Here is a 121,896-nt window from a genome sequence, read left to right as displayed (position 1 = left end):
GGACATAAGTCATTCACAGTAAAGATTTCCATTCCCAGGTTAGGTGAGAGCTATTGTTATGATTAGATTACTGCCAGCCAGGACCAAAACAGTACACCAGGGTAACAGGAAAATAATCGTCCACATGGATCAGCTCCAGCTGTAACAAGACGCGCTGCGGACCTGAATGAGGCGCCGGGTGCGAATGTGAAATCTCACTACTGTATCAAAACAAACATCACTGCGTGGTACACGTAGAGCATAGCATGCCATTTCGCCGGGGTGGTGCCGGCCACTGCTCGGTGGCTCGGGGCGGCGGAGAGCAGCGATGCAGCGGAAAGTCGCTTGTTCTTTTTCTCCCCCTCCCTTCTTTTAAAAGTCACGGGCTTTCACAAGGGCACTGCAGTCCGATTCAAAATTCATCTTCAGAGCTGTCAGCTAAGAGCATGACTCGGTCTTGCATGCTGTTAAATTCCCTCTGCTGGGGGAAGAAAAGAAACATTGAAGAGCTCCACATACAAAAAGGAAATTAAGAGCATCTGGATCCCTCCCATACTCTGACCAAGAGGTCCCAGGCACTTCAACCCAGACAAACCATAGCCATAACCAGGCTGTGCTCGCTCTACAGCCAGAATGGTTAACGGGAGAGTGGCTGGGATTGGGATTTTCCTTTGCAGTTGCCATACCTTTCTTTTATGTCTCTTTGAGCCGTTTCTCCTTCGGCGATTCATAATCTTAATGCTGTAGAGTGCTCCTAGGATAAAGAGGGCTCCGGCTATTCCGACTCCTACAGGAACCAGCATCCCTGACATGTATCCTGCCTATGTGGAAAAGAAAGAAAAGAAGAGCAGCACTCACAAGACCATCCTTTTGGAGTCGTTTTTCACCAGTCTAGGACTGCAATATATCCCTCTGCTGCTTTTGTCAAAGTTTATCACGTTTGAGTCCCTATCATCTGCGTGCATAGGACGAGCCGGGCTTCCAGGATTGCTAAGCAAGCCCCCAACCAGCCCCACTCCAGGACCAAGCTGGTAACCACCACAGCTCACTCACCATCAGCTTTGGCTAAACAGATACTTCTTTGTGACAGCTGAGACACTGCAGGTTTTGCCTGCAGTTTCTTCTCGCCTTTAGGAGAAGAAATGATTTTGGTGCAGAGTTGCAAGTGCTGAGGTGCCGTGTCTGTCAGTACAGGTGCACGTGTGAAGGAACACCTCAACCGCGCAGGGCAGGCAATCCCGAGCCACAACAAAGACCTGTGACCACCCAAACAGCTTCACTACATGCTGTGCAAAGTAGGCTGAGAGCAGCTCTGGGCTCCCCAGGTACTGCCAGCATAAATGAAGGCTCAGGTATATGTCTGGCCATGTTCCACAGAGCTCAGTCTGGAGAGCCGAGAGCTGCTGTTATGCTTTTTGACGCAAATCTGGACTAGCTGTGGCACCTCCCTGCCCACAGCCCCCTGCACTGCAGCCCTCAGGGCGGCAGGAGCAGGCAGAGGAGAGCACGGTGCAGGCAGAAGAGCCAGCGTGTCTGAGCCAGAAGACCCAGAGCAAGACAGCAGGCACCAGCTGGGGAGGAGGCAGAACAGGTGAGGAGCTGTTTTTGGAGAACGGCTGCACTGCGAAGCAGGGATGCTGACCTCCGTCGTGGGAGATGCATGGGAAAGGGACCCAACAACCTCCTGGCCAGCTCTGATTGCTGGATTGTGTCTTACCGTGGCCAAACTGCTAAATATACCTCCAGTAAAGAGTATTACACAGCTCCCATGCTCCCCAGAAACACATTGGCACGGGAATGCAAGTGTCCCGGGACACTATAGTGCCATATCTCAGCACAGGGATGGGAGAAGCTGCCCTCAACACCTGCAGCTGGATCTCTGAAGGAGCTGAAGTTGGAAAAGCCAGGCTGTGTCTACAGCTCACAGGAAGAAGCAGCAGTTTGTCCCTTCCTGGCCGAGCCCAGGCTTCATAGTCAAAATCTTTGAACCCAATGCTTTTGCTTTGCATGGGAAGGGGTCACTTGCATGAGAAGGACGATGACACAGAGGGAAGGCACGCACACCTTCAGCTGGCCTTAAGGGAAGCTCAGCAAACATAAATCAGTTCTAATTCAATAGCTATGAATTGTTTGCATTACCCAATGGAAAAAATATTTAGCATAAGTAATTTAAAATTACACATTAAACCTTTAGAATCACACACTTAAACATTTAAAATCCTTTGGAAAATATTCTTAAGTGCTTGTTATTTTATATTTTACTGTTTGAAATGAAAATTAACCCAAATGTTAAAGTGCCAAATTGCTTCAGCATCCTCCCCTAATTCAGGCTGGGGGGGCTCAATGGAGTAAGGGAGACGGGTACAGCCTGGCTCCCTCCCTCATTAGCGCTGCCTTCATTCACACTGCGGCAACGGAGTCCTCTGCAGTGGCACTACAGCTTTACTCTTCACCATCTACACCCCCCAAAATAGATTTACACCTGCCAAGGGACACACACACACAATTCAGGGGACTTATCAGACAGCTCTTAGCAAGCCTCAGTCCATTGCTTACAATCACTCATCTTCATCTGCATTCCCAAACTGCAACACAACCTAAACACACATGCTTACATTGTAATTGCTTTTCTGTCATAATCCTGGGGGAAAAAAAAAACTATTTAGTGTGTGCTGCCCTGCCTTCGTACGCTTACCTGGAGAACGAAAATAACTGTTTCCATCCAGGGCAGACACAATGCTAACAAGGGCTGTTTTGCTCTCCCAAACCCCTCCAGATCCTGCTCAGCACTTTAAATAGCAACAACCGTGTGCCTGGATCCCAAGGCTTGCGGGATCTGCAGCTGCATCTTGCAGGTTCCCTGGACACCCTCCCAGAAAACGCAGCCCCGTTCAGCGCACCCACTTGGAGGGGGCTGCATGCTGGCACCCCAGTTCCCGAAAAAGGAGGTTAGTGAGAACACAGCTAAGAGACTCTATCTCTGCAAGGCAATTAAGGTGCCTTAATTGGGTGACCTAATTAGTGTAGCGTGGGTTTTTCTATTTCTGGAACTTTGCTGCTGGCGCAGGCGGTGAGGAGAGACTGGAAATAGCTTCTCAGCTGCTGGACAGCTGAGTTTGCTATCAGAAACCATTGGGTTTAATACAGTGAACTCTCTAGCCTGTCCATGAGCCTTCACCATGCCTGGCCAGCCCATGCCCTTTTACAGACTTCCCCTGACAGTTGGGCCATCAATTTCTACTCCAAAAGCCTGCAAGGTGAAGCAGATGCTGGACCTGTTCTCCCAGCCCTTCTGTGTCACACAGTCCAACTCATGGGGGCTTCTGCACCTGCCTGATAGGCTTCCCCATTTCACAGGCAGCTCCGAAGCCACTTTTTTTACCCTCTGCCCATGGGAAAGATGCAGCTTCTTTACAGATCCTAGGAATGCTTTTAATACACCCAATCCATGAGCATGACTTTCCTGGCTCCACTGGACTTTGAGATAACAGCAACAGAGGACTTCAGAGGAACCTCATATCCATTATTCAGCATACCAAATGCAACATTTGCACTGTGTTTGCAGGAGACCAGACATAAATCTGTCACTGATTCGTGCTCCTGGTCCCACGCTGCCCAAACTCTTCCCTCTCCCAGAAGGGCAGCCCTAAGGGACACAGGAGGATGCATCTCTCAGGGACGGGGTCATTATGTGCAAGGATACTCTTTTGGATGGCAGGATTGTAAAATAGAGAGGACAGGGGGGCTCTGCCAACAGCAATGAGAGGGGCAGATAGTATGACTGGTGCTGATAGACTCAACAAAGAAGAGGAGGAAACGAGGTGAGCAGGTTTATTTGGGAGTGATTTGCTTCCCCAGCATTTGGTTGGGGGTGGGAAAGTGGTTTTTGTTGGGCTTTTCTAAGGGAACATGTGACCAAGGTGAAAGATCTGCCTCCACACATCTGCCGCTCCCCAAAGGAAGGAGATGGCTCAGGGCTGAGCCTCTCTTTTAAGTGGACACTAGCAGATTCCCAGTTACATCAATCCTTGTGCTGGACACTGCCATGTAGTCCAACATCTACCTGCAAGTAGGTACAGACCCTACAGAGCAATTCTGTAGAGAGAAGAGGCTGGACCATGCATCCCCCCTCCACAATGGGGAAGGACAGAGGGAGCCAACAAGGTGCCAAGAGGAAAGAAGTGAAAGCTACGGCTTCAGTGAGAAGGCATCTGATGCCCCCAAGCTTGTGTTGTGCCAGCTGGGTTAGGTCTGGCACGAGCAGGTGACTCTTGCATGCTACATTCACTCCACACACTCAACCAGTCTTAGTGTCTGCTTTTTACCTTCGTCGGAAAAACCATTCTCTGTCCTTTCAGCATTTGCTCTGGCTGAATCCCAGGCCAAGGTGCTCTGCTAGGAGCAGAGATCACACTAGACATGTCTCCTTCCTATTGTAGGCAGAAAAGCAACTCAACAAGGGCTGGGGAGGAACTCACCTTAACCCTTCCACTCCCCAGTCCCGGAAAACATACCCAGACCCTGTCTCTCTGTTCAGCCTTGATGGTAAGGTGCTGCTGAAATTTGGTGGAGATCACGTGGGAAGGCTGGGCTCATTCAGAGATAATCTGCCCAAGCTTAGAGATGTATTTTCAGGGCTGGAGTTTCCTATTGAGTTCCTTGTGGTGGGTTTTTTCTATACTGACTCTAATCCTGTTCAAGAATTTCCAAGCCCTGTTGAGTAACAAGACGTTCTGGTTTTAAAATACTATTGTCACCTCATTTCCAGCTTCGTGACTTTGCTGTCATCAACACAACATTTGAAAGGTTTCACAACCATTTCAAATTGCTAATATTTGCCCTAGGGCAGCAGAGCCTAAAAAGCCACCACTGCCTGTGGCTGGCACAACTGTTGATTTCACTTATCACCACCCTGTAACATCCTATGTTTGCTTTTTTTCCTTCCAGGAATTTGCAGCTCTTCTGGCACGTGGTGGTAGGAAAGGTCTTGTCCAGAGGCAGTGGCATGGCATACAGTCTCTCACCAGAGAGGATCACCAGATCCTCTTGACTTGGATCTAGGACCAAGCTTAGGACTTAGAAAAAAAGGGTGGAGGTAAGTTAGAGGGCAATATGAAAAAGTAACTCGGGTAGTCTGAAGAGAAGGTTATTTTCAAGTGCAGAAAAGTCTATCAAATACCCCTGTCCCTCCTTCTGCTCTTAGTTAGTATTCATCAGGGATGTACTGTGGATTTACACCACTATATACAACAGCAGCATCTGGTTCATTTGCCTCCTCGATAAAATTTTAAGCCCCTTCTCAATTGTCTTTGTAGAGATAATGAACTGCACTGACAAGAGTTTATTTATTCCTGCAAGTAAAAATGTTTTTCTTTTTAAAGTAATTGAAACACTGAGCCTCCTACCTTATCTTTCAGCTTCTCCATCCAGCTTCTCACTGAAAAATAAGACAAAAAGCTGTAATCACGTTACTTATGTCATATTAATTAGTAACGAATGATAATGATAGTATTAAAATAGACACTAATTAACTTGACAAGCTGATAACAGTTTTCATTAGATTTCCTCTCTTCTCGCTCATGAAAAAAAAAACAAATGCAGCAAATCAACACGAGAAACTCTTCAAGCGAGCTGGCAGGCAAGAAGCTTGCTTTTGCCTGTGCAGTTCACATCTTCACAGTGATAAGAAAAGGAAGACAAAAACCAGTATTTCAGGTTGTGGGTTTTTAACCAGCACTTCTCATGCACACTGGGATATCTGACAAGGAGAAAACCTTACAGCGTGGCTACCCCCTTCCCCTGGCCTCCTCCACACAGATATTCTTCCCTCTATTTGGCATAGCCTGTAATGACGCCTAAAAAAGTATTATTCCCTGTCTTTTACTCCCCTGCTTTTCTGGAAGCAGCCACGGGCCGCTCTGGGAAGTCATCAGATAATATCTGAGGACTGGGACAGCACTGGAGGTGCTAAATTACTAAACCAAGTAAATTTTTACTGTCATCACAGAGCCTTTCATTTTCTAACAGTTACCATAAGTCCCATGAAATATGATAGCCAAGAATGGAAAGTCTTTAATGGCATGTACTTTGGGATGAAATATTCAGCTAATCTCAAAGAACTGCAAGCACTCAGCAGTGGGTGCACGACTCATTAACTCCCCAGGCGACTGGATTCGTCTGCACTGCACCGAAGACAAAATGCTCAGCCTTTGAGGTATCTGCTAATATTTTAATGAATTCCTGCTCACAGGTAAGAGGCAAACACACAGTTAAATGTCGGGGCTTTTTCAGACTTTGGCAGCTGTGTTTTAAGCTCTGCTCAAGAATCCCCATTTCTCCAGGAGGACAATGCTATAGGCACAAGGGGACTCTTGGATGCACCAACGTCCTGTGGGACATTTCTCCCAGGATGCATTACATCCCAGATGTAACACTCCCGGATGTAACACACTGTTTAAGGAGTGAGACCCCATTTCCAAGCCTGCTTTCTTACAGAAGCTCCCATCAAAGCTTGTGTTAGCAGTATTAGAGTCTGCACATGCACATATACTACTCAGGGTAACTGTCCTTCTGAAACGAGAGCCTTACCATGAGTAGGGAGGGTGCAGGAGTAGGGTGGTCAGTAAATAACCTTTTAACATCTCAGATACGATACAGAGAAGCACAGCAGCTAGGAAGTAGTAAGACTCATCCCAAGATGTCAGCATCACTGAATTAAACTCCATCATTTTAACAAGTTCAAAGTGATTTCAATACTTCCTTTTCAAGTATTAGTAACATAACACTTTCCAAACAGAAGCATCCCAAATTACCTAGAGGTGGAAAAGTGTGAAACAGGCACAGAAGCGTACACACAAACTCACTTATCTCTGACGGGCAGCTAAGAAATAAAATAAGTTATCCAGGAGACATACTCAAGCACACACAGCACTAGAAGAGGAAAAGAGATCTGCTTTCATTAACTCTTCCCACCATTAGTCCTGTCCTGCACGGACTAAGACATAGTAAACTCAATCTATGAAGGTGCCAACATCATCATCCTCTGCGAGTACAAGCCTGCATGCATTGGATTTCACTCCCTATGGAATACCAGAGAGGAAGGAAACACATGGAGAGGGACTTTTGAAGAAGGACTTTTTACAAGGGTATGTAGTGATAGGACAAGGGGTAATGGATTTAAACTGAAAGAGGGGAGATTTAGGTTAGATATAAGGAAGAAATTTTCACTCTGAGGGTGGTGAGGCACTGGAACAGGTTGCCCAGAGAAGTTGTGGATGCCCCATCCCTGGAAGTGTTCAAGGCCAGGTTGGATGAGGCTTTGGGCAACCTGGTGTAGTGAAGGGTTTCCCTGCCCACGGCAGGGGAGTTGGAACTAAATGATCTTTGAGGTTCCTTCCAACCCAAACCATTCTATGATTCTATGACGTGGTTCCCCTGGGCTAGGTTTCTCAGCTGGGTTTCTAGGTGTAACACTGGGTGTAAACATCACCTAGACCTTCAAGGAGATCCCCTATGCTGCTGCCTTGCTGACAGGCATGGGAGTGACCACTGGGAGAATTCTGCTTAAAAATAAAAATATAGCAAACCAAAGGAATTAATCCCAAAACTCTTGCCCAAGAGCCTTCTCGTGACTCTCGTGTTTAACGACGCTGCCGTGTTTTATTCCAGGCTGGCAGGAGGAGCGGTGATGGTGACTCACAGTCACACAGTAACAGCCACAGCTTCGAAACCACAGCGCACGTTTTGAAGCTTTAAACCGATGCCCTCTGTGCACATCCAGCCAGCCACACGCACACACACGGTGCGTGAACGCAGCCACTTAGAGCTGCTGTGATGCTCGGTTGGCCCCAACTCAAACTAAGCACAAAGCCCGTTTTTACATGTCTTTCACAATAATTACATGGGTGATCTCGTCAATAGTTGACCCAGTTTCTCGCAGCTGAATAACGGTGTATCTAAAGCAGCAATTAACTCCAGAGAATTTCCGACAAGTCGGAGGCAGAGGCTGATCTAATAATATTCTACTACCTATTTTCAATAAACACAAATTCTGGCTTCGTTCTCCTCTGCTCCACAAAACGACAGCAGCACATCCGTTGGGACCCACAGTCACTACAGTACAAATCTTTATTTGCTATTTATACAATTGCTTATTATGAAAACCGACCTTGTTTTCAGCGATGTAGAGCACATGTCAGATGCCTTTGTGAATCAGCCTAAGTCACAGAAAAAAACACCACCATGTGATTTCTCCTCCAGACCGGAGGGCTCTCCGAGACATGCTCTAATGCAGCCACAAGCTGGCTGGGTGAAAGCCCCTGACCTGTGCTAAAGGAGAAGAATGGTCCCAAATTTGGGACGATAAGGCAGCAGGAGGTCAAAAACATGGCAGGCCCTTCAACATCCTGGCAGGACTGCACCAGTGTGGAGCAGCTGCACTGTGCTCCCAGACCTCCCAGCTCTGCAGCCGGTTAGGCTGGGGCCATGATAAATCAAGAAGCATCCGATTACCAGGAATTACAAATACTTTTAATGTCACTAATGGATAAAACCATTTTAACACTTTTGAGGAAATGACAAGACACCATGTCATTAAAACTGAGTGCTTTCTGCTCCAATTATTTACCCATATGTAGACCCTAGAGAGTGTGGGTAGGAGATAAAGCACTTTTTCAGGTTAGAATTGATATCTATGCTAAACGGCTACCACCTATTAATTCTGGACTTCAGACTCTAATTATGCATCATTATCCATAATGAATATTCTGAACTTGGTCTTGGAAGAGGAACATTGTGGATGGCATCTTCTCATAAAAATGTAACACTCTCTGAAAACACTAGGTGACTTACCAATGAGGCCACGCAAATAATTAGTAACGAATACTCTAATCCATGTATTTTTCATCATCTTCTTTTTTTTTTTTTTTCCTTTTCTGATCACTGGATGTCCTGAACAAATGGCAACAGTCTCTGGGTGTGAAATTACTAACAAGTGTCTGCAGTACCAGCTCCTCTTCAGTGGCATTTTAAGGATGGCAACTAGTCCAAATTCTCTGCCCCGGCTTAATTTTGATCCCTTGGTTTCACAGCAAGCCGAATTAGATCAGTGTGGAGCGCTTCTGAAAATTACATACATAATCTGACATTTCCTCTGAGATTTATATAATGTCTGCATCTCTGCAAATTAATTTTAAATAACATATATCTGAAGATTAGGCAGGAGGTCAGGAGCACAGAGGAGGAACACGGTTGTCTGGCACTGGCGTCAGAGCAGCCCAGGATGAATTCAGACAGTTACAGATGCACCGTGCTATTTTTAGTCATTTTTACCCAGCTTTCCCCTTGAAAATATGCAGCCAGCTATTAAGAAGTCACAGAGTCAACTAAAGAAATTAGGCTAATTTGCAGAGGTAACCAGCAGCCTGTGGTGCCTGCCTGGCTCCTCCTCAGAGTAACCTGGTCCAAAGGAAGAGTCAAAAAGTCCCATGAGCAAAAACTTTCTGAAGTTCAGGTTTTGCCAGGTGCAGGCTGAAGGCTCAAGAGAGGGGTAACAGGTGACATTTGAGGATCTGTGGTATATGGCACTGGATGGCCCAACATCCCCTTTCACCCTTCAGTGCTATCAATCCAAACTAACCCTCATGGGAGACGGCTCTTGTGTTCCCATCCCTCTCCTTTCCACTGTGTCCTACAGCTTTGCAAGCCCTACAAGAATAGATTCAGCCAGCTTAACCAAGCTGCTCATTAGTTTTTTGAGGAGCTCCTCTTTACAAAGGGGGTGACCAGATATGATTTATAATGGAGAATCAAAGTAGAAGAGGTTTGGAAGCTGCCTCCAAGTTCAGCTGGAAAGACACTCTGACAATGAAGCCTTTGCATGATTTACATCAGGGGAAAATCCAGTATTTGTCACTTCTGACCAAAGAAAATTAAGTTATGGTAGCGTGACAGACCATACTCACTGCAAGTCTAAACCACAGTCTGACACTGTCCTTCTAGGGAAGAGCCTGCTCAGGGATCTCAGCATCCCCAGCTTACGGCCCTGCAATGTCTTGCTACAAACAACTCACCTGAAAGGAGAGGGGATGTTAACTGAAGAAAAAGATCTGGAAAAGGCACACTTGCTACACAGTAACTCCCATGGCTACTGTGCATCCTCACCATGGAACAAAGTGGGTCCACATGTACCATTATTAACTGCGCGTTCCTTCCCTGAACCCTTATCAGGGGCCTTCATTCACCATCTCACTTCTTGTTGCTGTTCAGAGGACTGTCTGCTCTCAAATAAGTTCTTATTTATTGCTCAGGTCTCTTGAATCCCCTTTTGCTCTGGAAGCTGCAGGGTGCTGGGTCCCACAGCCAGGCTCTGCCTTTAAGCCTCACCATAACACACCATCAAATCTCTCGCCAAAGGCTTTTCCCTGCTTCCCTCATCATCCCCCTCCGAAATCAGGAGCACAAGTCCTCTGGGCTTCATGCTTTGCCAACTTTTAGTAATTCTAATTGCCTAATTATCCACTTCAATGCAATGATAAAGCTGCTTAATAATTCTGTTCACTTCTTATTCGTTCTCCCTCTTCCCAGATAAGAAAATGCAAAGGCTTTACCTTCTGGTGGAGATTTCAATCAATAATTCATGCCCTCCTGCCATCAGTTCCATCTCTCCCTTCCCCTCTTGGATGCCTTGCTGCTTTATCTTGTCATTTTAGTTTCATCTTATCAGCTCGTTTTAATCATATTCCCTTTTTTAATCACAATCTAAAGCAATTCTGTTCTTCCACGGCAAAACCGGCACATAATCCCTCTGCCCTGTGCATCTTGTTGCATTTTCAAATCCAGCATTTACATCTTCATTCCAGAACTTCATCTTCATATTGATGAAGGTACACCCAGCACCTTCTCTTTTAATAACTTTCCACCACGAGCACCAGACCAGTGTGGCACCCAAGCTCCTACACACTCCCCAAAGGGCAGAGAAAAGGGCTGAAGGATGGTTTTATGCTTAAGCTGAAGATCAGCCAATCTGACCTGGCCATTACATCTTGTAATTCCTTAAATCCAATAGTTTGAGAGAGCTGCACCGAGCTTCCTTCGGAGAAACCAGGAAGTATCAGTCACCCCTCTACACTCAAGGCACAAAAAGATTTTGATCTAACAGCTACTGTTAATTGCTTTCATGTCTGCCTGAAATCAGAGACATCCCTATCTCAGGAACCAGAGAAGCTGCTTAAGGACAAGGCCCCCACTGCAGCAGATGAGAGTCCCCACCACAAGTGATGTGTGCGTCGGACAAGATGCAGGAGGCAAAGATGGATGGAGCCAAGGAGCAAAGAGAGCAGCAATTTTTGAGCACTGGCATTGCCTGCCATGGATGTTGGGTTTGCTTTGCTTTCCTCTGGCCAGGACAAGGTCTTCATCCCACCCATGGCTACGGTTGTTGTAAAGCAAGAAAAGGGCAGTTTGGCATATTTGCAAGAGTCTGGAAATTGTAAATACGTAGTGAAGAGGCTTTGTGTATGTCATGGTACAGTGAAACGTAACTGCGCCTCCCAGCCGATGCAGCTCAGCAGAGCTCTGCCATCACTTTTTTCCCTGGGACAAATTTATTCACCTCTTCCATGCTTGCTCACTATCCTGCTCTTCCTGTTCACGTTCCCCATCCTGAAATGGCTGAGGTTTGTCACTGCTTCTGATCAGGGCTAACAACTGGTGGTAGTCAGGAGGAGCAAACTTCACCCTTGATGTTTAGACTTTGCTAGAGGTCCTGCTGCCAGAGCAGCTACCTGTGTAAGCCTCTGCGGTGAGAAAACAGGACGTTTATTGTCTTCTGAAGTGCCTGTTCAACCTCTGTTACATACCTTAGGGCAAGAAATTTGCTATAGTTAGTTTTCCTCTTCCCTCACTTACAAGCACAATTTCCAAGCCGTGTTCCTCATTCCAGCAAAGGATAGCTGGTTAAGGTGTGAAAAATAAAGAAAAGAACAATTACTTTAAATCAGTCTATCTACACCAAGCAATCTGTCCTATTTCGTTACAGATTTCATCCCTTTCTCTTGCAGGTAAGACTTTCTTTTAAATGAGACTAGTGAGAACAATTTTGCAGAAATGCTCCGTGCTTCATTTGCTCAGCTCTGACAAGTTAATGGCACAAGGCTCCACCGGCAGCTTTTCCTGAAAAACCACAATTGCCAATTTACTTACTAGCACCAATAAATAATACAGAAAATGGCATTTGGCTGGAAGGCAGCATATTTTTAATTCCAGAAGAAAAACTATACCTACTTGATGGGAATTTTGACAAATGCATTTTCCCCCCATACCCAGCTCAAGATGACCCGAATGGATGGATAATCAAACAAATGTCAAACTCACAATTACCATTTAGTTTTCAGAAAAATTTTGGGTCAGGTGAACTTTGAATTAACAAAGTGAACTTTAATAGTTACGATGCAACTGTCTGGTTTATTAACTGTACCAACTACAACCTTTTCTCTGTCTACCCAGCTACAACTCAAGCCTGGCTGCACACTGCTGCCTCCAACGACCTACCCAAACCTCTTCAGAGAGGAAGATGGGGAGGACAACTCACCACGCTCACCCAGAAAGCAGAATCTAAAATGGGCTTCCTAACTCCTTCCCTGACCTTATCAATCCTTTTGACACTGACTTTCCCACGGCATTAGGTGAAGTTTCTCCTTTTCCTTTTCCCTTGCACTTTTTAAGCTGTTTTCCGCTTTGATGTGCCCACGCTGAGTAGCCACTTGCTGAGGTTGGCAAAGGTGCTGCCCTTCTGCCTTTGCACTCCTCTGTAAACTCAGTTCTTCTGCGGTGCCTTGAAAACACTCGTTGGCACAGACAAACTAATTGTTTCTCCCTAACTGATCCCAGACATGCTCAAGATGTTAAAACAAAGCCAAGGTAGAAAACCTCTCGGTATCCTAAGACTAAAAGGCATCAGCAGGACATTGCTGTGAACTGGCCGTCATAATTGTTGTACGATTAAATATTTACTGGATCGCACTGTGTCCAAAAGCTGCACGCACTGGGAGAGGAAATGCAAACCTTGCTTATGGAAATGGCAATGCTTCTGCTGGGGCACACGCTGGACCACGTTGTCCACCACTCTGCCGTGGCACAGCTCCTAGAGCAACACACGGACTTACCAACAGCACAAATCCACCCTGCTTTAGCTAATGGTTTTTCCTTTGTGCTGAAAATGTCCATATTCACCAGCTTTTACTCATGACATAGTCACAGTGCCCATATTGGGAATATAAAGCAGTTGTAAACATTGAATTGGGATCCCTTAGCTGTCAGCTGGCTCTGTCACTTGTAGCTAGCCCTCCTCCCCTGTAAGATGCACATCATCACTGCCTACCTGAAAGGGAAAAAAAATGTTTGCAAGACTTAAAGTTTATCCCATCTAACTTCAGGCAGTTATCTGAGATGCCCAAATTAAATGTCTATCTACCTTCAATGCCCAGAGTCACCAAGTGAGTGACTGCACAATGTCATCCACCCCACTCCAGGTCTGGTTTTCCCTCTGAAGAAGCTCTTCTCTTCTGCTGGATACAGACACACGAGCAATTTTGATGCTTCAGCTAAACGGAAGGCTCCTGCATCAAATTGCCTGGATGTTTTCAAACAGAAAGTCAGAAAGTTCCATTCAGGAGAAATGCAAAACATAGAGACAAGATACGTGAGGGTGAAGGAGGAAGCACAAAGGCGGTGAAGCCAGAGGACCTGGAACTGAGCACACACAATACTACTATTGACACATATTGTGAGTTATTGCACACAGAAGCTGTCTGATTCCCTCTTTGACTGTGACATTATCTTCTGTCCCTCCCTCTGTAGCCCAGTCTCCGTACCACTAGTCTTACTAAGTCAAGGGGAGAAAGAGAAATACCTTTAAAACTCCTAAAAAGACTTAAAACGCAATGGTTGCTCTACAACATAGATGTGCCGTGACTGCAAGATCTAAAACCCTGAAGCTAAAAGCAAACAAAGTGTGGTCTCATAGGCAATGGTGAAAATCTCCATGCAAAACTCCAACGCCTGGGTTCCCTTGGCTGAGACACAACGCACAGCAAACCCTGATTTGGGTCTCAAGGGCTTCCAAGCCTGCCAGATGGTCTTCATGCCACATTTCTTCAGCTCCTCTCGAAGGGAAGCAGCATGCACGAAGCAGGGTAGTGCTTACATGGCAGTTTTGCGTTCATCTTGTTGCTCTTTGGAGAATTTTAATCCATCTGGGTTATGGGAGGTCAGGTTAATACCACTCACCTGGTCCTTGCAGTGAGCAATGAGGACACTTGCACCAGTCCATCCCAGCCCAGCATGGTTTGGGCTGGGGGAGGGGGACCTGCAGAGGGACTTCAGCTGGGTGGCAGAGCAAAACATCTATATGGCAAAATTTTACAAGAATTCAGAGTGCAGGGATTAGCACAAACTCAGGAAGAGATATATTAATGCCTTGAAAGAAGCCTGAAAAGGCCCATGAAATCTTTCTTTCATAGCACACATGGCTCTTCAATTGCTACGTTTACGTAGCAACATTTGGTTAGTGGTACGTAAATAAACGGCACACAAAAGCTGTCTTAAAAAGGTTATTAAGGCTGCAAAGTGAAGACTTGTGAGTAAAGAAACACTCCATTTTGCCTGTTCAGCAGGATACCAGTTCTAATTGCCCATTATTTTCTTTCTCAGAAGTCTACAGTAAAAAATTATTGCTAGTTTATTTTTCCCCTCTCTTTGTACACTGGAGCAGGTGAACTTTTATAGCTAAAATTTTCTTTGAAAGTCTGGAGCACTGTGGAAAATTTTCAATCCAAACAGTTAAAATTTGATAAAGTTATCAAGAACTAGAATACAACAGAATAGAAATCCAAGAAATCTAATGATTGGCATGACTGATATTGCCACGCAAGCCACACACGTGCAGATTTACAGGTCAATGCCTCATGGGGGAAGCATTACCCTTCCATATAAGCACATCCCAACCTTAATGATAGATTTTTTTTAAAAAGTTCTAAGGTATGTCGATATCCTTAGTTGGCCATTCCTGATGTACAGCAGCTGAGGACACAGCCCTAGAACATCTTCCTCCCATCAACAGGACGTGTGTTGTGTCTGCAAACTGCCCAAGTCATCGCGGGGATTAGAGAAAACAAAGCGCGACAAACAACAGCGTGGAGCCGCTCTGCGGCGGTTGGGAAGCTGTGCCATCTGATGCCAAGCTGCAGAAACGGTCTGGGAACCTTTGTGCTTGCATTAAGCCAAGCTTTCAGCTCGTTCTGGCACCAAGCCCCCCTGAGATCGCCAGTGGTTTTGCCTGAGCTACAACTGTAGGATATGACCCCGTATCTTTGTAGAAAAAGATGATGAAATGGGTATCGGTCCCAAGCTACCTTTTAATGCCCATTTTTCAACTAGCCTATTTTCCGCTCCATAACGCAGCACCCTTCCCCATAATCTGGAAAAGACAGATACATTTTTGCGAATTAAAACTAAATGTCAAGTCACTGTGATGGGGGGAGTGAAAAAGCCAGAGAAGCTGCAGATGGAAAGTGCCTCACGCATCCCCCTGATAAACAGCATCTCATTTCTGCTGCGGGACGGCAGCAAAACAATGGTTGCTGTTATTGGACTAAACACCTTCCAAATCTCGAGCTGAAGTGACGTGATTTTCCCCTCCACGGAGGGGAGGACATTTCTCCATGTGGCTGCTCGACCCACTCGTTCAGCCCTCTCTAAATGCAAGCCACATAGACCTCCATGTCCTCCTGACAGAGCCTGCAGCCTTATCTGCTTTAAAGGATCAGCTAAACTGCAAAATTTATTTCTGTACTTTATGTCTGATATTAATCAGGCTCCGAAAAGATTCTTGGTTTGCTTTTTTCCTTCCATAAAGAGCAAATGTAATTTTCAGAATCATTGTTCCTGGGGACACTGCATGAAGGATTTGCCTGCAGACAGCAAGGCTGAAACAGGGTATTTTCCATTTTTTTGTATTTAAGAAAAAGAAAGGATTTTTCTTATTTCAAGGTTTGGGCTTTATTTCAGCTGGCAAGATGCAGCACTCGTCATGAAATGACATAAAGATCAATGAAGTACTAAATGGTTGGAAATGAAAATTATGGAGTTGACCTTTAAAGGAAAAAATAGATATTGAACTGTGTTTTCAGCAAACGATTATTCTAATAATTAAACCACAAAGCCCTGAGCATCGACTAGATGCTAGAAATAAAATCTGATTATCTCAGAGACTCATTTTCATGCAAATACTTAGCAACATGAGCAGACTGAGCACTGTCCAGTGTTAGTCGCAAAAGAAAAATGCACTTGCTTCTATTTGCTAACAAAAAAAGTCTGATCCCACATTCCTCTTGCATCAGGAACTGAACATCGATTCCCACTACGACTCAACGCTCTTGTGATGAAACACCAAATGGGGACTTAAGGCTCTCGACACTGGTTCGATAGCCCTGCAATTGACTTTATGTATAACCACAGGCAAGTAAATTAATCTCTGTTATTCCATTTTCCATCCTTACCATGGGAATATTAAGGGTATAATACATAATATTTAGTCTGTCTTTTCTGTTTCTCTTGCGAGTTGCTTGTGTCAGAACGTCTTCCTATGTATTTTAATAGCCCCTACTGTACCATCTCCATCTGGATGTGATATTCCAGAAGCTATACAGTACATACATTAAATCGCAGCAAAATGGTCTCATTCAGAAACAACGCTCTTTAGGAAGCCATTACTTATGTATCAAAGTATCTAGGGTGCTAAGTAAAACCAAACACATTCTCATTTCCCTACCCTCATTAGCATCCACTCAGACTGTATTACCTGTTCTTGAAGACAGGACACGCAGAGAAGTTTTTAACTAACGTTTGCAGGGAGAAGCAAATCGTTGAATAAACATAGGACCAAAAAGGGAAGAACTCAGCTGCTCAGAAAGCTGCTCTGAGCATGTATTTGTGACAGACATTGAACCTGACCTTGCTCCTGCTCCAGGAAGGAACATGAAACATGGGACAGCAGACCAAACTCAGCCTTACCCTATGTGGTGAAACTCCACTAATTTCAGCAGCTACACCATTTCCAGCAGAAGACATGCCCTGCCCAGGTATGTAGTCACATTAGTGACCCTGTAGTGTCCATGGATACCTGCAATAACATGAAGAAAATTGACTGTGCTGCCAGGAGAAGCCCAACTCCAGGGAGGAGGTGATGCCCAACTGCTACACATCTATCTCTGTCTGCCTGGACTTCATATTCAGCGCTACTGATGGGTTCATGAAAAGATGCTGTTTCATCTAATTCACGTAAGGCCTTACCACTGTCCGCTAAGGACAACGTGAACCTGACTGAAGACTCAAATACACTATCCATTAAGCCCAAAATGGTCAATATCCATCTCTGCTTATGGCAAAATTCACAACTGTGAAGGGTGAAAATCTGTGGAGCAAAGCATCCTAATCCAGCTGCGGAAGAAGAGAAGAAAAATGTAATATTTTCATTAGGCAGGTGAAGAAAGTGAATGGGTTTTCCCAAAACCTCTCCCAGCTACGGGCAATGTTCTCAGTAGACCTATGGGAATGGGCCCCAGGGAAATCACAAAGAGGGGAAAGGGAATGAGCAAGGGCAAAGCAAATCATTGGAGAGAGAACATGGAAATGGTAGGATCTTACTAGTGGTACGGTGTTTTTCCAGTGTGCTTACACTTCCCAGTGATTTATTCCTGCTGTCTACAAACGGCCTCTGTCGCTGACAGATTTTATCCCCTAAAAATCAGAAAAACTCCAGAGATTATGGCGCTTTTTGGAGGGCAGGTTGCTGAGAAGGTCACAGGGGAGCCGGGAACCAGAAGACTGCTGATTAGACTCGGAGCTCCAGGAAAGTGATGGCACAAAGACATTCCATGCCTGGAGTGAGGCAGCCAGGGAGGTAATGACACACAGCATCACTCCAAGGCGGTGTGAATGATGCCTTCCACTTACTGTAACGCATTTTGAACGAACACTGCCACCCTAAATTTATAGTACACGAAGTGGGGAGAAGTCCTCTGTGTACATCCCATGAAGTCATGTAAGACCACGCTATACTAGAAGCCAAGTGAAAGGATCTGATGCATCAGAAAGTGTTACTACAGCACTGATTAAAATTAAATATAAATCAGAAATTTAATTCTCATCATAGCAGGCTGCTTGGTGCTAGAGGAACCAGAGTGACCGTGGGCAATCATCCAGTCACAGAAACCCGGGTGATGGATCCATTCATAGCAGAAATCAGACCCTTCAGTGGGAACATGTTCCACTCCCTGCTGCTGGCAAGGCCCACTCAGAGTCTGGAAGCTGCCTTAAAATGATTTCCCAGGGGAAGGGACTCAGGTTAAGGAACATTTTGGGGTGATTTCAGAGTTGAACGGTCACCTCCAGGGTGAAGGCTTTGTTCTTCATTGTATGCTGTGCCCAACACTGCAGCAGCCTGAATGCCAGAGGACAGAGTGCCTGGGATGGGATGAAGGGAGCACTACAAGTCCCTTTTTTTTTTTTTTTGACATGGTGACCTCTTGTAGCTCTTTCCTGACTGGGGATGCTGTCTCCACGGGACACTACACTCTTAGGTATTTTGTCACAATATGGCCTTCACATGAATGTGGACTCATCCCATGTCAGTGCTGTGGTGTCAGATCAGATGCTGTGCAGCCTCCCCTGGTCAGAAACCTCTGTCTTCTGACTCCAGAGCTTGGAAATCGTGCAAAGAAAAAGGCAGCTCCCGGGAGAGCAGAGGCTTGACTTGCTTGGAGAGTCAGTGCTTGGCAGGAGTGAGATACATTTATAAAGTGCCACCACATTATAACAGAAATCACATCGCTGCTCCACAGGCCAAGGCACAGAACAGTATCTTGGGAGGACGCCAAAGGCTGGCTGAGCTTTCATTAGAGCCAACTTCAGCAGCGTCGTTCAGGCCAAAAACGCTTGAATCATTCATGCCATATCCCCACCTCCCCTATAGATGCTGTCTTTGGGCTGGAGGAGAACTACGGACACCACACTCTAGAGGAGCCACCCTGGGCACACCACAGAGTGCTTGGGGAGATGCATGTCCAGCCAGCTGGCTGGCCCACCCCAGCAGACCTCGGACAGCCACTGGATCGACAGTCCGTCTGGGCATGCACATACTCAGTGAGCCCAAACACATCCAGTATAGGTCATCCACTGCAACTAAAGCAGTTTGGTTTTCCAGTACCCTGATCCAAATCTTAGCTCAAGAACCCAGTCAGTTAAGATGGACCACGTTTGTCATCCACATCGTAAGGCTGAAGTTAAATATGAGGGATTTGTAGTGAAGTGATAGCAAATCCTGGTTTGATCCATCACCCCGTTTTCCCCTGAGATCTACAAGCTCCGAATGAGCAGCTGGTACACCTCCCACTCCTCAGCAGTATGCTTGCAAGCTGTCTGGCTGATCCTACCAGCCAAACAGTCCAGGAACGGTGAAGCAAAGGAATGCTGTGGTGTTTCAGACATGGCAGTGTTTAGCCATGTACCATATTTTCACGGTTGCCCTTTGACAGAGTGCTTGAAAACATAATACTGATGTGCTGCACTGCTAGAAATTTAGGAATCTGTCCTTCCCTCCTGTTCCTCAGGCCCTCACGAGCCATGGCCAGCAGTGGAGTGAGCGCAAGGAAGAGCGACAGCACTTCTCCATCAAGGCTCTTGACCATGCTGTGGTTTGATAGTGAATGCAAACTTACAACTGTACCGAGAGGACGATGCAGTAAGGAAGAAGAATCTGCAACAGGAAGAAAACACTGTCAGTGACAGCATGGTGGCCTATGAGGACATGGTGCAGAGAGGGAAGAGGCTACTCTGATTGTCCTCAAGCACTCGTGTGGTGAGGTCCCACTCTCAGTTGGCTCCTAGGTACCACCACACTGCCAAAGAGTCAAAACAGAGAGGACTTCTTCCTGTGTCCTCCAGGCTGGGCTGGCCATAGGACAGGTCTCCTCAGCAGTCAAGCCCACTGAGGCTCTTAGGGATTTTCCCATCCAACACTAGGCGGATGTAAGAAAAGACCTGTTCCCAGAAAAGCTGATAAGCCCTAAACACAGTCTTTCTAAGCTCATTCCTGAGACAAGGTGCAATTGTTCTGCCACTGGAAATGCACACAGGCTCACTTATACCAACACAAGCTGAGCAGAAATCACTGCACCATTTGAATGGCAGTGATTTATTCCCATCTCATACCAAAGGAAACAGCTGAGCCAGGTTCAAGCTAACCAAGTCCCTCCTGCTTCAGTGCTTCACCTCTGCAGGCTATTCCCTCCTGAAGATTTCATTACAAGAAGCTGGAGACTCACAACTGGGTGACAGGAGAACATCTCTGTAGGAACACAACATAGAGAGCACTTTCTTCTCTATTGCTGTCACAAAGTCGCACTGAAGCTCATGCCAAGCTCTTAGGGATCCTTTCATAGTACAGAAGTCTGTTCTCAGCCCTCTTCCTCCAGGAGCTTGTGTGTGTTAACAAACACCAAACTCTCCCTAAGATTTGGCCAGTGCACCACCGCATGCATCGCTTCCCAATGGCTCACCCTATATCCACATCGTTTTACTCAATCCTACCTTGGGTATCTGGGTCTGCAAGACAGACAAGGAAACCCATGGATACCATGGAGATGTGACTAACTCAGAGCCACCAACCAGACAGGACTGTGCTGAGGGCAGAGGCAAGGTCCTTACCCCATTTTGTGTTCGTGAGCCTCAGTAATGGCATTGCTACTGCTCAGGCTCCCCAGTTGAGCATAGCTGGAGCTGTCACGGGCAGCATGGGCAGCAGTGCTGCTTACAGCAGGCACTGTGCTGATGCCTGTCTGCAGACCAGCATTAATGCTCCGGCAGCGCTCACGCCTCGTCAGCCCTGCCGTATTTCACAGGCTGCCTTGCGCAGCGAACAAGCTCGGGTTGGGATAATTGAAAGCAGTGCCCGCTGATTTATTCCACTTCAAACACATTACGTGCCATCTCCTGGGCTCTGAGCCTGGTCTATGAAAGGAAGGAACTCAGAGTATGGAGAGGGCTGAAAAAGAAACAGTTTGCTCTGTTTTGAGGGGTTAGAGGGAGATGATCTCTAGGTTAGGTTAGATGATCTCTAATTCGTGATATATCCTAACACAGAGGATCATCATCTCGTAGTCGGCACTGGAATATCTGTCTGTCCCCAAAGCTTAGCACGTTCCTCTGGCCCACACTACTTACCACACCCTTAAGATGCACGTTCCTCTGGCCCACACTACTTACCACACCCTTAAGATATTTGTAAAGCACCTCCCTGTTGCTGATGTCTTGAAGCCTTTCTCTGAGTCGCACCCACCTTCCCTAACAGGTAAGGAAAAGCCACATACAGGAGATGTTCATAACAGATGTTCTCAGACTGCCTCAGTGATAGGATGCAAAAGCAGAAACTCTCGGAAAAGAAAAAGACACTTGGTTCATTCAGCTATAGCAAAGGCTGAAAGGGCGCAGCATTGCAGTCTGTAAGCACATCCTGGTGTGCAAGCACCAGGACAGGAAGAAGAGCTATGGAGATGAGGTAGTTAAACTAAATAATCACATTGCTCCAGGGACAAAGGAACCACAGACACCTGAGACTGGAAAGTCAAAGGCTTCTCATTACTAGAGCAACAAGGCTCCTCTCGTAACATTGGCCAAACCTCAAAGTAGCTCCAAGATGGTGCCAGTGGCAGAGGGTGGTATGATACAGTGGCCCATCACAGAGAAGCGATGTGTTCACCAGCATCCTAAGTCAATGCGCTAAGACCTCTCCTTCCTACTGCTGTGCATCATAGATTCATAGATTTCTAGGTTGGAAAAGACCTTAGAGATCATCGAGTCCAACCATCCCTAATCCCCATTAAACCATATCCTCAAGTAGCTCATCCACCCTATTCTTAAACACATCCAGGGATGGGGACTCAACCACCTCCCTGGGCAGCCTATTCCAGTGGCTGACAACCCTTTCAGAGAAGAAATACTTCCTAACATCCAACCTGAATCTCCCATGATGTGATAGTTTGATGTGTGGGGGGGTGTTCTGGTGGCAGGGGAGGGGATTTGCTCCCTGTGCCACCAGATCTGAGTCCCATCCCCCCCGGGGGAGGTTGAGCCAAGGCGGCGCCTCTGCGAATTGCCCTATTTAAGTTGGGACAAAGGGGCGGGAATGGGCTTTTTGCTCAGGAGCGAGGAGAGAGCAGGAGGGCGCTGCCCTCGCTCCCGGCTCCCGGCCGAGCGGCCGCTCGGGCCCGGGCCCGGGCCGGCGCCATGTGCTCAAGATGGCGCCGGGGGAGCCGCATGGGGGACTCGGTAAGCGCCCCGCTCCCGGGGTGCCCGCCGGGCCGAGCTCCCCCAGAGAGGATTAATATCTAAGAGAAGACAACCACAACGACCGGGTCAGCAAAGATGGAGCAGGAGGAGGTGTACTGGAGCTGAGGCTTCCCTTGCAAATCGGTGTGAGATGGCAGGCGGCCCCCTGCAGCCAGGGTGTACTCGGCGGAGCAGCGACCCACTCGTGGCCTGTGGAGAAACCCACGTCAGGAAGGAGATGCCTGAGCCCAGGAGAGGTCGTGGAGCAGGGGATGCGCGACCAGGTACTGTTGATAATGGGGCATGGAATGCACGACGAGGTCGTGGAGGCATCTGGAGACCGTGGGACGACCCACGCCGACGCGAGTGGCAGCAGCTCCCTAAGAGGCCGAGACTGGTAAAGCCCGAACTGGTGCGATCCATGGGGAGGATTGCAATCCTGCGGGCAGGACTTACTTTGGAAAAGTTTGGGGACTTTTTCTTTGTGAGTAGGGGATCCACCGAAGCAAGGGAAAAAAAAAATGGTGTAAAGACTCCTCCTCCTTTAAGAAAGGAGCGGCAGTGAACAACATGGATGAACTGACCTGTACTCCCCCATTCCCTGTCTCCCTGCGCCGCTGGGGGGAAGGCAGAGCCAGGAACGAAAGGAAAACAGGGGGTGGGGAGGTGTTGTTTTAAGATCGGGCCTTGTTTTCTCTTTCCCCTCTCAAGTAACCGGTTTCGTTCCCTTTTGTCTTTTGTTTAGTAACTGTTAATAAATTGTTTTGTTTTTAAGAAGAAAGCCCGAGTCATGTTTTGCCCGAGACCATGTTGGTGGGTGCTCCCTTTTCGGTTCTTGTCTCGACCCTCAGTCCAAAAACCACGACACCTGACTAAGCTTATGCCCATTTCCTCTTGTTCTATCACCCGTCACTAATGTAAAGAGCCCTTCCCCTACCTCCCCACCATCTTTTCTCAAGTATTTATAGGCCGTAATCAGGTCTCCCCTCAGCCTCCTCTTCTCCAGGCTAAACAGCCCCAACTCCCTCAGCCGCTCCTCATAAGTTTTATTTTCCAGCCCCTTGACCAGTTTAGTCGCCCTTCTTTGGACTCGCTCCAGGAGCTCAATATCTCTCTTAAAGCGAGGGGCCCAAAACTGGACACAATATTCCAGGTGCGGCCTCACCAGTGCCGAGTACAGGGGCAGGATCACTTCCCTGCTCCTGCTGGTCACACTATTCTTGATACACGCCAGTATCCCATTGGCCTTTTTGGCCACCTGGGCACACTGCTGGCTCATATCAAGCCGGTAGTCAACCAACACCCCCAGGTCCTTCTCCGCCAGGCAGCTCTCCAGCCATCAAAGCTTCTTAAAATTGCCTTTTGACACCTCACAGAGAGAAGCCCAGGTTGGGCTGCTCCTGTCATTGGACAGGGCAGGACAACAAGAAGGGATGTAGCTAAAACACAGAATCAGGAACTATCATGTCTATGAATGCAATGGAAATCCACAATCACAGTGGGCAGGGGAACTCACAAATATTATACTGCTTTGTTTCAAAATAGCAGTGATGGACTTCCTACCATACCAAGACTTTCTAGGCCTTAGATGAGATGCTCTTAGAAACCCATGAAACTGAGTTTTGGCTCGCCAAATTGAGAGGAGTATTAATGAGATCAGCCGCCTCTGAGAAGCATCGTGCACAAGACCTGTTCTGTAGATGGAGTTGGACGCTATTACTTGTAGAATCCTCTCCAGAGCTGCACGAGGATAATTATTCAGCTCTTCTATTTCTAAAGAAGCCAGTGCTTCGCAAGCATTGGAAATGATAATGTGTTGTTTGCTGTAAATCCTCGAATCATAGAATTGTTTAGGTTGGAAAAGACCTATCAGATAGTTAAGTCCAACTGTTAACCTAGCGCTGCCAAGCCCACCGCTAAACCATGTCCCTAAGCATCACATTTACATGTCTTTTCAAGACCTCCAGGCATGGTGACTCAACCACTTCCCTGGGCAGTCTGTTCCAATGCTTGACAACACTTTCAGTGAAGAAATTTTTTCTAACATCCAATCTAACCCTCCCCTGGTGCAACTTGAGATCATTTCCTCTCGTCCTATCGCTTGTTTTCTGGGAAAAGAGACCAACACCTGCCTCACTACAACCTCCTTTCAGGTAGTTGTAGAGAGCAATAAGTCCTTCTTTAGACATGCTTCAGCACTTCAAGGTCTTTCTTGTAGTGAGGGGCCCAAAACTGAACACACTATTCGAGGTGCAGTCCTGTTGGCCACACTATTGCTGATACAAGCCAGGAAGCTCTTGGCCTTCTTGGCCACCTGGGCTCACTGCTGGCTCATACTCCCACTCCCAAGAAGATCAACACTCCCACCCAATTTGGTGTTGTCTGTAAACTTACTGAGCATGCACTCGATCCCCTCATCCAGATCGTTGATAAAGATATTAATGCAGTAATTATAGCTAAAACTCTTCATTAACATGGAAATGACAAATAACAAATTAGTATCAAGCATCTACAATTAGGCTAAAAAGCCACGGCAATTTGTTATTCTTTGAAAGAAATCACTTTTCACATAATTTACTGTCAATGAGGTCTCATTATGTAACGATATTTAGCTCTTCCACTACTTTTCAGCTTTGCAGCTTTATTAATTGCACCCACAACAGTTCCCTAATATAAGCAAGCAGTGTTATCTTCATCTATTGACTGAGAACCCAAACCTGAAAGCACCAATGGGATGTCTTTACAGCCAAATGGAGGCAGGAAGACCCAAAGCCAGTGAAGAAAGCAGGGCCAAAATCTGTAAATATCTTCTGCACAGATACAATTCTGTTCCAGCCGAGTAGAGGAATTTGCATTTTATCACAAAGAGGTTCAGACCGGCACCGAGTTCTTCTGCCAAACTCACCCAAAGTCCTATCTCACTGTCATAACAAAAATTATCTTGATGACATTTCCCACTCAGTTAATAGCAAAGCTTCTTAATGAAAGCTGGGCCATGAGGCAAGGAGCGTCCAAAGCCAGTGAGTATTTCCCAGTAAAAATGACTCAGACACCTGCTGGCAATCAAATCAAAGCAAAGCGGTTTCACTGAGTCTGTAGTGGCTGAGGATAAAGCGAGTTTGACAGACAAAAACTCTCCTAGGAGGCAGAACGTGAGCATCTGATGCTGGGCTATCCAAACGAAGGAGCCACAAATATATCTGGTAGACAAAGGTGGAGAAGGCAGCTCCCTTTGTAGCTTGCAAAGGGGAAAACGGCTGATCTCAACCACTTTAACACTGAAAAGTCTCTGAAGGGAATGTTTTGAAGGAGAGGAGGAATTTTGGTTACTGGCTATATTGGCAACTTCAGGGTACATGCCGTGGCAGGACCTGGCTTTTTTTGTTCTGCATGAGGCCAAATTCAACCTCCCGACAAGCAGACCTGCTTCCATGGGGATGACTGTGTAAAACGGTACTGGTGGGACTCGGCACTGCGCATCAAACTGGTACGGTCCCTGGCTGTCACCTGGATCCTGCAACTCCCAGTTCCTCCTCAGATTTATCTATGCCCTGGAGAGGTGCCCTGGCTTGAGTAAACTCCAACCAAGCACTAGCCCTACCTCCACATCTCTCTGGCCTTGCATCTTCAACTTAGGTCCTCATATATCGTTTAATTGCTGTGGAATGGTTATTCCAGGAGCTGCAGAGAAGCAAAACCTTCCTTTTCTCTGCAGCACCTATTAACAGTTATGGGTGAGGCTTTGCACACAAATGAACATCCCAAAATCTTGTATAAGTTCACTCTGCTTATCTTTTTCCAGATGGGCAGAAGGCTCAGAAATGACTGGATCTGGTGTTTCTCCAAGCAGATTAAGATAATCTGTAACAATTTACTTACACTGAAAGGGCATTACCCTGATTGGAACTGGTCAGAGACCACTCTCTGATTAGGACAGTGATATGATGTGGCTCTAAATACATTTTGGAATATGAATATCTCTGAATGAACTCCTGATTTTGCTGCCATCATCTCTTCAAATAATGAAGAAATGATATGACGTGTGAGAACCTTCACAAAATTATCTGGATAACACTTCAGAGCTTAATCTGCTTTCAAAGTAGCAGTAAATGTTTATTATCTAAATGCTGAGGGCCATTCTGTACCGCTCAGCTTCCACAGCCCACCAAATAGGCCAGAAAGTTTTCTGTTGATTGACAAGTGTTGTATCATGTCCTCTAGGAAGACAAATTCTGAAGGGACAGGCTATATGCCTGAAGGCACTGACAAGCCCCAAGGAAGGAATAAGCAGAGGACACCTTTTGAACTCATTTTTGTAGAGATCTGATTGCCCTGTGGTTTTAAAGGACAGTAGATACACTGAAGAACTGAATTCACATGAACAGGCTTTCCAACCATACACAACCTGACTTCTTCTTGGTGACCACCTCCGAGCTTGACTTGACCCTTCCATGTCAGCAGAGCAATGCTACAGGCTCTCTCCTCCTCCATGGCCCCACACACCAGCAAGAAGTCATTCACCCCATACTGAGCAGCTGCTTCGTGCCCACCAGGTGAGACATAGAACAGTGAGAGCTCAAAGGGAGCGTCCCATGCCTAGCTGTGGGGCAGCCACTTCTCCTGAGACCTCCAGGTTCTTGTCAGGTGATGGGATATGTCAGATTACATGCTCCATCACGCAGAGACTCATTTGCATCCCAAGCAAATGGGGAGATGGGAGAGCTTAGTCCGAACTCACCACAGGTGACTCTTACCTCCAGTCTGGAAGGTTTGTAGGACACAGCGTCACCCACAAGGTAAGAGGATGCAACAAAGGTCAAAAAAGACAAGAAAGAGCAGCAGGAGAAGGCACAATGAAATATTTAGCGACCTTTGCCAGCATTTATATCTCTCGGTGTGCAGATAAATCTCCATGTTACATGCTAAAAGTAATCAGCCTGGAGAAAGATACAGGCATCTCATCAGACTTCAAGCACAGGGCTGGTTGATTATCTTCCAACAGGTCTTGCAAAATCCTGCAAACAAGTCAGTGAGCAAGCTCTAATCTCAAAGGTAATGTTAACAGCCTTCCCTGAGAAAGAAATTGTTATCCAACAGCGTATTTCAGAAATACATAAAGCCAAGGAAACTTTGGGAACCAGAAGTTTCTTTCGGCTGTTTCAAAAGTATCAGAGTTCATTGGTCAGGAGGGTGCTGCATATTTTTTCAGTTTATAACTGCAAATATTCTGCCCAGGGAACTCCCTGAGGAAAGGCTGCCTTTTCCACAGCACAAACAAAGCCTCGATGGGCCACCTAAAATCTGCAATTCTTTGTAGGCACAGAAAACAGCAAAAATGCAGAGTACTTCCAAAAGATAATCCTAAACATGAAAGATAAATTACTGGCCTTATCCTATACTGTTGCCAATCAGTTGACAGATTTAGACAATTACTGACCAAGCCTACTTAGGAGTTTGATTGATGGACCAGATGAACTGTTGACTCAAACCAGTCCATTGCATCCTGATTTATAAATCTGTCCCTTGACTGAGAAATGTTATTTGTCCATATTTACTTGAACTGCAGGGCAGACCGGCCACGTAAGAAAACGTGCGGAGTCCTCAGCAAGGGAAGGGGACGATGTACTCAGCTGCACGTCTTTGGTCCCTGAGCTAAATTATCAACAGGGTCACACCTCTGGTTTCAGTATAAAAATGTTGTATGTGGAACCTGGTGAACCTGCAAGACACTGCTCAGATAAGCACCTTGGAAGGTGCCTGGACTTACTGAGTCACATCTCTCTGCCGGTCTGCAAAACCGGATGGTTTCTGGGGTTTCTGTCCCTGGCATATGGTTAAGAGCTGGGAGGGGAAACTTGTGCTGAAGGATTCTCATGTAAGAATGGCTGTACTGGATCAGTTTGGCCCCACATCCCATCTCTGAAGGCAGATGCTCACAGAAAAGCCTAAATGCAGGGCAAACACATAGTTGATACTTCCCTGCCCCACTCTCCAGCCTGCGGCAATTTACTGCCGATCCAGGGGTCACAGCTTTCCTCTTCAGCAGGCTTCAATACATATTTTTGTCTCAGTAACTGTCAACGTTTTGTTTATGAGCAAAATATAATACAGGCAGGAAGACAAGGAATTTTACAAGGGCGTGTAGTGATAGGACAAGGGGCAATGGCTTTAAGCTGAAAGAGGGGAGATTTCCATTAGATATAAAGAAGACGTTTTTCACTCAGAGGGTGGTGAGGCACTAGAACAGGTTGCCCAGAGAAGTTGTGGCTGCCCCATCCCTGGAAGTGTTCAAGGCCAGGTTGGATGAGGCTTTGAGCAACCTGGTGTAGTGGAGGGTGTCCCTGCCCATGGCAGGGGGGTTGGAACTAGATGATCTTTGAGGTCCCTTCCAACCCTAACCATTCTATGATTCTAATTTCTTGCTAATTATTTCTATTACCGCAACAGCTGAAAGCCCAAATGAGATGACAGACTCATGATAAATGCTCTACAAATGTGTAAAGAGAGACAGTATCTACCCAAAAGAACCTAAAATAAACCACTACAGAAGCATCGATATTGTCCTGTCTATGAACACCAGGACTCAGGCAAAGGATGGGTAAGTGATTTGCTCTAGGACACATCAAAAAAAAAGCAGCACCACCAGTGATTAAACAGATGAGGAGACCAGGCTCTGCTTACAGCCAGTCTAGGTCAGACCAAAGGTCTGGCTGGCTTAGTAAAGCTGACAGTGGCCAAGAGCATCCATCTAGGAAAAGCTTATGAGCAGGATGATCGAACAGCAACACTCCCCTTACACACCCTCCTGGCACCTTGTGCTTCATGGCTGAGAGACCCGCGGGGCCAGATGCAGGGTTTCGGAATTTGAAAGATACGGATGGGTTTTTCCTCTGTGAAATTGCCTACCAAATGGAAAAGCAAACAATGCAAACTGTGAGCATCCTCAGCAACCTGTGGATAGGTGTTCTTCCATGGCTAGTGACTCACTGATCAAAGGCTCGGGTAATTTGTTATGAACCTGCCTCCTCCTGTCTGTTTCATGTGATGCTCCCCAGGGCCAGATCAGGGACAGTCAGTCGCTGTTCCCCTGCTCAACACCTCTTGTGATTGCCCCACCTCAGCCAAGGTCTGCGTAGTCATTCCTTGAACAAAATCCCATTTATCCTCTGGTTATTCTTGTTATTTTATCCTTTTGGTTATTCTTCAGTTATCCTTTTTCTTCCACATACCTTTTCCATCTCTGCTTATCTTTTCCCAGATGGGCAGAGGGGCAGAATGGCACAGAGTATTTAGGGTTAAAAAGATGGTTGTTATTTTCCTCTCTGTTCCTTTGTTCCATTGCATCCCACCAGTCCAGTGTTCCTATAGTATCATCCTCCCCTTCCTCTTGGAAGGATCTGGAGCAGGGAATTTGCTTTAATTTCTACTCTTTGCCAACAGAGTCCCCAGATGACTATCCAAATTCACTTTATTATGGTGATAGGACTAACAAAAATAACTCTCAGTCTAAATTTCCCCCTGGAACTTGACTTTTCCTAGGATTTTCTCTAAGATCTCTTTCAGAAACATTATCTATGCTTTCCTACTCACCCCAGCATAAGTAAGTCCTATTTTCTTCCATGACTCAGCAGGTATATTTACTCTGAGCGTTAACACCCACCCATCCCGAGCTTACAGTGACTGTGGAGAAAACCTTTGCATCACTACCTGGGGCCTGGGACAGTGTAGGATGGGTCCAATACTCACCTGGGAACCAATCCTATTAGTAAAGTCTGGTTATAAGCAGTGGAGAACAGAGGAGAGAGGCAGGAAAGCAACTGAGCCATCAGGCCACCAGGAGGGATTCCAGCACTCTAGGTTGCTGCAGACCTCTCCTGGCTCATCCCAGGCAGATGAGGACAAGGAGACTCTCCTGCCCTCCCACGCTATGTAATATATCCAGCATCACTGTTGGCAGGAACTTGAAGCAGATTCAGAACATATTAAGAATTAAGAGTCCCACTATTTTTTAAACCCTCATACCCATCTTCAGAGCCCACACATTAGTGACTAATCAAACCTTAATAACTAATCATTGCTGCTGTCAATTAGCACCGTTGAAGCACGCTTTCCCTACAGCAGATAACCGATTTGGGGATGCCAGCTCTGGTTCAGAGGGATGGTGTCACAGCACCTGTACCAGTCCATGTTTATGCACTGTTCCAGGAGCTCCCACCGGCTGCAGTGACAGCTCCAGGAGACATCCCTGGAGACAAGATCCCCTGCAGTGCCTTGAGGAGTCATGCAGCTGCATCCTAAGCCCTGTGCTGTCCCTGAAGGCGCCCCTGTCTACATGATCCCGTCTGCAGCCAGGCCAGTACCTCCTCTTGTGCAGAGGTGATCTAGCATGGTTTGAGACATTAAACCTGCGCCAAATTTACACACTGTGGCTTTTGCTCTGAGCTTGTCAGGATGCAAAGTTTGAAGTCAAACACAAGAGACCAGTGATGCAGCCCTGCTAAGCACGAAGCAAAATGCTATACAGCCCCAGACAAGGATCTTCACAGCCATGGGAACTGCAAGGCTGTGGGATGGGAGCAGTCACCAGAAGGATGCTCGGTTTCACTAGCTGAGATTCTGACTTCATCTGCTCCATTAAGATACGCACCTCAGCAAAAGATGCACCTGGCTCATCTCTGTCTAGTAGAAGTTAATTTAACTCTTGGCCTCTCCTGCTCCACGCTGCAATTGTACTGGAGCATGCAACGTGTGGCTGAACAGAGTTGACTCACCACGGAGTCACTGCAGACTGTGACTTAAGAGGTCAACACAAAATACCTGAGTCACACAGACCAGCCACAGGCATATTTCCAACTGACGGGAAACGTAAGGTGCTCTGACCCAGTCAGCTGGTCTCTCTGAGGCCAGGCGATGGCTGGTCCCCTTGAGGTCACCGCAAACGAAGCCCACATGCACAAGCAGCTACCGTGCTTCAAAGGATGCTCCATAACTTGACATAAGCCTGAGGCACAAGACCGCACAAATCTCCCAGGAAGGCTGCAATCAGGAATGCATTTAACGGCTGCAATAAAGACAGCAAAAGGTACAGAAGTATGCAGCTGCATTTTGTCTGGCAAAAAACCCTCCTCAAGCCTAGATATTACACAGCTGCACACTTATAGACAGTAGATGTCTATTAGAGGACTACATCCTTGCCCACTAAACCCCAAAACATCTTCTAAATCAATAGCATATTATTTGCACTTAATAAAATCTAGCCTTCGTAAACAGCACTCACAGGAACAAGTTTCGGCTACAGGAGAGCACGTATAACCAGAAAGCATTGCTTCACGGAGACTATTTCACAGATTTCATAGATTTTGTAGGTTGGATTCATTCAGTTTAATTCTATACTCAACCCTCTACTCAACATTCCCTACAACCGAAAAATAGAAAGAGACTATTTAACCAGTTCTTACATATACAGAAAATAACAAAATCCAAGAGGAAGGTATTCTCCTGACAGGACATTTATACACAACCCTATCTTATAATTTTCCAAAACTTGGTTATGGATGGTTGCAAGGAAAGCCAGAACTGAGCAGAGCAAAGTAACTCCCCTTACTTGCAGAAAGAAAAGGCTTCTGCCTGGACTGGAAGGGCAGATGCCAAGATCTCTCCTCAATCCTAAACCAAAGCATGTGCTCAAGTCTGGATTTTGGGACAGCTGTGTTGAAAGGGAACAAAATCAGGGCAACTCAAGGGGAGGCAGTCCCATGGCAGGTCAATGGGGTGGTACGGGGAGGCCATTGAGGGTCCTTTTAAATCCTTCACTGACTTTAGACCTGAATCACACTGAATCACAGAATGTTAGGGATTGGAAGGGACCTCAAAAGATCATCTAGTCGAATCCCCCTGCCGGAGCAGGACCACCTAGATCAGATCACACAAGAACGCGTCCAGGCGGGTTTTGAACATCTCCAGAGAAGGAGACTCCACAACCTCTCTGGGCAGCCTATTCTCAAGCATGCAAAGAGAAATACCAGCTCAACTTGCACGTGCAGCAAAAGCACAGAAGGACCATCATGATGCCACATGTGCCAGGACTGAGTTCCTGATGGGGACCTCGCAGCAATGTTTTGATCCCCTCAGCACGTGCATCCATAAGCTGGCATGATGGATGCGACAGCATGTCCAATGTACAGGAACAGTGACCGGAGCACAGGACGTGACACTGCTAAACAAAATGAGGGCTCCTCCAAGGACACACATTGAGGCTGTGGAATGGAGGGCAGAGCTGAGCCCCAGTGACTGCACTGAGCCCCTTGCCAAAAGCAGGCATGAGCCCAAGCGCCCACTACTGCAAAACAGGACCGTGCAAACACCTGAGCGAGAAAGTCAGCCTGAGCGGTCAGAGGGAAACAGGGAGGATGTGGGGAAAGCGACCTAGAAAAGGAATAAAGCTGGAGAAACTCTTGGCCCCACTTCATATTAATAAAGCCTCAAGTGCAGATGGCGTTGCCAGTATATGAAAATAAATGACAGGCTATCGGGGAACAGTCTTGCTGAAACCCTTTATCATATCCCAGGCTGAGATGAGGCTGTGATTAGAGCTACGCAAAAACAAGGAGAGAAGAAAAAAAAAAAGCGCAACAGCCTCTAGTAATTCTTGCTGTATTGACTCCTCTTTGTGATTAATGGTGATACCCAGCATTTTTGCAAAACAACAATTGCTGGAGGTTTGAGGTAATTATTTTATTGTCAGTCAAAATCTAAGCAATTTACTTATTTCCAATATGTGTTCTTAACTCACTCCTGGGCAGGGCAGGATTTATATGTGTATCAAGAGAGCATCCTTCCAGGAAGGAACTTGGATCTCCTCTGATCTTCAAGTGGTCTTAATTCCAGCAAATACCACAGAGGCAGTAGGTTTACCATCAGTCATTTATGGTTTGCACTGCCCAAGCAGAGAGAAAGCATATCTACATTCATTCTCATTAGAAAAGAATATTTTAAAACTACCTTCTCAATTAATTACCCTCTCTCTTCCTGCTACTCATCGCGTTGAGCTCTTTCACTCTGTTTTTCTCTTACCAGCCCTGCAATGGAACTAACATTTTAACCCAAAAGATCAGCCTCTGACACAAATCCCCAGAAGGAGAGAAGCGATTCAAGGCTGATGAACCTTCACATTCCCTCTCTCCATTATTTTTTTTTTTTGGAGGGCTGAAATGGCAGGAAATCAGACAGAGCTTTTGCGCCGTAGTATAGATCACTATTAGAAAATAAATGTGATTTCTCCAACATAAGAAAAAGTCTCTTTTTACATGGCACAGGCCACCCAGACAAGCACATAAAGGAAAAATTAATATCTCTCACCCAGGGAAAGCTACTGCCCTGCCCGTGTTCTTCAATCAAGCTAAGTGATTACTAAATCCAAAGGGAGAGACGGCTGAAAACCATCTCCTCTGTCTAAATGGAGCCAAGTTTTCTGACACATATAAGCTGAAGGATAAAAGAAGGGGCAAAGCACACTGAGATGTGATGCATGCATACACTGAAATTGCAGACATGAGGAAAAAAAAAAAGATTACTGCAGATTAAAAAGAGAGCGAAGACACTATGATTTATATTACAGTAGGGCTGACAGACAAGGGGAAGCACAGCCAGTGCCAAGGCACCTGACAGTCTAGAAGGATTGCTGAGTCGTGCAGAAGCCCAGATGGTGCTTGGTTAGCAGATGCAGTCCAGCCTTGGCAGCACAGAGCTCTGCACAGGCTGATGGACCCTATCCTTTAACCCAGGTGAAAAATAAAAAAAAAAGATAAATTACTTGGAGCAGCAAATGCCAAGCTGTGCTCCAAGGCAGACATATCCTAACTCTAAAGGCTGTAGCTAATGCATGGATAGAGCCAGACAGCTGGAGATGGTCAAAAACACTCAGCCACGTGCTTGAGTTTTCCAGCTCTGCTTTCTTGGGCCAGCAAGAGCAACTGGAGGTGCAGGGAAGAAGCCTGTTAGGAGTCCTCCTGCACTGGGAAAGCCCAGGAGCTTGGTGCTGCTGCAGGCTGCCTTTCTATGCATCCCAGCAAGCCGAGAAGGGTGAGTTTGCTCATCTATGGTCTGCCGGGCAAATTGCAGGTGACTGGCGTCCCAAACTTCAGTTCCTTTCAGCAAAGCTCCCTTAACACTGCACACAAACATCACTCAAGGGTCCCCTGCCCCGAGCGGGGAGACAGTCGTTTCCACCACAGAAGCTGTCACTCCCTCCTTGTGGGTATTTCAGGAGATTTTTGCATGGCAGGGTAGCGAGGACCTAAGGAGTGACAGCAGCCCTAAGGCTTGGGTACATCCATGCCTCCAACTATCCATTAGAAATGTCCCCGTCAGCCAGACCTCAGCTGGGACCTCTCACGCTGACCATGTCAGCCATGGTGACCAATATGCCTACTCTCCTCCCATGAACTGGCAGGCAATTTCTCCGTGGCTTCACATCACTTCACTCCAAACTGAAGAAAAGAGGTAGAAATGCTGTGGATGGACAGGACCTCTTCATTCACAGCAGCAACAGCCTGTAACCCCAGCTTAACATCTTGTCTGATGGGATCTCATTTTCTTCATGGGCAGGGAGAGGGGAGGCAGAGCCAAACCCAAGCAAATGCCTCTAAATCCGCCTCCAGCTCCTGGAGGCAGCACTTAAGGACTGGTAACAAATGGGCTTAGTCAGTCTTCCTCTGACACAGGTTTAACTAGACACATAAACCTTGCGGAGCGGCTACTATTTCAAAGTAATGTATCTGAGGATGTTGTAGTGCTGCTGTTTCTCAATATGCTCCACCAAAAACATCAGGCTACAATATCAGCCCAAGTTTCCTGCTGGAGATTTCCATGTAGAAAGGTCTCTGCTGTCTTCTCCTTCCTTATGATAAATTGCAAGTGCACACATTTTTTATTGCAAGCAACAGCTTTATTTCACCTATTTCTTATAGCTGCTTGCTTTCAGAGCTGGGTATCTCCAAAACACTCTAATCTTCTGTTTGACTCATTGCAATTCTCTTCTCTTGGTCTTGATTTCTGCTTCAAGGACAAGAGTTGAGGTACTTCCAAGAGGAAGGACGCGGCTTCAATCCATCAGTGGTTCATGCTCCGTAGCTGGAATCTCCTCATCCCTGTTCACAGCAGAACAGACACACTGTCAGCTTCTCCAATGTAAAAGACACGGGCCTCATTTGTGAGAGCACAGCGGTCTTGTGCTGGATAGAAAAAGGCAAGAGCAGGGTGGTAGGTCAGGACCATGGGCCCAGACTTGTCCAAGCTTCACACCTCCTGGAAGGTCCCATCATAAGGCATAGGGCTGCTTCTCACCACACCACCAAGCACCACGCTGCAGAGCGTGTGCAGGAACGGTCTGCAAGGCTTGTTATCTCATCTGGCTTCAGAGCAGAAGTCGGAGTAAGTCAGGTCAAAGAAAGAAGCAATATTAAAGAGGAGAAAGAGACACAGTCCCCAAAACACCTTAGGATAAAATCTGACAAAAGGAAAAAGCCATCTCCAATGTGAATTGTTCCCTCCTTGAAGCTGCTCCATCACTACAACAGCACATGTCACACCGAGCTGGCAGAGAGGATCGTTATTGTTTACAGGTATTTGGATGCAAAATTTCCTTTGACAAGGCAAACCTAATTAAATACGAGCCCACTCCAGGATTAAGATGCAGCCATGAACAATCTCTTAAAACAGTTAAAAAAAGAAGTCATTCCAAACAAAGTACACACCCTTTATGAGAAACAGAAACTTGATTTAGGCACAGATTGATGATGGAAGCTTCATTATTGCTTGGGAAAGGGAGCTAGGTAGGAACATACGGAACTGTATAAATTATTTGGAGCACCCACAAAGACAGGAAAAGTAATCATCTCTATTTCTGAGACTGCTCATTTCAGTCTGCAGCCGTCTGGAACACAGACCTTGCGTGGCCAATGCGTTGTAGAACGAAACTCCCGTAAACGCGTACGGGGCAAAGCTGCAAAGGGCAGGATGGCTGCAGGCAGCTGCACTTCAAAAACATCAGGAAGAAAAATTTGCCGGCTCCCCTCCTGATCCTGGCTCCTGCCAGCCTCTCACACCTGGGATTTCTATGGACTCAGTCCCTTCTGTTGGGATGGTGACTCCCAACCCATTAGTGCTTCTTGTGTTATCCTTTGCAGCCTTTCCAGGGAGAAATGCAGCTGTGCACGTCCTTCCTCCAGCAAGACAAAGGAAATGCCCAAGCACTAATTTAATTCACCTCGTTCAAATCCCTGCTCTGCTAAAGGCTCCCTCCCCTTGGCCTCTCTGTGTTTTTGCTTACCACCTGTAAAACATGGATAGCCTTTCCAAGGTAATTAAGATAAACGCATTAAAGATTAAAAGGCACTCTGATGTTCCAATAACATGAGCTGTTAAGAGTACTTAAAATAGATCAGTTTTGAGCAGCAATTAAAGAACATACTACTAACTTCCGAGTCTCAGCTTCTGCCTTTCCTAATGCTGGCTATTTTTGCCCATAAAAGCATTAATCCTATCTTCCTGTAAAAATGACATTTCAGATATTCATCATCTTCCACTATTCTGCCTTACCATTATTAACCAGTGGCATCCATTACATGGTTTATGCAGTATGATTTGCGATCACAGATCTGCAATACAGCTGGAGCTATTTTCTCTGGAAGTAACTACTCAGAGCTGCAAATAATTTTCTATCTATTAAAAAACCCAAAAAAATCCCATTCCAAAACTATGTTTATTATGCAAGTGACTTGTCATCACCTAAGTGAGAGAGTTATATGACCTTCCATTATTGTAAGAACTAAGATCCTACACACAAAAATACATAAAACGCTACCTGGTATATATCTTGGAAACTATGTGTTGCAAATTACATTGTCACACTTCATAATTTCTTTCTAAATTGTCATTTTAATTTTTTTTTTTTTTATCTTTAATTCCCATCTACAGGGATGGTCCAAACTCCACTGTGTACAATAACTCCATGGGTAGATGGAAACCAGTAACAGATGCTGTGGAACCAGACAACTCAGGTGACTTCTTACCAGCCACAGCATAATCACTTAGCCCTGTAACATGATATTGTCATTGCCATATAAACAACACGTCAATGGTCAGTGAAAGAAATGTAGGTCTAGACAAAAATGAGCTTAGGGTAAACAAGAGAAAAAAAAGTAGTATCTAATATACATAAAAGCCACTATACATAGTAAATTCAGATGTAATATGGAACTGCAGATCAATGAAGGAGGAGCAAGGTGCAAAACCATGCTAGCAAACTCATAAAAATTACTTCAAGTGGACCCTAACGTGAGAAAGAAGAAACCATCAATGTGAACTTCGTATTTCTCCTGGCAAAGGGCTCCAGATGTTGATGACTCACCCTAATAAATTCACCACAAACCCCTGAACGAAACCACCAACCTTAGGACCCACAGAAGCAAGGGAAGGACAAGCATAACACCAGAATGAAGCACAGAAACTAAGTGTGTGTGTGTGTAACAATCCAATGGCATTATTATTTCTTTTCTTTTAATAATTAGATCCGGACTAATAATGATTAGACTCTCAAGATTGTAATTATAATAGCAATAAATTCTTGGGTTTACACACATATAAGGTGTGCCTCCTCTTTGCCCATAAATTGAGATTTTGAGCATAACAATGGAGTTTCCTCTGTTAAAGTTTACATTTCAAATCAGTCCCTCCTCTGTTCACTACTGTTACCTCATACCAGTGGCAGCCGAGGAAAAGCAACTGGTAGTTTCAGTCAACATCTTAAAGAATCAAAGTCCACCATAACAATCTCTGCTTAGAAAACCTGAGCAACATATTCAAAACATCATAACCCTATATTCCTCAAGATGAAAACATCATTGTCACTCCAAACAACTCCACGCATTTCCAATGCACAAAGCAAACTACTGCATGCTCCAAACCAGCAAAATTAACGGTTTAGTAAACTGCCCTAGACCTCCTGTGGCTACCTTACTAGGGACAGCAGGAGTTCTTCATCTTGGGATGTGGGTGATAGGCAAGAACTATGGCATTAATAAACAGCCTGGGAGCCTGGGGACATTTCCATGCTCTACCACAATGTTCCTACAGTTCAAGCTAAGTTTCTATGACTTGGCTTATGGTCTGTAAAATAATCATAGAATGATAGATTCATAGAATGGTTAGGGCTGGAAGGGACCTTCAAAGGTCATCTAGTCCAACCCCCCTGCAAGGAACAGGGATATCTCCAACTAGATCAGGTTGCTCAGGGCCTTGTCCAACCTGGCCTTGAACGTCTCCAGGGATGGAGCATCCACCACCTCTCTGGGCAACCTGTTCCAGTGTTCTACCACTCTCATAGTAAAAAATTTTTTCCTAATATCCAACCTGAACCTACCTCCCTCTATTTTAAAACCATTACCCCTTGTCCTATCATAACTGGCCCTCCTGAACAGCCTCTCCCCATCTTTCCTGATAAGGAATCTTTCAGACACTGAGAGACTACATACTCTTAAGAACTGGGAGAAGAATACAGTCACAGTAGCCACCACCAACACAGAAGTAGAGAGCCTTCATCTCCATGGAGGTGTACAACAAAGACTATCAGGAATAACTAAGGAGGACCCAGAAACTGTTTGCTAGGTTTGAACCCATCTAAGTCAACTGCAGTTCAGCTTGTAACACATAAGCACTTCATCACAAAAGAGGTAGCGGGGAAACTGCTATTTTGTACATTCCCAGAAAACCAAGTTTCCTGCCCCACTCACACTCTCTGACCAGTTAGTGTTCACCCAGCACACACCACCCATGGACAAATCAAAAAGCAAGCCAGAAAGGTTGAAGACATCTTGCACGTATTGCAGAGAGGCCCCAAAGTGCTACTGTGTCCTTCGCTGTCAACTTCCGAAGACAAAGCGTTTCAACAAGACAGCAAAAGAGATCCCAAAGCATATTCAGACCTTCCTTCTCCAGAGCTGCAGGCCATCAGAACAGTTTTAGGAGGGTCAATCTCTATTTTATAAAGACATAGATGACATCCTCTTTACTCTAGAGCCCTCATCATAAGAAGGACATGGAGCTGTTGGAGCAGGTCCAGAGAAGGCCACGAAGATGATCCAAGGGCTGGAACACCTCTCCTAGGAAGACAGGCTGAGAGAGTTGGGGTTCTTTAGCCTGGAGAAGAGAAGGCTCCGGGGTGATCTTCTAGCAGCTTTCCAGTACCTAAAGGGGGCCCACAGGAAAGCTGGAGAGGGACTTTTTACAAGGGTGTGTAGTGATAGGACAAGGGGTGATGGCTTTAAACTGAAAGAGGGGAGATTTAGATGAGATCTAAGAAAGAACTTCTTCACTCTGAGCGTGGTGAGGCACTGGAGCAGGTTACCCAGAGAAGCTGCAGCTGCCCCATCCCTGGAAGTGTTCAAGGCCAGGTTGGATGAGGCTTTGAGCAACCTGATCTAGTGGAAGGTGTCCCTGCCCATGGCAGGCGGGTTGGAAATAGATGATCTCTAAGGTTCCTTTCAACCCAAACCATTCTATGATTCTGCTTTCCTTTTTGTCTAAACATTGCTGGTTAGAGAATCAGCTGATGGACTGTAAAACTGACAGACTCGTTACTGGCACTTATAAATTGCTTTTGCTCAGCTGGAGTTAACATAGGACCATCTGACTACCCAGAATTGACATTTTTAATGATTCTGTTTCTCCAGCACTTTCTCCCTGGCCACTACAAAAATTCAAACTGTCTCTTGCTCTGCCAAGCTGTTTGTGGATCAAGTTACTTGTTCTCTAGGGATTTGCAGTGTGTCAGCCATCAGACCAAGCAAACTCAATAATAACTGACCTGAGAATAGCTACTCCGATACTTCTGGGCTCTTCTATACTATAGATTTTAGTGTTAAATGTCAAAATTCTGAGGGCCAGAGGACAGATGCGTCCCCAGGGGAAGGACCTATGTGCAAAGTATTTTAAAAATGGAAAATGCCAACTGTAAAAGTTTAGTGCTTAGATGGCGTACCCTCATCTTGTACTCTGTTGGGTACCGTTATCTTTCTTCAGGTCTTCCTTTCCTAGGTCGTATCCCAGGTCGAGCAGAACAACTTCCCCTTCTAAACCATATTTTACTCGCACAAGACGGGAAATTCTTCACATCTCAGCACTATTTGGCGAAGAAAGGGAAGTGCAGAGCCCTGCCCCGGGACGCGCAAGGACGCCCGCAGCGGGCTGAGGCAGGCGGGAGCACCGTGCCCATGACCCAGCTGCATTCAGAACTGCAGCTCCTCCCTCCAGGGGGTGCCTCTGGGGACGCCCAGCAGTTACAAAGCCGTCTTAAAATTAAAGTCAAGTTAATTTTAGCTTTAGAAGAAAAGCACTTAAAGGAAATGGATTTCAAAGAGGCAGCTTTAGATGAAAAGCACTTAGAGAAAAAGGATTTCAAAGAGAAATAGCCCATGCACACGTCCAGCAGATCTAAAGCTTTACGAGCCCTTCCACAGTGAGTCTGGTCTCTCCAGGCGCTCCAGCAGAACAACGTGGGCAGCTCTTCTGGCCTTCTGCCAGGTTTGGGGGATTTCTTCTGTTATTAATAATCCACCTCCTGCTGACACAAGCCATACATTTTTTCCAGCCTTCCTGTTCTCCCTAATACACCCCATAAAGAAACAGGTAAACGGGACCAGGTATGGACACAGCAGCAGCCCAGCGTGTGCCCATGTACCCAGGGATGGGGAACCAGGGCAGAAACTCCCACCTGGCACAAACTGGGAAGAGGGGCAGGGCTACACGACTGCAGCAGTACCTCAGGTAAAAGGAGCCCAGCACTGTCACAGAGATAAGACAGCATCTCCCATTCCCCATGTGCTCCCAGCAAACAAGCCCTTTGAACACCTGGGTTCAGCTCCTTGCTTGGCCTCGGATTTTTGGTGTTAGCTCATGCAAGTCCTTGGTTTTGTCTGTGCCTCTAAAACATGAATAATTTCCCTTCCTCTTAGGAGCTCTGTGGGCATCAGCACATTGTAGATGGAGAAGGAAGAAACATCGAAGAACCATTAAGGCTGTCTAGACGGAAAAAGAATAAATGGGCTTAGTACATAAGTGTTTACGTGGTGGAATAAGAGAGGTGAGTCAGGCAGAGAGACTGATCCCATCGCATCCCATCTTTTCTCACCTACACCACCACTGCACAGAAGTCCCATCTGACTCCTAAACATGAACTCGGCTCAGCCACAGCCTCATCCTCTCCCTCACTGGGCCCGTATGTTCAGAAGCAGCTCTCTAGAAGAGATACTGCAAAGTGCACCCTCCAGCATGGCTCTGCCTGGGGCAAAGACCCCTCCTGACAGATGCTATTACAGAAGCAGTGCTAAAGCTACGTACTGCTTCATAGCCCAGGCTTGCTTATCTTCTGTGCACAACTACTACAGCCTCTCCAGTCAGACACATTTACTGCACACCAGGGACAGCTGCAGCCTCTGGTGACTGCTTTCTCACCTGTCTCATCTACCAACACATCTGATAGGCATCTCTTACCCTGAGCCTCTTCCTCCAGCAGTCAGAGGAAGGTAGGGCTGGAAATGCAGCCGTGGTTCCCATTAAGACCTGCTTCAGCTATGAACAGAGATGCACCTGATGGCTTATGCAGAACAACCTCCTCTGTAGCCCCAAAGTTCACAGCAATAGCCTATGTCACATACAAAAGCATCTTCAGCAGACTCTAGGCATCCTTCCAAACTAACCATTGCCCCCCGTGCTTGGTCCTGCTCTGGAAACAGGGCCTCAACAGAGCTCTCCAGAGACTTAAACCAGATGACATTGCATCAGCCATCCTAGCTGGGACAGTGAGATGTACCAATATCCCTGAAAAGGTATCAGTGCCATTTTCCTCCATACTGCACAACATGATGCCTGGCGTGTGGAGACACACCTCACAGCTTGCGGAACGCTGCCTCTCTTGAACACTTAGTCAGGATTGACTAATTCAGAGGCAAAGCTCTGCCAAGCCACCCATCCTGGTACTTATGGGCCTGAACCAGGCAAACACGTTTAGATGGTTAACAGCTTAACGCTGTCTTCTCAGTAGTGCTAGCAGGCATACAGAGCTGACCAAGCCAGCCCATTGCATCCCTGAGTGCAGAAGATAGGTTGCTCCTCTCACATTTTCTCTCAAGATGTTACAAAGATCCTGCACCAAGGAAATGAGTAAGATAAGAACACTGATGTGACTCTCATCATAATCCTATGTTTCTTACATACTTTTCCTCCGAGCACGGTCACATACCTCTTTAATCTGGTTTACCAAAGCCAACCAGAAAGCCTTGAAGACTTAGAATTATTCCCTTCGCAAAGCTCCTGTCCAGCCTGATAAGATAACAGGACATGCGAAACAGATCTGACATGGCAACCATCCAATATGATGTTTTGCAAGCAAGAGTTAGCGGGACAGGGAGATATGAGACCTGATGCAAACTCAATCTGCCCTCAAAGCGCAACCCTCCCACGCAGTTCTTGAAGTACGCTCTTTGATTCAATTCAAAGGAAGTTAACAACGCTAAAGTAGGCTAGAAACAGCATTACAGGGGCAGAACTGCCAGGTTAAATCAAAATTAAACATCCAGGGGAAGTGATAGTTCTTATAATACAATATATAAAAGAGTTTTGAGGTTTCTTTATTTGATGAGCTTCTCAAAATAGTTAGTTCCCTAGTAGTCAGACAGAGATCTTCTGTATAGACATGGTTCAGCTCCCATCAATTCACCTGAAAGATTCCCACTGCTTTTGACAGGGCTTGGCTTGGAAACTGAGCATGCTGGGAAATGATCCCAGTATCTTTAGCCAAGCTGGACAAGTTCCCTTCTAAATTCTACCTTGTCCCACATCAGCTTTGACTTGCATCAGACGGGCATTACACATGCAAACACTGATAAGTTATTCCTAGGTGGAATAAATTAGTCCAGTCATTAAACACAAGGCCTACACGTACAGTGGGAATAAACTGTATAAAGCTTTATAGAGGCCTTGCAGGTTTTTCTTGCTTAACACTGCCAGCACAGTTCCCATGTCTGGCCCATACACCCCTTAAAAACACCAGAAAAGTGGCACTTACAAAAATGCTGCTTAAGTAGCAAATGGGCTGATGAGCAACTACTCAACTCGCTTTGTCCTCACAGGATGTATGTCTATCCCTGCACAAACCCATCTCAGGCAAAGGGAACTGAAATTTCCCCAGGAATCTCACCTAAGAAGTTTTTTATCTGCTCACCCTTGGAGCAAGACAACACTAAGCTCTAGGAATGAAGGAGGAGGTCTGGAGTATTCAGAGCAGCTCTCCTCAAAACGAAAACTCAGATCACGCTGCCTGGGACCCATCCCAGTTCAACCAGTTGTCACTGGTGGATGGGATTTCCTCAGAAATGAACCTGCTGCATGTTTAGTTTGAGAGCCAATCTGTGACACTTCCTGGCATGAGGGGCTGTCCCATGCGAAGTGAAGAGCAGGAGATATGTCCTCTGTAAGGGTAAAGGAAGAAGGGGCTTTTTCTCTTACCCAGACCCTGGTTCTGCTGCTCCCACTCGATGGTGTCGGGAACCTGGTAGGACACTCCAGCCAGCTGGGCCACAGGGTTTTCCAGGCCAGCTATAGGGTCCTGGGAGGTCTCGCCTGGAAGCGTGAAACCTGGCAGCTCCGTGTCACCCTCCATGCTTTCATCCATCGAATCTATGTCTTTGTCCTCCTCATCTTCCTCTTCCTCCTCTTCTTCTTCCTCCTCCTCTTCATCCTCTTCTTCTTCACCCTCTGGCCAAGGAGACAAAAAGCAACATCAGGAAAGATCCCACAAGAAAGAAGGTTCACACATTTGTATAGGTGAGCACCAAGACAGCCAGTTGATACCACTTCTCCAAAGGCAGACCAGCTGAATGAACTCGTGCCTGTTTTCTAACAGGAAAGACACCCAAAGCCGTCAATTTAGAAGAGCTCACGACCATTTGAAACTGCCAGGTAACAAAGGGATGTTGCCTTAGACTGATCTACCTAGCGATATGGTTTAATGGGGATTAGGGATGGTTGGACTCGATGATCTCTAAGGTCTTTTCCAACCTAGAAATCTATGAATCTATGAATGAATTGGAATTACTGTTCTTTTGCTTCTTCATAGGGGAGTACAAACAAGCATGTGCATGTATATACTCATGTACATTACATATACCTGAGTATATGTAATTATAGCGCTCCCTTCTCAACTAATTTCGGCTCAAGTGAGAATTATTTCCCTGATTTCCAATCTTGGAGGTAGCAATGAGTTGGTTCTATTTTTAACTTTTGTTAGGTCTTTCACAGCTCTGGAAAAGACACTGCTTTCCAGCCGAATCAGACTGACATGGCTCCTCCTCCATAAAAAGCATCTTGCTTTGATGCTTGCTGGCAGATCAGCTCTCAGGTGCAGGAGAGCAGCAGCAACAGTAGCGATACTCAGCAGGCTTATATCGGCACTCCTGTCACAACAGATTTACACTAGACAAAGGTATGACTAAGGAAGACTTAATTCAGCGTTGGAAAGAAGGCAACACAGCCAATACTTCACGTGAGAGCAGATAAATGTGATGCTGAGGATCTATGCTAAATCCCTGTGGACTCTCCACTAGAGCAGATACCAAAATTCTTATTCCAAAACTGACTGTACTGTTAACATATGGAGAGATAAACATTTAAGCCATATTTCATTGCTAGAATCTAAACTGGCAACACAAGAAGAACCATACTGGATCAAACCAAAGGCCCTTTCTGCCCACATCCTATTTCTGACCACAACTAGCCACAGATGCTGAAGAAAGCCTAGAACAGGGCACACAGCCAGTCTTCCTACAGTGTCTCTTCCCAGCTTTTAGTTATCAAAGACTTGGGGACTTCCTGAGCCAGAACTTGTATCCAAGCTATTTAATAGCTAATAATGCAGTCACCCACCATGAAAGATAGTATCTGGAATAATGACATGTTTTCAATGTCTGATGGTTAGTTTTTGAAAGCTGAAAACTAAAACACAGTATTTATGCACTTTATCTAATTTACATGAAGCTCTGATCAGCCCAGTATAAAAACCCCTTCCTGATGTACTCAGACTGGGAGATCCCATCCGCCTGCATATGAGCAGCTGGTTCAGCCAAGGGTCTATCTACAAATCTCTTTTTTTTCTGTTGGAGTTGTACCTCATATAAGTTGCAGACACCACAACAAGATGGAGCAGCTGAGGAGCTGCACATATCATACCTGCTGGAAGTAAAGCAGGTGATGCTTCACTCTTCTCCTTTCTGCTGTGGGATGCAATGGCACCCCAGCACAGCTGTTCCACAAAACACCTCAGAATCAAACTGGGGAACTTTGGGGAAGCTATTTAGCTGATGGCTATTCAACTTGAATGAACTGGAGGAGCTGGCCTCCTTCCTTTGGCCTCTACTTCACAGACCGGAATACCTACAGAAATCAGTGCAGGTTATAAAACCATGGCATTCACTGTGCTGTTACGTGGCATCTCCTTTCCTTCTAATTCAAGGATTTGCTTTAAAACACTGGATGTTTTTTCCAGCTCCCCAGACAAGACAATTCTCCTTGTCACTTTTCAATTCTAGCCCTGCATTTCATACAAAGAAGTTGCTGTTTGAATTTAGCTGCATCATCCTGCTATAGCATGGCTTTCAGGACTTGGAAAGGAATGATCACTCCTGAAAACAATTATACCACATGGAGCATCTAATGGAGCTTATAGGGATGCAGTTACCTCCTTAAATTCCCATTACATTTTATAGGCAGTTTCTGTCTTATAATGTGCCCGTCATTTCAAATCAATGTAAGAATTTTCTCCATCAAACCGCATGTTTCCATACAAAAAACACAGCTTCTGTAAACCTGAGAAGGGCACCTGGAGAGTGCTTGCAGGAAACCTGCAAAGACAAGTTAATGCAGGTCTTTTGCCTCTGCTGAGAGCAACACAGCTATAAGCATTTCCAAACTTTAATGGCAAAGACACTTAAAAGCTAGCACACTGGAGAGGAGAAACATGAACAGAGGTTTTCCCTAGATGGACTGGGTGAAAAGCAGCCAAGAAAAAACAGGGATCAGATATTTATCTCTGAAAAAATAGTTTAGGACAAGGCTTTTAGAAGCTTCTTGTGATTTTAGCAAGCCAAATCAGACACACCTGCCAGGATCTAGTTTTGAAGAAGCAGATAGTCATCACCATACCTCCAAAGGCAGCCAAGCTGAACACCCAAATTGAAAGCGCCAAGATTACTTATCACATCTGATCATCACCAAGCTACATCAATCATCACACAGCCACAGCACAAAGATGTGAACGATGTGGTCCTTGTAGCACAACCACTGCGAGGGGAAAGGAAAAGGCTCTGGACTTGTTTCCTCCTCCTCTCTAGCTCCATCGGACTTCTGAAAACAGCTTTTTAAACCCCCATCCCAAAACGCCAACAGCTTGCCTTGCTGCAAGGTGTGGCGCAGAGCACCACTTGGTGGTCACCAGGAGGAAGCTACGCTTCTATAAAAATCACAAACTTCACAAATGTTGGATTTCAGAAGCAGAGGTGGAACAGGAACCTGGCAGCTGTGGGCAGGCTGTGCATAACGCTTGGTAGTCTCATAAGATGGAAAATGGAAGCGAGCATCACAGAGCTGAACCTTAAGCTAGAGGTTTGTGCTTCACTCAAAACCTTTCCAAAAACCATATTTTCTCTCCTAAATTGGCACTTTTGGGCCTTTCAGAGGCCTCAGAAGCAGCTTTGAAAGAAAAGAAATAGAAGAGACTGAAAGTAGCAAGAACTGAAAGTGCAAAGCACAGCTGATTCAGAAGGCATTTGGATTTTCATGCGCATTTGCAGCCCATTGTGAACTATATCATGGATTATGCTTGTATATACTCATCGCTTTTGGCTAAGGTTTGTCTTAAAAAAAACAGATGATGAAACACTAGTGCCTTATGGTCCAGGCTCTAGTCTCCAACCAAAAAAAAAATGCAAGTATAAAGTTTTCTCAGCCACAGACATGAATCTATTCACATCAGGCATTCAGCTAGAGCCCAGCTCTAGGAGCACTTCTGAACATCTGACAGCAGTCACAAGTATCCCTTGCTTGCTGAAGTAAGCAGGTACACAGCACATAGAGCAGTTTCTGCCGTGAGCCATCCTCGCTCTACATCTTCATATGTTACATATAAGCTGATCTTCTTATCCTTTCTGCATGCACTGAATCCTTGCTCTTGTGACATGCCACGTGGACCTATCAAGCAGGGATGGTATCCTGTCTCCTCTCCTGGTGACACCAGACTTCAGCACAGAAACACTTATAGTCCAAGTGGACATTTGCAGTTTCCACTGCAGTTACATTAAAGTAAGAGTACTCTAGGGCAGAGTTAAACACTCATCTCCAAGAGTGACAAAATCCAAAATCTGCTACTCTTTGACAGCCTAAATAAGCACTGTATCCTGTAAAGTAGGTTCTGCTTTTCCTTCATGGAAAAAGGAAGGAAAAAAAAAAAATCAAGACACTTAACACCTCCCCACTGTGACAACAGTACAACCTAAGAAAGATGCAAGCAGCAGGAAGTCCCAGGAAAATGAGATTCCCAGTTCACATGTCAAAGACTGCAGTTTTGAAAGACTTTACAACCTTGTAACAGGCATTCAAATTTTCAGGTTTAGAGAAGCTATAGGAGAGCACCAAGAAAACAAGTTTGAGATAAAAATAACAAATTTTTAGCATAATTTTTGGGAGTTCCCAGCTTTATTAGTAGAAGCAATTTTATTAGTAGAAATATCACCAGAAAAGGCCATGGTTGGGCTTTACCATGAGGTTCTGGACTGATTCATTAGCAACATCAGTGACAGCTGTAGGCAGGGATTTGCCATTTCAAGGCAGCAAAAGCTCCTTAGGCTTGCTTCAAAAAAAGGATTTGTACTACAAAAATGTACACATCCATGATGACTTTCGTGGCTTAGCAGAGAGTCATCAGACCACCTCACACCTCCTTCATGAGGCATTTTCATGAGGAGGAACCCACAACCAACAGTGTCTGAAACAGCTGGATAACAGTCAGCATCCAGCAAGTAAGAGCCTCAGCCTGCGATGGCAGCAGGGCCCTCACAAATCAGCTGCAATGAGAGACTTTGACCCCTCCAGATGGTCCCATGCTGCAGGGAAAGGGGATCACAGGGCCAGCTCTTCCTCTCAACAACTCAAAGCACCAAGAGCCTGTTCTTCATAGATGCTTCTCTACGGGCTTCACATAGCTGCAGAAACCCACACTCCCCCCAAGCAGGAGGAAATCTGAATTACCCAGTGCTGCTATTAGCACAGGGCAGCACCTGTAAGCCCACAACAGGATGAGCAGCACCAGCAAGGCACTTGGCACAGTGCTTGGAGCAAACACCACTGTCAGGAACATGCTACAAACAGGCTATGGCAGCAATGAAGAAAGATTTTTTTTGTGTGTGTGTATATAACGGCATATAATGAGCTGGAGCTGAAGCCACTGTTGTCATAATCCTGCTGAAAGCAACAGAGTTAGATCAGGGTCTCCATTTTCATTTAAAGAAACCTTTGCTGATGTGGGATGTTTCTGTCTTTAGGTATTTTCCATTAACATTTGCAAACACTTTTTACTCCTCAGAAGACTCATGAAACCATCATTTGTCAGGTTTAGCACACAAGAAAAATAGCTTGCTGTGCCCTGAGCTGCAAGAGTCTCTCATTAGAAGGTGATAGATTCACTCAGTCACAAACTGAATTTAAACTAAAAAAAAAACCCACCAAAAATAAAAATGAGGTTGCAGGACAAAACCTAGAGTTCATTTTCTTCCTCTGTCCTTTCCCTCCTCAGCCTCCCTCCCACCAAACTCAAAGGACAAGGTTAGACGAGGCTTTGAGCAAGCTGATGTAGTGGAAGGTGTCCCTGCCCATGGCAGGGGGGTTGGAACTAGATGATCTAACACTAATTAGTTTCCAGTGGGGAGCCCACTCTTCATATGATTTCAGGGAAGTAAAGCATACCACCACCTCTCCTGTGCAAGCACTGAGCAAAGACTCCTGAGAGCTGAGCAACAGCTGCAATGAGCACAGGTCTAGAACCCACCTGTACTGGGACACATGCTGGAGACACATGACATTGAGCAAAATTCTACTCTCAAGAAGTTTCTTTTCCTCCTATGTGTACTGGAGCTGCTCATAGGGGAACAGGGCAGCAGGGGCAGACTGAAGGGTCTCATCCACCACGCACCCCATAGCTTATCTTCTCCTCCCATCCACTTCACACCCATACAGCAGCATTGGTTCTTGGTCACCCATGTGCATGTATAGGAAGCAGAGTAGTGTAAATAACAGGATTAGGGATGGGGGTCTATGACCACTTTCTCTTGCCAGAACAGGAGGAAGAGGCATTAAGAAATCTGTCAAATGCTTTCTTCCAGTAAGGCTCATTTTCTGCATTGCTTTTAATATCACAGCTGAATGTCAAGGCAGGAAGGCCTTTCTAGGACAACCCTCTTTTATTATTCATCTGCTGCTTTCACGTGATCAGCAATAATGTCACCATCCAATGTCTCCAAAATGCTGCCAAGAACAATTGCTTGCAACAGCTTGGAAGGAGATGGCTGGTAGGAACGTAGATGGGCTCTCATGTGCAGACAGTTTTCTGGGCAGAGTATTGTACCATGGTGGGTTGAGACACTCAAGCAAGCAGTAGGTGCAGAAGCTATGCAAAATCAAAGCCCCATACTGAGGAGCTCAGCTAAACCCAGCCATGTTCACTGCAAAGCTATCTAGGGTATTTACAGACCGTGTCACATGAACGTAGTCCTACATGCTTTGCTCTGGAAGGTTAGCCAAATCAAGCATGGCCTCTCATGGGAAGTATCAGCATCTGGCCTATTGCACAGAGCCAAGGAAAGGGACTGCTGGGAAAAAATGCATCTGTTGGATGGGATCCTACCACACAATACAAGATAATTTGACTCTACCCATATAAGTTTCAAGCGAAGAGGAAATTACATGTTCAAAACATTTCTGTAACAGAAGAAAATCCTTGCTACATCTAGGAGAGGAAACATACCCCTGGCAGCACAGCTGAGCTGATGTCTGAGCTGCAGAAAGTCTTCAGCCTCTCTTGCCAAAGCCCAAGCGCTGCAGAAGCCGCTTCCCAGCAGAGGGCTCTTCGACATTGCAAAGAGTACAAGGAGAGATTTGGATTTTGATCCTAACCTACTTCCCCCTCCAAATCTGAAGGGATTCACATTTGCTTTTTCAGTCCTGGCTCATCACTTTTCACAGGGGATCTGAGGCACTGAAGAGCCTTTGGGGAAAAAAAAAAAGAAAAAAAGGAAGGGCAAAATATATTCCAGCAGGGACCACAGGTCTGTTTCTGTATTAAGATCAGAAACAATCATTTGTAAGAGCTGCATTTCCAGCAGCATTCACCACAAAATTGCTTTCATACTGCGCCAGGCTAGAGAGTTGGTTTAGCAACACAAGGCTATTTGAAAGAGAAAAAAACAACAGAATGCTGCAGAACACACAGTAGGGACTATAACAAGTTTACTCTCTAGTTTGCTGCAGAACAGCTCTTCTAACTTGAGGTATGCAATTCTTGAACTAACCAGTGTAAAAATGAAGACAAGAAAGAGGTGGTTTATCAAGTAAGGGCATCCAAAGCAGTCCAGATTTAACAACCATGACCTGTAAGTGGACAGGGCAGAACAAGACAGATGAAGACAGATCTAGAGTTTACTTCCCTCAACAAAATACTTTCACATGGAAAAGGGCTGTGGGCATAGTACATTCTCCAATCATTAAAAAAATAAGCCCCAGAGATGTTAATTCCATTTTCTCTTACAAAAAGCTCTTCGATGGTATCTCTTCAGCAGTATCCAATTCAACCACACTGCCTGGGAAAGGAACAACCAACAGCTCAACAGTTAAGAAAACATTTAAGTTTCATTAGCTAGACAAACCCAGCACGATCCATCACAGATGACGTGGATTAGGAGCTGGATCTGTTATTATGGGCAACAGTCTCCAGGGTACCAGGGTTTTAGTTCAAGTTCTATCAGGTGCCAGAAGGCAGGATGACTGCAAGCCCACTAAGCTCACTCCTAAGAAGCATGAGCTGTGACAAGTCCTTGATCATCCTCCTGCAACCTCCACTGTCCTTTGTCAAAGGTAGTGCTTCTCCCCAAGGTATTTTCCTGGAGAGGTTCAGAACAACACTGCTCACCTGTCATTGTACCTATGTGGCCTGAAATGTTGATGTCAGTCAGGAGGAAACACACCATGAGATCTCCACCTTCTCACACATATAAAGACAGCTTGTTATTAAAAAAAGCCTATCACTCTTCATAGAGGACAAGTTAAGAAGCCAGTGCTCTAGTCCCTGCATTAGATGAACAATAGGGATGGTACCCCACTTCTACAACTTTTACCCACACAGTCCAATTACCTTTCAATAGCAGCTGTAGGGGGTTTCTGTTGGTTTTGTTTAAGTTTGAAGATAAGCATGGGAAAGCTACAATATTAACATGATATTTAAGTGAACTCTAATTTTTTGGACAAATGAGAAGTCAGATACAGTTAAAAATTCAGGTATAGCTCGGTCATAACAGCAACCAGATTGGGTTGGACTAAGATGAGTCATCTAACATGCCGGAGGCAGACCAGTGCCAGAATTTCAGAAAGAACAAGGTAACTTGGAGAAGTTTCATTCCCACCCCAGATACCAAAACATCTGTGCAGCTCACCTGCACCCAGAAAGCAGCTGGGCAGGCACATGCCACTTCCTAGATATCTGGGAAAGACAATGCAATGATGCTTTAAACCATTCCTAGAGATTCCCTGCCCATGGCAGGGGGGTTGGAACTAGATGATCTTTGAGGTCCCTTCCAACCCAAACCATTCTGTGATTCTCACAGGAGTTGCTGTTGGAGCAACAGATAGAGCATAACATGTTACTTGAGATAAAGCCCTCAAGTTTGGCATACTCAGCCCCTTAAGAGATCATGTGGTTTTAGTTTTGTCAGAGCTACCAGCACATCCATAGCAGGTGGACCAGACCATGTTCTGCCTCCTTTTGCAAGGAAGCACCAACAAGGCTGAGCTCAGCACACTGGCTGCACTCAGCAGGAGTTTCCTCACTCCTCCTCTTAGCAAGCCGTTAATTAGCCTAACACCCTCTTAGCTGTTCACCCACAAGCTCCCAACTCATAAGGGCTTGATCACCCTCCACACCTCTCCTTCCTCAACTCTGATGGATTTAATGAGACAGAACAAGTCACCACCAGATTTAGGAGCAGAGATGTTGCCTTTGGTCAAACACTTTGAGAAAGAAAAAAAACATTTTACATCACCTTGGTTGTGATGTAAAATTCTGACACACTTTTTTCGTCTTTACAGTTTCCAGCTACAAAAGGAGGAGGAATCTGGGATGAAATACCATCTACTGTGAAGAACAGAGGTCAACATGCACCAGAGGGACAGCAGTTCCCATTTCAGTGGCAAACTGGAAGCAAAAGTATGAACCAAGGACATTTAATAATCAATTCATTTGGCTTGTGCTTTGTTTTAAATCTTCTGTGCCTTGCCAATTCAGCTGATATCCAAAGAGCTGGTGAGGAATTACAGTATCAGGCTAGTTAGCCATGCTGGGCTAAGTGCCTGTCTTGTATACATCCCTGCAACCTCATTTAAATTTTTAATGGGGTTGCAGAGATTTAATAAGGCAGGTCTTAATCCATACAGTCAGGGTCCAAATAGCAATCCCAGTCAGAGACTTGATTTCCTGCAAAAATTCTCTTCACATCCAAAAAAAGAAGGCTCCTTGTACTGTGACACAGCTCAGAAGAAAAATGTGAGGAGAATTTGAAGGGTCTTTTATAAAATTATGTAAATGGCTACAAGTTCTGAAGTATTTTCTGAAAAAAGGCATCGACTGCCTTTACTTCTGAAGAACGACATACAGCTTAGATGTCAGTGTACAAGAGCAGCAAGTGCAGGGAAGCAGGGAAAATAGGAGAGAATGGAGAAGAGGACTAGGAGAGCTCTTCTCACTGAAACCGGTTAAGCTCTCGTTTCCTTGGAAGGGTAAACTTGAGTACGCAGGTCAGCAAAGAACAATAGGAACTGTTTAAATCCATACACAAGTAGATACTACAATATCACTAATATGTTAAGGTCAGAAAGCCTAAAGCTTCCCAGTGGCACTGCTCTGGAACAGCCTTTAACACAGTAGACAGCAAACAGTGAAGCCCACAGCCAAGGTTCAGATGGGAGGTGCCCCATGACTGCAGGACACTGGAGTTTGATCCCAAGGATCGTGTCAGCCATGTTTCAGCATCATTGAGGGGCTTCTCCACAGCCAAATGCTGTATTAGATAGGGACACACCAGCCAACCAGGAAGAGTACTGGAAACAGCACTGTGATGTCCTAGGTAGCAGATATCTGACACTGCCTTTCCAACCCTTCCATCCTACAGACCAGGATTCTGCCAGCTACAGGTTGAGAGCCAGCCTGATCGGTGAGGAACACTTCACATTCAAGAGCTACATGTTTCAGATCTCCTCCCTCTAGAGCAGCTGAGTTTAAGTTTCCCATTTTCACAGAGCTATTGACTGCTCCTGACACCACGCAACAGGTAGAGCATCTCCTGCTCTTATAAAGCTCTAAGCACCCTCCACATCCAGAAGCCTACATGACAGCTGAACTGTGTAAGCAGCTCATCCCCAGCGGTAACAGCTTGAAGCAAGCCTAGGTGACTGAACAGGAACAAGCCTCAGGGTTTACACACTGTTGCAGAGCACTTTTGGATTTTTTGGGGAGTGGAAGGGGTACACAGAAAAACAGGATAGGCAAATCAGAAACACCAAGTAATAGCCTACAGGAGAGTAGTAAGATCCTAAAGTTACAAGTAAACAGCCTCTAAATCCCAAGTTAATGCTCAAGTGGGTCAAGCTGGAGCCTACTCAGCTGCAGAGGATGAGTATCTCTGAGCTTAAACTGTTTTTCTGATGAGTTTGGATGCAGCAAGGGCAGTACATCATGATCTAACAGCTAAAGGCTTCTACAGACTTGTGGGTTGAAACACAGGTGCATCAAAAGGTAGCTGTTACTTCTGCATCTCAGCAGCCTTGGAAGGTTGACACAGTGACATCTGCCCCACATGTCAAAGGAGGTTAATCTTAGCACAATGTGATGAGTGCCAAGACATCTTCCCATTCTCTATCCCCTGTGCCTTTCTCCACAATCACCATGGAGCCATTTCAGCTGAATTTTTGCTGTCCAGGCAGAGTTGTGGCACACAAGAAAACCAAACCTTGAGTCTGCATCAACAGATACAGACCCACCCTCACCAACAGCCACAGGTGATGGTGCTGTAAGCTGTTCACAGTGAACTGGCCTGTGATGGGTGAGGCATCACTTAGCATCAGGCTTGTTCTGTACTAACTGCTGCTTTAGGATTAGCACATAAGGATGAGATGACCTTCAATGTCCTCATAGGAAGTGCACTAACCTACCTTCTGCTTAGCCTCAGTGCATCCCTGGGCCACATCCCATACAGATCAGTGACAGGAACTGCTTAAGGAACCACCAAGAGGAGCCAGCTGTGCTCTGTCCACAAGGTTTCAACTAAACATTTCAAGGATCTTGCAGAAAAGGGAACATGGCAGGCTACCTGCCACTTTGGAGAGTTATACCTGCCAAATGCTGCCGTGCTTATGGAGTGCAGCCATCTCTACCCATACCTACCATGGTGGATATTATGACAAAGGAATCTAGTCCAAAAGAAACATGGTTTCTTTTAAAAGCCACTTTTCAAAGTGTGTTGGGAGGCTTACATAGTGGTCCTGAGTAGTCAAGCTGAACTAGATTATCTGTCTTCGGATCCTAGAAGCCCTACAGAGAAAGCTGCAGTGTTTAGCTTGCTAGAGAGACACCCAAAATTCAGAGCACGGGAACAAAATATATAAAGTCTCCCAGACAAATAAGCCTCATCCTCTGCTCTGTCCTGTCCCTATATCCTATAATCCCTTTATAGGATTTCTCCAGCTAGGAAGGGCAAGTAGAACCAGTATCACCACAGAGTCAAGGTAGGAGAATATCTGTTACCCAGCTCATCTCTCCACTACAGAGGATAAGCTCCTCTAGAGACATATTCAAAGCACCTCATGTTTGTCTGTGCAGTTTGATTTTTTTTTAAACGGTTTTGCATCCAAGCCAGGTAGGTGAATATACTGATGCAATTAACTGCAGGTAGTTTGGCACAGATGGTCCCCAAGAAACAGAACTAGCTGAACAGCAGGGGTTTATATTTAATGATGAGCCAGGCCTTCAGAGAGGCAAGTCAGCAAGCCCCACTGAAGGCAGTGGAGACCAGCTGGGCTCACCCAGCTCCTCACACTTCCACTGGTGAGCAAGGCACAGCCTCCCCACAAAAGGTCAGGATCCCTCATTAGAGACCCGAGCATGTGACTGCAACAGGAGTTATGTCTGACCTTGCCATCTCCCTAGAGCCTGAAAACCCCAGGCTGCAGCTCAGTACAGCTTTATAGGAAAGCACTCCCAAATATCTTGTATCTGGCATAATCTAGATGTTCTGGGAGTAAGCACTCAGAACCTAGTAATTTTGTGGGAACAGAAACCAAGCTTCCAAATGCCACTCCATCATGAGGGTGTGGTACCCCCTAATTGCCATTATACAGAGAAAAAATATATTAGAAAGTTGAGTCACAGCTCAAAAGCTTCCTTTGTGCTTAATTGGGGCAGTGGCATCCCCACGCAGAAAGCCTATCCCCAAGTGGTATTTGTCCCATTTTACAAGATGTGGATTGGTGATCCCTAACACCAGGGAAAATTCTCGCTCACTGCACTAAGGTCTAGGTTAATCAGAAGATATTTAGACCACAAAAGCTGTGCTGGTTGTCAAACCACCACACAGCACACCAGAAAGCATCATATCCCTTGGATGACAGTCACCTGCAGAGCCATACTCCAGAGCCAAGAAACCCACAGTCTTCTAGTTGAGTCATCATCATCATCTGGGAAAGGGAAAGCTAGTCCCAGCTACAGCCTGCAGTTGCCCTTGGAGGAGCTCAGAGTGTATTCAAGAGCAGAGAAAACAGGTCCATGGTTGCAAAGAGCCCAGTAGGAACCAAGAAAGTTGCAGCAGTCCTATGTCAGAGCAGAAAGATGTTTTTCAAACACCTACACAGAAAGTCTCATTAAACAGGGAGAGACCAATGCTCAGTTGAAACAGAAATCCCTCTTATCTTCCTGTGCAGAAAACCAGGCTTCTAAAGGAGATCCCAGAGGACTCAAACAGTTTAGCCTCCCAAATCATACTCCTCTTGCTAAACAGAGACCTTATTTTCCAGTCAGAAAAATCAGGTTTTCCACAGCACATACCTTTCTTCCTCTGCTGCCACTCTCCCATCATCAGCACCACATCCTAGCATTGCCAGACACATGCAAGATTCATCCTGGCAAGGGCTGTAGCTGGATGCCCAGAGAGCTCATGGCAGGCTTCAAGGCAAGCAGCAAGCCTGACAGAGGGCAGGAGCTGCAGCACCTCACACATGCAGTGGGGAAGGCTCCCAGCTTTTGCTGCCCTCTAAACTTAACAGGAGGGAGAGTTATTGCTTCATGCAGAGAAAAGATGCTGATTAGCTGTTGTCTATGGCACCCCACCTCTAATCAGAGGAGAAGTGCCATCTGGCATGCCACCCCTGGAGAGCTGCCAACCTTTGAAGTAAAATACTAAGGCAGGAGAAGGTCAAGATAAAGGAAAGGGAGCAAAACAGGCAGAAGGATTAATTTCTGCCAGGTGGTGTCAGTCCAGACACTGGAGTACAAAACTGGATGGATGAGCAAGTAGACAAGAGTTTAAGCAGGAGAAAGAGCATGAGGTGAAACAATTCTCTACAGGAAAATCATGGATGAGCTGAAGAGATAACACCTCAGCTGCAGACCAACTCCAGAGTAAGATCTTCACCTAAACTCTCTTGATGGATGTCTGCCCAGTCAGAATTTACATCACTGGGTTCCAACTGTCTGAAGACAGTCAGGTAGTAGAGACTCCAAGACCAGCAGCGGGCAAAAGCAGTTTACGAGAAGGGAGCCCAAAGGGTGAGGCAAGACTGGAGGAGCCAGTGATGAGACAGCAGTTTAGCAGGTAGCTTTGATTTGGAAGAGCATCTCATTGGTGCATCCTTCACCTCTCCCAGCAGCATCACATAGGGAGTGTATAAATAGGGTGTCACTTGTCCTGGCAAGGTTTCAGCCAGCTGGACACTGAGGTAGCCATCTCATACTGAACATCCCCCCGCATTGCACATGGTGAGGATTTCAGCAGTAGGGTGGCAAGGGCTCTCCTGCTGTCTGAACATGTTCCCATGAGTGCTACCTGGTACAGAAGCTCTGCAATCAATGCACACAGCAACAGTTACAGGTGCACAGAGCCAGACTCTACTGCAACAGCAATACCACTGCTGCTCCCACTCCAAGGAAAAACCCCATCCCTCCCACCACAGCTGCTTGAACTTCAGGCAACCTTCATGACACTGTTTATTGCTTGCTTCCTGTACAGGAACAGGTTGTTCAACAACTTCATGAATAACATAGGCACATAGCTGCATGCCAAACAGACAAACTGGGGAGCTCAGTGTCAAGGCAAGCGTGCCACTCCGCATGAAACTGCCCGCCTCTTAGCCTTGGGATCAGTGGTACCTTCTGACTCCAGACGGTCCAGCCCATAGGTCACCGCTGTACTGATCTTCCTCACAGAAGGAAAAGCTGTTCTCCTGACAGAAGATGCCATTGATGCTGGAGTTACCAGGACCACAGTTCCACTAGATGGCTCCTCTGTCTGTCCAGACTGGGTAGCAGACAACCCACTAGGAACTGGAACAGCCTTCTCGCTGGTGACCAGGACCACATCTGAGAGATCTACAGAAGACAGGAAGCAGCAGTTTGGCACAACAATATTAAAAAACTCACCATTTAAGAACAAAATTCTTAATGAAAACTTAACTTAGAGTGCCACAAGTTAAACTTTTGCCTCTTTCAAGACATGTAAGCGACTGCTGTAATGAAAGCTTCTCCTCTGGGAGAGGAGAGCACAGGAGGTTTCCCTTAATGAGAACTCAACCAGGTTTTACTTCCATTGCTTTGAGGACTGCTAGTCACCACCCCATAGCAAGATGAGAGCACTGAGAGACTGGCTGAGATCTGAACTGAGTGTGAAAGATCTAAGCGTTTATTGCAAAGATAAAAACTAGTTGGATTTATAATGAAATCCCAGAAGCAAATTAGTTAGCGGAAACTGCCTGAAGAGCCTTCTCTTTCCTACAAAGGGACCTTAAATTAAGAGATAACGCAAATAGTTTTTTTCTTTTGATGCCCTGCAATATAAGAATTGCCAGAAGAGCTGCCCATCAGCAGTTTCTTACAGCAGTACCTACTGCTACAGAAATAGCACAAAGCTGACTTTGAGTGCAAGGGAACCCTTGCTACACTCCTGCCAAGGAGTCAGCCTCCTACATGGACCTGCCAAGGTGACATCAAGCCAGTAGGCAGCAGTTAGATGAACACAGCTGCTTAAAGCATTTCCATGTGAGCTACATCAACCTGATAACTCCTCACCATTCCTTAATGGAAGTGAACATCCATGCCAGCTTCCACACTCAAGGGCTTGCCAGACTCCTGCAAAAGGGTGTCTACCCCCCTGCCACTGCTCCCATGTTACCCTGATGAAACATTTTCATCCTTTGGACTGAGCATCAGCAATCTAACTGTCTTTGGCTCCAGAAGTAAGAGCACTCTCCACAAATAAAACCCAGTTTAAATATCTAAGGCTAAAAGTCAGCTTGCTAGCAAGGACAGATATGGGGTTTTGCTCTGGGGTGATTTTTTTTTAAATCTCTACTTCACTGTTACTTGGGGCAAAACACATATGCTGGCATATTTCAACATGGTGGATCTGGTAGCATGGGCAGAAAGCAGTGGCAGCCCAGGGGTAGAGGCAGGCTGCAGAAGGCTAGAAAAGTCACATAGAATATGGATGCTGTGTGCTGAGACTTCAGTGTCCAAGTATTGACCTTGTTTTCAGATGTACCATCTCATTTTGTGTGGAAATGAACCCATGGTCCTTGAAGGAGAACCCTACCTTCTACATCTGGAGTGTTCACCATAGAGGAAGTACCAGTTTCCACCAGCATCTGGGTGGCACTAGGAGCAGTTGGCATCTGGGTGTCTTCCCCACTGTTTTCCTGCAGAAGGCTTGCAGGTTCTGTTCCCTGGGTAGCACCAGGCACCAGCATCGCAACTGACAGAGCAGCATCATCCTCCTGGGCAACAGTTGTCACCTCCTGAGTGACACCTACAGCAAGAACACACATCAGTACCAACTCACAGGGCAGCTGACAGCAGCAGAGCAGACATTTGAAGGAATATAAACTCCATGCATTAGGATTTCCAGAGCCACAGCACAAGCAGCAGGTCCAACCAAGTATCACCCACACAGTGCAGCAGAAAGACAGATGTGAGAATGTGTGTAACAGGAATGAAAGCAGCAGAATCAGTCCTCTTTTTTTTTAATTGCCCCTTAGGGACACGTGGACCCACTGGGGAGCAATGCCAAGTGAGTACAGCACTGCACACCTGTGGTGTGAAATACCACTTGAAGGACACAAGGCTGCCAGAGCAGTGCAGTGACCAGCTCTCACAGCTACAAGACTCCAGCTTTGTAGAAGGGCTTATTTTTGTTGCACAAGTCTTGATTGTGTTGTTTCCCCAACAACTGGGAAACAGCAGAGAGGGAACCTGCTGACAAGTCAAGTGCTTATAAATTAATCTAGAAATTAATCAGTCAGGTTTCAGCACCAGCATGCAATTAGCTTTCCTTCTTTTACAGCATAAGCTAGATCTTTCAAATGCAGTGAGGGGAAGTTGTCCTTTTGCCTCTGTAGCCTGAGAGGGAAAATTAAAGATGCCCAGCAATTAAAACAAAGTCCTAAATCCTAGCTCAAGTTCCTCAGCCTAGGAATATATTGCCCAACACCTGACCAGTCTCTTTTTTTAAGCATTTCCCCTATATTTTAAACAGAGAGTAGAAACATTGTCATTAGGCTGAAGGTGCCATCTCCACAGGTAAGTACAGTACAAGGTGATACCACCAACCTGTAGCAGGCTGTCTAGGAGGAATACTTCTGCCTGCCGGTAACAGAGTTGGCACAGACACTGGACAGTCAGAGCCTGGCCACAGCTTCACTCCAGGGTGGGGAGACAACACCAGGAACTTTTGTTACAAAGGACAGCATGAGCTCTGGACAGATCTTTTGATCTGAGCATCCTTTTAAAGTCATGGAAGATGTCAGTTACTCACAGGATACTGGTACAGTTCACCTAATTCCTGGATTTAGGAAGCATTTACAGCCATCCATTGTCTCTGCATCTTCTGCACTGACTGCAAGTATCCATAACTAGCAGTTGAGAGCCAAGTGATCCCAAATGCTAATTAAACACCCCAGGAATTATTCCCCCCTCTGTTTTGCAGGGCTTCAGAGTGAGCTAGTGCAAGGACTACCTTTGTGTCCTTTTACTTGCCATATCAAAAGGTCATTTGGGACAGTGTTATCCTTGAAGTCAAGTGCTTAATCAGCTGGTTGGAGGCTGGGCTCCCTCCCTAGTCACAGGACAGTTATACCAGAGTGCCCTTCAAAAGCAGATTTACATCTCTGGTTAACATGAAACACCTACAACCAGACTACAGCTGTCCCCTATCAACTGCTAGGTGAACACCAACACTGAAGCCCCTGCTTTGGTAGTACACTGCACATGCAGAACTTGACCAAGTCAGTAAGTTTTTTTTAACCAGCACCAAGTCTCTGCCAACAAGACTCCAATTCTCTGTAGAGACCTCCATACCCAAGCACACCCTTCAACCCCAGGCTCAGCTGCCATAGTCTTTCCCATCTCAGCTCTCCTGTTTGCTACCACAGCCACCCTCTGTCAGCTTGAGGATCAGAAGAGGCAGCTCAATACAGTTGCTTCACATAACATTCATGAGAGGGTACCCCCCTAGTTGTGCCAGCCTGTACACAGAAACATTGTGTATAGGAACAGCCAAGGCCAGGCACCACTTCATGGATGCCAGTTACTTGTTTAGACTGTTACCCCTATACAAAGGTCCAGAGCCTTTCCTGGGAGGGAGAAGGGGTGATCCACCTCTGTTGCAGGTATCAAGATCACACCCTTCTCCACTTTAGCTTCCTGAAAGGAAGCACATGTTCAAGAGCACCCCTCCTAAACCTATATTTAAAGGCAAGTGTCTGTAACAGGCAAATTTTACCTTTCCATGAGCTTCCCAGAGTAGGAAAGAGATCAGACTGTGTATCTGTCACCACAGCAGCCTCCGTATGTGATGGCAGGATGCTCTTCCCCTCCTCTGCTGTGACTGCATTCATGTTTTCCAGGGAGCTGAGATCAGCCATGCCCACATCCGTTGGGTTTGCAGTGTGGAGAGCATCACCACTGCCCACGGAAGCTGCTGGCAACACCCCACCTTGCACCAGTACTGTGCAGTTGCTTTCCTTGGCAAGCTCAGGAGTTGGTGGGGGGGACGCTGGGGACGGCAGCACTCTTGTTGCATCCTCTTCCTCCCCAACACCTCCCTGTGGGGTCTGGGATGGTTCTGTTGCCCCCAGGTCCTCCATCACCTCCTCATGAGACATGCTTCCCCCTTGACTTACATCCCCCAGTTTTGTGTCATCCCAGTCAGGCGGCACAGTGTCCATAGGGTGGATGGTGACAGTACCAGCCATGGCAGGCAGCTCTCCTTGTCCAACACCCATTCCTGCTTCCAGGTGGAGGGAGGCCTCTGTCACCACGAGGGGATGTTTCGCAGCCACAGATGCTTGCACCACCAGGGACTTCAGAGGGCTCCCTGTGCGGGCTCTTGGCATTCCCTCCCCAGAGGTCACACCAGGAGCCTGGGGAGTCGGGATGACAGGGTGGTTGCTCACTGTTTCCCAGCTGGGAGAGCCGGGGTACAGTGTGGGCTGGGGTGCAGCTGAGGGGTGTGAGCTGCTCTCTGCCTCCTCCTCCTCCACAGCTGCCCCAGAAAGGGGGTTTGCTGAGAGGCCAGCAGAGCTGTGCTCTACTTCAATACCACCCTCCACAGTGGTCTCACTAATGGGGCCACCAACAGACTCCTCCTGGACAGTAGGGTTCAGTGTGGTCACAGCTGTGGTCAGCATGGCCTTGAATGCATCATCCTCATCCAGCTCTGACTTTGTGGGACCAAGCTCCTCCTCATCTACAGCAGCCACTGCCACAACAGAGGTGTGAGTGCCCAGGTCCTGGCTGCCTGGGGTGACATGGCTCAGGCTTACAGGCAGCGTCTCTCCTTCTGCAGTGAAAGCTTCATTTAAGGGCATCTCAGATGGCTTTGCTGACACTCCACACGGCTCTTCAGAGACAGTCTGCTCAGAAGGGCCCAGGTTACTTTTCAAGTTCGGTACGCTTGTCCTTTCATCTTCTACCCCATTCCTTGTCCACGGGCCATGCTGGACCTTTGTCATGTCCCTCTCCTCTACTGGCTGAGATGCAAGGCATGGTAGAGTTGAGGACAAGAGCAAGATGCTGCAGGTGACCACACAGATGTTAAATTCTATTGATCTACTCATAGCTGAGATGTGCCCAGAAGCCTGCAAGGCTGACAAGTCCAGGGTGCAAGACCTAGAAAGGGAAAAAGGAACCAGGATTACACATAACCACCTACTGACCCAGGGCCTTAAATAACTGGGTGACAAGTTCCAAGCATGCTAGTCTATGGCCAGTTCTGAGCAGACCCTTCCTACGCATCCCAAACAATGGATCTCTCCATCTATTTTACTGTTCCCAGCCTACTCCATATGAAGTCTCACACCAGACAAAACCAAACCTTCATCCAAAGCCCAAGACAGACCTTACCAAGCTCTCACCCCCATGGTAGAGTGTTATGCTCTACCCAGCAGGCATCAAACTTGGAAGTATATGATGAAGATCAACCTGTTTGTCCTTTGCCAAGGCCAGGACTGATGCTCGTCAGAGTCAATTAGGCTGAAGTCTCAGGCCTGTTATAGCAAACCCTACTCTGTGAATTGACAGAGAAGGAAACCAAGGAACTGGCACAGAGAACAAGGCAGGTCTATAGAGAGCAACACAGGACCAGAACCAAAACAAGAGGCTTCAGTGCTACACCAGTGTCATGTCCTGCAGGAGCTCCTTGGCCTCCCAGAGAAAGGCTACAGCACTGCTGCATTAGCACAGTGTTTATGCTGCACTGCACCATGGAGGAACTTCCAGAAAGTTTCACATGTATAATCATTGTGTGCTTCAAGAGTTTCCAAGAGCGCTGAACCAGTAGCCCAGCAGTGATCCAACCAGCTGACGGCCTGCTCTTGGCGGGCTCTGTTGCCTCCAGTAACACAGCTCAGGCTGCCAGGCAGATGGAGAACCTCACAGCAGCAGCCACCTCTATCTGGGCATGTGCCTCTCAGTCCTGGGCCTGCTGCACTACCACTCAACAGCAGAAGACCATGCCATCCAAGGCCTCAACACATGCAGGACAGCTGGTCACAGAAGTCCCATGCACACAGCAAACAGCCCTGCATCACATAGCAGATCTGGTAAGGTCCTCCTCCCAGTTCCAGAAGGCAGCTTGTCAGTGACACAGTCAAGCCCTACTGCAAGAAGCCTCCAACCATCAACAGCTTCACTTGATTTAGCTGGTATAGTCTCAGTTTCACAGTGAATCGCTCCTACCTTCAAGCCACAGGACTAACAAATATTGGTAAGGAAAGAGGTTGGAGTTGCCGGAACCACCTCTTAGTCTTCCAAAGAGCAAAGATGACCCTCTGCAGTCTTGCTCATGGGCACCAGGACAAGTCTCCCAGCTTGCTAGATTCCTCCTTTCCCCACCCAAACAGCATATAGATAAATATTATCTGCATTTGTACACACACAGTGCAGCAGCAAGCTGCCTAGCACTGCTGTTATGCAAGGGTGTATCATTCCATGTCTTCTCATGCATCCATGTGATGCTGTGCAAGAAGTAACTGCTGCTGTGGGGAGATGGATCTCAGTAACACCACATTTGTGATAGTCCATCTAACTCAAAGGCCCTCTGTGTCCTGCTGCTCATGTACAGTTGTTTTCTTCTTGAAAGCATTATTATTTGTGTTCAGTCAGCTAAACACAATCAAGACAGACAGCTTATTTCTGGTCTGATCACACACAGCTGTGTGTATTTCCCATGCAAAACATACCTCTTGCTCCATACAGGAGAGAAAGACTTCTCTAGCTGAAGACCCTTACGATTTTCAGGGCTGTCTGTAGTCCAGACAACAACCTCAGCATTACCAGCTTGGAGAGACACAAGTCAGAATCAAATACTGCAGGCTCCATTATCTGGTTGAGCCTTCAGGGAACAGAGTCACTTTTTCCACTCTCCTTGCAGCCCTGGCCCTCAGCAATTTGAGCTGCTGGAATAATTCCCTGTCACAGGCCACACATGCACCAGGTGCTCAGGGACAAACAAAAGCCACCAAGAGGTTGTTCACCAGAAACAGCATTGGTATCTTCCACTTTATTTTTAGCATCTCCTTTCTCTGGAGGATGAGCAGCCATCCATCTATCTATCTCCTCTACCCTCCCTGCCAAAAAAGTTGAAAACTGTCAGTATTCAGCTATTCTCCCAGGCTAATGCTTTTTGCACTTTTGTAATAAAAAAAGCACTAAGTTTTTACCCAACTTAAATTGATAGTGCCCAATGACATGCATCTGCCTTGCCATGCTGATGAATATAAATTATGTTCACCTCACACCCCTTTGGCAAGTGCCAATTAAGATCAGACACTGCAACATCAAGAGGTTGGTTGTTTGGGGTTTTTTTTAACTAAAGAACAGTTTGGATCTAAATACAGTTTCTCTGGGGGTCAGGAGTCTTTTTAGGCTAAGCAGGAAGTTTTAGCAGTGGTTAAACCTAAACAGAACTGCAGCTTGAGTGTCTTGCACTTGAAAGACAGTCATAGCACTTGTCTTGCAGTCATAAATTATGCATATGTATGTCCATACGTTTGTAGGTTTCTAGCTCTAGGTTTTCAAGTAGCTCAGGACATTCAGAAGGTGGGTAGCAGAAGTACTGAAACATTAATCTCTTCCCAACAAGCTTACTCCATCTTTACTAGGATCAGGAGTGTCAGTGACTAAGAGAAAGCTGCTCCCTAAAAGGCTGGCTTCTGGAGATCTATTAATTAAAACATAAAAATAAACATTAAGAGCCTTTCCTCCTTCTGGCTAGTAGGTAACATAAGCAGTCAGTACTAGCCTGATACAAGGGCTCCCAGGGCACTTTGGGCAGCCTCATACTGTTTCCCCCAGTCTGAAAAGCACTGTTGGCCATGGTCCTAATATTTGTAAAGGGTGAAAATAGCATTGGAGAATTATTTGCTCAGGAAATCCACAACAACTAGATCTAAGCTACCCTAGACCTCTATGTTCAACGAAAGCTGGAGATAGTGGCGTGAAGATTTTTGCAGGGTAATGGCACAAGTTCACGCTTCAAAGAAGATTAGTCAGAGCTTAAGATCTACTTAGCTTTAGGAAGAGGCTGGATTAGACAGTGTATGAACAGCAGTGACCTGGCTATCTTCTTAAGCAGAGTCTGACACCTTGCTGTAGCATTTCTACTTAATGCAAGAGTGATCCAGGTTTTAGCAGGTAGCTGGCTGCAGAGCAGTGTGTTACTCAAGCTGCATTGGGCTCTACATTTATCTTCCCATCTGGGTATTTTTATAGTCAGTCTGCTCTACAGCCTTAGCCAAGCAATAAAAGAAAGCTGGAACACGCTGCTCTGACCAAGCGCCTCCTCCGTAGTAAGCTTAAGCTTTTTCACTACTAGCCTGAAACCACAGAATAACTCAGTATTTCATGCCACAGGAACTCCTTGTCCCCAGATTTCACCCAGCATTCTCCAAGCCAAAGCCCTGGAAGACAGCTGCCAAGCACTGGTCAGCCTCTCACTGGAGAACTAATCCTCACTTCCAATAGGAAGCGCACACAGAGGGCAAGAGACAACACCAGCTACTTCCCCTGCACTTAATAACAACAAGTCCCAAGAGATGCAGTTCCTCGAGCCGCAAAGGCAACACAACTGCAGTCAGCCAAGGAGCTTTATCTTTAGCTTGAAAAAAACACAACACTTTTAACACCTGGTAGGCTGAAGAGAAGCAGAGAGGACTGCTAGGCTAAAAACAGGTGCCAAAACTGGGCATCTCCATAAACCACTCATTAGAATAAGAACCACCTAATACCTTGAGCAAGTCACCAAGTTGAAGGACAATAAATATAAGTCAGTCACCAGCTAAAGCAGTCTTGCAGACTCAAGTGGATCTTTCTGAACCAGGCTGCTTCCTTGCTCCATACACTTACAACTACCAATAGCTATGAAACCACTTAAGTCATTAACCCCTTCTGAAAGATCTGTACGAAGAGTCAGCTCTCGGGAAGTCTGATGAAAGGAACCCTAGAAGGAAGCCCATCCTGCTATGGTCACTCTAACAGGGCAGACATGAGAGGTACAAGCCCAGAGCAGACCAGATTTCTCTCCTTCAACAGCTGTTCCTTACCTGGAGCTGCAGTCTGTGGACACACCACAAAGGTTGAAACTCCCTTTCTGCCCCAGGAGTATGCAGCTACTCCCTACAATGGCTTTTTAGAGTTTCATTCCACCAGTTTAGAGAAGACTCCCAAGAAAACCCTTTGCTGTTATTTTCTGTCTTTGTCAAGTTCAGGCTGTTTTTCCTGAATTGTTGAAACAGTGAGAAAAACAGCATCAAGCTTTTAACTCACTTGAATTAATAACCCTGTTCTAACAGTCCCTCTCCCACACAGAGAGGACACTTCCACTCCAGAGCTGGAGTGGCTGCATGCATCATATAGCAGAGAGCACAGGAGATTAACAGGTCAGCTTCAGACAAATCTCTGTCTAGCCTTTGCAGAGCACAGCTTTTCACACCTCCAAGTACAAGCTTGACTACACCAGCTTTGACTAACAGTCCTGGATGTGCTCAGCTCTGCAATTCATCCACTGATTGATAAGGGAAAAAAAACACTGCAAGTCTTTTAATGTGAAAATTTAGCCCAAACATACCAGTCAAGCAACTGCCAGCAATCAAACGCTGTGTTACCAGAGTGCTAATGTAGGCTATTCAAGCCTTATTACTTGTGCTGAATGCAGAAGCCAGTAGATAATACACTGCAGAGCTCCAACTCCTACTTTTGCACACAAGCTGAGAAAAATGCCTTTGTTTCATCTCACATTATGTCCTTGTCCAGTTCAATCGAGTGAGTTGTGGAGCTGATGCTCTTCCAGCACATACTTCAGATAAACACACCTCAACCAGCTAAGCTATGTCCAGCAGCTCATAGTGAAATCCCAAGTGACACAACTCCATGTCAGCCACCAACACAGCCCAAGTCTGACAATCAAAACTATGCAGACACAACCACACATCAGAGGGGCACATCTTCCTCTGCCTTTGAGGACAGATCCTTACAAGCAAACAACTGAGACATTAATATTCTGTAAAGCCAGCTTCCTCTCAGTCCTAGTGAGGCACCTTAATCCATAATACATCATCTCCACTTCCAGCATTGGTGTTCCAACAGTAGTTCTTCAAGAAGCAAGAGACACAACACGTCTTAGGCATTATTCCCCCAACCACGAAGCAATCACTCGCTTTTAGACCACCACAGACCACCTACGGAAATCCCTAGTGAGATTTGCAAGTAAAAGCTGCATAGTTCTTCATGGCTTCTACCCTCTGCCAAGTCCCCAGCCCCACAGAAGTCAGAGGTTGACCAAATTCCTGAGCAATTAAAAAGATTGGGAGGAGGGGGGAATTTAAGAACGAGGCCAATGGGGTGCAGCAGTTTTCAAACACCAGTAGGGTGAAAACACTGCTCTCCAGACTGACTGCAACCAGAGAAGTAGCGTTCAGACTCCAGCTGGCAAGAAACGCTCAGAAATCTCAGCACCTCACCAAATGCAGACAGCAACACCGCACAGGAGATCTCCAGGAGGATCGTGAGACTCTGCAGGTGAAGGTTTAGGATGAGATTAAATACACCTTGTCAGGCCCTTTTAGCTCGGGTAGAACCTGCTGGTTGACCAGGGAACGGGATTAGAGCCAGCTCAAGGCTTGTTGACACCCAGCACACCCGCTTGCCGGGCACAGATCCACCCCCCCGTCCTCCTTAGTCATATTTACAGGTGAGCTCAAAGACCCAGAAGTGCCTCCTTTCCCGATAGCCGCTCATCACGCCAACAGATCAAGTGCAACCAACCACTCGGGGATTCCTCCAGCAGGACAGAGGGACAGCGGTGGTCAAACACATCCCCCCCCCCCCCCCCCCCCCCCCACCGCCGCCGGGAGAACACACATACACACACATCCCTCCCCCGGGATTTTCCAAGGGGCTACTCCCATCCCCGCAGGACGGCTCTTCCTCCCCGCCCCTTCCCGACTCCATCCCCCAGGACTGCGGAGACCAGCCCCGCTCACCGGGAACAAAGAGCCACGCCGAGGATGCGCTGCCCCGCGGGTAACCAAGCGGCGTTCCCAATAATTAAATAAATAAGCGGGAAACGAACAAAAAACGAGGCAAATTCGGCTTGGGAGCGAGGTGCTGGTTGTATCTCCCCCCCCGCTCCCCCCCCTCCAAGGGTCGCAAGGGAGAAGCTCCCCCCCGGCCTCACCTGCTTCCCACCAGCCGCCGCCCGGTCCCTCTCGGCGCCCCGCGGCCGCACGGGCGGAGAGCGCCGGCCCACCGGGGCGGTGTCGGGGGCCGGCCCGCTCCGCCCGTTCCCGCCTTCCCATGGTGGGCTCTGTACTCACCACCACCCGCATCCCTTAGGGCATGTCGGGTTTTTCCACGTATTCCTCCAAAAAGGAAGTTTCCGCATGCGAGTCAGAGCCTCAGCCCGTGCTCCCAACTCTTCCTCACCAGCCGGGGGTCGGAGTCGAACCCAGCCACCAGCTCCCTCTCTTTTGCTCACAAGAGGATGCAAAAAGCAAGGCCTGCAGCACCCTTAGTAGTTTTCCCAGCTATTACAAGTTATCCACCAGTAGTTTCAGCCACAGAGGTCACCTTCCCCAAATACTCTCTCTACAAAGGAGGAAGGCTTCACAAATAATATCCCACATATGTATTAAGAGCTTGTTTCAGTTTCTTTTTTATTGTTGTTGCTACATTTTAAGCACTTATTTGGCCAGGGAGAAAAGTAAACAATTTTACTCATAATTTCCTCCTCCCACCTGTTTGTTGTTGTGGGTTTTTTTTCCCCACAGAGAGTCTAACAAAGATAGAAAACCTTTACACCACCAAGTCCTGGAGAACATATCAACTCATATCACCAAGCAGCAGCTCAGAAGCCCATACCTTACCTTCAAAAAAAACCAAAAGAAGAGACCAGGTGATCTTCCACCCACCACAGCCTGGTGCCAGGGCCACACACAGGATTTTATACGCCGTCTTGGGCAATGATTCATCCCCGAGTGGTGCTGCAGCAGGTGCAAAGCCTTTGTGGTGAGTAGGGACAGGTGAGGAGAGATCAAAAAATAACGCTTTTTCAAAGGAGAAAATGGCTGTGGCTGAGAGATTTGGGGAGGAATTGCTAGGAGGGAATAGAGGAATGATACAGGAGAGGAAGAGTCAAAATCTTGACTTTGCTATGAACATGCTCTACCACTTGAAGCAAATCTGTGAATCCCTCTGTACTTCCCGTTATAATAATCTATAAAATGAGACTCCTTTCTTTTTTTTTTCGCATAAGAGAATAAGATTTAACCTGCTCATACCTGTCAAACGCTGGGCTCTTTCAATAAACAACACCCATTCGATAGGGCAAGGGGTAATGGATCTAAACTGAAAGAGGGTGAATTCAGATGAGATATAAGGAAGACATTTTATACGAGAGTGGAGAGACACTGACACAGGTTGCCCAGAGAGGTGGTAGATGCCCCATTCCCAGGAACATTCAAGGACAGGTTGGAGAGGGCTCTGAGCAACCTGATCTGGTGGAAGATGTCCCTGCCCATGGTGGTGGGACACGGGAGTTGGACTAGATGATCTTTGATGGTCCCTTTCAACCCAAACCATTCTATGATTCTATGATTCTATGAGCATAAAAGAACTGATAGAGGAAAACTGAGATATTTCTCATCAAGAAATTGTTCTTTTTTTTTTTTTTAATTGTTTGTTGTGCTACTGGAAATAGCGTTTATATTAGTGCCTTTTTCTCTTTGCTAGACTCACCCCAATGTTTTTTACCTGTTTAATTTTAGAGAAATAGAGTGTTTTCTACTGGATTTCAACCAAACTGGAACCAACCCAATTCATTTTGGTAGCGTTCTGCATCCAATATTAAAACTTTTAAAAGACAGATTTGTTGTAGGTCAGGGCAATTTCTTTCAGGGTAATATTGCTAACCTCTGCATAAGTTGAAAATAAAGTGTAAAAATGCCTGTATCAGCAATAAAGACAGTCGTTGGCAAAAGACATCAGAAAGAACTTCAGAGTCAGGCTTGGCGGAGCAAATGGTCAGACAAAACGATGGGAAAAGTCCCTTCTGGCTTTGCATCTATGAACTGTAAAATCTGGGAAATTATTCATGAATCAATATTTCTACTGCTGCACCATCTTTCTAACAGAAATAAAAATATGCAAAAAGAAAGGATGCCTACTGTCTCCTGTAAGGGAGACGGAGGTGAGGGAAAGGAAGAGATATAAGCTGCGTTTTTGTGGCCATTTTAAACACCATTAACTCCCAGATTAGGGACCCAAAACTCTCCATGGGTTCGTCTTCTGTTCTGCCTGTTTCATTTTGGCTGAGGGCTCTGGCTGAGAAGTGGGATGGCTCAGCCGTGCAGGAGGTGCCATCTCTGAACTTACCAGTGTAGCCAGATTTTACAGCAAGCCGCGATCAATGAGGGATCATTTTCCAGTGCAGCACTGCGTGTTGTGGTGGGTCAGGGATTGATTTCCAAGATGCTCGGTCACCCGTGTGCAGGGAGAGGGGCAGGACAGCAGACAACCCCCCTGCCAGAAATCAGAGCCGTCAGCAAAGAGTTCACCAGGCTCGAACCAGAGGCTTGGCTTCAGTAGCCACAAAGTTTGCCCCTAACATGTGACCTGCGATTCAGAATGAGGGATATTGTTTCCAACTCCTTTTCTATCTAACCTTTAAAGCTATCAGAAAAGTTATTTAAAATGTAAGGCATGTGTAACTGATGCTCTACTGTTCTCTAAGGCATGCAGAGCACTTGATAGATTGGAGAGGTTTTCGCTTCCCCCTTGTCACTGACTGACTCCCAACCCAGATTGGCACTGCATACTCCCAAGGTTAAATATTTCACTGATAAGCACTGTAACCAAAATAGCCAGTTATCTATATTTTTTCCCTGTCTGAAATTGCAAATTCCCCATACACTGCAAGTTTCTCTACCCCGCATATCCTGCCAAATCGTGGGCTTCTGCGTTATCAACAAAAAAAATCTGCAGACTGAAAGAAGGAGGCATGATGAAAGCGGCAGAAATCAGCAATCACCAGAGAGCACTGTTTTGCTGTTGAATTCTCTGGTTTATTAATTGGAAAGAATAACTTTTAACTCAGTTCCGTATGCTGCAGAGCGTGTATGTAACCAAGCAAAACCAGCCCCACTTCCACAGCAAGTTAGGAAACATCTGCTCCTTTCCCTTCCCATCGATGCTCTGATTCAAGACGTTTCAGTGCAACCCTCTGCTGGTCTCGTCCTTCAAAGAATTCCCACCCCTCAGGTGAAATTCAGAGATTAAATTCAGATGCAAGCTGGTTTATTCTTCCACAAGGGTAGCGTAGCTGATAAAAAGAGCATGGGACTCATGTCCCATTCCCCACTCTGACTTGTTAGGTGACTTTCAAAACCGAACTTCGCTGCTCCCTGCCTTCATTTCCCCTTCTGTAAAATGGAAATAACGAGACCTAATTTTTGTCAGAGGCCCTTATAGGATCTGTATATTATTATAACAGCAAACTCTGTTGTACAAAGTAATAATATAATACAGAGGATTCCTTTAAAAGGTGACATTCCTGTAGCAGCCTTATTGCACAAACCGAAAATTACATATAATATGTCCTAATTAAGAGATTGGGGCACTTCAAAATTTACATTTTGTACGTATAAAATGAACTAAAAAATCGTTGTCCTGGCATCAGAATACTGCATCTTACAATGCTACTCCTGGCATCTGTGATGAGAAGATATCAGCTATCCTAAGTATGTCAGGACATGCCACAGAAGGTAAAGGCAATTCTAAAATAGTTAACATTAATTTAGCTTCTGAATGACTTTCCCAAATTGAATATTGGGGACATCCAGCACATAAATCAGTGCACGTTTCCATCTGTATTTTTACTTTACAATTCACCTTTACATCAGCTACCAGCATCTGTTTTAAGGGGATCTGCTCTTCCCATTAAACGGCAGTCATTGGAATGGAGTAGCAATTAGTCTAATTCAGGGAAAGTGAGAACAGCATCCTCCCTTACAGAGAGGGAAGTATGTTCAAAACAAGCCCCCTCTGAAAAAGGAATCAGGAAGTTTATGGCAAATGAGTTATTTCGAATGTGATCACGTTACAGATGAACAGATTTCTTTTTCCTCCAACCGCAAACCCGATAAACGCCATCTGCAATTAAAACTCAACCAAGAGAACCAACTTGGATTCCTTTCTTCCACGTTCCTCACTGCGGCGCTAACGAAAAGCCGTGCAAGGCCCAGCGATGCCAGTGCAGCCCCACTGCTGGCTGAGATTCACAGTAATTAGTCCGACTGTGGAGGCACAGGATCCAGCTTTTGCTTCTTCAGCTCTCGCGATTCTGCAGTGCTCACAGAGCAGGAAAGCTGTAAAAACTTATTTTTGTCACTAAAGTCAGCAGATGTGGCTTGGAGAGCACACAGCCACCAGATCTGCTGAGTAGGAAAGTGCCAGTTTTACACAGTCACTTCTCAGAGTAGAACCAGGTTTTGCTGACTGGCCCAAGGTCACGAGAATTAGTTGCAGTTGCTCTGGGAATGCAGCCCAGGAGGACCAACGCTCACCTCCGTAACGGAATCACGGTACAGCCCTCGCTCTTCTCCATATTTTTTAACAAAATCAATGCAGTTAATAGCGAAGTACACCGCATACTGCCATTTTCCCAGAAATAAAGTGCTGAGGAAACCATCCCCATGCATATTGGAGCCTCAGCTAAAACGTGAACCATCTGTCAAGTCCCTGTAGCGCTCAGATATTTTTTTCCCCCTGTCCTACTTGCTCCACTACAAAATTAGGCTGACAGTAAAAAAAGCGCTTGACACACCACCCCAAAGCAAGCTAACCCTAAGCACTGTACTGACATTAAACCCTCAGCTTCTCCATCACCTTAAATATAGTTGTTCAGATAATACCCAGAGGGACTTCTGGGTACCCGCAGCCTTCCAGCACTTAAAAGGGGCCTACAGGAAAGCTGGAGAGGGACTTTTTCCAAGGGTGTGTAGTGATAGGACACGGGGCAATGGCTTTAAACTGAAAGAGGGAAGATTTAGAGTGGATCTAAGGAAGAAATTTTTCACTCAGAGGGTGGTGAGGCACTGGAACAGGTTGCCCAGAGAAGCTGTAGATGCCCCACCCCTGGCAGTGTTCAAGGCCAGGTTGGATGAGGCTTTGGCAACCTGGTGTAGTGGAGGGTGTCCCTGCCCATGGCAGGGGGGTTGGAACTAGATGATCTTTGAGGTCCCTTCCAACCCAAACCATTCTATGATTCTATCATTCTATGACTTTGAAAACTTTTGCTTCTCTTTTGCTTCTCAAAACTTGAGGTTAAACGAAACCCCTGAATTCCCAGGTTTTAAAGTGCAGTTTGGGTGTTGCTGCTCCGTTGCTCTCAGTACAGCCCTCACTCAACTGACCCAGAGGGACTGAGAGCCCCCAGCCGCAGGGACAGGCGGGGGCTTTCCTGTGGGGAACACGCAGTATCAGGACAGCTGGGTGGGAGGCAGACTGTGTTTCAGTGTGAAACAGCGATGCTGTCCATCCAGACACCTCCACTGTTTTCATTATTCCCCTTTGAGAGAATTTTTTGGGCAGTATAGGCAACTTTTTGGACAGTTATGAGCAGAGCAATACCCACTTTTGTGTGGGAAATATTCAAATCAATTAAGCTGAAATCCTACAGCAGGAACCAGGTCCAGCTGTTACCAGAACCCCAAGCAGTAGAAAGACTCTGAGCTGATAAGTGGATCCCCTTGGATCTATATGCTGGGAAAAGGTAAGGAAACACTCTGTGAGCTCCAGAAGCTACGACAGATCTCTCAGCAATCGCTCTTTTGTATGTCTAAATCTGGCCCTAAGCATGCAACTATCTGATTTTATAAGGAAAAAAAATGAGTACGTGCCTGGGTTAGCCTGGATGCAGGGATTAAGGAGGCTTAGGAGCGAGTACCCAGACAAAGCCATCCCATGGAGGGACACTCTTAAAAGAGTGTTTATTTTATGACCAGGAAAAAATAATAATGCTTTGCTGTTGGAATATGCAGAGGGTTGAGCTGAAATCCGAGGATCTGCGGGGGTCCAGGCCGGCATTTCCGCACTAAAGGGAAGAGGATATTAGCTGCGGTGATGCCTCCTGGCTGTACCCACTCCGGCCTGCAGTGTTTGTGCTGCAGGACACGTTCTTTTGTGTTCGCAATGTTTGCGAGTGCACGGCGGGGATTAACTCAGCTGAGAGCCGCTGTGTGTCAGGACTCGTACTGAAAAGTCATTTTCTTTATGGAAAATGTTCCCTCGTAGCCCTCCGGGATAGTTCTGTAGCTGCCACCTCGAGGCACCCGCATGGCTTTCACCACCGCTTCTTGCAGAGCGGCGCACGGTGCTGCTCTGTGACAACAACGCGGATGCATGAGACTCGAAAAGAATTTTTCCTGCCACTGGCTTGAATACCAACAGGGTCTTGGGAAAAAAAAAAAAAAAGAAAAAAAGAAAAGGACTGCCTTAGCCAAAAGGAACTGTCTTACAAATTTGATATCAACAGGAGAGTTTTCACTGGTTTCAATGGGCTACTGTTAATTTCTTGTGTTTTTACTTACGCGACCTCTTCCTTGCTTGTCAAGGGATACCACCACTTCCAAGAGTTGCAGGAACTGGTTGCGCTCAGGGAATAATCCTCTATCGTGTCATAGAATCACAGAATGGTTTGGGTTGGAAGGGACCTCAAAGATCATCTAGTTCCAACCCCCCTGCCATGGGCAGGGAAACCCTCCACTACACCAGGTTGCCCAAAGCCTCATCCAACCTGGCCTTGAACACTGACAGGCATGGGGCATCTACAGCTTCTCTGGGCAACCTGTTCCAGTGCCTTATCACCCTCTGAGTGAAAAATTTTTTCCTTATATCCAATCTAAATCTTTCCTCTTTCAGTTTAAAGCCATTGCCCCTTGTCCTATCACTACATGCCCTTGGAAAAAGTCCCTCCCCAGCTTTCCTGTAGGCCCCCTTTAGGTACTGGAAGGCTGCTATAAGATCACCCCGGAGCCTTCTCTTCTCCAGGCTGAACAACCCCAACTCTCTCAGCCTGTGTTCATAGCAGAGGTGCTCCAGCCCTTGGATCATCTTCGTGGCCTCCTCTGGACTCGCTCCAGCAGCTTCATGTCCTTCTTGTGCTGGGGACTCCAGAGCTGAACGCAGTAATCTTGAATGTATTCATGGTCTGATTCTTACAGGTTTCCATCACCATCTGTTCCTTCAACAGTTACACATTCTGCGGAGCGCCAACGCTTTCCACGTGATGCAAGGAGCTTCCTTGATCAAACCGGCACGGTGTGGATGGATTTTGTTACAAAACCCTGGCACATTTCATGGAATCACATTTCTAGGTCTCTGGCTTCTGTTATCAATAACTGCTAGGCTCTGGAAAGACCATCCATTAAATTAAGCCACTTTTAAGCTGCAGCTTGCATTTCAGAACTCGTGTTAACTGTGATGGATTAATGGAGTTTAAGGAAAGATTTCCAATCGACTACAAAGACGCTGATGTGATTAGCAATAGGCTCTGATCTTTCCTGACCCAGCAATAATACGTTTAGGAGGAAGCAATGGGCTACGTGTTTCAAGCAGGACCCATGATTTTTGTGAAACATCTCTAAGTGACTATTTTTACCTTAAACATTGATTTTAAAACGTAAGCTAGTGTTGTAAACATGTAATTACGGCATGGTAAAGTATCAGAAACAGGTGAGATTTGGGGTTGATACAGGTGATGAAACCATCATGCTTAGACTTTAAATTAATCATGTATTATCTAAACTTTTACTTCAATTTTTGAAGTATTTCAAGAGAAACAACATTAAGTATATTATGTTACGCCTTCATACTGCCCCTATCACAGAGATATTCAGCAGCATTTTACAGGGTTTTAAAGAATGAAGATTCACACGTCATCAAGAGCATGTTCTCACCAGGCACAGCAACCTTCGTCCTGCTGTCCTTGAACAGCGGTGGCAGGCAGCACTCCAGGCAGTAACTTGGGGAATTCCGGGATTGTTTCCCTGACAGAAAGCCCAAACAGAGAAAAGCTTCTAGAATATAACTGCCAGCTCAGTCAGGCGTAATCCTAACTGAGCGTGTATTCTTGGGACACTGGGGTATTGCTCAAACATGGCAGAGTTGAAGCTCTGTTGTGAGAATGCCATTTAAACATATTTTTGGGCATCGTTGTTTTCATATGCTTTCAAGTTCAGCTGCTTTTCCATATTCTGGAAGGGCATAAAATGCTAACCATAAAAAAATAATTCAAAAAAACATTATAAACATAAAACTACACAAGATCATAAGGCAATTTGAACTCCGTGTTGGAGTGTTTAATTGCAACAGGCTTTTTTTTGTTTATTTTTTTCACACGTCGGCATCCTCCGCTGCTGCCTCAGCAATGATCCCTTCTCCTCGAGAACCCACTGGTTGTGTGCCAGTCCGGTCACTGCTTCTGCATCTCACAACAGCACTACAGCCTTGTTCTTGCTCCACAGTTTTCCTCTCCAAGAAGCAGCTGGCAGGATGAGAAGCTGGCAATGGGTCGTACGAAGAGCGTGTGGGCTCGTATTGAGCCGTGGGGTAGTATCTGAAGGAGACAAATAAGGGCTTTGTGAGGGATGTAAGGGCTTTGCAAGGAGCCTCCCCTGCATTCCTCAGGGCAGAATTCCCCTTCTTCACACCTTTCCTGCATTCCCTCTGTGCTGCTGAGTTCCTCGCGTTTCCCCCAGAGCCCTTCCAGGATGCCCCGTCTGCTTCAGCTCATCCAGTCTGCACTCCTGCTCTGCACACACATAGAATCATAGAATCACAGAATGGTTTGGGTTGGAAGGGACCTCAAAGATCATCCAGTTCCAACCCCCCTGCCATGGGCAGGGAAACCCTCCACTACACCAGGCTGCTCAAAGCCTCATCCAGCCTGGCCTTGAACACTGCCAGGCATGGGGCATCTACGACTTCTCTGGGCAACCTGTTCCAGTGCCTCACTGCCCTCTGAGTGAAGAATTTCTTCCTTATACCCAATCTAAATCTTCCCTCTTTCAGTTTAAATCCATTGCCCCTTGTCCTATCACTACACGTCCTTGTAAAAAGTCCCTCTCCAGCTTTCCTGTAGGTCCCCTTTAAGTACTGGAAAGCTGCTATAAGATCACCCCGGAGCCTTCTCTTCTCCAGGCTGAACAACCCCAATTCTCTCAGCCTGTCTTCATAGCAGAGGTGCTCCAGCCCTTGGATCATCTTCGTGGCCCTCCTCTGGACCCACTCCAGCAGCTCCATGTCCTTCTTGTGCTGGGGACTCCAGAGCTGAACACAGTATTCCAGGTGGGGTCTCACAAGAGCTGAGTAGAGGGGCAAAATCACCTCTCTCGACCTGCTGGCCATGCTTCTTTTGATGCAGCCCAGGACACAGTTGGCTTTCTGGTCCACATGGACCTTCTCTCCTCAACTCTACACTCTCGACCCCACTTTGTGACCCAGGTGACTTTAAGGAGACCAGAAGGGAAGAGAGAGGGCGACAAGGCTGTGACAGGAGGAAAAGAAAGCAGTTACGCAGCAGAGCTGCTAGTCCATCAATGGCTAACACAGAGGTTTGCTCAGCTGACAGAGCAGATGGTGGCAGCGACAGCTTTTGGTGTCTCGCATTGCTCCCACTCATCGTCCAACTCTCCCACACACCTCCACCTTCACAGAGCTCAAATAGAATGTGTGGATGTGGGACAAACAGCTCTGCCACCAACTGCATGAAAAGCGTAGCGTCTACAAACTGCCACGGCGTGGTTTGGGTTGTGCGGCATCAGAGCACACCGGTGTGATGACTGTCTACCTTGAAATCCTCTTGCTTCATCAGAGCCCTTGTCCTCCTGTCCAGATGTACTTCATTGCTCTTCATTACAGGCTGAGAGCTGGGACTGTTCAGCCTGGAGAAGAGAAGGCTCCGGGGTGATCTTATTGCAGCCTTCCAGTACCTAAAGGGGCTACAGGAAAGCTGGAGAGGGACTTTTTACAAGGGTGTGTAGTGCTAGGACAAGGGGCAATGGATTTAAACTGAAAGAGGGGAGATTTAGATTAGATATAAGGAAGAAATTCTTCACTCAGAGGGCAGTGAGGCACTGTAACAGGTTGCCCAGAGAAGTTGTAGATGCCCCATCCCTGGAAGTGTTCAAGGCCAGGTTGGATGAGGCTTTGAGCAACCTGGTGTAGTGGAGGGTTTCCCTGCCCATGGCAGGGGGGTTGGAACTAGATGATCTTTGAGGTCCCTTCCAACCCGAACCATTCCATGGTCCTATGATTCTGATTTTATTTCTGTTTGAGAGGAAGGATACTGCACCTCGGGGTGCCGTACCGTATCCTTCGGGCTGCCTACGCATTTAACCTCCTATTAAATGGCGCTCCTACTAAATGCACCTCAGATAAAAAGTGGCAGCAGCCCGAGCACACACCGCAGGGCCCACAGAGGGTTTAATCCTTCATGAAGGATTTGGGAAGGGACACGAGAGGCGCTCTGACGCACAGACAGGCAATGCCCCACCGACGGCGCTGTGCGCTACAAACTAACGCATCGCTACGGCACGGCCGCTTCAGCGCAACGGCACGTTTGCCGCGCTGCCGGCGCCGCCGCCATTTTACTCCTCACAGGAGCGCGGCCGCCCTCACACCCGGCGCGCCCTTCGCGCCGGATCGCCTGGCTGCGCCTCAGCGGCCTCATCCGGCCCTTCCTCCTCGCAGAGGCGCTGCCCGCCGCCGGGGCGGAGCTGAGGGACGGCCGCGAAGCACCGCAGGGCGGGAGGCGGCGGGGCGCGGAGCGGGAGCGGCGGTGGTGCGGGCAGACGCCGCGGGCAGCCCGGCGCGCCGGGGAGGAGGAAGGCCCCATCGCGCCGCGACGGAGAAAGGCCCCGCTCCGCTCCGCCGCGCCGCCAGTTGAGGGGTAGGGAGGCCGCCATGCCGCTCTACGAGGGCCTGGGCAGCGGCGGCGAGAAGACCGCCGTGGTGATAGACCTGGGCGAGGCCTTCACCAAGTGAGTGGCGCCGCGCTCCCCGCCCCGCCCGGCCCCTTTCTGTCGCGACACGTTTCTCCGTGGAGCCAGTGTCGCGGCTGCGGGGCGGGCCTGCTGTCGGGATAAATAATCGTGTGTTGGTTTTTTTTTTTTTTTTCCCTCCGCACCCCCTTTTCTGTGGTGATCTGCGCGGTGCAAAGCTGGCGGCAACCGCCTGATTTTTTAATGTGGTGGTTTAGGTAACGGAAGGGCGTAACTCGAGCCGGAAGCAGAAGCGCGCAGTATGTCGTGACTTGGGTCGTGGGCCCCGTGTCAAGATACCCCGTTGCGTTCGAAACCCCCACCTCCCCCCGCGTTCCTGTCCCGGGGGCGCGCGGCCCTCGGGAAAAGGGGATTTGAAGCACTCCGGCCCCGTGTCCGGGGTTCAGATGCTCTGGGAGTGCGCCCGGGGGTGCGGGGGCCCGTTTGGAGAGGCGGCCGGCTCTCAGGAGAAATAATTACCTCGCAGCAAAAGCGTTTCATCGATATGTGGCACTCGTAATAACTTGGACCCCTATCTGCGTGGGTGTGTTTGCCTGCTCGGAGCCCTGAGGATGTCCGTGTTTGTCCAAAGGGGCAGGAGCCGCAGGAATTGGGTCGCTTAGAATCGTAGAGTCACAGAATGGTTTGGGTTGGAAGAGGCCTCAAAGATCATCCAGTTCCAGCCCCCTTGCTCTGGGCAGGGGCACCCTCCACTACATCAGGTTGCTCAAAGCCTCATCCAACCTGGCCTTGAACACTTCCAGGGATGAGACAGCCACAACTCCTCTGGGCAACTTGTTACAGTGCCTCACCACCCTCTGAGTGAAAAATTTCTTGTCCAAACTTGGTTTTCTATTAAGTTGGACTTGCTTTTTTTTTTTTTTTTCAAGTGACTGTGTAATTGCAGACCAGCACGCAGTCTTTGTCACCTGGAGATCACAGCAGAGTGGTCATGGATGGCAGGATGGGTGGAACTGGATGATCTTTGAGGTCTCTTCCAACCCAAACCATTCCAGGATTCTGTGATTCTATGGAAAGGGTTCAACAAAGCCTTTGTGGACGGAAACGAACGATTCCACAATTAGCTAGTGAGGTCCTGCCGTGTTGCCGATTGCCAGCTGTTCCCACATTTGGGGAGCTTGTCAGGTTTTATCCCATGGCTGTTATTTGTTTAATGAAATGCTTTCATGCAAAAGTATTTCCCCTGAGTGGTGTGGTTCTAGGGTCTGTTTCCAGCCTACGTTTCTGTAGAAGAGGTGACGACATAATTCTAGGAGAGATAACCACCCTTTTCCAAGTGAGACTGAAATTAACCAGAAATTCAAAAGTTCCCAGGCAAGGACAATTGTCCATAAGCACAAGTCTGTCTTTTTGGGAGGCCAAACACAAAAATTAAATTCCAAATCCTGTCTATTTTTAGAGTTTTTCTGGAATGATCTGAAGAAACGTGTTGACCAAACACCAAAATAAAGTATTAATTGACCTTTTGTGTTAAAAGTGCTGGAAGTCCAGCAGCTTTATAGTTTCCTATTCGTGTTTTCTACCACAGTTTTCTTCTGGTGTTTGTGCTTCATGAGGGTGCAGTGGTGAAAGAAACGTCAAGTACTGAGTTTCTTAAAATTAAATCTGAATTTCCTCTTCAGTCTGTGGTTCTTGTGTCTTTTAAGGTGCAGTCGCTTTGTTTTGGGGTTCCTGTTATTTTTATCCCATTCCATTTAAGTGGGACGCAGAGCCCTTGTGTTTTGTTGGGAGTCCTGGAGTGGTAACCAATCACCTAGAGGCAGTAGTGCCTTAAATCACCCAGGATGTTTGTAAAGGAAAGGCGTTTCAAAGCATTAAAAAAGCTGGAAATTGGAAAAAAGTGTCAGTTGAACGTTGCTGGTCAGCAGCGAAACAGGCCACAGGACCTGCATGATTGTGACCACCATGTCTTTGTCTTTCGTTTTTTCCAAATAAATGTTACAGAAAATGAGGATTTAAAGGGAACGTGATGGTTTAATTTGCCTGTGTGCATTGAGACTGGAAACTGTGGCACTGTGTGGAGAGCACAGGAGGGTATTTCTGTGGAAATTTAATAGGCAGTGAGGAGGGTTACAGGTGGGTGATTGTAGACAGAAAACTGCTCAGTGGAAAGCAGGAGGCACGTCGGAGGTGAGCACTGCAGCGCTTACAGAAGTGAAGGAAACTTGTTAAGTGCAGCTGAGAGAGAGTCACTAAAAAGATACACAACCTCTGACAGGACAAGGGGCAATGGCTTTAAACTGGAAGAGGGCAGATTTAGATTGGACATAAGGAAGAAATTCTTCACTCTGAGGGTAGTGATGCACTGGAACAGGTTGCCCAGAGAAGTTGAGGCTGCCCCATCCCTGGAAGTGTTCAAGGCCAGGTTGGATGAGGCTTTGGGCAACCTGGCGTAGTGGAGGGTTTCCCTGCCCATGGCAGGGAGGTTGAAACTGGATGATCTTTGAGGTCCCTTCCAACCCAAACCATTCCATGATTCTATGATTCTTTCTCATTCCGAATGGCCAGATAAAAAAGCTGTATGCAAACCACCTCTTCGCAGTCGCAGAAATATCCCTAATTAATGACTCCCTGATAATGCCTAGGCCTGGTATGCTAAATATTTCTCAACGTTTCCTTTTAGGTGCGGTTTTGCAGGAGAAACAGGACCCAGATGCATTATTCCCAGCGAAATAAAGAAACCTGACGGCGCAAAGGTGAGCTGTTTTGCCTGAAGTGTTTCAGCTTTACAAGGTTTGGTGCGTTACGGCAGACAGAGGATTTGCAGATGTATTTTCTGTTCATCATAAGCCATTTCTCATTCTCTTCCAGCTGCTGCTGTTGAAAGATTGGGACTAGGTGCAAGTCAGTGTGATACCAGTGCTGCTGTTAATTGGTGCTTGTCACCCATCAGCTGGTGTTTGGGGCATTTATTGAGAAATTTCTTTGCCTGGCTGTGCTTTTTTTTTTTTCCTGGTAGAGGATGGCAGCTTTGGACAACTAGTGTTGAGATAAGTTACCAGTATGAAAAATTAACTTGAATAAATGATGGAGTTTAGTTCTAGGGTGAGTTTACGAGATGCATTGTTAAGGACATAGAGCAAATCAGGCAAGAGTGGGTATTTCTTTATATATGTCAAGTTATATATGTTCAGATATCATTTATTATCATATATATGTTTCTTTATATATAATCACTGCCTATTACTTAAGCTGACTGGATGTTTTTACTTTACAGCCTGTCAAAGTTGTTCAGTACAATATTAATACAGAAGAACTTTACTCGTACCTGAAAGAATTTATCCACATGCTGTATTTCAGGTAAGAGGCATGTGGATGTGAGCTGTTCAGCCTTCCACAGCGCTTTTTGGAGCGCGTCGGGAGGTGTTCCATGTGCGTCTGGAGGCTGCTCCCTGGCAGAGCAAGGAAACAGGGACAAGGTTTTGCAGGTGGCTGCCTGGCTGTGCTCTTGCTGGAGAAACTCAGCGGTGCTGAGTTTCAGGCTGTATTACGAAGAGTTAGTGTGCTGCAGCACCAGCTGCTCTCCAGAAATAAAAAGTCTTTGATAAGTTGCCTTTGGGCTGTGGCACTCGTGGAGGGAAAAGTCGTCGCGTGAGGAGTTACACTATCCTGGTGAGCCTGAACCTCGTCTTGTGTTGGTGCAGGACTCGTCTCTACGTGACAACGGGCTGAAAGGAGGAATCTTAACGTGGAATATTTTAGCCAAGGAATACATCTTTGGCTTCTGTTTTTAGTACTATTAGTGAATAGTGAAGTTGGACTTAGCAATTTTCTCTTTACTTCCAATCCTTATTTTTACACAGTAAAAATCATTGTTTGACAAGGGGGAAACAAACACGTAATTTCTGGGCCTCAGCTGTTTCAGTGTGAGTTTTTCATGGTTTTTGTTTTTTTTTCCCCCTATCCTTTATGATTCTGTGAAATCAGGACAGTTGCACCCTTTTCCACTGCAATCAGGACATCCATATTGCCGTTCTTTCCCTTTTAGGGACACACTGGGTGACACTGGACGAGCTGTTAATGGCTATTCTGCATTCTTGTTTTTACATTTCTTTACATTAGTTTAGAAATGTGTAACAGATGTTCAGAACTACAGGCTGCTGGCAGAGAGCTCTATAACTTGTTTTCTCAGTTTCCTAACTTTCTTTTCGATTTTTTTTTTTTTTTTTTTAATTTGAAGAAGACGACTTTGGGATCTGCTGTAGAAAATGCAATCTAAATGCAAATTATTAGGATTTTTGAGGAGAATGTAATATGAAAATGAGGTAGTCTCATAATACATGCTTAAACTTACCAGTTTTGTTTTGCACACTTTGCCTTTTTCAGACACCTGCTGGTGAATCCCAGAGACCGCCGTGTTGTCATCATAGAATCTGTCCTGTGCCCGTCACACTTCAGAGACACGCTCACCAGAGTCCTTTTCAAGCACTTTGAGGTTCGTGTTCTGCACAGCTGGTGATGGTGCTCAGTGCAGCACTTGCTGGGAGAAATTTCACTTGGGATCGCGACGAAATGTGGACAAAGAAATGGAATTTATGCCAGAAGAGTGAGAGGCATAGTGGAGATGAAAAAAAGCTGGTGGTGGTCTGGGGAAGTAGAGGTTGGAGATTCCCTGTTTCATTCTGCCTCCTCATGAGGCCACAAAACAGGAGCCATTAACAAGAATCTAAAAGGTTTCTCTGGCTTGTAGGAAAAGAACAGCTCAGACCATGCTCTTCCAGATGGATTCAATAATCCCCACTGAGCACTGCCTGAAGCCAGAGTTTGTATTTAAACACTTTTTAGTGCTCTGTCAGCAAGTCTCACGACTTCTACCAGCATCAGTAGCTTTGCCTAGCACGTGATCTGACCCCTGGCTGTGCTCATTTAGATAAGAGCTTACCTGAAATTTATTATCTCTTCTGCTTAATCAGCCTTTTTGAAGAAAAGTCTGAACCTGATTCTTGCTTAGTTGTAACGGAAAATGTTTTAGAGGGTGAATCCATAGTTTTTCAATTCAGGTAGAACAAAGATTAAGGCTCTTCTCTAAAAAGTGGTGGAACTAGTTGGTCTGCAGTACTTCTTCACTGTGCTTCCACAATGCTGTTTACTAACTAATCTTAAAACTTCCGCATAGTTCTTTTCTACTATTGATAAAATTTTCTGATGACTTGAAATTGCTGAAAGATTTGAGTCTTTTTTTTTTTTTCCCCCTAATCCCCTTACAGAAAAAACAAAGTCTCACATAAAGCACTCCCATGCAAATGTGGTTGTCCAAAGTGACTCATGACTTGGCCAGTCATATTTGGATGGAGAGACTTTGCAGCTTGTTAAGAAGTTGATGCTGGTGTGAGGTTAAATCTTTCTGGCTGATGCTTCCGTTTGGTCTGAAGAGTAAGAGTGATGTGTTAGTACAGCATCCATGTTATAACTTGTATCCCTGGGCTAAATATCAGAAATGTTGCCCTTAAATGCAGGATTTAGTGAAGGAGCTCATTTAATTCACACTTTACGGTGTGATATTCATTAAAGGAACTGTTACTATCTAGGAAACTTGATCTGCGGAATTCTGGGAGAAGGAAGTAACTCCCATGTAATTCTGACTTGAATTTCCGCATTGCTTTTTGGAGAGAGTTTTAAACAGCCTCTGCTGTGAGGTTGTGGGCAGCAGCATGTTGTCATGTGGCACACTCCTGTGGGTTGTCTGGCACCTTTGCTGGCGTCTTCAAGTCGTGATATAACACTTCAAAGAGCTGTGGTTTAGCTTCTTTGATTTTGATTTTGGTTTCTTTGATTTCTTTTTGGTGACAATAAGAAACCTGATCTCTGACCTAATGTGAGTTCTGCAGTTAACACTTGATTTCCTTACAAGCCCATTCCAAGCTTCATTATTACTGAAGTAACTGGTAGGTACCACAAGTAAGATAAACATAGAATTTAGAATCCTGTCGTATTTTGTTTGTTCCTACACTAACTTAAAAACTAAACTAAAAATGGATACCTCAAGACACACTTTTTTGGGGTTTGCTTTTAATACGACATTTGGGAAAAGCATCAATGCTTTGCATGTTGGTTTCTTTTCCTTCTTTTGTGAATTGTACCCTTGGTTTCCATGTAGGTACCTTCTGTTCTGTTTGCTCCAAGTCATCTGATGTCTCTCCTGACACTTGGGATCAATTCTGCCATGGTGCTGGACTGTGGATATGCAGAAAGCTTGGTGCTACCTGTATCCTTTAAGAATATAGAAACAAAATTTTTGGCAGTTAAGACTGTCATGACCAGATTATATTTTTATGGGCTTTAAATGTAATAAAAAGTAGTAAGAACAGATTGGCGAGTCCAGCTTTCGGCTATAAGACACCGTGACTTGGGGGATCTCTTCATGGCTGACGTGCTGAATCTGTGTTCCCCTGGAAACTGGGGAGGGGGGTTTGTGACTCTCAAGCGGTTCGTAACTCCAGCGTTTATGTACTAGAAATTAGTTTTGGAGAAAAGCAGTTAGAAAGTGTTTCCGATAGCTACTGCAAGACGTCGGTGAAGGGAAAAAACATTTCGTTCCAGCAGACTGAAAACTCTTAACAAAAAAGGAGAATTTCCTGACCTTCACGTAGATATATGAGGGAATCCCAATTCTGAGCTGCTGGGGTTCTCTTCCTCTGGGTGGAAAGGCTATTCACAAGTAAGTTCACAGCTACATGTTGCAGGTGACCGATGGTTTGTTTGTGAAGGTTCATCTTTGACTAACGAGCAAATATTCCTGCCGAACGGGACTGAAATCAGAACTGTTGCTGTGCTGGCAGCCGAATTTTAAAGTGACCACTGTCTGGCTTTTGTCGATGCAGTAAAAGCTGTGGAAATCAGATGTGCTTCAGTTTATGTTTAGAAGAATGTAGCTGAAGCAAATAAATACCGTCCCTGTAAGCATAATGTAGAGAATCAGCCTGAGTTAACAGCTGCCTTTGACTAACTTCATGTGCAACGTTTTAGGGAGCTGGAATATCAGCTGTTGGAGCAGTGCACAGTTGATACAGGATTAGCCAAAGGACAAAGCCTTCCATCTGTGATGGGTAAGGTCTGTTTGATGGGACATACGCTGTCAACTTGCACTGGGGAAAGTGGATTGACACTAGCAGTGAATAAAATGAGTTTGGTATTCACTGCATCTTATGGGATCTACTTTCAGGATTTCTTTCTCTGTATTTAACAGATACATCATTTTTACGTTAAGCCACTCATAACAGCAGGTTTGAATGAAGGCTGAGATAAAAGTTCTGCAGTATTTTTTCAGTCTGTTTTGAGAGAAGACAAACCCTTTATTTCTGTTCTTAGTATTCTTTCTTCCTTAGAAATCTTTAAAAGCTGCTGTCAAAGTGAAACTTTCATGTACTAAATGTAATTCAAACTTAGTAACTTACATGTACTAAATGTAATTCAAATTCAAATTCCTAAATTCTTTTGTTCTAAGTAATTTTTTTTCTATTTCAGGCTCAGTTCCGGAAGACATAGTAGAGGATATAAAAGGTAAAATTTTCTGCTTCGTGAAAGTCTAGTTTATTAAATTGTGCAGTAGAGTATGATAACAACAAGTGTGCAATACTTTACATTTAGGCATTTATTTTATCCTCTCTGTTTATCGTATTTCTTACCTACTGGAAGTATTTGCAATGTTTTTCCTCTTTGAAAGCAAAACCAGAACCATGTTGAATTCCTCTTTCAAGTTTAGCCTATGTGTCATTAAGATGTAGGAGGGAAGGGACGCCATCCAGAGGGACCTTGACAGGCTGGAGAGGTGGGCCTGTGAGAACTTCATGAAGTTCAACAAGGCCAAGTGCAAGGTACCTAAGACTCAGAGTTAGCAGATCTAACATTCAAAGCCTGTTACAATAGGTATGTTTTGGTTGCAAATGCAGCATTCAAGCAGCCTTAACATCATGACATAAGAATATTTTAAGTTAATTTTGTTTGTAAATTAACTAGGAAGGTTTGATTTCCCTTAAAGTCAGTTTTGCAAAAAAACGAAGCATGTGTAAAAGACATTTGGGTGTGTTGATCAGGTAGGCAAGATGAGTCAAGGACTACATTTACACCAGAAAAAAGTAGAGTCTTATCTTTGGGCAGAACTTGGATGAATGCCTATGTAAGGTTTTGTGTGCAACACATTTAAAAATATACATAATTGTAGAAAATAGCAATGAGTGTATATCTCTTGGGCCAAATTAGGAAGAAATCATAGAATCATAGAATGGTTTGGGTTGGAAGGGACCTCAAAGATCATCTAGTTCCAACCCCCCTGCCATGGGCAGGGAAACCCTCCACTACGCCAGGTTGCTCAAAACCTCATCCAACCTGGCCTTGAACACTTCCAGGGATGGGGCAGCCACAGCTTCTCTGGGCAACCTGTTCCAGTGCCTCACCACCCTCTGAGTGAAAAATTTCTTCCTTAGATCTAATCTAAATCTGACCATCAGTCAAAATACAAATCAGTCAAATGTATTTGACAATCAGTCAAATACAAAATAACTTAAATGCAGCTGGTGCTTTGTTGAATGAAAGTGGCTTTTCTGTTTCCTGGACTTGAACAGAATTTTCTGATCAGTTCTGGTTTTCTGCAGTCTTTTGGAACCAGATACAACGTGCTAGAGTTGAAATTATGGCTGCCTGTGTACTGAAGGGTTGTTTCTTTGTGACAGCCGTTGATGAAGAAGATACAAATAAATTAACTATATAGTAACACTGTCGACTGGAATACAAATGGAATTGTGCTCTGTCAGCGTTGCCTGGATCAAAAAGAACCCTCTGGAGTTCTTGGGGCATTGAGGAGTTGCACCAGGGAAAATACTGCATGATTACAGCTTGCCTGACAAATGAGCAATGTCTCATTTGAAGCCAAGGTGCAAAATGCGCAGTGGTGTGTTTGGCAGCAGAATACAACCACTGGCACCTTGTGGTAACCAAAGGCATGATTAGTAACATCCCTCTGTCTTCAAATCTTATCTAGGTCGTCTGAGAGAAATCTTGTCTGTCCTAGCATAGTTTTGGTGTCAGCTTCGTTTAAACTCGTGGTCTAGGTAGCGTCTGAACCCTGCTGAAGTATGGAGACTATTATTTTTGCATTTGTTTGATAACATCTTGGACCAGCAAGGCCCTAAAGTGTGGGTTCTTCTTTAAAGTAATCAAAATTATTGTCTGTATTGGTGTTGAAAGGATCCAACAGAGTCTCTTTTCTGCCCCTTCCTTTTCTTTTATGAAGTTCGCACTTGTTTTGTGAGTGATCTCCAACGGGGACTGAAAATCCAAGCAGCCAAGTTCAACATTGATGGCAGTGCTGAGGTGGGTGGAGGATGCAGCTTATCCTAGTCTCTTGAACTGAATGTAGCCTTTCTGGCATCTAAAATAACACATGCATGTTTTTATCTCTAGCGTCCTTCACCGCCTCCAGACGTGGACTATCCTTTAGATGGAGAAAAGATTCTCCATGTAGTTGGTCCCATCAGGTAAGAAATACCGTAGGAGAGTGTTTATCTTTAGGAGGATATATTTTCAACTCTAAAACCACATATGTTTTCATAAAATTGAATTTTAATAAAACACTTGCATACGCTTTTAATGTCTCTTAAAGGACAGAAGAAGTTGTGATGATGTGTTGCCAGCAGGAAGTCTGTGGTCATTGCCAGCCCTGCTGTTCCAGGTGTTATCTCCCTGTGTCCTGTCGCTTCTCTTTAACATAAATTTCCTGTCTTTTCCACAGAGACTCCGTGGTGGAGATACTGTTTGAACAGGATAATGAAGAGACATCTGTTGCCACTTTGATCTTGGATTCACTCATTCAGGTATCTTTATATTTAATACAATTTATTGAATACTTGCAGCCTTGGAGACCCTGCTGTTATAAATCATAGAATCATAGAATGGTTTGGGTTGGAAGGGACCTCAAAGATGATCTAGTTCCAACCCGCCTGCCATGGGCAGGGAAACCCTCCACTACACCAGGTTGCTCAAAGCCTCATCCAACCTGGTCTTGAACTCTTCCAGGGATGGGGCATCTACAACTTCTCTGGGCAACCTGTTCCAGTGCCTCACCACCCTCTGAGTGAAAAATTTCTTCCTTGTATCTAATCTAAATCTTCCCTCTTTCAGTTCAAATCCGTTTCCCCTTGTCCTGTCAGTACATGCCCTTGTAAAAATTCCCTCTCCAGCTTTCCTGTAGGCCCTTTAAGTACTGGAAGGCTGCTATAAGATCACCCTGGAGCCTTCTCCAGGCTTGAACAGCCCCAACTCTCTCAGCCTGTCCTCATAGGAAAGGTGCTCCAGCCCTTGGTTCATCTTCGTGGCCCTCCTCTGGACTCGCTCCAGCAGCTCCATGTCTTTCTTGTGTAGGGGACTCCAGAGCTGAACACAGTATTCCAGGTGGGGTCTCATGAGAGCAGAGCAGAGGGGCAGAATTCCCTCGCTGGACCTGCTGCCCACGCTGCTTTTGATACAGCCCAGGACACGGTTGGCTTTCTGGGCTGCCAGCGCACATTGCCAGCTCATGTTGAGCTTCTCATCCACCAGCACCCACAAGTCCTTCTCCTCAGGGCTGCTCTCAATCCATGCTCCGCCCAGCCTGTACTTGTGCTTGGGATTGCCCCGACCCACGTGCAGGACTTTGCACTTGGCCTTGTTGAACTTCATGAGGTTCTCACAGGCCCACCTCTCCAGCCTGTCAAGGTCCCTCTGGATGGCATCCCTTCCCTCCAACGTGTCCACAACACCACACAGCTTGGTGTCATCTGAAAACTTGCTGAGGGTGCACTCGATCCCACTGTCCATGTCACCAACAAAGATGTTAAATAGCACTGGTCCCAGTACTGACCCCTGAGGAACACCACTCGTCACTGGCCTCCACTTGGACGTTGAACCATTGACCACAACTCTTTGAGTGCGACCATCCAGCAATTCCTTATCCTACGAGTGGTCCATCCATCAAAACCATGTCTTTTATGAAAAAAAAGATCTAATTACTCCAGAAATGACTCTTTCTAGAGTAACACCCTTCTGACTGCAGGTTGTGATTAGTTGCAGAAGTATGGCGTGGCATGACTCCTAGGCTTCTGCCACACGATGAATTTCTGTGGGATGGGAAGTCCCCACGTGTCGTCCGCTCTCTGGTTGTTCTCTGATTCTTTGGTGTACCACAGCTTGTCTGGGACAGTTTTCTGAGAAACGCAGTGCTCACCCCTCAGCAAAAGTAATAAACCAGCCGGTGTTTTTCTGGGAGTGAGGGTCTAGGTATGCAATGCCGAAGGAGGAGGTAGTAGTCGGTGTTACAGGAATTACACTGCTTAAACTGAAATGGCACAGGTATTCTGTTTCTTCTTTTTTCAAGGTCTTTTGCTAAAAGTTAGACTTTGAGTCTTGCAGGTGGCTGGTTTACCTGAGATAGAATAAAATTAATTTGAATGTCTCTATTACAGGCAGTATATTAGATATATTATGGAAAATTTTCTTGGCTTATACAGACCGTTCATTTCTTATTATATTTAGGAAAAAATTTATTAGAAAACCACTATAAATGGAAATTTTCATTATATGGTGGTATATGTATGTTAATTAAAGTTGACTTCCCATAGTTATTGGTGCCGTTTAAATTAGTTTGCTCAGACATAATTTATTGGAGAGCCATAGACTTGGATGACATGACAAACATTTCCATTAGAATTCCTTATGAAAACAAATTGTTTAACAAGATCTGTGCCTGGACCCCTCTCCTCTGTACCTCTAGGAGTTTACTTTGCATCGCTCTTTGGCCAGAGGAAAGACAAATGTTAAATTTACAAGCGTTAAATAGCGTCCAGTTAGTTCCGCTGGACAAGAGGACCGCAGCAGTGTGGAATTTTTTCCAGAGGCATAGCACAGATCTGTTTGTGGGGGATGGAGCTGACAAAGCTCGGCGTTCTTGTGCCTTTGTGTCTTCTACTTGGATTATCTGATGCCTGAGGCAAGATCCAGCAGAAGCCTGGAGACTTTTGTAGCACCTTTCTCCCGTGTGGAGCTACAAGAGTCAATCTCAGAGGTAACAGTTTACCCCCTCTGAGAGCACCGGTTGAGGCTTCATCTCTCTCTGGCACATCCTGTCCCAGAACTCCTGGGAATTACCATCACTGGCACCTTTATCCTCTGTTGTCTGGACCTGTCGCAGCTGAAGGGTGTCACAGGGACTCATGGTGTGCTCACGTAAGCCTCAGCTGGGCGCTTCCTTGAGCCTGGTTTTCTTGGGAAGCCTGGGGACAAAAACATGTCGGTTATGTTTCAGCTAAGTATGAGAAAACAGCGGTTGAAGTGACTGAATTTCTGACGGACCTTTGAATGTTTGTTCGTGCAACTGCGGCTCAAAGTGTTGTGTTTTTTTATCCCTGTTTGCTTTAGTGTCCCATAGACACCAGGAAGCAGTTGGCAGAGAACTTGGTAGTTATTGGTGGCACTGCCATGTTGCCAGGATTCCTTCACAGGCTCATGGCTGAAATCCGGTACCTGGTGGAGAAACCAAAATACAAAGAAGTGCTTGCTACTAAAACCTTCCGAATCCACACTCCGCCTGCCAAACCCAACTGTGTGGCCTGGCTGGGAGGTAAGAACGGAAACAACTGGAAAGCAAAGGCACAGAGTGGAAAAACAAACCTTCCAAGTGGGATTTGTAGTGAATAAAAACCAGTAATACTTGGGTGAACTATTGAAATTGGGCTGCGTTGGAGCTCTGTGGAGTTGTGATGCCCTCCTGGAAGAAGTCTTGTGGAGTAAAGCTCCCTCAGGGCCATTTAGGGGGCAGGACTGCAGGTTGTGGGAGCTTTGGAGAGGTGATGTGCAGTTGGAAACAGGTGTGGAAGATGGGTGTTGACTCAAGTGCAGTACAGGGCTAGCGCCATACGGTGGCACCAGCAAAGTGATTAGGAAGATCTGCTTATTAAAAACCGAGTTTAATTATGGACTGAGGAGCTGTGAGCTGTGGAGAGGCTGGAGGCTGCGAACTCCTTGTGCTGTTCCCAAGTGCCAGTCGCAAACACAGCAACTCTGCAAAGGATTTTGGCTGCTGTTAGGGACGAGGAAGGGCTTTCTGTTGCTAGCAGCTCCTTTAGGGAAGGTTCTGAGGTTGGTAAGAATTCCTGCTTTTCTAAACTTCCCATTAATAAGCTGAGCCCATCTGGTCCGTTTGAGGAACTGACTTTAACTGTAAAGGTAGATTTTATTTCCATATGCTTTGAATTGTAAATGTTTATCAAATTTTAGTTCTAAAACCTTTTGAGTCTTCTTTTAGGATTAGCAAAAAAGAATGATTTGTGTGCACCGTGTTCTCTGGTGCTTTTCTTCACTGGCAGCACTGGTCAGCTGCTGTGGTCTGAACCTTCTCACAGCTTGTGTGAGCTTACAGGGATTGTGTGACACCCTTTTTGGGGAGAGGACATTTCCTTAAACACAAAGTGGTTTGTTTGAAGTGTTTAAAATCAAAACTTCTAGGAAGTTTTGTTGTCAGCAGCAGGTCAGCTAGGCCAGTTTTGTGTCAGCGGAGACTAGATGATTCTTTGCTGTCAGATACTTTTTCAGAGGACACAAATGGAAGCAATTTGGGACTAGCTGAGCTACTGAAAAGGAAAGTGGTTAGATCCTTTCATTCCTTTAAGTTTTGGGGCGGAGCTAAAAAAGAATAGTGGAGATTCTTGTTGGGAAGAAGTAGAAAAAGAAATTCAGTACGTCAAATTAACGCAACTTTTTTTTTTTTTTCCAATAATGCAGGAGCCATTTTTGGAGCACTTCAGGACATACTTGGCAGCCGATCTGTGTCCAAAGAGTATTACAGCCAGACAGGCCGCATACCTGACTGGTGCTGTCTTAATAATCCTCCACTGGAAATGATGTTTGATGTTGGAAAAGCTCCCCCACCGTTGATGAAGAGGGCTTTTTCTACTGAGAAATAAGCACCTCGATGCCACACAAGGATTCTCCTTGTCTGTTTCAAGTAGATACATATAGGCATTGGCTCTTTTTTTTTGTATTAATTTGTGTGTAACACTATTAAATATGAACAGTGTGGATGTTTTGGGGGAGTATGGTGGTAGGTACTAACACTGTTTCAAACCACATCCAGTTGCAGTTTAAAAACTTAACTCTGGCAACTACTATGCTATTTTGTCCTCTTCCAAAGAAATTCTGTGCTGTCATGAGCTGTAGCCTACTGAGTTGTTTGTTATTTATCTGTACAGTAAAAGACATCATTGAGAGAATTTGTTGTAAGATATTTTAAATATGCTTAGAAGAATGAAAGACAGTCTACTACGGGAAACATCTATGGAAGCTTTTCTGCCACATCCTGTATTAAAGTATTCCACTCTTGAATTGCATGTGAGGAAATGGTTTGGGGCTGTTTAGCAAAGGTGCTGGAGCAGTACTTCCCCTGGACACTGTCCTGTTTTGAGAGTTTTAGCAGAGAACTCTTCTACCTTTAATTCTCAAATAGTTCTGAGGTAGCAACTCCTCCCAGGATCTCTCCTCAAAGAAACCACGTAAGAATAATGAGTGCAAGGAAATCTTGAGTCTGTTACTGAAATGTCAACCTCAGAAGTCACTTCTTTGCTGTCCTTCCCACCATCAGAAATATTAAACTTCATTATCTCACAGCAATATGTGTTAAATGAAAATGCAATATGGAGTTCATTGCTTAAGGAGAAAAGGAAAAGTACATTTGGTTATTAATCATAGAATCACAGAATGGTTTGGGTTGGAAGGGACCTCGAAGATCATCTAGTTCCAACCCCCCTGCCATGGGCAGGGACACCCTCCACTACGCCAGGTTGCTCAAAGCCTCATCCAACCTGGTCTTGAACACTTCCAGGGATGGGGCAGCCACAGCTTCTCTGGGCAACCTGTTCCAGTGCCACCAACACTATGTTCCAGTGCCATTAACACTGTGTTTAGGAACTGTTGAGTGATTAGTAGGCTCTTAGCAATGCCATAACTTTACATACTGTAGGAGAAGGAGGGCTCCTGTGGGAAAACAGGCACATGCACTTTGTCCTGCTGCCAGTGCTGCTGTTTTGGGTTTGTCATGATTCCCACTATGCTTCCGTAATAATGCTGTGAGTTCACTTCTCCTGCAGAGCTGTGGCTCCTGGTGGGCACTCCAGACAGTGCCAGTGCATGTCAACAGTGTCGCATCTTGGGAGAGGGATTTTCCCTGGACTTGGGTACCGCTGACCTTGCCGCCAACGTGCCGAGCTTGGCTTGCTGGCTAAATGGTCACTCTGCTGGTTGGTTACTGAGGTTTAAATCCGACTCTGAGGAGTAATTGTTTATCTCAAATCTGAGGAGATACGCATACATATAAAAAATTTTGGGGGATGATGGAGGTGGTGGAGTCTTTTACTGCCACAAACATGCTTTTTGTGATTGATTTCCCCGTGCTGTGTGGTAACTGCCTGCTGTGGTTCCTGAACCAAGTTTCTTGAAGTTAAGCATATATTTAAAGAAATGTTCTTGTAGTGAAACTGAACACAGGGCAGTATGCGGTGGGATTTAAGTAAGCTCCTGCACAGTTTTGTCATTCCACTTCATTCCATATGTTTTACCTTAACATACAGTGTTGGTTGGCACATGGTGGGACATACTCTTTTTTTATCTTAATGGTTTTCAAATTAAAAAAACTCAAACAACAAAAAACAGGAATTGCTGCTTAAAGTGCTAGTCTGTCATAGGTGAGACTTTGCTGGTTGGTAACAGTGATCTGATGGTATCACCATGGATGGTTTCTTTCCAGAGGTGCTGATGGGTGCTGCTTTAAATTGCCTTTTCCTACTTCAAACGTGCTGTATGGCAGACAACATAGAAAGATAAACAGGTGTGGTTGTGAGTAGTTGATAATGGTTGTTTTATAGTCCTGGGATGAGGTTAGTTGGTTGTTTTATAGTCCTGAGATGAGGTTGGTCTTTTAGAGATCATTTCTTAGCCCTCAGAGCACGATGGGGCCTGGCCAGTTCCTCTTTGCACTGACGTGAGAGCCTCCAGTCCAAACCCTTTCTGGGTTTCCAGGTCAAACAGGTTGCAGTTACCATACACAAGAGCTTTTCTGCAGCAGCCTGAGGATGAGGATGGTATGCTGTGATGCAGGAACAGGTTCTTCAAAATGTACCGTGTTGTGTTCTCTCTGCCGGGCCTGGACTTGGAAAAATGGATTAAACACTGTAGCTGGGTACGTGTATTCCTGTTGTGTCTGGTATTTTGCATTCTTTTGCATCTTAGGGTTGCTTATTCTGTAAGTCTACAATCCTTGAATGGTTTAATATCCTTGGGGATGTTCATTCCCCAGCAGAGTCCTCAAATACCAGCATTCTCCTTGTTTTCTTGAGCGTTCGGAACCTTCACTCTAAGTTGTTCCCCCTTACCAAGCCCTTTTTATCTCCCCAGCAGCGAGACTGAGGACCACATGGTTGCGTGCAAGTCGAGAGTGTCCACTCGAGCAGAGCCCTGCCATGCAGTACACTGCTCTACGCTGCTTGGCTGCGCTGCCCCTCCAGAGCCGTCCTCCCAAGGTGTGACGCCTGCCGTGCTGGGTGGGAGACAAGGATCCAGCTGCTTCTGTCAAGAAAAGCTGTGGGTGAGGTCTGGTTCGTACAGGGCTGGACAAAGGAGGAGCTATGGAATCAAGTACTTAGTCCGTGAGGTTGACCTGTCTGGAGCAGTCTTTGGTAGGGATTGGGGATATGAGAGAGCTGGGGCTGTTCAGCCTGGAGAAGAGAAGGCTCCGGGGTGATCTTCCAGCAGCCTCCAGTACTTAAAGGGGGCCTACAAGAAAGCTGGAGAGGGACTTTTTACAAGGGCGTGTAGTGATAGGACAAGGGGAAATGGCTTTAAACTGAAAGAGGGGAGATTTACATTGGATATAAGGAAGAAATTTTCACTCTGAGGGTGGTGAGGCACTGGAACAGGTTGCCCAGAGAAGTTGTAGATGCCCCATCCCTGGAAGTGTTCAAGGCCAGGTTGGATGAGGCTTTGGACTACCTGGCGTAGTGGAAGGTTTCCCTGCCCATGGCAGGGGGGTTGGAACTAGATGATCTTTGAGGTCCCTTCCAACCCAAACCATTCTGTGATTCTATCAGTAGGTTTTTGAGTGACTTCAGAAAGTGTATATGATTGCAACAGTTATACTTAATAAAGCAAAATGGATAAAACTGCAGTTTTTGGAGACCAGCCTGCTAGATCCTCGTTCTTAACTTGTTCCCAATACTGGCTTGCTAAATAGACGATATTTCATTGCAAAGCGCAGAGGGCTGTCCTTAGGCCTGGGTTTAGAACATTCAGACCCAGCCTCTGCTGCTCATTTTCATTTTAATTTGAGTAATTGGGATGCAGTTCCCTGACTCAGACTGTACTTTCCCTCAGAGCCTACTGAGGCTTGCTCCTGAAAGACTTTGCCATCAGCACGGGTCCCGCAGATCTGGGAGGGATCACTCATGCCCGTAAGCAGTTGTCAGTGGGCAGGATATTCAGGGAGATGGGACTCCTGCGGAGCCTGTGTTCGCGGTGGTGCAATGATGTCATTTTCCTGAACTGCAGCAGGCTGCAGCTGAGGAGATTCAGGATATTCTTAGCCCTTCCTTTTTCGGGGATATTTCTGTGCTGCTGTGCGTGTGTACCCTGGGACCTTTCGCAAGCCCGGCATGTTGTGCCACCTCGTCTTCGTTCTGCCCGCTGTTCTCTTCTCCTGTGGGATTTCTGCATCCCTGAATGGCTTCGACAGCTGCTGTTTCACACTGCATGGCTAAAAACCCGAACTCCTGTGCTGCTGGCACGTTTAAGCCAGAGTCTCATGACCCATTAAGGACAGAAAACAGCCTTCTTATTTCATCGAAGGGGCAAGGAAGGACCATTCCTTGCTTTTCAGAATGACTGGCCCTGGAAAGCCCTTAGAGATCACACCTGAAGTGTGGTATCATGTAGAAAGGGATTTGGCTTATTTTTTTTTTTAAGCCTAAATGTCATTCCTCCCTCCCTGGCATGGAAGGGATCCGTGGATCCTCACAGCAGGCAAATTCACAGTGAACTCCAGTGTTTTATCAGGACGGACAGTGACCGACACAAACCCCTGCTGTAACTGCAGGTTTTTCCTCTGAAGTTCCCGATTCGGGACCGGATGCCGTTCCTGAAGGTTGGCGTTAGCCAATTGCAAACGGCTCCAGCTGAGCTGAGTCCTGCTGAGAGAAGGAATAGTTTGGAATATTCACGAGCACGGCCCCTTCCAGTCTGCCCAGTGCCAGCGCTGTGACTGTGGGAGCAGGTGTCTGGGGAAGGGGCTTTGACTCGTTCACCTCATCTCCCTTTTCACAGAATCATAGACCATCTCAAGTTGGAAGGAACTCCTAAGGATGTCCGAGTCCAACTCCCTGCTCCTCTCAGGACCACCTAAAACTAGACCATGTGGCTAAGAGCCTTGTCCAGGCGCTCCATGAACTCTGCCAGGCTTCGTGCCATGGCTGCTCCCCTGAGGAGCCTGTTCCAGTGACCGACCACCCTCTCAGTGAAGAACCTTTTCCTAACGTCCAGTTTAAACTTCCCTGATGCAGCTTCATTCCGTTCCCTTGTATCCTGTCGCTGGTCACCAGAGAGAGGAGATCAGCACCTCACAGTCCCATTTAGCGTTCGTTACAACCGCTGCAGAAATTATCCAGGTTATGGGCGCCATGGCACGTTTCTTTCAGGAGCTTCTCTCGTCCCCCCGGAGCGGGGAGTGAATTCTCCTCAGAGTTCCGCCGGCGGACGCGGCGTTTTCCCGCGCAAAGCCCGTCAAAAGCGAAGGGCACGAAAAACATCATGCGCCCAACGTGGGGCTCGAACCCACGACCCTGGGATTAAGAGTCCCATGCTCTACCGACTGAGCTAGCCGGGCACTGAGGGCACGGGCGCCGCCACGTGCACTTCCCCGCCTAACGCGCTGATGTCAGCGCCCCGCGGCCCCGCCCTGTTGCCCCGGGAAGCGCTGAGGATCAGCTGGTTGGCTGGCGCGAGGGCCAATGGCAGCGCGTGTTGTTGGGTGGTAGGGAGCGTGGGGGGGGGGCGCTCCGTCCGGCCGTGGCTGAGCGCGCCGCCGCCATGAGCTCCATTGGTACCGGGGTGAGTGCGGCCCGGCCTCCCGGTGGCGGCGCGGCCAGCCCGGCCCAGCGCCGGCGGGGGGGGGGTCCGCGTTACGCCGGCGGGGAGGGAGGGACGGAGGGAGGGGGGCGGCTGCTGCTCTCCCCGCGCCGCCCCCTGTGCTCGGCCCCGCTGAGCAGCGCGGCCGCCTCGGGGGGTGACGGGGCGCGGGCGGCCTGTCAGCTCTGCCGCCTCGCCGCGGCGGGGCCCGGGCGCGGGCCGCGGCCGCTGCTGAGTCACGGCGGCCCGTTAGGCCGAGGAAGCCAACAGCGGGGGGCGGGGCGGGGAGCGGAGCGGAGCGGGTCTCCCCGGAGTCGGGCTCGGGCGGTGCCGGGGTAAAGCCGGCGCGAAGCCGGCGCGGAGGGGTCTGCCGCCGCGGGAGCGGCCCCGGGGCGAGCTCTTGCTTCTGTGGGGTGCGGCCCCGCGCAGGCCGTCCCGGGCGGGCGGGCCCCGGCCGAGCCGCCGCGGTGGCCCTCGGGCCGGCTGTCGCCCGGGGTCTCCCGTCGCGGGCGGGGGCTGCTGGGGCGCGAAGCGGGCCGGGCCGGGTTTGGCCGCCGGCCCCTCTGCAGGAGCTCCCGGGGCTCCCGTCTTGCCGCCGGTCCCGACCCGCAGCTCCGCACGCGTGCGGTGCTCGGGCAGTAGGGAGCGAGCCGTCTGAGCGCTTCAAATCTGTTCCCGTTACTAAAGATCAATTTATTTCTCAAAAATATCAAATAGATTTGAAAGGCACGCAGCCGAGTTCCCACAGGTTTTAAGGATGGCACAACGCGCGGTGGTTTGAGGTGTGGGTGTGCCCAGCACGGGTGTAACGACTGCTTGTAGCTGGGGTGTTCCCGGCCGTTCATGGATCTTATGGAAGGGGGCAGCCTGCTCCTGGTGCCTGCAAGCGACAGTCTGGCATTTTGCCGGAAAATACCGGGAAACAATGTTTTTTTTTCCTGAGTAGTGTGTTTTCTTCTTCAGTACGATCTGTCAGCTTCCACGTTTTCTCCAGACGGCAGAGTGTTTCAAGTGGAATATGCTATGAAAGCTGTGGAGAACAGCAGGTAAGACAGATATCTGCATCCCTGTCTGTTCGTTGGTTGGCTTTTTTTAAAGCGGTGTACTTGGACTCGACAAGCATGATGGCGTTGAAGATAAAATTATGTTGTTAAAATGTAATTAAAATTAAATTTTTGTTAAAATTGGTTCTGAGCAACCGTGTCCCTAGGATCATTTGAGGAGGCTTCAATTTAAGTGTAAAAGTCATATAATCTCTTTGACGTCCTTGAAATCTCTTTTCCTGCCTGCTAGGAATCGCTTTTGCTTCCTAGAAACAGGCATGTTCTGGAGAACGCAAAGGAAGGCAGTAAACTTACTCGTGTGTGTTAAGGGCAATGAAAATTTGAGGCTTAGAGGCAAAGTCTGATGGCAGGTCTCACTACTGCGTGAGAGGTACTTACCTGTGATGGTGGCAGAGCTGTAGCAGTGCTGAAACGCCCGTTTTGTGGATGTGAATTGAGGCACTGACAGACTGACATCCTCAGGGCCTCGTAAATTGATAACAACTTTGTATGCATTCCTCAAAAAACAGGAAATCCAAGTTCTGCTAAAGCTACGTGAGCATCTCTGCAAGTGTCTGTCTTCCCTGGAGTACACGCAAAGGAACGCTGTAAAGTGAAAATCCCGACTGTGCTCTAGGAGCAGCGGGATGATGGATCAGCAAGGCAGGGACTGGGTCACCCAAGTGTCTGATCATAGACACAGGCTGTCACATAAGGATCAGTGAAAGGATTCTGTGTCATGGTTGGTGATTTATGCCTGAGGATGCGCTTTTTGAGGGGCAGAGAAAGAGTTGCCCCATCTCCCAGATCTCCCAAGAGTGAATTTACCAAAAGGAGAGGTTGAACAGTCTGTGGTTTCCATATCAGTGCTGTTCCACTCAGGGCCAGGGCAGTGGCTGTGCCCTCACTCCAAACACCACCACCATAGCCTGGTCAGAACTATTTGGGTGGGGGCTTCTGGCAGCCCCGTCCTCCTTCGTTTAAGAAAATGTTTGTGGGTTTAGTGAGCTTCCCCCCCATTGTCTTCAATGCTAAAGTGGAGCTGTAACGAATTTGGGGAAATTATGTCTTTTTTTTTGTATTAATTAATTCTCTGTTCTGTGTTTTGTGAGAAACTTATGTTTGTCTTGTCTTTCAGTACAGCAATCGGGATAAGATGCAAAGATGGTGTGGTCTTTGGAGTAGAAAAGCTAGTTCTGTCCAAGCTGTATGAAGAGGGTTCCAATAAACGGCTCTTTAATGTCGATCGACACGTTGGAATGGTAGGGTGCTATTTAACTTCAGCTTTTCACAAATGGAAAGGGACCACCCCTCAAAAGCAGGAATCCCTGAATCGGTGATAAGTAGATTAAGAAAATAATTTTAATGTTTCTGTGGACGGATTTACTGTTTTCTGTCATTTTTTCTTGATTGCACACACATACAGAAATAAAATCCAAATTTTAAATAGAAGATGTCTATATTTTGGGGCTGTTTGAAATTTTTTTGAAATGCTTTTCAGCATTCCAGTTGTTCAAACTTGAATGTAAACACAAACACAAGTGTTGAAGTGGTGCCTCCTTACGCAGTTAACAACCAAGGTGTGTTAAGGGGAAAACATGCTGCCTGCAAGACTCTCTTCCCAGCAGTGTGAGAGTCAGCTGCATTCTTTAGACTGGTGTGTGGATTACTGGCTCATCCATAACCGTGATGTCAGGATGATGCCACGTAGCGGGTACTGTGTGACAGATGCCTACAGCTATCTGTTGAGTGTCTGTTATGTGAAGTGGTGTTTGGGTTCGTGTAGTCGTGGCAAATCCTAAGACACTATTTAATGTGAAGGTAATTATTGATTTTTGATTATTTGATTATTGATTTTCCTAGAGGAAAAAATCTATCCTGTCTATTCTGTATTAATATATAATGGTGTTGACATGTTTTGAGCTGCTAGCAGACAGATAGTTTGACAGAATTCACTTGTAGTAGTACGTAGAATTCAGTGAAGTCACAGAATTAGACGTTTGTCCATTAATTTTATTAAGCTATTCCAAGGTGTGCTTGGCCCAGCTGATGACAGTTCTCTTCTCTTCTCAGGCAGTAGCGGGACTTCTGGCAGACGCTCGTTCCTTGGCAGACATAGCTAGAGAAGAGGCTTCTAACTTTAGATCCAACTATGGCTACGATATTCCACTGAAGGTAAGAAACTGGCGCAGTTCACTCAGGGGTTTTGGCCTTCTTAGTCTTGACACGAAGAATTGCATTTTATTACTTGAGGTTTACTTGTTTCTGTAAAAAAGTGTTTTGTTTCCTTTTTTTTTTCTTTTTCCGCTTAGCATCTTGCGGACAGAGTGGCTATGTATGTGCATGCATACACGCTGTACAGTGCTGTCAGACCTTTTGGCTGCAGGTAAGTCTTTCAAACACACTATTTGTGTCTTCTGTTCCACAGTTGCTGGAACTACTCTGGTGGTCTGAGGTCTTTTGCTAAGCTTGGAATCGGTAACTTGCAATTCATCTCACAAACAGATTCCCTTCCTCTTTCTTTGTGTGTGTGTGTAAAACCTTAGGTGAAGAATTCAGATTTCTGTAACAGAATGCCAAGCTTGTAGGTAGATTGCCAGTTTGTCCCTGAATTTTGAAGTTGCAGAGTTGATGCTATTAAGTCTGTGACAGTGATGAAAGCAGAACTTTCTCTGCAATCATCCTGCTTGCACAATACCTGAAGAGCAGGTTACAACTACTGTGCAGTTCTAGTACAAAGGGACTAGTAAACCAAGATCTGCAGTCTAGTTACAGGTAATTAAGATGTTTCTGGTAACTTGCAGGTGCTTGGCTGTCACGGTAATGCTCAACTGTCCAGATAAATTGCATAATAGAACGTAGCAGGAGAGTAGTAGGAGTTTTACTCCAAAAAGAATGTAGGAAACCTGAGTTGTAATTCTGTGGGTTGGCAGAAGAAATGTTTCTCATCTCACGTTTCCCCTCCAGTTTCATGTTGGGGTCCTACGATGATGATGATGGTGCACAACTGTACATGATTGATCCATCAGGAGTTTCATACGTGAGTGTGTCAAAAATATTTCCATCTTGCCGTAAGTTCTCCTTTTAAAAGTTCCTAGTTGGGAATGGCACTTATTATTTTCCTAAAGAGCTGTTAATTTTTTTCTCTCTGCCTGGGAAGTCTGGTGAATCACTATTTAAAATGAACAGAGCTGCTGTTTGCTCGTTTGCATGTCCTTGTTAAACACACACTGTGTATTTTTTAGAAGTACGATCTCTGACAAAATAGTTTTAAAGCTCGTCTCTCAGAAATTTGGGATTTCATTCCACCTGCCTATATCCAGTGAAAAGTCCCCTGCACTGCCCGAAAAGGGCAGGTATTGTAGTGATACCTCGTTCACTAAATACTGCAGATGAGAGAGGGCTGTTGCTCTGACACTGGCTGCTCACAGCAAGTCAAGTCAAAATAGACGTTTTTGTTACTTGGTGGTGGTGCTGCCTCTCCAGCTCTATCGCAAACAGGACGGTACATGCTCATACTGTTCTGATTTTTTAAATTTTCTTTTCATGGCTGTTGAGGGAAATAGAAGTGCTTAATTTTTATGTGCTTACACTTCAATATGTTATTATAGTAGGTGGGTTTGGTGTGGTTGGGTTTTTTTTGATCCTGTAGAACTTCTCTAATTCTAGTTGGCTCTTCCATTTACCATAATAACAATAAAAATTATCTATTTCAGTGAGTTGAGCAGATCTGTTTCTGTTCAGGAACTACTGATCTCTTCTGTTTCCTGTCAACAGTGGTAGTGCTTAATGTAGTAGTTGGGTTCTGTTCAACAATTTGGGAATGGTCCCTGAGAGGGAACAATACGAAGGTTTACTGGTTTTTAGCTTCTCACTATGTGCACAGGGTGGGGGTTGTCACATGCTAAGTGGCAGTGAGCTGTAGAGGGCTTAGTATTTGATTAAATTTGCATATTGATTGTTTGTTTGTTTATTTTTTTAGGGTTATTGGGGCTGTGCCATTGGTAAAGCCAGGCAGGCTGCAAAAACAGAGATAGAAAAACTTCAGGTATGATGTTACATTTTTGTTGTGCTGTTTCAAGACAAATATTTGTAGCTGATTATGTTACCTTTTTGGATGCCTAAAATATATAAAATTCACGGGAAGCAGATGGAATATTCCCTTGTATGTTGTATGATAATTCCGTAGGGAGTGTACATCTTTTACCACAGGAAGCGAAAACATACGCTCTCATGCCAGTGAGCAAACTAACTGAGTGAATGTAAAAGTGTAAGTTTTTAGTTGGGAATGAAAACCATAGGGCAGCATTGTACAGGGTGGTGTTTTTAGATGATCCTTTTGTTTAAAAAGCTGTTAAGGACAATGAGTGGAACTGCAGAATATGAAACCTCTGGAATATTATGACTCTGAAAAATGTAATGGAGAAAAATTAAAATCCTTTCCAGGTAAGACCATGTTTCCCAGCTGGCCAGTGCTGAGGTGCTGCCTTTATTCAAAAGATAGGTTCAGGTAGCTGCTTGCTGCTGCCTGTAATGTACCTTTCAAAACATCTTCACGTGTCCAAGGAGAAGGACTTTGGTGCTGTGAACACTAGGAGGAGCACAGCTACACACCACACCATCGTTATTACCAAACAGAGCTGTTTCTGCCCAGCATTTCCTGCTTGCACAATACTGTGACTTGTGAAGTGTCAGAGGACAATTCCGTGAATGCACACAGGGTTGTTTCACAGCCTTCTGAATGAGGACGCAAGCAGTTGGCTGTGTAGAATTGGTCTGTGGAGAGAAGACTACTGAAACATCCTGAAGCGTGCCTTAAGCTGATTTAGAACCATGTCAGAATCCTAAAAGACTTCTATCCTTCTCCTGTGTTTTAGTATCTGATACCCTGGGAGCTGGAGACATTTAACATGAGACAACCCTACTCCTGGTCTGTCTCATGTCATTCTTACTTCATTCTCTGCTTCCATGTTGTACTTCTGCAGACCAAAACCATAAATCAGAGCTGTTCACGGAAAGGGTCAGAGTTCATATGGTGGTGTTTTTGTGGTGTTGTAGCATCGCAAGAAGTCTTTTTTTGTGGTGTTGTAGCATCACAACTAAAAATGACAGGAAAATTAAAATGTTCCTAGACTTGCTTCATTCAGTCCTGAGTCTGGTCAGGTGCTTGGATACCAAATTAAAAGTAAGAAGCCTGCAAGATCATCTGATCTCGATACAGGGAATCTTGGTGTCTGAGAAGTCACAGTTTCAATTTCCATGTGTGCAAACTGGCAGAAAGGTAGTATGTTGGGTAATACGTAATCTACCCAAAAAATTCAATTTCTGTGCCCTGCTGGGATTTTAAAAAACTTGTGTTTATTCCCTGATTTTTGTACAGCAAATAGGGATGTTTATTGCTTGAACTTTACAGAAGAGCCTGCAAAATGCAGTACCTGGGAGCAGTGGTGTGCCATGTGGGCTGACCATTTATTTATTTAACAGCCTGTTTGCAGAAGGTCTCCAGTAACACGTGAGATCTGGTCCCAGCCGTGTGAAGCAAGCCCAGTCTCGCGTGCTGATGCCTTTTGTTAGCCGCAGCCTGGGCGGGTGTCCAGGCCACAGTTACTTTGGACGAGATGAGTTTGTCAAAACTGAAACAGGGAAAAGACAGAAGTGCAAAAGCTTTTGTGGGGTGACAGGACCTACAGTAGCCTGTTAACTGAGGTTGGTCCCTGGGGAAGAGACGACTACATGTGGAAAGAGAGGTTCTTCTACTCTGCCCTGGTGAGGCCGCATCTGGAATATTGTGTCCAGTTCTGGGCCCCTCTGTTCAAGAAGGACAAGGAACTGCTTGAGAGAGCCCAGCGCAGGGCCACAAGGATGATGAAGGGAGTGGAGCATCTCCCTTATGAGGAAAGGCTGAGGGAGCTGGGTCTCTTTAGCTTGGAGAAGAGGAGACTGAGGGGGGACCTCATGAATGTTTATAAATATGTAAAGGGTGACTGCCATGAAGATGGAGCCAGGCTCTTCTCACTGGCATCCAATGATAGGACAAGGGGAAATGGATATAAGCTGGAACACAGGAGGTTCTGCTTAAACATGAGGAAGAACTTCTTCCCAGTAAGGGTAACAGAACACTGGAACAGGCTGCCCAGAGAGGTTGTGGAGTCTGCTTCTCTGGAGATGTTCCAAACCCACCTGGACGCGTTCTTGTGTGATCTGATCTAGGTGGTCCTGCTCGGGCAGGGGGACTGGACTAGATGATCCTTTGAGGTCCCTTCCAATCCCTAACATTCTGTGGAAAGTTAAGAGGCAAGCAGGTCGTCCAAACTTGAAACCCACCTTGCAGGTCCTGCAGATGCTGCACCTGGGAGGGGACACAGTGTGCAAAACCCTCACACGTAGCTGAGAGTGCAGGCAGAAGGCACTGCATTAATCATGTTTGTTCCATCTTATGCAAATGTCTGGTATCTTCAGCTGGGGGAACACTCATAGTCGTGTGGAGAGTACTTGAATCTCTTGATCTCTTCTACAGTTCTTGTGCAGCTCTGGTGCTCTGTACAACTCTTTGATACAGAGACATAATCCTAATGAACTCCTGCAATAAGAGTAAACACTCTAACGGTGTGTTGTCTGCAGAATTAACACACCTGGGATGAGAAAAGGATAAGGGCAAAAGATATATTTGTGAGTGAAAACTGAAGTAAATCTGCATGACAGTAACAGACCTTTGGGTCTGGCCATTTCACTCCTGACTTTATATCCATAAATACACACACTAATTCAAAAGTCTGTGTGACACAAGTTATATCTATACACAGCAGCCAGCGCTCTGTGTTACGGATCGAGTGTCATAAACGGCAGGGCTGGGGCCATCGGTCAGTTTAGGAAACTTCCTGGGATGGGACTGTCATGGCATGTCTGTCTGACCAGGGATGGGTGTTCTTTCTCTGGCCCACTGGTTCCGTGGGTGTGCGTGTCACCCCAGAAAGTGCTGTGACACTCCACGTGAACAAGGGGCTGTTGTCATCTTAGTTCCTTCACCAGTGGCTCAAAACTAGCTCCATACTGGGGTTTTGAAAACATGCTGAGGATCAGAAGAGATGATCTACTGTATTTCATGAACACAATTTCATGTATTACTGCTTTATAGTCCAGAAGAGTTGACAGGCAAGAGATCTGACCTACCATCGTAAATTTATGATGTCATGGAAGTTAGCAGGAGACTTTGCTTTGATTAACTGTGAAACTGGCAAAAGACTGTGATATAACAGTGAGGAAAATGTAAAACAAAACGCTGATACCTTTCTCACGCACGCAGTTAGTTCTTCACACTGGAACAAGATTCTCCAGGCATTACTTCAAAGTCAAAATTGCTTGTATAAAGTGTTGCCAAGACTGAAAATATGACTATACTGCCTAGAAAGAATATGAATATCATACATGAAAATATGGTGCCTCCCCCATAGGGTACCTGTGATTATTTTATGTCAGCTGATCATAAAGCACCTAGGAACAAGTCAGGCTTTTTCAGTGCTCACGTTTATCCGTTCAGCTTCGAGGCTTCCAGCTAATGAGCGCTTTGAACCGCGCAAGTTCCACGTAACAGTTTTACAAGTTTCCATAGAAAACTCTTCACTGGAAGAATGACTTCGATGTAGCAGGCTGAGACACACATCACAGAGAATAAATTTGGTTCTAGTTTTAACTTTTTGTCATTTTTATCACTACTGAACAGTATGCTCATTAGGCATGTGTGCAGCCATCCATGTACTGGCCTTGTGGAAATGGAAAAGAGTATCTTCTCTTAAGCTATGTATTTTTTTGTCTACAGATGAAGGAAATGACCTGCCGTGATGTTGTTAAAGAGGTTGCAAAAATGTAAGTCTCCAACCTGTTTTTCCAACTCGACAAAAATCCTTACTGGTGAGCTTGCTATGGTTTCAAACTGAAGCTATTCCTTTTTACTTTAGGTATCGGGTTTTACTTCTGCTAGATGAGTGCTCAAGCTGACTCTAGTGTCTTCTGCTCTTAACGTTTTTTCTCTTCTTGTGAGATGAGATATGCTACTCAGTACTGAAAAATACTGAAAGATGTGAAAAATATGCCTTTTGGTCCCATCTGCTACTTTTTATAGGTGCAACTTGTAGCAGCAGTGGATTAGAGGTTAAACTGTCTGAATATAGTAGCTGGTTCCAAAATACATAGAACAGGTGACAGGTGGGAGAAGCTCCGTGGTGTCCTGATTCTGAAGAGCGAGCTGCACACTTTGTTGTGCAGGTTGAACAATGAACTGATGCTTCAGACATTAAGCAGCAGTTCCCAAACGGAGCTGAGGTCTCTGACCCAGCCTTCCTGTTTGCTCAAAAAAAGACTCAGGTGCTTAGGAAAGCAGCAAAGCATAACTCCCTGTTTAAAGATGTATATAGGATATAGGGGGTCTCATTTAAAGAATTAACCTTGATACCACATGAAAAGACTGGAAATATTTGATTTACTACTTACTGATGCAACTTAGAACAACACATCAGTGACAGAGTTACCTGTAGTCACTAATAACATCCCACAAACTCTGTGTAAAGATAGTGTACTTAAAGGGAAAAAGGTCCCATTCAGTAAATCAAGTACTAGTGAGGGGAAAAAAGACACCAGGAAGAGAGAAGGCTTCCTGCTGGGTAGAGCATGAATTGGCCTGTAGAAAATTATCTTGAAAATACTTTGTGAATCAGTGTATCTTCAAACAAATACAAGTATCCTTTCAGGTATCTACAACACTACGTTTTACTGCTGTACGGACATGTTCTGTGCTTGTCACAAATTAAATAATCTGCAGCTGCAAAACTGTAATCTCCAGCTATTGGAGATACATAACCATGGAGATATATAACTATACATAACCATGGCTATTGCTTAGGTTATAAAGACGTAATAAATATGCTTCTGTCTTTGGTGTTGCAGCATGTGAGTTTATTTCAGAGTTTGAGGCTCTCATGGCAGCAGGTATTTTGCTGGACACCAACATTAACTTTGTTTTTTTTTTGTATTTAGTGTGGTGCTGAAGGTATCCTTCTTTCCTCTGCTATCTCCAGGCTTTCTATGTTGTCTAGAAATAGCTGGTATTTCTCAGCTTTTGACTTATTAATGCTTTCTGAAGCAAACTAAGGAATACAATCATCTTCTCAACAAGTAAAGCCACAGGTTATTTAAGTTCTACTATTGTTCTATGTCTCACTCAGGGTTGTTACAGTTTGTTTACGTGTTCTGCCACCGAGGACTGAATACTATGATGCAATCAAACCAGTATTGCTGTTACAGGGTGGCATTTTTATCCCAGAGGAAGGAGTGATGTACTATTCTGGATGATGCTGCATATGCTGTAATACCACTTGTTTAAATTCTGATCACCATCGTGTTTGCCACAGAAGCATGTCAGTCCACGTGGAGATGTTTGTACGGGCTTCTCATTAGAAACCAGATGCTACAGTGTCTTAAGTGTAAAGTGGAATAAGATTTACAGGAGAAATACAGGACACCCCAAACTGTATTATCCAGCAGAAGCAGGCAATGATGACATAGCCTTGATTCTGCAGTATTTGAATCTTGATGTTTGTTCTAACTAGGATAACTTGAGCATCTTGACCTGCATCTTGGCTTTAATCATGTAAGGTATTGTTATACTCGCAATTAAGCCTGGAAAATTCTCTGGGGTTTTTTGTGTGTATGTGGGCAGTGGAGAAAGCATGGGGAGAGCTTCTGTTAACTATAAGAAGAGTACTTCAACAGGAAAAAAGAAAATCTATGAAATGAAGAAAGTATATCTAGGCTATTGATCAGTCTGTTCTAATCTGTACTTTCTCTCTTCCTTCCAGAATCTACATAGTTCACGATGAAGTAAAGGATAAAGCTTTTGAGCTGGAACTCAGCTGGGTTGGAGAAAGTAATGCATTTCTGTAATTTCTATAAACACTATAGAAAATGTGTAACTCTGTAACTAGAGTGAAAACACTGCTTCTTAACTTCACTCTGTATGTCAAGGTCTTTGTGTGAATTCTACTTAAGATGTACTCCTTTTTTATTGGCAGTAACCAATGGAAAACATGAAATTGTTCCCAAAGACATCAGGGAGGAAGCAGAAAAATATGCCAAGGTAAGGTCTGACTTGAGTGATGTTTCAGTGCTTCATTAGTAGAAGGAACTACCTGAAAGTTGGGCTTGTGCTGCTGCAATGGCTGGAAAACGTGTAGTTACAACACGCATCACTTAAGCATTAGCTGACGTTCTGAAGGGAGAATGGTGAACTTCACAGCGTAATCCAGGGTTGGTTCTTACAAAGCCAGTGTAATCCAGCAGGTTTGCACGGGTGGCATGTTTCTCCTTCAAAAGTGAATGGATTAACTCTTCCACAATGGTGTAAGTGAGTAGGAGAGGTAGTAAGTCATGTTGCCTAGAAGAGTTTTTAAAGATAGCCACTTGGAGAAGGTTAGACTTCCAGCATTTAACAGCTTTGCATTTGCTCTGAGAGTAAGGATGGTGCTCAGCATTACCTCCTACCTTCATACCTAGTGTGAACTAGCTTGCCAAATATGAGGTTTTGGACAGATTGAGAGGATTGTAAAACTAAAACAAAACTCATTTTGCTGCTTATAGGAAGAATTATAACACAACTGTTAATCTATTTTTTAATTAAACTTTTTTTTAAAATAGGAATCTTTGAAAGAGGAAGATGAATCAGATGATGACAATATGTAACACATTGTTACTTCAAGACAAGTTCCACTTTTGCTAACTTAGAACAGGTTTGTTTATAATGTATTAAGCATGGGATAGTATCATGTACTTGTTGGAAGAAACTGCGTGACCAACTTGCACTAATAAATTTTCCATTTTACTGTCTGTTAGCTTTTATTTCAAAAGAGTACACAGGTCAGCATCATCAAGAAGCAGCTGTACTCTGCACCAAACAGACATTCAGAAGGAAAGACATTATCAGGCTGGTGTTGCTTCTTTCTTAACAGCACTCTATTTAAGCCAGGCTGGGTACAGAAAAACAAATCTGCTTAAAAAATGACCAAGTCTCTTATTTATACTGCAGAATTTAATACTAAAAACTAATACTTAGTTATTCCTTGATTAACCAATGTCATAAGTTGGAGTTCATTCACAGCCACAGCCTGTGACTGCTTGGCAGGAGAGATGAGAACATGCCTGGTTACAGGTTAAGGTGATGCACACAGCTGACAACTCCAAACAGCCTACGTAATAAAGAGGTCAGGAAAAGGAACTTTAATCTCAAGTATTAAGTTTAGGCTTGTCTGCAGAGTAGGAAAAATTAAAAACTAATTCAATTTAAAATAGTGCTTCTAGTAAGTTCTAAAGCTGTGAGATCTATTAAGCAGTGTAACTGGAATTAATGCTTGAAGAGCCAAACTTTTTAAACAACTTTATTCAGGTTTAGTTTCTTAAACCACTTCTGAATCAGTTTTATCAATAGGTGACCTTCTCAAAAGCTTTCCTGCTTGCTTTCCCCACTTCCCAGGAAAAAAGACTATGATAGTCACTTCAGAGTCCTGAGGTAACAAGTTGTTCTGTTCACCACCTTAAAACTCAGTTAAAATTGGGAGTTTTGTTTGTACATGAAGTTAAAATTCTAATGGTCATTTTAATCTAAAATGCATACTTTTTGAATGAATCAAACTCTTCAGCTTTAGTATGACACATTAATGATCACCAGCCCTTGAAACAAAAGCTATCCGTTAGGGGTTTATTTTTTTAATACAGTTTTTTTCCTTTTAAAAAAAACACCGGGCCTTCCACAGTCTCTTTTCCAATAGGATTACAAGATACAGGTTCTACTTCCTTTTTGTGGCAAGGGAAAGCCAAGAGAGATAGATGGGTCTGTCTTGATACTTAGTGCCTGTCTCAGGCTTCAGCTGGAATCAAGCCACCCGAACTCCTGCCTCTCCAGCTAGGCAGAGCTTTCAGAGGCTGCTGGAGCTCTTGATCAGGCCTGCCTGAGACAACACTAATCATGACCAACAGCCTCCTTCAGTGTCTCCTCCTGAGGCAGCAGCATCCCAGTTACACTGAGTCAGCCTTCAGTTCTGTGTTGCGTTTCTCCAAATTTGTTTACTGCTGAAGTTTCCTGCTGATTCAGCTGTTTGAGTCACTAGTGAGCGCCAGGCAGGAAACTCTCATCAGCACTCAGCATCAGTGAGGGCCGATCCTTCACGCACTGTGTGACAGCAGAACGACCCGATTCTCCTCACTATTCTGTACCTAAAGCGTTGCATAGAAACGGCTAAATGGAAGTTACAAGCCATCCTTACATGTGGTGACACAAGTCCATCCAATCCTTCCAGTGACAGCCATTCGGAATTAGGGGCAGGAAGTTTAACAAGGTACACAAGTCAGGTTTCAGGGTTAAGTGAGAAGAGCAAAATCAGCTGTATTTACTAGATAAAGCAGAAGGAAGATGTTCTACAGTATGTGAAAGGATACAGGTAGGAACAGAGCCACCTGCTTGCTTATTGAGGATTTCCAAGTTGCCATGTTCTCTAGTAAGTAGCTACCTAAAAAGCTCCTTTGAAGAACCATGCGCTGATTTGTTGCTTGGGTGGAAAGGTGTAAATTCAAGAGTACGTGCATTTTGCAGTGCGTAGTAGTACATTCGAAGTATGTAGTCTTGCAGTCAGCAGTCTTGCCTGTCATGGCAACGTTTCCTTAACACCAAGGTGATTATTACTGTCAGGATCTCTTCCAAATTAAATCACTAAGTTATCAGGGAATAGGCTTAACCTGCTCATGAGAATTGATCTTTATCTTTGGTAAGGAAAAAAAATCTTGTTACTTCTGTTTCCATTGACTGCAGATGGGGAAAGAGGAAAAAAGTGAGTATTAGGTGGGGAAAAAATATTTGCACTTATTCAGGAGAGGGGGAGGTCAAGGAAGAAAAAAAGCAGGAAAATGCTGAATAAGCTATTTTTAGTATTGAAGTTTCCCTTGGCTTCAGAAACAGAAAGCTAGCAGGCTCCTATTCGATCCGAAATTAAGCATTGCTACCTTTTAATAATAAGGCCCAGAGAACAGTAGAATAGTTTTCTAGTCCAGAAGGACTCCCATTTCAGCAGAACAACTACTGCAAACGCCCCATTACAGCTATTTTTGTAGCCTTAGCCTGGTTGCAGTTCCAACTGGATAACCAATGAGACAACCACATTGCATTTAACAATTAACTTACTACTCTGAAGCTAGTCACTTCAGAACGCTTAATTACACAGTTGTGCAGTAGCCACCATAACGTTTCACCAGTTTAGTCCACACCTGATAGGGTAAATGACAACTTTAATTTTGCTACTGAGAATTAGCATTTTGCTTGTTGCTGTGTCAACAGTGGAAGCTGAGCAGGGGAAGAAATATTCCAAAAAGAAGGAAGCAGCTACTGAAGGCAACACTGACTACAAAGACTTAAAAAGGCAGTGGGACAGCACAGCATCATTAAACTTCGATTAAATGTTGAAGACCATGGGTTTTTTTTCTAAATGTATCAAGCTGTCTGAGGCAAACCACTTGGTGAAAGCTAAACTCCCAAAGGGCTCAAGCTGGATCTGAGATGAGGACTAGATCTGTTACAGAACAAGATAAAAGAATATTAAATCTCAAAAAAAACCCACCCAGGCTTACTTTTAGCAGAAGCTCTGTTTTAAATACAGGACTGGAGGGGGGAGAAATCTAGCTGTATTGTAGCTACTCCCTTATCCTCCAGGCTTAAACAGTATCTAGGGGGAAGACTTTGATTTAAGCCCAGAGAACAAAAACTGATCGGGTAGCTAAAAGACTTGAAAGCTTCCACCAGTCTCCTGTAGCTTCAGCTCTGGGGCATGTCTGGAGAAAGTATGTATGCCCCGAGTCTGCAGAGCTGAAGCTCCAGAACCCTGACACACGGGATAGCACATGCTCCTACTCAAGCCTTACTACTTTTGAGTAAGCTCGCTCTGAGGACAGTGAGTCTCGTAACATGCCAGACTAGGGCAGCCCAGTTGGCCAACTCAGTTCAGAGCTGCTTGCAACACATGCAGGCCCAGTATGATAGCCTTAAGAACAGGGGTCTGCACCAGTGACCTCTGAAGGCTCCCAGAACCAGCCTTCAGCAGCAGAAGCAGCATGCCTTCCTATAAAAACAGGGCTTGGATCCCTCTCCTTGAAATGAAATTTAGCTTTTAGAATTGGCTCGAAAATGGTCAATGATACCCTCAGCGTAACACTGAAATGTGAAAACATATTGCAGGGCTAACAAATGGGCAGGGCAGAAGTTTCTGTATCGGAGATGTGAGCAAGAGGTGACTCTTAACAGTCTCATTGGGATTGTTCTGCTCAAAGTACTGGGAAGTTTCAGTTCTGAAGATACCAGAAAAAGCATAAATTAGCCACTACCAAGCAGCACTTCTTGCTTCAGGCTCCACAAGTAACCTACTTAGTCCAGACTCTGGCCATTTATGGGAATATGTAATAGAGCAGAAAGTCAGATTCCCACTTGGAATGCAGAACTGCAGTTCTTGCCACGCTGAAACGTTTTACGTTCAGAGTTTTAATGGCATGTGCTGTTGCTTAAGACCCAAAGCACAGGCTTTACCAGAACACCAGAAAGTAAGACTGTACAGACGAGCTCATCTTTCAGCTTAAAGTCATCCCTCCACCAAGGATCATTTTAGAAATACACAGATCCAGCAGTGACACAAGTAGGGTGTACGTTAAGATGCTTCCTCTCTCTTTAATTCTCACACATCCACTGACTGTTACTCAGCACCTGATGAATCACTGCTCTGATATTTAATAGAACTGGTTGTGTCACGTTCCCTGTTGCACTTATTTAGTCAGCAAGTCCACACACAGAAGCCTTGTTAAAGAGAATTAAGAAGGGGACTATGGTGAACTGCAGATGACAAATTAAAAAAAAAAAAAAACAAAACACAACAGCAAACCAGGCTCCAGTATCTATTGTATGTACATACATCTCCATGACTACACCAGGACAGATTTTAGAATACACATCTGGACTTGCAGAGTTCAAAAATCAAGTTTAGGGTACGGCATCAGGATGATCAATTGTCACTGCCTGTACTACCTTAAATAGCCATAAAAATTAACTGGTTTGGATAATATCTTCATCACAACTGACTAGTACTGCTGATGAAATGATAGTAAGGTTGAGCTGTTAGAAGCTCATAAAGGAACAGCTCATAGAAGTAACCCATATGTAAAGTTTCCTGCGTGGGAGATATCCATAAGGTATCTCCAAAAGAAACACGACTAATCTGCATTCAGCACTGACGCTCACAGAGACACACAGAATTTGTCTCACACAGATCTGAAGTATGCCAAGCCTCACGTTGTTTTATTTGCTTCTCATCACCAAAAATAGCTTGATGGCCTGAGGTTAAGTGCCCCACATGCGGAAAGTGTGACCGTCCCTACAGACCAATACTGCTTGGGATGCTGTCTGGTCCAAGTCACCCTTAGGAAGGAGATTCGGAATAACTACATACGCTGTTTTGCAAGTCTCTTCCTTAAGATAAAACTGAAGGGGATTCAACAATGCATCTTAAGCATTTATCACCTAGAAGATAATCATGACCTTAAAATAAAGCGCACAGTTTCTAGATATTGAAGAGAAATGGTATTAGTTGTCATGACAATTCCAAGACTGCAATAGCACCAAAACCAGCATGGAGTCTGTTCTCTCCCCCTCATTTTCTTTCTTCAGTTGCGTACACCTATAAGACAGGGACTAGCTTTTCCTCCACCCACCAGTTTTTCAAGTTATGTGCAGCAAGGAAGTTACTTTTACTCAAGAACTGAGAGCTATTTTGAGACTCCAAGGGCTTGTAACTTTCCATCACAGATGATCTTGCTGCTTATTAGGTCTAATTATACAGAGTTGCAGAAAACAGGTGGTAGAAGAGGTAAGAGTATAGCTTTACTGTTTGTCCACTAAATACATTGTAGTGTTTGAGAACACGCGATCTACAACCAAGCTCCAACCAACTCTCCTGTTTCCAGACGGAATAAGCAACCACCAGGCAGTGCTCTTTGGTCTTCAGTACATTGCTATTAAAGGACTCGGAAACAGTTATTTAAAAATGGCTCTTGCAAGTTGCTGTGCCAACCAAAAATGGACAACCAGAATAAAGGAGGCAGCAGCATCACATTGTTTATAGTGCAAACACACTCATATAGTTGGACACAGGGAAAACTGAAATCCTGGGAAGTCTTGCCTAAAGACAGTGTAAGAACTACCCACTGAAAACACCATTTTAGGTGACACGGTAAGCCACGCCACATAAGAGATTAGAAGGAACAGGGAGTGGTTTATTGCTGCATAAAGTCAGGTATCATGTGGTGTATGTATTGCCTGCATATCCAAAATACATTCGTTAAGATTCCAATTTCAGCAGATTAATAGGAGGTTCAGTTATAGTAAAGTCACCCAGAAGCTGATGCATTCCAAATGCACACACAAAACCCCAAAACCTACCCAAGTGATGCCTAAGTTTTTGGAAGTGGGATTTATCTTGTTTGCAGGGCTTTTAGAGAAGCAGGAAATCTGCTAATTTCATTATTTAGGGGAAGGATAGAGTTATATTGCATTAGACTGCGTCAACAGGTGTCATGAGCAGCAAAGGAAGTGCTAGATGACTTTAGCAGAATGCTAACAGAAAGCCCAGTTTCAGCCCCAACTCTAGGTGTTTCCACAGCCTACAAAGCCCACCACCTGAGAGGCTTTTCCCCAAATATTTCTATATATACACATCGGGAATAGAAAAAAAAAAATCTGTAATACTGCTTTAGGAGGCAGAATCAAAGTAAATGTAGCTTAATGTGTTTCCTGTCAGTTGGTTTAACAAACAATTGTGCTTGTTTCTATATTCATAGCAGCTTGTCCCCTGTAGTGCTGCTTGCAAGGAAGAGATCACTCCCACAACTAATAAAAGATCTTTCGTTGATCCAGAATAATTAAATTCTCCAAAAAGGGAGTATTTTGTTCTTTCGGAGTTCTGGATGTTACACAACACAGCTTATTGCAGTGGTTCTGTTTACAGTGTTATTAGTGTAAGTCATGGAGTAAAGACTACACAGAAGCACTGCCTGGGAATGCCTATCCCTGAAGGTACAAACCTCCAGCAAACAGAACAGTCTTGCAAGTAATTTACAGGTGAAGTGTGCATTACACAGTGTTGATTGCTCAGCTAACTCCCTGGCCACCTGGAAATCAGCTACCTGCAATAAGATCCTCCATACAGACAAATAAAAAGTATCTTTGAAAAAGGCAGCTAAGTAGGAAAAATTCAGAATTTAAACACTGGCCACACTGTAGATTCTCGCCAACAGCAGCTACTTAGAGCTAAAAACATTCAATTCAAAAGACTGAGGCCATTAATACTTTTTAAAAAGAATCAATACTGACCAACTGCAGTCCTGTTAGCTGAGGCTGAGAAGTAAGTTAACCCTAAGTGATGGAGGCAATTTGGACAAACAAAAGCCCTGGAAGAAAGGTTTGAGAGTGACACCTATGCTGGCAGGCAGACCACATCCAAGGACTCACCATCAGTACTAGAATCCTATTTTTCATCTCTACAAGTGTTGAAAGATATATTTTAGTAAAAATCCAAACTGAGCAAGCCACTTACCAGTGACTGAGAGAGCTTGTGCATGTGAGAACATGGCTCTTAACAGCTTTATTTCCATCCTGTACTTTTTGATGTAGCTACTTCTGCAGCAAGAAGCCTTGGGCAGAGGGGGGGACGCCTTCCAAGATACAAACTAGCAACAGGGAGCGTAAGTGAGAAAGATTCCTACTTCAGATTGGCCATGACAGCTCACTGAAAATTAATTCTGGAAAAGCAGAAAGCCAAGAAAACCCTGAATCTACTAACACAGGTATGGAGAAATTAATCCAACCGAAGTTAGTTATCTTTGGCAAAGTGAAATAGCCTATTTCAGCTCTCCAACTTCATCGTCTGTTGGCATCTTAGAGATGGATAGCATCAGACACCTCTCCGGTGTATGTTTACTCCCAGTCTGTATCACAAAAGGCTGGAAAAGTAACCACACTGTTGCCCCAAAGCAGGTAACAGAAGTTAAATACCTTCTGTTTCAGAAGCTTAACTTACTTGGAATACTGCAGTAAGGTTCTTCAACATGCAACCTCTTTGAAACGTTACTTGAAAGACTTTTTCTCCTGTTCGTTTTAATAGCAATGAAATATGTAATTGTCACTCCCTAAAATACATAGTTTTTGATTTATGAACAAAGATTTGACTCTATTAGGAAAAATACAAAATGTTTAGAGATTCAGATGCAAGTTTAAATGTTTCCAACTTCAGTTTCTTTCAGAAACACTAAAGCTGTATTTGCTCTGTGAACTGGAGACTGACTGTATTTACACAGAACAGCACTCTTCCAATCCTTTAGAGAAAACATGTCACCTTGAAAGATCAAAGCTTCCACAGATAAAACATTTACCTCAGTAATAACACCTACAGCTCAGAAGCCAGGGAAAAAAGCTGCATGCTGTAGAGATAACTTGGAAGCCAGTTAAAAAGCACAAAGTTCTAAAAAATTTAAGTTTACGATACTGGAATGACGAATACACTAACGTAGCCCATACGTGTATATGCAGAGGATACATTTCTAGTTCTAACTTGTGTCTTGTGCCCGTCACAAAAAGTTACTTATAAAGCCCAAAACAGAAGGTTCAATTACTCACAGGTAGATCTAACCCTTTGCCTTTACTGCTGGCACTCAGAGACAAACTTATTTTTGAAAACATGCAAGGATGGTGTCCTTCAGCAGCTGTGTAACATTTCTACCAGAACAGTAACTAAATTCTCATTCGGCTTCAAGCATCTACTTCAAGTTTTAACAGACAGACTTATGGCTTGATTGCAGATGATGACAGCTGAAGTCCTTGGCGACATCTAAACTGAAGCTGCTTTTCTCTGTAGTACTGTGCACTATTGTTTTGCAACGCTGCGTGACTTCCCCAATGCAGCTGTAACAGCCTCACTATTGTCACCAACGTGAGCCTGTAGTCCCTCGGCATAAAACAGGAATTTAAGTGGATCTGTAATGAAATTCCATATCTTGCATCCCTTTGCTGGGTAACAGAAGAGAAATTAAACATCTATGTTCAGACAATGTAACAGCACGTGACAGAACATGCAAAAAACAGCTTTAGAATCCAATCTGAAGTAACCCCTAGCAACAGGCACTCTTCTTCCATAGTTGCTAAATTCTCTAGCAGTAACATTTGATACAAATATGTTAGCTGTCGTAACAGAAAATTACATACCAGAAAGAATAAAAATAGTCTCTTACAATACACCCTTTATTCTGTCCGAATTCAAGACTACCAAATCAGTCTTCAAAACAGGAACATTTTAGGTTTGGAATTAAAAGACTGCATGATGCCTGCCAAAACACCCCCGCAGAGCCAAGAATGAAGGCAGCAGTTACATCGGTGGAGAAGTACAACCTCTGCTCTGGGTGCTAGGCTGCTCGTCACACACATCACTTCATGCATCGCTGATTGCTGCACACACTTTATGGCACAGGGGACTGTAGTTAAGGTCTGCAGCCACAAAGCACAACAAAGTCTGGACACAGTTTATTCAGTAAAAATGGGACTACTTCTCCCTGGAGACCTCTGAAGCTGCTAACAAGAGCTTCTCTGACAAGCTGAGCACATAAATAACATCATTTTACTGGTGTTGCTGGAAAAAAGCAACTACAAAGTGAATATTGTTAGCTGCAGAGCTGACAGGAAACCTAATTCCGAGATTTTTCTCACACGAATATTTATGACAGAGTACTCTACGTCACAAATATTTTCATGATTATTCATGGCCAGAAGAGATACTGCACTGCTGCAAAACACACCCATACCAGACTCAAGAAACCACTACTAAACTTCAGTGGATATAATGTGCTAATTGAGGCTTCCTGAGGGTTGATAAACATTGTTTCCTCCAGCAGCAACACTCACAAGGAACTGGTGAGAAACAGAATGCAGAGTTATGCCTGAATAACTAAATACCAATTTTTCTGAACACAGGACAGGAACATGCCAGAGCTGGGGACACTGTAGGGACATTTAGCATTACCAGGTGTTTTTGTTTGGGTAGTGGGGTTTTTTTTGTTTTCTCTCTCATACACACACATATATATACAATAATAAATACAAAGGATCTTATTGCTGATAGCTAACAGTCAAGCTTTTTCTCCATGACTAGGAAAGAAGGTTTGACCTTTCATTTTTATAATCCGACTATTTACTGACTGAACTTTTCTGCTGTCAGCTTCCCATTTCATTGGGATTTTTTTCCTTTATACCTGCACACTAAGTACTGCACGACTTACTACCACGCTCGCCTGAGCACTCTGCAATCACTTAGATAACAAAGCTCTGTGGGAAGCACACATCTGACCTTCGTTTGTACAGAAGTACAGCAGTTCCACACAGACAGAGGTTCTGAACTGCAAGGCAGATGCTTGCTCAACCACCACTGCAAAAATGTTGCCTATTTACTTACAGAATAGAAACACCAAGGGGAAGAACGTTTTAAAAAAAGGGGAAGTAAACACTTGAGATAAAAATAAAAGCAGCTAAAAGTCTCCTAAACATCTGCAAAGTCTGACAGAGTAGCATAGTACATACAAAGAAGCTTGGTGTCAGAACAAGAATCAGTATTTTTACTATTTCTAGAATATTTTGGCTGTGATTCTACATGTATGCTGAGTTCTTTTATCTAAGTGTAAATGCAGTATGTCAAGATCAACATGTGACTACTGAACAGAATTAAAATGTCTTACTTATCCCAGAAATCTCTCATTATTTTGTCTCTCTTCAAGGAAGCCACACGATATATTCGACAATTTTATTTGGCTGCTACTTACTCTACTGTTCTTGTAACGAATACTGTAAGATACAGACATTCCTGTACTTGCCTTTTGCTATTGAATGCCACATATATGGAAGACTTTGGGCAAAATTTCTGTACATTCTGCAACTAATACACCGGAGACATTTTAAAGTACATTATTTTTTCTAATTTACTTACAACCATCACCTAAACTCTAGAATTACATATTACCAAAGACCAGTGTCACACTTAGAGTGCCTAGATGCTTTTGTGTTAACTGTTTTTAAATGAATAAGCCTTGCGCTAATTTGCACGAGCCAAGTCCAAAATACCTATCTGCAGGTCAGTCTCCTGTACCACATCTACAAGACCTTTGACACTAAGAAAGTACACATAAGACAAGTATTGCTGCTTTGAACAATGATGTGAAAAAAAATTCTACCTTACAGCTTGTCATATTTAGACAGAGATCATAGAATCATGGAATGGTTTGAGTTGGAAGGGACCTCAAAGACCACCTAGTTCCAACCCCCCTGCCATGGGCAGGGACACCTTCCACTATACCAGGTTGCTAGATAGATTAGATACTAAAAGGATTTACTACGATTGTCTCATTTTAGAGCTTCTAAAGCGTTCACTTTGTCAAGTTAACAGAGTGGCTCCTGGTAAAGTGGTTCACAACAGAAAAGTTCACTGCTCATTTCTTCCACTCATTTCAA

General features: G+C 45.5%; 3 protein-coding genes, 1 long non-coding RNA gene and 1 other non-coding gene across 10 annotated transcripts in view; 2 read left to right on the top strand and 3 right to left on the bottom strand.

The window, feature by feature from the left end:
- Window positions 1-391: 391 nt before the first annotated feature.
- ARMH4 (armadillo like helical domain containing 4) lies at window positions 392-63,102 on the bottom strand. 2 transcript variants are annotated; one of them, XM_086613964.1, is made up of 8 exons: window positions 61,767-63,102; window positions 59,583-59,795; window positions 58,145-58,363; window positions 43,924-44,172; window positions 5,385-5,416; window positions 4,305-4,409; window positions 666-800; window positions 392-460 (listed from the first exon to the last, which is right to left on the bottom strand). In XM_086613964.1, exons 1-8 carry the CDS (start codon window positions 63,100-63,102, stop codon window positions 392-394), a joined length of 2,358 nt encoding a protein of 785 aa, XP_086470090.1. The 2 variants fall into 2 exon arrangements, with proteins under 2 accessions (XP_086470090.1, XP_086470091.1); XM_086613965.1 differs by lacking the exon at window positions 4,305-4,409.
- Window positions 63,103-79,965: 16,863 nt separating this feature from the next.
- Window positions 79,966-94,337, top strand: ACTR10 (actin related protein 10). The gene is made up of 13 exons (XM_086613011.1): window positions 79,966-80,079; window positions 82,724-82,796; window positions 83,318-83,400; window positions 84,427-84,535; window positions 86,198-86,305; window positions 86,691-86,758; window positions 87,067-87,146; window positions 87,565-87,600; window positions 89,330-89,409; window positions 89,500-89,573; window positions 89,828-89,909; window positions 92,488-92,689; window positions 93,850-94,337. Exons 1-13 carry the CDS (start codon window positions 80,003-80,005, stop codon window positions 94,029-94,031), a joined length of 1,254 nt encoding a protein of 417 aa, XP_086469137.1. The 5' UTR covers window positions 79,966-80,002; the 3' UTR covers window positions 94,032-94,337.
- Window positions 94,338-98,919: 4,582 nt separating this feature from the next.
- Window positions 98,920-98,992, bottom strand: TRNAK-CUU (transfer RNA lysine (anticodon CUU)). Its single transcript has one exon. It is a non-coding gene; the product is annotated as a tRNA-Lys (tRNA).
- A 167-nt stretch (window positions 98,993-99,159) lies between these two features.
- On the top strand, window positions 99,160-121,723 carry PSMA3 (proteasome 20S subunit alpha 3). 5 transcript variants are annotated; one of them, XR_015222210.1, is made up of 13 exons: window positions 99,160-99,216; window positions 100,198-100,280; window positions 101,416-101,539; window positions 102,351-102,452; window positions 102,590-102,663; window positions 103,245-103,317; window positions 104,260-104,325; window positions 108,094-108,140; window positions 110,129-110,196; window positions 110,342-110,406; window positions 110,964-111,055; window positions 118,021-118,193; window positions 119,205-121,723. XR_015222210.1 is itself a non-coding variant. In XM_086613648.1 (12 exons), exons 1-11 carry the CDS (start codon window positions 99,196-99,198, stop codon window positions 111,006-111,008), a joined length of 768 nt encoding a protein of 255 aa, XP_086469774.1. In that variant the 5' UTR covers window positions 99,160-99,195; the 3' UTR covers window positions 111,009-111,055; window positions 118,021-121,723. The 5 variants fall into 5 exon arrangements, 3 of the variants coding, with proteins under 3 accessions (XP_086469774.1, XP_086469775.1, XP_086469773.1); XR_015222209.1 differs by having other exon boundaries at window positions 118,640-121,723; XM_086613648.1 differs by having other exon boundaries at window positions 118,021-121,723.
- The window catches only part of LOC147528644 (uncharacterized), a 10,484-nt gene continuing 1,690 nt past the window's right edge, over window positions 113,103-121,896 (bottom strand). The window contains exon 3 of the long non-coding RNA XR_015222211.1: window positions 113,103-113,121. This is a non-coding gene — a long non-coding RNA (uncharacterized LOC147528644). The remainder of the gene's footprint in view (window positions 113,122-121,896) is intronic.

This window comes from Tauraco erythrolophus, chromosome 6 (assembly GCF_009769465.1).
Source record: "Tauraco erythrolophus isolate bTauEry1 chromosome 6, bTauEry1.pri, whole genome shotgun sequence".
NCBI classification, from domain to species: domain Eukaryota; kingdom Metazoa; phylum Chordata; class Aves; order Musophagiformes; family Musophagidae; genus Tauraco; species Tauraco erythrolophus.
Note: the sequence above shows the minus strand (reverse complement) of the source record. Positions and strands in the feature narration are given on the sequence as shown.

Coding starts and splice junctions, on each gene's coding strand:
- ACTR10 (XM_086613011.1), top strand. CDS start 80,003: ATGCCGCTCTACGAGGGCCTGGGCAGCGGCGGCGAGAAGACCGCCGTG. Junction 86,759..87,066: donor GGTGGAAAGGCTATTCACAA/GTAAGTTCACAG, acceptor GCAACGTTTTAG/GGAGCTGGAATATCAGCTGT. Junction 89,574..89,827: donor CATGTAGTTGGTCCCATCAG/GTAAGAAATACC, acceptor TCTTTTCCACAG/AGACTCCGTGGTGGAGATAC.
- ARMH4 (XM_086613964.1), bottom strand. CDS start 63,102: ATGAGTAGATCAATAGAATTTAACATCTGTGTGGTCACCTGCAGCATC. Junction 44,173..58,144: donor GGACCGTCTGGAGTCAGAAG/GTACCACTGATC, acceptor CTCCTTGGCCAG/AGGGTGAAGAAGAAGAGGAT. Junction 461..665: donor CAAAGAGACATAAAAGAAAG/GTATGGCAACTG, acceptor TTCTTCCCCCAG/CAGAGGGAATTTAACAGCAT.
- PSMA3 (XM_086613648.1), top strand. CDS start 99,196: ATGAGCTCCATTGGTACCGGG. Junction 100,281..101,415: donor AAAGCTGTGGAGAACAGCAG/GTAAGACAGATA, acceptor CTTGTCTTTCAG/TACAGCAATCGGGATAAGAT. Junction 102,453..102,589: donor GCTACGATATTCCACTGAAG/GTAAGAAACTGG, acceptor TTTTCCGCTTAG/CATCTTGCGGACAGAGTGGC.